At 36.6% G+C, this 143,955-nt stretch overlaps 4 protein-coding genes and 1 long non-coding RNA gene across 11 annotated transcripts; 3 read left to right on the forward strand and 2 right to left on the reverse strand.

The window, feature by feature from the left end:
* Window positions 1–5,488: 5,488 nt before the first annotated feature.
* On the reverse strand, window positions 5,489–37,505 carry LOC138334869 (hemicentin-1-like). 6 transcript variants are annotated; one of them, XM_069283674.1, is made up of 16 exons: window positions 37,349–37,505; window positions 35,707–36,015; window positions 25,048–25,344; window positions 22,428–22,685; window positions 20,882–21,142; window positions 20,199–20,456; window positions 19,747–20,004; window positions 17,622–17,882; window positions 17,025–17,330; window positions 16,786–16,911; window positions 14,130–14,213; window positions 11,003–11,065; window positions 10,029–10,091; window positions 8,900–8,962; window positions 8,654–8,691; window positions 5,489–7,998 (listed from the first exon to the last, which is right to left on the reverse strand). In XM_069283674.1, the coding sequence occupies exons 1-16, from the start codon at window positions 37,401–37,403 to the stop codon at window positions 7,831–7,833; spliced, it is 2,868 nt and encodes a 955-aa protein (XP_069139775.1). In that variant the 5' UTR covers window positions 37,404–37,505; the 3' UTR covers window positions 5,489–7,830. The 6 variants fall into 6 exon arrangements, with proteins under 6 accessions (XP_069139775.1, XP_069139780.1, XP_069139777.1 ...); XM_069283679.1 differs by lacking the exon at window positions 25,048–25,344; XM_069283676.1 differs by lacking the exon at window positions 14,130–14,213.
* LOC138335734 (uncharacterized) lies at window positions 31,611–34,086 on the forward strand. Its single transcript, XR_011210319.1, has 3 exons — window positions 31,611–32,023; window positions 32,780–32,890; window positions 33,429–34,086. It is a non-coding gene; the product is annotated as an uncharacterized lncRNA (long non-coding RNA).
* Window positions 37,506–43,207: 5,702 nt separating the features above from the next.
* LOC138334871 (serine-rich adhesin for platelets-like) lies at window positions 43,208–74,006 on the forward strand. The gene is given in 17 exon segments (XM_069283682.1): window positions 43,208–43,455; window positions 46,964–56,146; window positions 56,619–56,745; window positions 57,758–57,890; window positions 58,400–58,549; window positions 59,607–59,671; window positions 63,613–63,771; window positions 64,229–64,360; window positions 65,201–65,402; window positions 66,138–66,236; window positions 66,516–66,632; window positions 67,089–67,266; window positions 67,764–68,018; window positions 68,440–68,577; window positions 69,160–69,180; window positions 69,826–70,419; window positions 71,160–74,006. Coding segments are annotated over 17 exon segments (11,802 nt in total). The 5' UTR covers window positions 43,208–43,331; the 3' UTR covers window positions 71,285–74,006.
* Window positions 74,007–77,941: 3,935 nt separating this feature from the next.
* On the forward strand, window positions 77,942–90,881 carry LOC138334870 (bleomycin hydrolase-like). Its single transcript, XM_069283681.1, has 11 exons — window positions 77,942–77,999; window positions 79,096–79,250; window positions 80,785–80,934; window positions 81,713–81,943; window positions 83,400–83,492; window positions 83,705–83,860; window positions 84,632–84,790; window positions 85,568–85,635; window positions 86,453–86,570; window positions 87,259–87,322; window positions 88,330–90,881. The coding sequence occupies exons 1-11, from the start codon at window positions 77,984–77,986 to the stop codon at window positions 88,509–88,511; spliced, it is 1,392 nt and encodes a 463-aa protein (XP_069139782.1). The 5' UTR covers window positions 77,942–77,983; the 3' UTR covers window positions 88,512–90,881.
* A 12,020-nt stretch (window positions 90,882–102,901) lies between these two features.
* Window positions 102,902–116,273, reverse strand: LOC138334872 (T-complex protein 1 subunit eta-like). Of its 2 annotated transcripts, XM_069283683.1 has the most exons (13): window positions 116,129–116,273; window positions 115,031–115,184; window positions 114,292–114,398; window positions 113,720–113,845; window positions 113,475–113,527; window positions 112,790–112,822; window positions 109,753–109,924; window positions 108,099–108,263; window positions 106,945–107,078; window positions 106,135–106,287; window positions 104,948–105,099; window positions 104,337–104,525; window positions 102,902–103,737 (listed from the first exon to the last, which is right to left on the reverse strand). In XM_069283683.1, exons 1-13 carry the CDS (start codon window positions 116,129–116,131, stop codon window positions 103,520–103,522), a joined length of 1,659 nt encoding a protein of 552 aa, XP_069139784.1. In that variant the 5' UTR covers window positions 116,132–116,273; the 3' UTR covers window positions 102,902–103,519. The 2 variants fall into 2 exon arrangements, with proteins under 2 accessions (XP_069139784.1, XP_069139785.1); XM_069283684.1 differs by lacking the exon at window positions 112,790–112,822.
* Between the last annotated feature and the right edge of the window lie 27,682 nt (window positions 116,274–143,955).

Genomic DNA, 143,955 nt, shown 5'->3' on the forward strand with positions numbered 1-143,955 from the left:
TGTTTAACATCAAACAACTATACAGTATATTTTGCTCTTTAGTCTCTAAATTCTTATTGCATGGTATTTTTGAAAGTTTGTCGACGGAAAATCGAGCAAATACACTAAGATTACTGTATAAAAATGAGTATAGTACTGTTAAGCAAGATGCTTCAACAGTTGGCTATAGTGTTCTTTTCCTATATGAATTTAATTCCCGGTCCAGAGTTATCCTTATTGATTTCACTCAAAAAAAATGCAAATACCCATTATGTTTCATATCATAATGTAGACTTCGTCGCGACTGTCGTATTTTCAATAATCCACAATTAGAGAGAACTTAATAATATCTTAAGAAATACGTTGATATACGACTAAATGATAAGCCATGTTAAAGATCTTTCTTCCTTTCTTGACCAGGAAATCTAAAAATAAATAGATAAAAGCTTACGTAACAAATACTTATAAAAGAATTCTAAGTATACCTTTCACGAATTCGACAAAATGCCCGATAAATCACAATTTCATATACGATGTTAGCAAAACACGAACTTTTCCGATCACAGAAAAATAATAGTAATCGAAAATTAAATTGGTCCCGTGTTGTTTCAGAGCTTAATTTGCTTTGCTGCCAAATTTGTAAAGTGACTTTAAACTAGTTATCTCTTAATTTTACGTAATAATTTAATATAAGTTTACAATAAGAGATATGTGTTTCAATGATTAATACTAATGTTTAGAACTGAACTCATTAATTAATATAACGTAAGAAAACAAAAAAAAATGTTAAAAAATGCAAATTTATGCAAATACGCGGTACCTCCTTTTTAATTGATAAAGCTATGCTAATTGTGTTTGAAATTAAGATATGAATTGTATAAAATATTTTTATCGTAAAGTACACAATCATGAAACATAGTTATAGATAAGTAATGTCTCCCCGAGTATTTGATGTGCTCTCGAACGAATTAGTTTGTAATAAACATAACTGTTAATGTAAATAAATAATACTATTTACAATAGTTGCTATGGCTACACAATGTCATCAATTAAGTACTACCGAATGTTATCGCGCCAATAAACTAAACACGTACAACTTTATCTCACTTCGTACACCCGTGTTCATAGTGCAAAATAAAAGGGCACCAGACACCTACAAAATGATATAATTACATCTGGGTTCTAATAAATCCGGAAAAGTGCATGCCGATTGTCGGCCTTTCTATTACTTTGAAGTGATTTTCGGTTACATATCAGCTGATAAATCCTTTGATATTTGTCGACGATAATAAAAGCAGAACTGTATTGAAGGGTGCCTAAAATAGAGCAGTTTCTATTTCGGGTATAATGAAGTATTAACGGTATCTCTCGACTCTGGAAGGCATACTGTTTAAAAGGAATGTTAAGGTAATTTATTCATTTTAATATCTAAGTTTGTTGACCGAAGGTGATCCTGGTTGTCAGTCCTCCTACAACAGGTGACACCTCTCCGATAAATGGTTTACAAGGACAAATATTTACCGCCCCCGCACTAGCACTTTATATATGTGTGCCACGACTTAACGACCTTTTACCTAACACAGAATACCCCCCTCAGCCCAATCACCTTGGATCCTTTATCAAACATTAATCTGAACAGCGAATTCCTCGTCGCAACAATTTGCATATATGTTAACAATCTTCCAAGCATAAATACTATTGATCGAATAAAAAACAAACAAAATACAACCCAACATAATACCAAAAACAAAAAAGCAATTAAGCGCAAACACTAAAGACCCAAACGAAAGTAACAAAATGAACCGCGTAATAATATTCTATATTAACAAAGCAAATACATACAATACATATACGTTCCTCGAAGGCTTAATTACATCAACCTTAAAACAGTCTCTGGTGAAATGGCTCAATTGGCTCCACTATTATGCCAATGTCTTTGGAACAATAATGCATCTCTTTAAAAAATACAAAAGACTAATACTTTAACGATGTGGTATTATCTATTTAAACAATTAACATTGGGCTTTTTGTGTATTTAATGTTTAATATCGTTTATTCTCAATATTTTCCAGATGTGGATTACACAAATAAGTGGAACAGAAGACGGACTTGGTCCAGCTAAATCGGAACATCAATAATTCCGTACAAGAATTATCCTCCATGAATCTCACCGCCAGTTTTAAGTCACTGCGCTGGTTGTAGTGTACCAAAACAAAGGTGGCATGTATCAAACAACTATAACTGCTGTGAACACTGACAAGTACTGCACATTAACTTAACATTGTTTTATGAATGTACCTTAATGGTTCTGTGGGTAGCTGTTTTAAAACTATTGACGAACACGCACTGGACTTGGAACTTCGGATGATCCAAACAAAGGCGGTTTTTTTGCATTTCAAGGAGAACACCAGTCGTCGATTCCATGCCCGGAAGATTTATGTGTAGCAACGACACCCGGATGAATCTACGGCGAGCCTGTTCTAGCTATTAGCCTCACTTTAGACTTCCACTATAACTATTTGTGTTGTTCTGTAACATTGACCCTTTTTAGACAAATCTTTAGAATCTTGCAGCTTTGACAAAAATGTCTTGCAGCTTTATGTGAATTCATATTGAATCGCCCTTTGTATACGAAACTTGAAGATTATGAATCTCACTAGAGACACTACTAAAGAAATGGGAAACTTGAGCTGTTTCCATATAGAGCATTTATGAAATTAATTTATTAATATTTTATTTATTTAGATATGGAACATATCTTATCATTGATGACTTGAGACAAGTTAAATGCCCAATACGTTTCCGAAACTGATTTCAATTTTTCAAATTTAACTGTAAAACAATTTTTGAAAATTTGCACAATCACAACTTATTAGCTTACCGTTATTGCTACACTTCTCAACTCGTCCCGGGCACCTTTAAACCGGTTAAGTAAATGTTACTTTCCATAACCCAGGTCTTTTAAAATACCGTGCAGAAATTAAATATCACTACACCCTACGGGAAAAAAACCCATCTTTGTCCATAGATTTACACACAGAACCTTGTATTTTTTTGCTGTTTTAACTTAGTCTGTCTATCTAGACATTCTGACTTTACTGTTATCAATTAACTTTTAATTTATGTTTCGGAAACGTTGTGGCCCTTTAAATGTCACATATACTAGTAAGTATTTATTCTAGTTCAAAGTTTAATGTTCTATAATTCTGCCCGTCCGCTTTTAAGAGAAATATTTATAACATGTAGAAATGGCCAAGAGATAACGCCATATGGGTGTCTTTTGTCAAATTTTTGTACAGAATATTTTAGTTGTTTAGTTGTCACTGGGTAAATTGTTTGTTTATGTAGCTTTCGAGATGTTATTATCTGTATTTTTATATTGTTATTTTTTCATCTTTATGATGCACATGTTGAACAAGCACAATAAAATGTCTCCATCAATATTCAGTAGTTGTTTATATATCATTCTCTATTACACAACCAGCTATACATGGTAATGTTAGAGGGGATGGGAATAAGACAGACAAAAAACAGGTGTTCTGGAAATAGGAGCGCCTTCCTTGATGACACAACTAGAGAATGCAAGCAGTTCACAGTTACAAGACAGACGTCCGGATAACAGCTGGTCATCACCTGGAGGTGTGGGGAATGGGGTAGCATTTGTTTTGTAGATTAAAAGAATTTATTACATTTTATTTATTATTTATTATTAGAGTGAAACATGAAATTTTATGCTGAAAATATATTTAGTATTTTTCACCCGAGTGATATTTTCACCCAATATTGACCAATCAAAATACAACATTTACAGTGAAGATGTCGTTTTCTGCGGGATAACCTGTTATGTAATATTAATCCAAAAAATATAATATTATGTACATTTTCCCTACTTTTGATGCTCAATAGTTGGAGCCTTATGTGTTGCATTAGATTATCCTATGTTATTTTCCCTCAAAATGTGCGCATTACGTGTGGAACTAAATCAGTAAGCGAGGAAAGTTTACACCTAAAATAGTGATGTGAAAATGCTTTACATTCTTTGAACAAACATCACTGTTTCCACCCCATTCGATTAAATATAACTGTTATTGATCACGACACAAGGGACACCTTCTATATAGCACTGGTGTGTTAATGGACAGGTAGCTAACACCAGGCGTGCCGATTGTTGACCAGCCACATTAGATGACAAATCTCTGCCCACTTGATGTTTGATTATTTTTCTCTCATACAACTCTCAGTGAAGAACAAGAGGCACTGAGGGCATGTATCGTCCCCTGGTTTGTTATGCCAAGTAATGTTTGGAATACAGTATCATTATATATTTTCTGAAGGGTTTTAGTTGGCCCCGTTCTTTCTGCTCCAGGTGATCAGAGCCAAGATTTATATAAATTCTGTTCCCCCTTTTCCAGGGATGTTTCTGACCATATTTTATAATATTCCACTGAGAACTCTATGACTGTAAATGGTTTAATGGATTAACCTCTATGTTCTCTAATGGGCCCGCCGCTCCTTCCCATAGAGGGGCACAGCCAAAACTAATACAAACTCTATCCCTCTTCCTCCAAAGACGTTTCTTGTCATATTTGGTTACAATTCATGCAGAATGCTATGACTAGTAGCGATTAAAAGAAAATGTTCGGACGGACGGACGGACGACGGATGGACGACGGATGCCGCGCTATGGCATGAGCTTAAATAATAAAATTTCATTACCTTTCCAGCATTGCCATCTCACTATTATCACAGGAACATCGTTATGTGTCGTATTTGATGACGACATTGACAATGTATGCCGCATTTTTTGATGACGATAAGTAATTATGAAGCGCGTGTAAGATTTCGTATACCCCTGTGAAAGACAGAATTGTCCGTTTCCTTAACAACTATGGAGGTAAAGTTGTTTGTTTAACATGTTTATGACGACGCTACATTGTAGCATATCACCAGTAGTATAATCAGTCACCGTTCCCAATGTCTAGTTGACAAGTGTATGATCAAGATCTGATTAAGAACAGGACATTTTACTGTTATATCAAGTTCTGAAATCTTATACCCTATTCAATAAGTTTCATGTTTGTCTTCGTTCCTGTCTCACGTTACAAACACACCACCTAAATATAACTACTGTGATGTGGACACATCAACGTTTCCCCAACAGTATGTCACTTTAAAGTTGATATCTTTCATCACAAAAAAAAACTTAAAAACTAGCATTAATTTAAACGATAATATTAGATTAGTTTCTATAAAAAAACACGATCTTACAATATAAATATATCAAGACTGTTCGAAAAATTATTTAGGTTGTGTTAAAGAGTTACGCCCCTTTACATGTATTGATTAGCATGCCAATATCTCCACCCGAACTTGCACTAACGAGTTGTCGATCTTTATTCTCAGATATAAGCTATTCCGTAGTATATAAATTACGTACATGTATTTATCTATTATAATCATGAATCAAACAAACAGGTCTGTTTCGTTAATCATTAAAATGATGCACTCCAGAGATATAAAAATTTAATACTTACCATACAATACAATACGAAATTTTGTTTTTAGAACAATGATGTCAAAAGTGAAACAATAATTGTACAATATCGAATTAACAACATCTGTGTGAAGTATTAATTATTCAAAAATACAGTTAGAGATGTATAATTCAGATCTTTATCTAATAACTCATCCTGTAGTAGTTCAATGCAACATAATACAAAACTATCAACAATGGTTCTAGACAAATGATGACAAAATAATGATAAGAATGTAGAATGTCAGTAAGCAAAATTGGACGTGGTATATCGATGCAATCAGCTATTCGTATATGTACATCTATAAACTTAACAAAACATGACGATTTATAAAGCGGATGTAAACAATAACATCAAACAATTATAAAATTATAAAAGTAAAAAAACAAATACAGAAGGAAAGGGTTTTGTTTGTTATAGTTTTACAGTTCATCGACAGAATGTAATTCAACACACCAAGCTATTGATATAAAAACGATGGGCTGAACTTTTAAAATCTAAAAGTAAAATACTACGTTTTACAATAACGCGATTTTAAAGTAATATGTACCGTAACAAGGCGAAAATTTTGTTTGTTAGATTAAGCTGTGAAAATCATTAAAATGGACATAAAACAATCTATGATGCCTTATAAATTTTACTTACAACACAGAAGTTTCGCACTGTAGAAGTTCTTGTTTTTATGCTTATTGTATGTTCAGATGAAAATGTATACATAAAAGTCACCTAACAATTAGCAATTATGCTGTAATAATGTTAAATGAAATTGTAGACTATTACTGGACTTCATGGTACCACATGGTACTACACATATAGACATAAATTTCGTGATTATTTGCAGTACTGCCAAAATTCATTTTGAGCTCCTATTTGTGTATAACAAAAATATGCAGATATATAAGTATTGTAATTCTCAAAATATTGGTAACTTTTGGTAGTGATTCAGATCTGAAAAGCTTTTCTTAGTTGTCAGTATGAATGAAAATTACGGCACATATACCTTTTAAGTATGGTTCAAAAATCATGGGTGATAAAACTATTAAAATAGAAAATTATCAAAGTACATTTAATTTGAAAATTCCAAAATAATGGCAAAGGCGATAAAATGAGATGGGACATCAGACAATAGTACTTAGGATAATCCATATTGACCTAAACATCGTATTACATGTAACTACATAGATATGGATCAAAGAAGTTCTAACAACGGTTGTATTCCAGATAACACTGGGTCCTTATAAAAACGTATGTCTGTAGGATACAAATTACTCGATGTAGTAAATATGGGGCAAATATATACATACAAAGTAACTACATTTATATACATATTACATACCACGGTGTTGTTCCTGGATTTATCGACCCAAGATAACACATTAATAACGGATGGAAAGATATTCACTGTGGTAACGCTGATGATTGTACCGTGTGTACCTACATCCCAAGATGGCGACAGGCTTCCACGGTTCCTATGTTTGCAACTCTGTTTCGGCCTCATATTAGCATATTTTCATGTTTTTTATGCAAGTCTATATTTTGCGTGTCTGATATGTACTTGACATACAAATAATAATAAAATTTCGCATTGAAGTCATATCCTTTAGTTCATAAAAATGACAATGATTTACGTACAAGCGTCTCCAAACTTCAATCCTGGTACGATCATTTTACTAGTAAAATTGGGTACGTACATCATTGTCATTTTTCGTTTTGAAAGGAATCCGAGTTAATACAATATACAATTATCATTAGTACGTAAATTACATAGCGGACATTCGTTATGTTTATGGCTACATAAAATATTACAAAAATATGCCAATTTGAGTCCAAACTAGAGCTGCAAAGATACGAAGCGTGCGAGCCAGTCGCCATCTTGAGATGTAGGTACGATCACCAGCGTTACTACAGTGATATTGTCTGATTTCACCTTTTTGTTGAGGTAAATCCAGGTATTGTTTGAAGCTCAACCAAATTAAAATTATATTTTTTAGTTTACAGGTCACATATATAAGGTTATATCAAATTAACACATCAAAAAGGAAGAAAAAAACGTTATCTTTTCTATTTTCAAAAGTTTTGAAACACAATGTGCTCAAAATATTAATCAAAACATTAATGTCGTAATTTGCTGTTATATTTCGTGTTGAGTCACAATTAGGTTCTATTTCGGTTTTTTTGCATATTACAGAGTTACCCGAAAATACGTGACGTTACATGCAAAACATATTCGCAAGGGCAAATAACTTTGTAAAATGCAAATACAAGAATAGTTTCCAAAGTTCCCACTTCAGTGTGGTGTGATTCTTAAAAAAAATCTTCATTCTTTCAAATCTCCATCGGCAACTGTGGCTTTCCTTGAAAAATCAATTTCACCATATTCGCATTTGTTTTCAGCGCCATGAATAACAACCTGGTCTGTACCGTTTGTATCTGTCTGACTGACGAATTCTACGTCCAGGTAAATGAGTCCATCCTTGTTTGTTGTCTAAAACAATACCACAGGATATTTCTAATATGTAATATATTATCTTTTTTACAAATTATAACATGAATCAAATCAATTAACCAAGACACTGCACATATTTTTACTATTTGTAAAATGACTCGGAAGTTTGTTTGTATGAACAGGCAATGCAAAATAATCCCTTTCTGTTGCATGTATTGTCTTGTCTTAAACCTTCTGTATATACATTCTGTTCAAGTAAGACAATAGCTCACATACATGTATTCACAAGGTCATTTGCTTTGTAAAAGTTATAGTTTCCTATATCGAAATGATGAGTTTAAGAAATCAAACATAAATCATAATAGCATATAACGCTCATATCATAAGAGAACATACGCTCCCTCATACTACTTTTTCATCTCATCAATTGACTGTTGTTACGACAGTTTACGACTGTCGTAAATACTTCATAGTCCCTGTTATCTTGAAGTTGTAGTCATTTTATATAATTGTATGACAGGTGATTGAGATAATAAAGGTTTTATGTCATGCCCATGGCCTTAAATAATAAATTATATGAGTAGGGGAGTACAATTATTATCTGCTTAAATGAATGAAGCATGAAGGGAATTATTCCAGCTCATCCAATTATCCAGAAATAGTCAAAATTGTGGTACATGAAATATACACTAACCCTAGACGGCGACTGTTCCGTTCTTTGACTTCTCCTTTCTGAAAAAAGCAGCGTATTTAAAAGATTAATTAGAAGTATAAAATCTAGATAAAAAATGTCTAAAATAATTTTCTTTTTTTCGCGCGATCAAGTCATAAATATGTTTTATTTTCATTTAAATCAAAACCTGGTGTAAACTAGAATCACCCATTGACATTTCGGTACTTTAAACTTTGTTCTTAAGGAATACAACAAATAATTTAATACCTGGTTTTCTATGTTTGACAACAACGCTGTACACATCGCTTGGTCCGGTAGCCGTTAGTTCGTCTAAAATGAATGTCCAATGATTTTTTCAATTAAAGGTTTTCTGTATTAGGACATTTATAATATATTATAATGTTAACATAATGACGGATTTAAAATACTTTGAATTACATCACTTCCTTTCACATAACTTTATTTTATCCTCAAAATATTTGAAATCGCTTTCAAAATTTTATTACAACTAGATTTCACTTATACAACATAATATTCCATTCCACTACGCAACACGTTTTTTATATTCTTCATAGAAAATATCCTTGATACTCCATGCTGTCGATATATCAACCCCTGGCAGATCAAGAGAAAGAAAGGCCAATCACAGGACTACAGAGGCTTAACTTGAGGATTACATAGACATGGACGCAGAACTTCAAAGCCACGCAGTCAACCACAATGTACCGTTCTTGTTTGTTTGTTTGTTTGATTAACTAACGTCCTATTAACAGCTATGGTCATGTAAGGACGGCCTACCATGTATGTGGTGTCGTGCGTGTATGTTGTGCGAGGTGCGTGTTTTGGGAGACTGCGGTATATTCGTGTTGTGTCTTCTTGTACAGTGGAACTGTTGCCCTTTTTATATAGTGCTATATCACTGAAGCATGCCGCCGAAGGCACCAAGCAACACACCCCATCCGGTCACATTATACGGACAACGGGCGAACCAGTCGTCCAACTCTCTGTATGCTACCACTTTTATAGACTTTGGTGTGTCTAGGCTAAGGGACAGAACCCAGAGCCTTCCTCACAGGGGCAAACGCTCAACTCGAGGCCAAAAGTGAGGCGGTGCCAAGGGAGGCATTAGGAAAGATAAAGTCAGTTAGGAAGTAGTTTTACTATGGTATATACCATAGGTTGATATAAAGATAGTGGTAGTTATCCCTGATATATCAAGTATGATTAGAAAACAAATAAAAAAAACTATTAATATTTTGTTAATAATTCAGAATGTATGTACTTAGTCGTTATAACGACATATTTTTTTCAATGTGACCCTAACAGGCTTCCGTACTATACAAAACATTAAAAATTAATTCTTACTTTTTGTTTTAACTTTAACGTGCTGGCTTACCTGTGGTGCCGGGTTTCGATACGGTAGCATAAACGTCGTTTGGTCTTGTAGAGGCGTCGTCAACTAGAATGTCAATACAACATTTGTGTTATCTAGTGATAATATGTGCATATGTTGTTTTTATGTTTCTAAAACCCATTTCCACTATACAAGAAAACACAACACGAACCTACCGCAGCCTCCCAAAACACGCACCTCGCACTACACACACGCTACACACTGCATACATGGAAGGCCGTCCTTACATGACCATAGCTGTTAATAGGACGTTAACTGAGTCAAACATTTGTCATTAAGGATTATTTTACACTGAGAGCATACACTCTAATTGGTTTATTATGTTTTATTTAGCTAGGGTATATTGAAATGATGCTACAATTGAAATGGAATAGAATTCATAAATTCCCTTTATGGAATAATTACATAGAAGAGATAATGAAGGACAGCATTATAATATCTGTACGCTCAAAACTTTATCGAGAGTAATACTATTGAATACAACGATAACATTTTAATGTCAGCCATGACCCATAGAACATCATTTTTGTTTGTTTACTTGTGATTTATGGTCAGCTGATGCCATTTAGGGCCAAAGTATTATCGTTCAGATTGTAAAACGTCTTAACGTCTGATAATGATATTTAAAAACTTCACGATTTTCTTACATGCGTTAAAAGTACAAAGTGGATCAAAATTAAAAGAGTAAACTATACTATAGTTACTATTGTAACACGATTGTAGTCCTAGAATATCTCTTTTAAATAGTATCTATTATACTGTATGTATGATTTTATAATTGCAATAATATTTCAAGCAGGCAAAGTGCGTGCTACTACAACATAGGTTACGTTGATTTGATAGTTTCAGTATGTTTATATAAGATCAATGTCTATTAAACACATGATAGTAAAATGATGAAACAATTTATCCCCTCTTTTTTACTTTAGAACGTCTAATGTAATGGCAACAAATACCTGCGTTTGTGTTTGGTATGACTACGTGGTTTCCACCTTGCTGCGGAGGTTCGAGAGATTGGGCTATTAATATAATAGATCAAGTCATGATGAAATAACAGAAATAAATGCAAAACAATACAACTTATCATAGTATTCTAAGATTGACAGACTTGTTTTGGTGTTTCTAATATCCAGCAAAACTATTAAATTGAGATTGTGAGAAACGCGTCTCCCTTCACACCCATTCTTCAGTCCGTCCGTCCATCAACATCTATATGCCCATCCGAAAATTCACCGACCCACTGGTTTGTAGTGTTTTATGATTAGTAGCAATGTGAAAGTAATTATTTTTATAACAGGTTACTGCAATAATAATTTTGCGCGCTCAATGCAATCATTTGATAAATAAGACACTACAAAACGGTTTTGAGATCTCCAAAACGACGTTTTACCGTTGATTAGTCGTACTTTCCGGTAATTGTGAAGACATATTATGACGTGATTTTGGTGACGTCATAATTATTTGAAGGTGGGACTCATCGACGGTAAATCGTACATTACCCACGTCGGTTTGGGATTGTAACACTCTATTAGCATGATCACTTTTAGTTCAGCATTTCTGGCAAAGGCAAACAAAATATACACTAAAAAGAACACCATAAGATCATCAGAAGTTACATATTTCAAACTGAAAACCTGAGGCATACAGATAAGCTGAATTCAAGCGGAGCAACATATATACTTACAATTAGACAGGCACTACAATTTGAAATAATGTGTAAGCAATAAAATAAAATTATTTGTATATATGCATCAATCAAACTATTGATACACAACAAACACGTAGGGGAGATGATTAATAATTCATCTTCCGCAACTGGATGACATAGCGAAACCGAAACTAAATGCAAATATATAAATAAACGGAAACAGGAGGTATTATATAAGTAACAAGTGTACATAGTTATTTCTTGGAAATAATTAAATCCTGGTTAATCCTGTGACATATTATGTAGCATTTATCATAAACTTCATATCATTTTGTCTGTGAGCATGACTGAATTGTGCAAACCAACAATTCTAGCAGAGGGATTTTTTACGCCCAGTAACAATTCTAAATGAATGTAAGACGTCATCTAAATGAAGCTATCTACACACTTTTATCTTGTTGAAGATAATAGTATACATGTACATCACCCCCACCCCCGATACTTTCAGCCTTTTCTGCCCACCAAAACATAAAACTTTGTACAGCTTTTACAGAACAAAAAGCGCAAACAAAACGATATCAGAAAAGACAAGAATGTCATTATTTCGGAAATGGCTAGAGAGAATTTTTCATCAGTTCCACTGCTCTATATACCAGGCCGGGTTGGGTCTAGCACGAATATACGTACATGTATCAGGCACCTTACACCTTTATTAGCGTTAAGGATGTACACCTCTGAGAAGTCAAAATGTTCTTGTATTAAACTCTTTTCTCATATAGATTTTTTGAAATAGGAGTTCATACCAAACAAGAAAATGGAAGAAAAAACATATGTCGGTGTGCATGTTTTTGAGCTATTGTCACTCAAAGATACCAAGTTGACAAAATCTTAGATTGTTTGGGATTTTTGCTGTTTTGACCATATACACAAGAGTTTAAAGCCATAATTTCCTAATGAGATGTTTGATATGTATGGAAGTTTGAAGAATTTATTTTCCTGTAGTCTTCCTTAAAAATTTACAAGTTTTGATTAATAAGACTCATATTTTTTCTCAGAATAACAACATATGCTACCCCTATCCCTTAATTTTGAGCTACAAAATACACCATTTTCAGCCATTTTTGCCAAATTTAACACTTTATAGAAACAGTTGTGGTATTAAACTTTTGTCAATATTTTGCATATCAATAGGAATGGGGTTGTTCTTTCTAAATTATGCAGAAAATGGGGGGTCAGTGTGCTTACTTTTTTGCCCCATTTAAATAAGTGTTATTTTTCAGTATTTTAGAGTAAAAATAAAAGTGCTCAAATTACCATTAAATGTAAAAATAAAGTGACAAAAGCGTATCACTTCACGCAATAATGCTCAATATTTTAATAACCACGAACTTAATTTTGAGCTACAAAATACACCATTTTCAGCCATTTTTGCCAAATTTAACCCTTTATAGAAACAGTTGTGGTATTAAACTTTTGTTAATATTTTGCATATCAATAGGAATGGGGTTGTTCTTTCTAAATTATGCAGAAAAATGGGGGGTCAGTGTGCTTACTTTTTTGCCCCATTTAAATAAGTGTTATTTTTCAGTATTTTAGAGTAAAAATAAAAGTGCTCAAATTACCATTAAATGTAAAAATAAAGTGACAAAAGCGTATCACTTCACGCAATAATGCTCAATATTTTAATAACCACGAACCTAGTAAAGATTAACAGCAAAAATTAGCTCGATACAGCTAAAAATCCTGGTGCAGTGATGATTTAAGTAAAAACAATTTCAGTAAAAAATGGTTAAACTATGGCTCTACTCAAAGAGGAAAAAGACGCAATTTCAAAATGGCCGCCAAGTGGGCCATTTCTTAAAATCCCTGTATAAAAAATCTACTGAAAATAGAAATGTAATTTTTTGACAAAATTTGCATCTGGCAACTTGCTACATATATTGATAAAATATATTTGAAAATCTCATAACTTCTTTGATCTTTGTCGAAACGAGACTTCAACGGGACTGAAACCTCAGACGAATACATCCTTAAGACATTGTAGATTGGTTGGGTCATGCTAGTAACACTACAAAATCGGTAATGAAATGGCTATGTGGAATATAATCTAATTTTTCATCATATATTAATTGTTTCTACTCTACGAAATATTCGCGGAGCAGTTGCATGCGGGTCCGCGGTTTTTTTTTTCATCTGGGTTCTCCGGTTTTTCTCCACCTCTTAAACCTGGCATTTATGATCCTTGTTTTTTCTTTTTTTTTTTTAAATATAAAGTTGAAATTGAAAAAAAAAATTGTGGTTGTAAAGGATGGCTTGTGTCGTTTAAAGTTACACAGATTTAGATTTTAGTCCTATTTTGATTTCTGCACAGTATATATATATATATTTTAATAATAATCTACCCACAGATGCATCAAGTAATTAATGTTACAAACCTCCCCACGCTGGATTGTAAAGAACGTTGTTGTGAACACCTGTAAACGGGAAATTATTCGATCCATTCTCTTTATGCTTTCGCTCTGTGCCAAAAATAATTGTAAATGTATAAAGGTTAAGTAATTAAGATTTTTTTAACGAAAAGTACTAAAGGTTTGCAAAGGTGAATGTAATTAGAAACGTCACACTATCTATGTTGTCAAATAAATATTATCAACACAGTAACACGACCATAAAAGAAACTCACAAAATTCATGGCATATTAAACGGAATATGAAAAAACATACCCATATACCATTGATTTAATATTTAGGTTAAGATTGGGAAAAGCTTGCCCAAAGCAATATTGAAGAGAAGTACTTAGTCAAGTGTTGTTTTCATTTTAAAGTCATCTATACTAGAAAAATATGCAAAAACTCGGAACAATGACATAAAATTTCAGAGAAAACTCATTTTCTGAAATATCCACATTTCAGAAAATCAGTTTAATATGTAATGAATATGTTTGTGTCTAGCTTGTCCATTGATTACACATTGAGTTACGACACAAATGCGGAAATTTTTACATCGATTTTCTAATTCATATTTTGTTAAACTGTAGCTACAATAGTTATATCCGTTATCAATTATGGTGTTCCATTGTATGTATAAATTATAGTGGTATTATGTTGTGTATTTACACACTCATTCCCGAAAAAGACCTTCTGAATATTTTAATTGCTGGTCCGGTTGAGTATAATTTAAGTGATATAGACAAATTCAGAGTTTTAACATTATTAGCTGTTGAAAAGGTATCAAAATTATATTATCGATTGCCAGTGACAAGCCCACTGTTAAAGGATATACAATATCCGCTATTTGCACAAATTAAGCATGCATGTTTGATTTAATTGTTTATGTTATTTATTGTCTTTATGGAGGAAATAAAGAGAATAACATTTAACGTCAGTGTACCCAGATTGATAGCCTTATTGAGAAAACACTTTTTGTGAATAAAATTTACCTAATTTCTCAATGATCAGACATCAAAGATGCATTATTTATTGACTTTCAAATTGATAACTTGGTCTGTGAATCCCTGGCAATGTGGTGGTGGAACAAGTACCATTTGTACTATCCTTTTCTTTCAGAATATCGTAAGGCCTCTTCAAAGAAAATTTTGTTAAATAATGAAACCTAACAGAAATAGAAAAATATGTTTTTCCCCACGCTATTTTTCTCTAATTAAGTACACTGATCAGTCTAATAGAATTATTGCCGCCATTTTAATTTTTGCAAAAACTGTAAAAGCGTATAACAAGAGTAGACCTATAATCATTTTTGTAGTTTCTTCATTGGAAATTAGTACAATTATTTTAAAATATTTGGTTGTGTTTCTATATACAACATATTGGCACAATGCTTCAAATAAATTCTGGCTTAAAGGGACAATTCAGTCTAAGAGAACATTGAAATTTGTACATATATCGGAAAAAAACCCAGTTCTAACAGAAATTAGATCAGCCGGTTTTACTGTGATATGTCAGAAAAGCCCATGGTGGTGAAATGGTATGCCGAACCCTATCCCTTGCTCGTAAATTAATGCAACGTTTGTCTAGAACTGCTCAAATCGCTCTGACAGCAGTGTGTTTACCTTATTAGGTGAATTGTCTTGCCAAAAAATAATTTATTACCTTCTCAGTGGTAATGTAGTTCATTTGTTTAACGTGCGTGACTTTGGCTAGGGTATGGGTACAGCATACATATTGTACCTGCTTAATCGTATTAATCAACGATTTGTAATTACAACGGTATCAATTAAAATACTAATCAATGACGTGGAATTTGTCAATATTTTATGTTAGATGTTTCATAAGAAATGTAGAAAAATATATTTATGCCATATTTTGCTTTTTAGTTATGTAAAAGAATTAGCTTGAGTGAATTGTCCCTTTAAGGATTAGCGCGGAAAACTGAAATTAGATCACTGAAATATCACATACGTCATTAAAGGGTCTACGAGGGAACCGAATTACCGCAGCTACAGTAGTAAAAACATTTATGCAATAATAACAGTAAAATAATATCACATCCAGTATAACTAAATATAATAAGCTTAACTAAACCTCTTTTATACAATAAAATCACGTTATATATCCAAATATATTACTTGTTTTAACTTTTTTTTTTCGTTTTTCTTGCTGCGTAACAATTTGGGTATACGTCATGTGATAAATCTGAAGTTTTCACACATGCTATCAATCGTTCTGCATACACACTGTCATAACAAAAACAAGGCATCAGAATTGAGTTTTTATGCTTTTTTCAAAACAAGGAAGAAAAACTGTCAAATCTACAAGGAACAAATATGATATTAAGATATAGGTATATTTGTTTTGATTTGGGGACAATGACACCAATAATAGCCATGACTTTTACTAAAGTACAAAGCTGAGCTGGAACATTGTCTGTCATCAATGCATACTGCATAGGTATTTGCAATGTGCACGTTAAAAGGATATGGAAAATATTAGGAAACTTATTAAAGACTGCAGACGCACTGACAACTAACATACGCTTTATCCCACTTTATTGAATTTTTCTGCATTTGTTGATATTTTTCTATCATTTTCTAGAATACCGACTAAAAATAAATGCCAAATATTTATTATTTACCTTTGTTGTGTTTGGAGATGATGACTATGGCAACCACCAACAATAGACTGACCACCACTGCTACTAGGATTATCCAGACCAGGAAAGGAATGGAAGCGGCACCACCACCTTCCTGTGGGAGTGAGCCTTAACGGAAACACACTAAGTATCATTGTTGATATCAGATAGGAAGCATGATATTTTGAGAAGCTTGTGACAATTAGAAGTGTTATGGTATAAGTACATAGTTTTGCTCTTACCGTAGTTCGCAATCTTTATTGAGAACTTGTGAAGGAAGGTTCCCTGTGAGTTCGACACAGTCAGTGTGTAGATCCCTACGTCTGAGTACGTGATGTTACTGATGGCATAGCTGTATATAGTCCTGTAAGAACCACGCTGCTGTTCCTCCTGGATCGAAATGTTTTTCTGATCTTCCGTTCCCTCATAAAGTAGAAAGGCGTGCGGGGTAGGACAGGCGTCGATGGAAAAACTGTCCCTAATGACGTCACCAATATTAACAACATAACTGGTATTCAGTGGGTCGTCCTGGAGAACTTCTGGCGGAACTATTAATTCAGAATATTAATCTAGGTATGAAGATATTACAAAGTACAGAAGGTTATTAGCTCAATATATTAACGTATATACATATCATTGATTTCCAACTTGTTTTCTATCTAAAGGAAGAGTCCAAAATGTAAGTTTTCTGCGGTCAATATGAACTGGCTATCAGTTTCTCGACAGCACTCTGTCTTAGTTACCAAAAATGATCTAAATCTACAAATAAATAAAATATATAATTTACCATAAAGTGCTCTGTTAAACAAAGATGGACGGAAGTACGTAAAGTCACTTACAGAGTGAAACAACAGAGACATTCAAAGTCTGAGTCCCCTGACTGTTTGCAGCTTTACATGTGTAGTTTCCGTCTTTTGACCTTTCCATTTTACCCAATGATAAAGTTCTTCCATTGATGACGTGGCCAGTTCTATCATGGTGCCACGATATTTCACAGGCAGGATTACATGTAGCCTCGCACCGGATATCCGGTATGGCGGTGCCCTCTTTAATGGAGTAGCGGATATCGTCAGGAATGACCCGTAAGTCAGCTCCAGCATCTGTTAAAATATCTCGCTAATTTATTGAATATATTAAATTGTAATACTGTAAACTATTCTATTATTGCATAATTCTTCTAAACAAAGAAAAAGATATGTCATGCTGTCTGCTTTCTCTGACATAATGGTAGCACAATGTAGTCATCTCCCTATCATTTACTAGATCAGATTTAGTCTCCTCCCATTAATAGCCCACAAATTAATACTTCAGATTTAGTCACATCCCAACATTACTAATTCAGATTTTGTCGCCTCCCAACATTACTACCTAAGCTTCACCTCCCAACATTGGCCCTGCAGGTATGGCGTTAGAATTGTACCTGCTGCCCCTATTGCATGATCGTAAAAGGCGACTAAATTTAGGATCTTATCTTTTCTTTTCTTCCTAACTGACTTTATCTTTCCTAATGCCTTCCTTGGCACCGCCTCACTTTTGGCCTTGAGTTGAGCGTTCGCCCCTGTGAGGAAGGTTGTGGGTTCTGTCCCCTGGCCGAGACACACCAAAGTCTATAAAAGTGGTAGTTTCTGCTCCTGCTTAGCGCTCAGCACCTGGGGAGCGGGACGACTGGTTCGCCCGTTGTCAGTATAATGTGACCGGGTGTGGTGTGTTGCTTGGTGTCTTCGGCGGCATGCTTCAGTGATATAGCACTATAAAAAGGGCAATAGTTCCACTATACAAGAAGACACAACATGAATATATCGCAGTCTCCCAAAACACGCACCTCGCACAACATACACACAACACACCGCATACATGGGAGGCCGTCCTTACATGACTATAGCTGTTAATAGGACGTTAATCAAACAAACAAACAAACCTCCCAACATTAACTACCTCAAATTTAGTCGCCTCCCAACATTACTACCTCAAATTTAGTCGCCTCCCAACATAAGTACCTCAAATTTAGTCGCCTCCACTCCACCTATTATGCCTCACCAAATTTAGTCGCCTCCCAACATAAGTACCTCAAATTTAGTCGCCTCCCAACATTACCACCTCAGATTTAGTCGCCTCCCAACATTACCACCTCAGATTTAGTCGCCTCCAAACATTATTACCAGATTTAGTCGCCTGCCAACATACTACCTCAGATTTAGTCGCCTGCCAACATACTACCCCAGATTTAGTCGCCTGCCAACATACTACCTCAGATTTAGTCGCCTACAATAATTACTACTTCAGGTTTAGTTGTCCGCCCCCAACATTAATACCTTATCTACCTCAGATTTAGTTGCCTTCCAATATGATTATTTCAGTTTTAGTACATCACATGATAATTGCTAGGAATGCGATTGGATACAGCCATGGTCTATTTTGCGACAGTTCCCTGTCTTTTTTTACTAAGGGAGACTATACCTGACTACGGGAACTCTACTAAAGTATAGTCCCCCGGAAATGAGCACGCGACCAAATATATGACGTCATAATGAATGACATGTGACGTACTAAATCTATTATGGCCCTTTCCCTCAGGACCAGTTCTCCTATAGTGTTGTCTGGCGAGGTATAGTATACCTCGCCAGACAACACTACAGGAGAACAGTTCCTTCTAGAAAGGGCCATAATAGAGTATTAGTCGCCAATCAAAACTGCTACTCAACATTTAGTCGCAGCTAACTTTGCAACCTCTTAACTTTGAAGCTTCGATCGGTCTGTGAGTGACTGTATAGCAGTATGGCTAGGTATTAATCATAACGGTGTTTCAATTTCAAACTTTATTTGTGCAATTTCATGCAGACCTATCCATATGTAAACCTTAAAATCGTTATAAATTGTGAACGTTCTTACACATTTTAAGTTATCCTTAACTCAGTTAATCAATAGCAGAATGTTACTAGACTTACAACGCTATCTTAGACTTACAATGGATATTGATCCTTAGGGAGGTATTCTTTTTGCCATATTGGTTAGAAGCTGTGCACACAAACTCTCCGTTGTCCTCCCTGCCCGCTTTACTGATAATTAGGTTCCGTCCATATCTGAAGGCTAGATCAGTGTTCGGTCCTGCCCAGGTGATGTTACAGGGAGGGGAGCAATCTGCCTGACATCCTATTGATATCCGTTGACCCTCCTCCGCAGACAAATTCCCAGATGAGGAAATGGATATGGCCCTTGGGCCATCTAAAAAGACGCAACAGACAGATACATTGATTAAATTTAATACACCAGTAAACCAGATGCAGAAAGTGATATGAACAATCTGGAGTATGAACAGCAATCCAGCCATCAAAATAAACAAAAATACCCTAACATAGACATTGCATTAAGCAAACAAAAAAATAATTAAAAATTAACATTACAAGCAAAAAACTTACATAGAGTCTTTACAGTGATTGTTTTGTTGATATGCATGTTTCCACCGCGAGCCGTACAGATGTATGTTCCGTCTTTGCTTCTATCTAAGCTGCCAAGAGCAAGCACGCCGTTGGAGCTGAAGCGGTGGCCGTCCTTACTCCAGGAAATGTGGCAGGTAGGATTACAGTCAGCACTACATCTGATTGGCTCCATCATGTATCCTTCCAGTTGTCTGTATGATTGCGTAATTGGAGTAAAACTTATCAAAGTGGGTCCGTCTTTAAATAATGAAAAGGTCAATAATAATGAGTTCTGTAAGATTTTTTTACATTTAAGTGAATTGTCTGGGGATGCTATCAATGCGTTTCCTGAGGATGCTATCAATGAGTTTTCTGAGGATGTTATCAATGAATTCTATGAGGGTGTTATCACTGTATCTCTGAGTTATCGGGGGTGTTATCATTGAGTTCTCTGAGACTGTTATAAATGAATACTATAAGGGTGTTATCGTAGTGTTATCTGAGGGTGTTATAAATGGATTCTCTGAGGGTGTTATCGATGAGTCCTCTGAGGGTATTATCAATTAATACTCTGAAAGTTTCATCAATGAGTTTTCGATATTCTGAGCATCAAAACAGTTTTTTTCTGGAAAATCAAATTAATAATATTAGCATGGAACTTTGTTTAACCTGTGTAAACTTACATTCCACATTGACATTCAGAGCGATGGACAAGTTACCGTGGTCATTTTTTGCCATACAAACATATACACCAGCGTGAGATTTGGTTGCAGTTCCTAAGCTTAAGGTCCCCGAAGGCCTGCTATATTTGCGTACGTCCGGTCCTCTCCAGACGTAAGAACAAGAAGGGGAACATTGTGCCTGGCATGTCACCACAGGGATCTGGCGGCCTTCCCTTACAGTCATATTAGTAGGTGGTGATAGCGCAATATCCTTCGGACCGTCTGGTGCAACCAAAATCAGAATAAATACCAAATGGCAGTTTATTGTTAACATCGTTATCATCTTTTCAAAATTATGTACATATTTAAGTAGCCCTAGCAGCTTTCTTCCTACATAAGTAAATATGCTGTATGTATAATACTGAAATATGGTATTATAATATTGGTTAGGCCCGCTGTATGTATACTACTGATTCTATGGTATTATAATCTTGGTTAGACCCGCTGTATGTATACTACTGATTCTATGGTATTATAATCTTGGTTAGGCCCGCTGTATGTATACTACTGATTCTATTGTATTATAATCTTGGTTAGGCCCGCTGTATGTATACTACTGATTCTATGGTATTATAATCTTGGTTAGGCCCGCTGTATGTATACTACTGAATCTATGGTATTATAATCTTGGTTAGGCCCGCTGTATGTATACTACTGATTCTATGGTATTATAATCTTGGTTAGGCCCGCTGTATGTATACTACTGAATCTATGGTATTATAATCTTGGTTAGGCCCGCTGTATGTATACTACTGATTCTATGGTATTATAATTCTTGGTTGGCCCGCTGTATGTATACTACTGAATCTATGGTATTATAATCTTGGTTGGCCCGCTGTATGTATACTACTGAATCTATGGTATTATAATCTTGGTTGGGCCCGCTGTATGTATACTACTGAATCTATGGTATTATAATCTTGGTTGGGCCCGCTGTATGTATACTACTGAATCTATGGTATTATAATCTTGGTTGGGCCCGCTGTATGTATACAACTGAATCTATGGTATTATAATCTTGGTTGGGCCCGCTGTATGTATACTACTGAATCTATGGTATTATAATCTTGGTTGGGCCCGCTGTATGTATACAACTGAATCTATGGTATTATAATCTTGGTTAAGCCCCCTTTATGTATACTACTGATTCTATTGTATCATAATCTTGGTTAGGCCCGCTGTATGATCTTGGTTAGGCTCGCTCTATGTATATATACTACTGATTATATGGTATTATAATCTTGGTAAAACCCGCTGTATGTATACTACTGAATCTATGGTATTATAATCTCGGTTAGGCCCGCTGTATGTATACTACTGATTCTATGGTATTATTGTCTTGGTTAGGCTTGCTTTGTGTATACTACTGATTACATGTATATGGTATTATAATCTTGGTTAGGCCCGCTGTATGTATACTACTGAATCTATGTTATTATAATCTTGGTTAGGCCCGCTGTATGTATACTACTGAATCTGTGGTATCATAATGCTGGTTGCAACTCACAATTTACGCTAACGTAGAATGACTTTGATTTTTCTACGTCCATTGACCGAACGGTACATGTGTATTTTCCAGCATCTGCTTGCCTGATCGGCTCTGTGAAGATGTCTGACTTCGACTTTTCACCGTTCGGTAATGTCCATTGTATATCACAATTTTCCCCGCAGTCACGTGATATACAAGTTCTCTGCTCAAGCCGCATCCCCTCAAGTGTTGCAATATCTCTATCGTTGGGGAGGACAGACGCCGTGAATGGCTTATCTATAACATATAATTGTGTTATGAAATAACTATATTTCGTTCATTATTTATGTCTATATTCCAGAACAGTTCACCTCATTATCTTATGAATTTCAGTAGCTATTAATTTAGATTTCGCAACTGAAATGGTATTTTTCAGTTGCTTATTGAGTTTATATTTCATACAAGAAAATGACTTATACTTGAGTCTGTTACGATTGTTGGTTGGTAGGTTGAGTAGATTAATGTCCTATTAACAGCCAGAGGTCAGCCGTGTGTGCGGTGTGTTGTGTGTGTTGGATGCGTGTGTGTTTTGGGAGACTGGCGTATGTTTGTGTTGTGTAACAGCGTTATATCACTGAAGCATGCCTCCAGGGTAACATCTGCAGCACACACCATCTCTGTTGGCTTTGACATAAATATTACAGCGACAATTCAATGAGGCTAATTCTGTTACATAACCACGAAGCAAAATGACATAAATGTATTGTTCTACATTCATTATGAAACCTATTACAAGAAATAATGACAAATTTCAAGACATTGTTAAGTATTTTGATTGATACCGTTGAAATTCCACTCACTGGAGAACAAATCCAATTATATCAAATAAAACTTCATAAAAAGAATAAATTAAATATCAAAGAGATATCTATAAGAGAATACTTATGAGAGATGCCAATGTATGTATGTAACAACGTAAGTTCCTCCGTTTATTTTTCGGAGCATCCGCCTATATGACGGTACAACGAAGTCAGAAACACTCCAAAACTGTCAGTGATATAGCACTATAACAAATTCAAGAGTTTCACTATTACAAAGGATCTCCTCACATACTGTAGTCTCCAAATACCACGCATGCATTTAATATACAGAACAAACCGCACACCGGCCGTCCTTAAACGGCCCTGGCTGTTAATAGGACAGACACATATTCAATCGACCAAACAACTAGCAGGGGACTCGATATATTTTACCAATATGGAATAATTCAATACAAATTGCATCCTTTTAAAAGATAATAAATCTAGGAAGGATTACTCAATCCAAAATCAAAGCCGTATAAACCTACCAATGATACCAGTCAATATTGTTCTTATGTCATGGTCGTGACCTAGGCATACAGACTTATGTTTTGTTTCTATCGCAGATGTTACACTTCGTTGTTTAAAAATACGAGTTTTATAAAAAGAGGTTACACAACGAGTGGTTGTTGACTATGGACTTTATTTCACAAGAGTGAGTTATTTTGACACGAACTTCAGCGAGTGTCTTTTATAACTTTAAAAAACCTTTCGAGGTAACCCCGAGATGTGTGACCTGTTTCTACCAAAATGAAATCATATACAGGAAGGCAAAATAAAATAATGTGATTTGCCGAAATAGTGTAGTGATATCATCATAAGCAAATTGGCACATATGAAACTACATTGAGTCATGTCTAAAGGTAAAGACATCTACTTCGCGCCAAATAATCATCAAACCAAGTTAAAATCCGGCCTAGGTCCGTTAATGCTACTAATATCACATTTACGCTCATCATACATCAAAATATACCACTAAACAAAGACAATTATGAATTTTTAGTCGAAAGTTTATGCTACGAATGGGAAAATATGAAAGATTCCAAAGTATGCACATATCCATTACAACAGCGGTTTGTTCTGCAAGCAGCGATCAGAGTACAGACACATGACATCATTCGATGATTGATGACGTTTTTAATTTGTGACGTGACATTGCGAAAAAAGTATTTCGGGTCAAAGTTGAAAATTTCAACCAATCAAAAGACCGGTGTTATTCCACTAGAAGTGTAATATCAATAGAAAAAACATAGTTATTTTCTTATAATGCAATGTTTATTTTTATGCGAGACTAAGGAAAGCCGAGATGACGAGGTTTTTTCGAGTCATCTCGGCTTTCCGTGTCGAGCACCAAAATAAATCTTGTATTGTAAGATACTAACTCTGTAATCTGTTTATCCTGCAACCATTATGGCATTCAAAACGAAAGTAAATTGCCGGTTATTTGACTTGGTTTTGCTTGAAGCAACACATGTCTTTGATGCGGAGAAAAAATTATTCATACACTAAACCGAATGAGAGTGTACTCCTTTTACTGCCATTAAAAATATATATGCGCTTTTGCAAACAGAACCAGTAATTCTTTTCAGTGTGTAATATCACTGAAACAATATGAAAATACTCAAAACTAATAATTTCCCATCAAAGAATTAGAATACATAATTTTGCAGTGAGCCAAGAAAAAGACGATAGTATGTGCGGCAGTAGCAGGATAAATATACATTATATAGCGAAAAGGAATGCCGTGTTGATATTTTTATTTTTTAATATATACATTGTATATATTTAGCTGTACTTACGAACTCTCAGTCTGACCGGGGAACTTTGGAAGTCCAAGTCTGATATCCGCCCAACACATGTATAGGACCCAGAATCGTCTACCTTGGTACTTTTTATGATCAAAGAGGGGTTCTGAAGGGTTGATCCGTCATACCAGTAGAGCGATGTCAATCTCCGTCCTAGGGAAGACCAGAAAATTTCTCCATGTCCTAGTTTGGTCCAATAAACAAGTTCAAGTGTAGATGCTGGTTGGATCTCGCACGTCAGAGTGATAGGTTGTCCGGCTTTGACGATGTAGGAAGTCCGACTCACTGTTACTGTAACAAATAAGTAATAATAACCAAATATAACGGCATTGAGGTAATCATGCTTTCCGCTAACAAAATATGTAACGGCATAAAGGTAAGAATGCTTTCCCCTACCAAAATATGTAACGGCATTGAGGTAATCATGCTTTCCGCTACCAAAATATGTAACGGCATAGAGGTAATCATGCTTTCCGCTACCAAAATATGTAACGGCATTGAGGTAATCATGCTTTCCGTTACCAAAATATGTAACGGCATTGAGGTAATCATGCTTTCCGTTACCAAAATATGTAACGGCATTGAGGTAATCATGCTTTCCGCTACCAAAATATGTAACGGCATTGAGGTAATCATGCTTTCCGCTACCAAAATATGTAACGGCATTGAGGTAATCATGCTTTCCGCTACCAAAATATGTAACGGCATTGAGGTAATCATGCTTTCCGCTACCAAAATATGTAACGGCATAGAGGTAATCATGCTTTCCGCTACCAAAATATGTAACGGCATTGAGGTAATCATGCTTTCCGCTACCAAAATATGTAACGGCATTGAGGTAATCATGCTTTCCGCTACCAAAATATGTAACGGCATTGAGGTAATCATGCTTTCCGCTACCAAAATATGTAACGGCATTGAGGTAATCATGCTTTCCGCTACCAAAATATGTAACGGCATTGAGGTAATCATGCTTTCTGCTACCAAAATATGTAACGGCATAAAGGTAAGCATGCTTTCCGTTACCAAAATATGTAACGGCATTGAGGTAATCATGCTTTCCGCTACCAAAATATGTAACGGCATTGAGGTAATCATGCTTTCCGTTACCAAAATATGTAACGGCATTGAGGTAATCATGCTTTCCGCTACCAAAATATGTAATGGCATTGAGGTAATCATGCTTTCCGTTACCAAAATATGTAACGGCATAGAGGTAAGCATGCTTTCTGTTACCAAAATATGTAACGGCATTGAGGTAATCATGCTTACCGTTACCAAAATATGTAACGGCATAGAGGTAATCATGCTTTCCGCTACCAAAATGTGTAACGGCATAAAGGTAAGCATGCTTTCCGTTACCAAAATATGTAACGGCATAGAGGTAATCATGCTTTCCGCTACCAAAATATGTAACGGCATTGAGGTAATCATGCTTTCTGTTACCAAAATATGTAACGGCATTCAGGTAACCATGCTTTCCGTTACCAAAATATGTAACGGCATAGAGGTAATCATGCTTTCCGCTACCAAAATATGTAACGGCATTGAGGTAATCATGCTTTCCGCTACCAAAATATGTAACGGCATAGAGGTAATCATGCTTTCCGCTACCAAAATATGTAACGGCATAGAGGTAATCATGCTTACCGCTACCAAAATATGTAACGGCATAGAGGTAATCATGCTTACCGCTACCAAAATATGTAACGGCATTGAGGTAATCATGCTTTCCGTTACCAAAATATGTAACGGCATTGAGGTAATCATGCTTTCCGCTACCAAAATATGTAACGGCATTGAGGTAATCATGCTTACCGCTACCAAAATATGTAACGGCATTGAGGTAATCATGCTTACCGCTACCAAAATATGTAACGGCATAGAGGTAAGCATGCTTTCTGTTACCAAAATATGTAACGGCATTGAGGTAATCATGCTTACCGTTACCAAAATATGTAACGACATAGAGGTAATCATGCTTTCCGCTACCAAAATGTGTAACGGCATTGAGGTAATCATGCTTTCCGTTACCAAAATATGTAATGGCATTGAGGTAATCATGCTTTCTGCTACGAAAATATGTAACGGCATAAAGGTAAGAATGCTTTCCCCTACCAAAATATGTAACGGCATTGAGGTAATCATGCTTTCCGTTACCAAAATATGTAACGGCATAGAGGTAATCATGCTTTCCGCTACCAAAATATGTAACGGCATTGAGGTAATCATGCTTTCCGTTACCAAAATGTGTAACGGCATTGAGGTAATCATGCTTACCGTTACCAAAATATGTAACGACATAGAGGTAATCATGCTTTCCGCTACCAAAATGTGTAACGGCATTGAGGTAATCATGCTTTCCGTTACCAAAATATGTAACGGCATTGAGGTAATCATGCTTTCCGCTACCAAAATATGTAACGGCATTGAGGTAATCATGCTTTCCGTTACCAAAATATGTAACGGCATAGAGGTAATCATGCTTTCCGTTACCAAAATATGTAACGGCATTGAGGTAATCATGCTTTCCGTTACCAAAATATGTAACGGCATTGAGGTAATCATGCTTTCCGTTACCAAAATATGTAACGGCATTGAGGTAGTCATGCTTTCCGTTACCAAAATATGTAACGGCATAGAGGTAATCATGCTTTCCGCTACCAAAATATGTAACGGCATTGAGGTAATCATGCTTTCTGTTACCAAAATATGTAACGGCATAAAGGTAAGCATGCTTTCCGTTACTAAAATATGTAACGGCATTGAGGTAATCATGCTTACCGCTACCAAAATATGTAACGGCATTGAGGTAATCATGCTTTCCGTTACCAAAATATGAAACGGCATTGAGGTAATCATGCTTTCCGCTACCAAAATATGTAATGGCATTGAGGTAATCATGCTTTCCGTTACCAAAATATGTAACGGCATAGAGGTAAGCATGCTTTCTGTTACCAAAATATGTAACGGCATTGAGGTAATCATGCTTACCGTTACCAAAATATGTAACGGCATAGAGGTAATCATGCTTTCCGCTACCAAAATGTGTAACGGCATAAAGGTAAGCATGCTTTCCGTTACCAAAATATGTAACGGCATAGAGGTAATCATGCTTTCCGCTACCAAAATATGTAACGGCATTGAGGTAATCATGCTTTCTGTTACCAAAATATGTAACGGCATTCAGGTAACCATGCTTTCCGTTACCAAAATATGTAACGGCATAGAGGTAATCATGCTTTCCGCTACCAAAATATGTAACGGCATTGAGGTAATCATGCTTTCTGTTACCAAAATATGTAACGGCATTGAGGTAATCATGCTTACCGCTACCAAAATATGTAACGGCATTGAGGTAATCATGCTTACCGCTACCAAAATATGTAACGGCATAGAGGTAAGCATGCTTTCTGTTACCAAAATATGTAACGGCATTGAGGTAATCATACTTTCCGCTACCAAAATATGTAATGGCATTGAGGTAATCATGCTTTCTGCTACGAAAATATGTAACGGCATAAAGGTAAGCATGCTTTCCGTTACCAAAATATGTAACGGCATTGAGGTAATCATGCTTTCCGTTACCAAAATATGTAACGGCATTGAGGTAATCATGCTTTCCCCTACCAAAATATATAACGGCATTGAGGTAATCATGCTTTCCGTTACCAAAATATGTAACGGCATTCAGGTAATCATGCTTTCTGCTACCAAAATATGTAACGGCATAAAGGTAAGCATGCTTTCCGCTACGAAAATATGTAACGGCATTGAGGTAATCATGCTTTCCGCTACCAAAATATGTAACGGCATTGAGGTAATCATGCTTTCCGCTACCAAAATATGTAACGGCATTGAGGTAATCATGCTTTCCGTTACCAAAATATGTAACGGCATAGAGGTAACCATGCGTTCCGCTACCAAAAAAAATGTAACGGCATAGAGGTAATACCAAAATATGTAACGGCATGAAGGTAAGCATGCTTTCCCTTACCAAAAAATGAAACGGTATAGAGGTGAAAAAGCATTCTTCACGCTACCAAAAAATGTAACGGCATTGAGATAATCATGCTTTCCGCTACCCAAAAATGTTACGGCATTGAGATGAAAATGCATGCTTCACGTTACCAAACAATAGGCCCAGAGGGCCTGGATCTCTCACCTGTATTTTTAGTAATTATCACAAAGACTCATACAATTAGAAAAATTAGCAAAATTGACTCTAAAATTTGTTCAATTTTAAATCACAACCATATAATGATGATATAGATACCATACAAATATCAAATATGCTATCCAATACATTGGTTCAGAGAGGAAGTAATTTATGAGAAAATAGTCTAAGGCCCCGGGGGGGGGGGGGGGGGGGGGGGCAGCCCTATCATTTGTACAATTTCAAATCCCCACCTTATTAGGATGCTACCATGGCATTAAGAGTGCTCCTCCATGCTTAGTTGCAGAGAAGAAGTCGTTTATATGATAACAGCAAAATATATACCTTTTGATCCCTCCCCCAGCCCCCGGGGGGTCAGTCCCATCATTTGTACAATTTTGAATCGCCACCCTATAAGGATGCTACCATTGCATTATGAGTGCTATCCCATGCTTAGTTTCACAGTATTAACTTATTCTCTTCGCAATCAACTTACAATGATATTAATGCTACTGAAAAAATTTACAGAATGATTCTAAACTTGTTTATATTAAATCTGGGTGCAAATTACTACTACATGTACCACAAGAGCTGGTCAGCAATGTAACCAATCAGCCAACAAGCTAACGGTTACATTGCTGGCAGACACCCTCATATAAAGTATTTATTATGAAAATTAATCTTAATTACTTATCCGTATCTATGTCGTATCTATACATTTCAACATAATGAAATCAATCGTTTCACAACGATAACATTAAAATTATGTGAAAACGGTAATAAATATATACATTTATCTTCACAACATGTACAGAATTTTATAAAATTTAAATATCTTTTCCCATTAACACACTTGATATAAGTATAATAATCAACTTGTATATATTTATAAATGTAATCATTATCTTTTACATATACATTGGCTAATCAATTTCAACAAATTATCTTCTTTTCGATTTATCCTTTAAATAAACTTCAATTAAATGGACAACATATTAAGTACATATGTCTTTAAAAGTATTTTATTTCTATGGCTATTTAAAACTAGGGTCGTTTTAACTAGGGCCGTTCTGACGGTAGGGCCGTTTTTACAGTGGCCTATGATATTGTCACAATATTTTGATTATATAGTCAATATTAGTGAATGTGGTGTAATACATTACGATATATGATGTTTGCAGGTACACTACGACTAGGATGCCTAACTGTCAGCGATATTACATGCAGCTTAACTATGTTATCGGAACAAAATACGACAATCACAAAATAAGTTTGAGAAGCCAACATCTGATGAAAAATAAATCCTATGCCGCCCGGAAGCGGGGAGTTTCCGATTAAGACAGTAGTTTTAGTGTGTCTTTTTATGACTCGATATATTTACAAAGTACCAAAAATTAAAGCCAAAATAAATCCGTAACTAAGAAAGCCCAGTCCATCTGACCCAATAAATAAAGGTGTGTACATTATGTCCAATAGGCCTACTGTTTGTACTCTACTACTGTTTGTACTCTATGTAGAGTCTAGTAGTTTTTGTATCATCAGGTACTGTATGGAGTGTATGCATATCCATATTCAGTGAATTGGATTGTCACAACCCATACTGTAATGAATCCTTCAAATTACATTTATTATCATGATTGGCATGAAGAAGGATACATGCACATTAATTGTACCTTACATGTAGACTACATAGTACATGTAGAAATCTACATATAATAATTGTACATGTAGAACTAATTATATTTATAAGACTCAAGACTGCCATCATTCTCTTTTGTCCATAACCTTGCTTAAATAGGCTTATATAAAGAATAAAGGTTAAATAAAAAATCAAATAAAACAAGAAATTAGAAATCATATAAAACATGAACACTAGCTGTTAGTGTTATCACAACTTCAGTGTGGTAATTGTATAAATTCCACACCATTATGGATAATGTTTATATATGTAAATGGTGAAGTTAAATTTACATTGGTATACCTTCTGCAGCTTCACAAATTAATAAATATAGTGCGTAATTATGTACATGTACCAGGAAAGGATCCCTTCATGTTTTTGACACAGCTTTTTCAATAAAAAAAAATCACTAGACTAAGAAAATAGAAATACCAGAGTAGTGATGCTTTAATTTAGATACAATAATAATGTTATAATTAATATAATCCTGATTCAATGATGACATTCATGTTTTGTAAACATTCTTTAATTTGTTCTTAAATTTATCTATGGTACATATTGTGTCAACTGAATATTAATTCAGATCCAAGATTGATGTTTTCTTTGTGAATCTTATCAATAAGCAATTTTTAAATACATTGATTGTTTATAGTAAATAACTGACAACCAATGGCTAAATATAATTATATGATTATTTAATAATATATTTCTAATATTTTGCTATCATGAAAATATAGAATATTGAAATTAATTGTGGATACTTATAATTACATTTTGTATGTCTAGTCTTTGATGAGGACATTTATAGAACTTTTAACTGATTCGATAGTTCTGTAAAAGTTTATTTTAAGAGAACATTATTCAGCATGGTGTAATAGGGAAAAGTAAATCTTTTAAGAACCTTACATGCAATATTGATTCAATAACCCCAAGTAAATACGGGTAGTTAACCTATAGGTACAGATATTATGAGATACAAACATGCTAAATTGCCATCATAAGTTTATTTTTCTTTAATTTTCCAGATTTGACAGATTGATGTCTTTGAAATATAATACCGGAGAAATAAAATTGATTTTAATCAAGAAAATATTCCAGGACTGGGCAAGAAGAACTTACCCAAACTTTTTTATTTGGTAAGCAAACAAAATGTGGAACTTTTAAGTTTGTATGATATTGTTTTATTTATTGTAAGTTTTAAGTTAAAAGTAAATTCCATATTTAACTTTAAAATCAGATTGCTATAACTCATGTGGTATATTTTACAATATACAGGTATACTTCATAATATCTTCCCTTTGAATGAAGTGAGATATATTGTATAAGAACTGCCTCTTCATCCTCTTCTTATCTAATAATATCCTGCAAAGCCCCGCATTTCTGAAGTGTTAAATATATGACTTATGGTGATGAAATTTGAAGGATACATATGTAGTTAAATTCTGTAACCCAAAGCTGATGTTTAATACACTACATTCAGGTCATTGACCCTATGTTCTAAGAGAAAGGTAAAAAATAAAAGCTAATTTCACAGTGATTTGATTGTCCAGGCTGGACCCTAACTTCTGAACTATTTGTAGTAATAACTACTAAGAAGGGGAGACAATCTTGAGTTACACTGCATATGATTTGTTCTACAGTAGTATTGTTTAATTTAGTCACAATTTTTCTTTTTTTTTCCCTTATAGATACACATGGGTCTGTGAAAGACTTGCCATGGACCTAGCATATATAAAAAGTATGTAACCATTTTCACAAACATGTACATGATCTAATAGTGACATTCCAACATTATAATTTATATGTCTAGGCATTGATCATAACAAAAAGGCACAAGTATTGTAGCCTCTTTGTTGTAAAACTTTATTAATGACAACTGTTGAATATTTCAGACTGACCACATTAAAATGCATGGCCACAAACAGAACTTTTCTCCAGACGTGACAGTGTTTGAAAATTGAAGATCAGCAAACTAGCCATGCCTCTTCGGCTACGGAGATCAGGTATTTTTTCACGTCTGAAATGATTTCATACTTAAATACGAGTTGTCTTTCTGAAATTTATGAAATTTACTTAGTCAATATATTTCTTTTGTGACATTAAGTTCCTGCTTGTAAATTTTAAATAATGTGGTTAACATTTACCTTGTTTGAAACACATACGTTTCTAATGTAAGACATAATGACTTTTCAGTTGGAGTTGGAGAAATGGTTTTATACTAACTATGTAGAATTTTAAATACATGTTGTAATACCTTCGAATAGATCAAATGTCCATAATTTATTAACTTGGTAAAAGACACACAAATGGTTTTCGGGATGAATAACATGACTTGGTAATTTGACAAACAAATAAACAAAATCTTTTTCTTTTTTACTTGCGGTTAATTAAGACCAATATTCATATTTTATGCATGCTGGCAAACCTCAGAAACATCTAGTAGAACATATTATCTATACATACGTGTACATACTATCATGATATTTACTTAGTCAACATCATATTCATTGTGGCATTTGTTTTTTATTTCTATTTTTTGAGGTTTTCTTTCTCCCTAAATGGATGGACTGATGCCTTCTGTTGGTATGAGATTGCAGATATCTGGGGCCAGTCAGTGCCTGTAACCTCTGAATTGGAGTGAGGAGTCCATACTCTGTTTGTCTGAATTATTGGTTAGGTCAACAAGCGACGGCTACTCTCAAGTAACAGGCTTGACCATGGCAACAAGGGATTTGATTAGCTACAAGGCAACACCTCTGGTCAAATACACAGCTCCATATATATCACACTGACAAAACCCACGTCATCCTTTGTACAAAGCATGTACATATATGTAAAAAGTTAAAGATGCTCCACCGCCGACAAAGCATAAATGTTATTAATTATTTAAACAATAATTGGTGTTCAATCGTGTATATGTATGTTTAATTAACACAGAAAATAATATATTTTTTATTATTTTGCCTTTGGTGCATGTGCAATCAGTAATTCATTCCATATAGGATATAGTGCCACAGAATTTTTTCGGGATGCAATTAATTATTTTTCATATTTTTAACTTGAAATAAAATTAGAAGCTCAAGCTTTTCAATGGTGGTAATGGTGTAAAGTAAGTAATTTTTGTAACTGAAGAAAAATACTAAACCGCCTGATCCTCCTTTTGATAATGAAAAAATACAATGTGTCGGCGGTGGAGCATCTTTAACTTCATCAATGTATATACCAATTATAAGTAATTAAAGTACAATTGATATGTGTCAGAGCAGGAACTTTTGTACATACCGGTGTATATATCATGCAAAATTTGCATATTTCTCTGTCCAAAGTGATGATCATCAAACAAGATATTGGTAAAGAGTTATCGCTCTTTGCTACAAATGATAAGCAAAACATGTGCTTAGTTTTATCTGGCAGTTTTTTTTTCTTAACTGCATAATAAATAATGCTTTAAAAACACTAACAATGTCTTCTCTTCATTTTTTCAGACGTTTTTATACTGGAAGAATCATTTTAATAGACAATTTTACAAATTATTTTTAATAGAAAGTAGATCTACAAATTATTTTTAATAGAAAGTAGATCTATGAAAGCCATAACAGTATCCAGTAAATGATCCAAAGAAAATTTGACCTGAAAGTCACCCAAGGAAATCTTAACCAGAATTTCAGGTCAAGATTTCTTGACCCAAAATTGACCTGAATTTCAGGTGAAGATTTCTTGACCTGAAATTCACCTGAAATTCACCAGAATTTCGCATGAAATTTGACCTGAATTTGGTCAATTTCAGGTGAATTTCAGGTCAAGAAATTTTCAGGTCAAGATTTCTTGACCAGAAATTCAGGTTAGGAAATATTGGCTGTGGACCACTTGGATCCAAGATAGGGACTTGATATGTACTTCATTCGTCATCGAAATCTCCTTTTTGGTGAAAACAAGATGTAATACATATATATTAGCTGGAATTTTATTTATTTTGTATTTCAATGCATTGGAAACTTTGAGGTATTGCTTTTATATAACATAATATTCTAAAGATAGAAAATAATTATTAGTTTTTGAATAAGAAGCGTTTATTTCGGTATCAATTTAATGCAAGTGGCATAATATAATGGCAACAGGACTACGGCGCTCGCACATCATTAGTGATCATATCACCTTTCAACCCTGTATGCTAATGGGGTTATGGAAACGGACGTAAGCAGTTAGGGAAATTAACAGAATTTGACAATATTTTCACGGAATACCCCAGTTGTATAGAAGTGTTAGCAATGAGTGATATGTTTATCAAAAGATCAACAAGATCAACATAGATTAAATTGATAAACGGGTTTCTTAGTCTAACCTCAACAACATTAACAGCAGGGACCCTCAAAATGAGTCAATAATGTAAATTTAAAGTGAACAGTCGGGCAAGGATGGCTAAAGTCGGTAAAAATGGTGTGAATGTATCCAGTATAATTTCTTATGAAATAGAAAAATAAAATCTCTCGTCAAAATCTGTCTGCGTACGAAGAAATTAATTTAAAGTATATGAATCCTAAAACGTCCTCCCGGCTGACTATGTCCGTGGTTACATTTCCACGCAGCCTCGCTTTCAATGCTTTCAACTTTTCGTTATTTCAATGGTCAGAACTGGGAAATGTAAGCAGAACTTGACTGTCGTATTAATATGTGAGAACTTTTGAAAGGCCAATGAACGCATTTAGACTGGTTTTCTTTGCCCGACTATTCACTTTAAGCATTAAACTGTCTTTGTATGACGTATATAGACCATTGATTTCATAAAAGATATGTAATGCTTAAACAAGTTTTGTCTTACCTTTTGGACGTTGTTTAACCTTTAGATGTATCCACCTACTACATATCTCTTTCCTTTCCTTTTTACCACAACAATAGTAGTAGTTAGTATCGTATATTTGTACATTGTGTATAGTTAATGATGGATATGCTGTGGTAGACCCTGAATACTTGTAGTCGGTTCGTCTAGAATCGCTGCTGTAAATGACTGTCCATGACTTTTTCCAGTGCACGGAATCAAGACCTTCGTCGGAGACGATGGAGCATTGTAATGTGAGGTCATCTCCAGTAAAAACCTCATATGTATATTTTTGGACAGTCACATTAATGCCTGTTAAATTAAAAAGGAATCTCATGTTACACAGGGGGCTTTACTTATCGCTTTTGATTTGATTAAAAACAGCTACAATCACAACATTATTTATATCTATTTTTACTAACACTTTTGCAATCTGATAAGATTGATTAACACTCTTTCTTAATTTTAAGGGGCAATTCAGTGAAGTTATATCTGCTACATAACCACGCCGAAAAATAATACAAACACAATATTTTCTCTCAAACCTACGATATTACACTGGTCTGTATCATGCATGACACTCGCATCATGCAAGACTGAATTACATGGCTATCCATATTGAAGATAAAAAAATCCATTTCATAATTATGTTAATATGAAGAATAGGGATAATCTACCCTTGGTGTCACAAAATGTTGTAAAACCCTCAGAAACCCTTGGGATAATATCTCTATCCTTCACATTTACGTATGAAACAGCTTTATAGTTCTACATCCTATATGAAAATATTGACAACTTTCAGGGCAGTTTAACGATTTTAATCGATATTGTTCAACAATTGCAATATCGGGGAGAAATTACCTCGTTGAAATGATATGCCGGAATCATGTAAGGTACACAAAAGCAACAAATAGGCACCTGGAAGCCACTTTTATTAGAGAAAGTTATTTTTCAGATAAGATTATGTACATTAAAATTAAATACGCCGCTGTACATAAGGTATTTTACACCACCAAGTTTCAAGTAAAGGGTTATGTCTAAAACACAGCTCTATCAACGAGTTATGATGGTTGCGAGCGAACACATCGTCGCATTTGTGGGCAGACCACAGTGATACAAACTACTATAACTTTCATTAGAACCGGTTTAATATAGATATAAAAGTAACTTTGAAAACACTCCCTGCCTAAATTGTCCCTCTAATATTTTTATCACAGCTTTGAACTGAGACAAAATTATTACGTATTTCTCAATGTGTCATTTATTATCATTACCAGTATTTCATATAAACATTTCTAGAAAATATTGTTGAAATATTTTGGATGATTTTCCCAAATAATAATGCTAAATAATGAAAAATGCAAATTTAAAATGAATGCAAAGAATTGAATATAATATCCAATATGTAAAAAGTGTATATTAAGTATCAGTTTGAAATATAGATTCACGTTAAATTATCACATACACTTACCGTACAATTTGTGGAAATTAAGAATTGAGAGACTAGCGAAAATTCAAACAGATGTACTTGTTTTCATGGTTATCAAATGTATCCATAGTTCATCACAGAAAACACATGTTATTCATTTTACATTTCCACTGACTGTCGTGTATAATTAACCTTTCTACAAACTATGATACTTACGAGCACTGACTAGACCAAGGAGTGACAGCCAACTCAGCCAAATAGCTAGACACATATTTGTGTTGATCAACAAATTATATCCATTATATAAAATACGTGTGTTCTCTTCGTCCGCGACACAATGAAACCAGTTACAATGTGATGTAAAGAAAGGGAAGTAAATATGTTATATAGTTCTTTTCAATTTTAAGTAACACCGGAAACCAAGATGGTCACGGATATCGTCAGTACTTAATGTGTATTATCTTTCATACTGATGTTAGTTTCAGCTTAAGGTATATCTAACTGAGTACAGGGTCAGTTATGTAATAGTGTCACTTATGTAGTTCTTCACTTTTAATGTCAGTATTTGATTTAAATACATTAATTGTATAGATCTAATATATAATGGCATAGGACAAATACATACCGACGGCCTAATATGAAGTTACAACATACTCTCCCCTCAAAACGTCTGATCTTTATGAGAATGTTTGGTATTAGTCACGTTTATAGCTTTATAAGTACCGTTACAAATCATGATCTATCCATATAAATGATTTGCTGCAATAGTGTAGTTCTACAGACTTTTAATGGTAAAGTACAGTGTTGGTCAGGAGGTATATATATGATAAATGGCATGCTTGAAAGCAAACAAGGATTGCACTACACAACAATATCTTTTGTATGACTATCATTTTGGATTATTTTGATTTATAAACATAATGTCCAAATGTGTTTTATTTTTAATTAGGTCACGGTAAGAATTGTATATAAGTCTACTAATCGATAGGATACTTTGTTAAGTATGTATATACATTGTATATGCTATGGGGAAAAACCACGTCAAGAAATGTTCGTGAAACTGGGCCCTGTGAGCTGTACAGTAAACACTTGATGACACGTGTAAGTTGAAACATGATACATGGTGTATACGTTGCTCAACAAGAATCAGTTTGTTGGAGTGAGATCAAAACATGACACCAAACTTCCTTGTTGTATTCTAATGTGACATCATCATGGCTAAGTGGATCCTTCCCGAATATAGAGGCTTCATTCTGATCCAGATGACACTAGTAACAGTTACTATGCCAATTTATATAAATCATCTGACTCAAAGATGAGGCAAATGTCGAGCGATTTCATGCGTTATAGCTGAAGCATGCTATGAAGACACCGATCACATCTATACAAATAAACGGCAAGTCCTTTGTCGTTCGTCATTTATGCCTAGTGCTAAGTAAGAAGACGAATAGCCCGAAATGCTCTGGCCTTGACACCAGAGAGCCATTAGGAATTCTAAATTTAGTCGCCTTTTACGATCATGCAATAGTGGCAGCAGATACAATTCTAACGCTCTACCTGTTGATATCGCCTCACTTTTGGCCTTCTGTTGAGCCCTCGCCCCTGTGAGGTAGGTTCTGTGTTCTTTTCTCTGATCGATACACACCAAAGTCTATCAAAAAGGTAGTTTCTGTTCCTGTTTAGCACTCAACATATCGGAAGTGGAACGACTGGTTCACCTGCTGTCAGTATAATGTGACCGGGTGGGGTGTGTTGCTTGGTGTCTTCGGCGGCATGCTTCAGCACTATAAAAAGGGCAATAGTCCAACTATAGAAGAAGACACAGCACGAATATACGCAGTGTCCGAAAACACGTACCACGCACTTCATTCACGCATTACCACATACATTGGAGGCCATCCTTACAAGACCCTGGCTGTTAATAGGACGTTGATTTTGTCAAACAAACAAACGGGGCCAGAGTATCTCGGGATAGAAGGGCGAATGTCGCGCTTTAAATCAGCGAGCAAATCGCTGTCATTTTGGTTTACTTTTCCAAATATATCACGATCTCTTACGATCTGACACGCTCCGATACGAACTGGTTGCCGCTTATGGGACACATCATTTCCCTTGTTACGGTTCCCCACGCTTTGATCAGGATTTGTGACGCTTGAAATCATGCTTTGATAAGCTTTGTTACGCTTTAATGCGATTATAACGCTTTAATTAAATCGGGCTTTGATACGATTATTAAACTCTGCTACGCATTGTTACGCTCTGTTAAGCTCTGTTACGCATTAGAAAATGTCGAAATCGCCTATTTCATGTCACTTTTAATCCAGAGCCTATATAAAGATGCAGCAGATCCTCAAAATCATTGCATTTTTGACTCTAGAACACGATGGCAGAACAACAATACCTAGAAGTCCAGAAGTGTCAGAGCATGATTTATCTGAAGAAGACATAATGTTTGTCTATCTGATGTTTAACTATATCCTAGCCCTTGAGGCGGAGGATAGGGTGGAAGAACAGACAAGAGAAGGATGTCCTACCAGCAGGAGGGAGAAGACCTTCTATCAGGAGCTACTGGACCATGTTTTGGCTCTTTCGGAGAATGTAAACAGCAGTATAGTCATTACACTAGCCTCATGGCTACACAACTCAGAATAGAAGACCCTGCTGACTACAGAAACTTCACCAGATTGACCCCTGAGGTGTTTGGTGATATCGTGGTGAGAGACAGAAGCAGCAGATTAACTACAGACACCTCTTCCAGCTGGCATCAAGCTGGCAATCACCTTGCGACATTTGGCCACTGAGAACAACTACTAGGTTACTAGCATATGGATTCAGATGTGGTGAAGTTTTGGCTGCTCTAGCTCTTGAACTAGCATTGCTTCATCAGTCAGTGTTGGCGTTGGATACTTCGACCGTTCTGTAATGAGTCTCTAAAATGAGCCGTATCAATAAACGACAACAAAAAGAAAATGAGCTCATTTTAAGAGACAGATGATTCGGTCTAGTACTCCAGCCACAGCGCTATATATATGACGTAGCGCGCGATATTGGTGCCGTCGTCTCAAAATACACATATCCTTTGATTAAAGCGTTGTGGTTTTCTTTTCTTTTCATATCCCTGCATATTATCATTTATCCTGCAACTGTCCCACAAACTGACCGATAACTACTGCCGGATAAACTTGTGCTTTATCCGTCAATACGATATGCTTTATCCGTCAATACGATCACGTGAATTTGTTCCATATCTGACGGAATTTTTTCTAACTTGACCCAGAACTTGAACCTTCCGGTGAATGAAACGTCATTCAGTCCCGCTAAAACGTGACGTCACATTCATCGAAATGACGTCATTTTTACGATATCGAAAATCTCGTATGGCGGTGTCGTCTTTTTCTTGGCTCATGACAAAGGTATGTATTGTTAAGTAATTCTTTAATGGGTATTGGTTGTTATTTGAGTATTTTCATTTCCTTTCAGTGATATATCACCCTGAATAGAATTACGGTTACTGTTTGTGAATGCGCTTATTTATTTCCCACGGCAGTAAAAAGGAGTACACTCTCATTCGGTTAAGTGAATGAATCTTTACCTCCGCATCAAAAAAGCGTCTCGCTTCGAGCGAAACAAAGTAAGGAACTGTCAATTTGCTTTCGTTTTGAAAGCCATAATGGTTGCAGGATAAACAGAATACACGGTTAGTATCTTACAATACAAGTTTTATTTTGGTGCTCGACACGGAAAGACGAGATGACTCGGCAAAGCCTCGTCATCTCGGCTTTCCTAAGTCTCGCACCAAAATAAACCTTGTATTGTAAGATACTAACCGTGTATTCTCTATTTATCATTGAAAACGGTTTTTAATGTACTTTGATGTTATGGGTAATATAGGCGGAAAAGCGAATCATAAAAACATTTTAATCGCGTTTAGTTTCTCCAAAATACCAAGATAACGGTATGTAACGCGTAACATTTACCGGAGTGTTCGTTTCTAAAAATGCTCTTAAATCGCACTAAACATACGCAAAAATAAATGAACATGCTTCAAAGATGCGGTATGATATGTCAAATGACATTCATGATCTTTCAATGGTGTTAGATGATTTACGATGTGGTAAAACCGTCATAATTCGCCTTTGCCAAAATGTAACGCTTAACCCAGAGAAAACGATGTTCAATTTCATAGTTATATTGAGAGAAAACTGTACGTTATTTCAAGTATTTGAAATAATGTACGAAATGTGTTATTATTGAATTTATCATACATGTGATATAGCCCAGCTATAAGGACGCTTTCACTTAAAACAGAGAAAATTAAAAATTCCGTAATTTGTCCACCAAGTGATTTTCTATTGCTTTTTGCAAATATAGCGATTTTAGTGACATTTATTAGCATATTAAGAAATATTGAATATAGATGTCAAATCATATTCGCAATGTGTCCCAACTGAAAATTGTATAACGCTTTTTATTTTGATTGTGCGATCAATAATAAAAAATAACTGGCAGTCACCGAAACTTATGCGAGTAGATTCGATCCCGTTGTCCTCGTGACGTCACAGGTCAGGGGTCCCGAATCGGGGTCAATGGCTTGGGGCTTCAGGTGTGTTCTATCTCTAACGTATTATCTGTTAATACCGTATTCGCTATAAAACTCTTACTTTCGCCACTCTAAATTTCATCCAATGACGCATTTTATCAAGCCTTAAGACTGGGGTCCCCGCTTCGAACCAAGCTCTGTTAAGCTTTCCTTTGCTTTGAGTCAAGCATTGCTGAACTTTGTGACGGTTTGTTAGGCTTTGATACGCATATATATATATATACGCTCTCGGCGTTTTAATCTATTCGTGACAGAGCGCCCAAAATAAAAAAAAAAACAGTTTAAATTTTTGGCGCTTTTAAAAAAATGTCCCGCTTTACTCCAAGCTTCCCACGATCTTTTACGACCCTGGCGTTTAAATCCAGCTTTATTTAAGCATTGAAGTCACTATTTTTTTAATTTCATCGGGGTATGAAAGAAATTTTGTTTGCAATCTGCGTGAATTCGCGTAGCGGATTCTCACAAAAGTTTGCAAACAAAATTTATTTCATACCCCGATGAAATTAAAAAAATAGTGACTTCAATGCTTATAATTAATTTTCCAGGCTACTTTATAAAATGAAATACGTTTACACGTACGATTCCATTGATTTTTTCCAAGGGATTATTTTTTCCAAATCAATACGCAACGTCAATGTTTCTATTGTGACGTCACGATAACGTCGGGTTTCCGCGCCATTCTCGGATATTTTTTTTCATCGTGGAATGAAAAAAATGAATAGGCCAATCAGAAAGCCAGAAATAACGAGAAAATTAATTATTACGCTTTGGTGCCGCTTTAAAGCGCCGTCAAACCGCCGTTTTTACTGTAGGTAACCTTGCACTCGAGCCAAAACTATGGCGATGTCAAGAGATCATGCATGATTTAAAATGTATTAATTTTGAATCAAATTTCAGTGCCATTTTCGTTATTAACGATTCCTTATCATGGAAATATTGACATTAACAACGGACTCATCACCCCTTTATGCTGAGGCTATATAACCTTTAGCAGTAAGTAACTAGCTATATATATAGTGTATCTCGGTCATTAGACTGTCCTTATATAAAGAATTCCCCATACCATATATAGTTGCGAAAAGTCAACTGAAGGCCTGCGGGAGGATAAGTGGGGCGATATCAAGGGTGATTTTTGTAAATGAAACATATACACACACATATATATACATGTGTATATGTTTCTGCTAGACACAGCATATAGTGTACAGTATACACATGTAATTGTGACAAGTGTAGGACTGTTATGAGTGTGGCGGTGTGGAAAGTATAACACAGCTGGTTAGTATTGTGTCTTGAGTCTTGACATATCTTAAGTGCATTTATTTTTTATTGTTGACTTGTTTCTTTTTTTTTTACTGTCACTGCATCAACTACATTATGGTGTTTTTTCCGCTGTCCGGAATTATCGTCCGGAATCGGCTCAGGATATTTTATTTTTCCCGCGGATGCAAATATCCCATAATGCATCAGCAATCTGTAAACACATGGACGAAGCCTTGCTTTGAACTGACAGAAAATAACAACGATTTTGGTGATGTCATCACATAAACCAATGATGCATGACCAAAACCGACATTACCATGATCCATTGTGGACAACATGAGTGCAAGAACTCGGATAAAGCATTGGCAAAGTCGTACAGTTGATGATAACTTACTCAGACAAGTCGCCCATTCACCTAAACAAACTTCTACAGATGTCTCGCCCCAAAAACACTCAGGGTGTAAGTTTTGACGACTGTGTAAATTAAAACATCTTTTTGACTGTTTCATATTATTGTCAACTTGCTAATGCCTTCTTTTGTCTTAGATTGTTCATATTATTTTTGTTTGTGGAATTTTTTATATCCCGGATCGACGATTAATCAGATCTGGTTTGGAACTTATGGAAGTTCAGGATTGCCCATTGAACATCTCTGTATGAAAATTTTATCTAAAAAAAAAAAAAAAAAAAACAACCTTGTAGGGCTTGATTAGTGTCGATGGCAATAAAACTTAGCAATGACTCTAAATTATTGAATAAAATCTAGTTTATACATTTTGACTCCAGAGTAAATTCAGTAAAACCAATAATACTTTTAGCTATGCATGCAAATATCAAATACATTGAATATAGGATCTTACATCAGTGATTATCATGTAATATATAATTTATCAAACAAATTCAATAATTTGATATGCCACAAGCCTTTAATTGAGTAGCATATCTGATTATTAAAGATGCTCCACCGCCGACAGAGCATAAATGATATTCATCATTTGAACAATAATTGGTGTTTAATCGTGTATATAATAGTCTAATTAACACAAAAAAATAATATGAAATGATTTATTTTGCCTTTGGTGCTTGAACATTCAGTACTTCATTCCATATAGATATAGTGGTACGGAATTTTTTCGGGATGCAATTAATTGTTTTTTATATTTCTAACCTGAAGTAAAATTAGAAGCTCAAACTTTTCATTGGTGGTTATGGTATAAAGCAAGTAACTTTTGTAACTGAAGAAAAATACGAAATCGTCTGTCCCTGTTTTTGATAGTGAAAAAATACCATTTGTCAGCAGTGGAGCATCTTTAAACAAGTTTGATAAATTTCATATAATATAATTAGGAGTGTTTGTTTGTTTGTTTAATTAATGTCCTATTAACAGCTATGGTCATGTAAGGACGAATTAGGAGTGTGAGATTCTATTTGTCATATAACTTTTATTACTAGAAATATATGTCACAAGAGTGAAACTAGTAGAAATCTGACTTGAATGTGATGTTTCCGTCTACTATGTAAGAGGAGAGGAGAAAATGTAGCGACCAGATTGGGATTCGAACCTGTGACCCTCAGAACATTTAATAGTCAAGTGCTCTACCGACTATTTAATAGTCAAGTGCTCTACCGACTGAGCTACCTGGTTACCGATGATTGACCCAGTCCAACCCTGCACATATATATTATGACATCAAAACTACATGCGACATCATAATAGTGTTATTACACATGTGTCTTACCATATTTATGACATGTTCGTATGACACGGCTGGATGGGCCAGTTATGTGATGATAATTACTTTGTTATAACCGATTCATATCACAGTAAACAAGGATTTCAATACCGTGGCATCCAGCGTCTGTCTGTCCGTCAACAATGGACTTCTCCAAAACTGCTAGTCGGAATTTAACATAATTTGATTGGTAGCATCCTTATGGGGTACTGACTGAAAACAGGGTCAATTTGGCTATTTCCATATAAACAAGTTCTTCCCTGAAACTAAGCATTGGATAGCACTCATAATGCATTGGTAGCATCCTTATAGGACAGGGATTCAAAATTGTACAAATGATTGGACTGACCCACATGCACTAGGACCTGAGGGGTGGGGCCAAAAGTGTTGATTTGACTTTTTTTTCATATAAATGACTTCTTCATGCATGGGATAATACTCATAATTCAATGGTAGTATCCTTATAGGGTGGGAATTCAAAATTATACAAATAATAGCTATAGGACTTCACACCTTTATAGAGGTCACTACCAGGTATGTATGGTAAGAAAAGATCCAGGTTCAGACTGAAGACAGTAAGATAGTCTAGACATGATGGCTTATGTTTTATATGGCTTGGTATAGGCTGAAGACACTAAGCAACATACCCCACCTGGTCACATTATACTGACAACAGGCGAACCCGTCATCCCACTCCCTGTATGCTGAGCGCTAAGCAGGAGCAGAAACTTCCACTTTTATAGACTTTGGTGAATCTCGACCAGGGACAGAACCCAGAGCCTTCCTCACACGGGCCAACTAAAGGCCAAAAGTGAAGCGGTGCCAAGGGAGGCATTAGGAAAGATTAAGTCAGTTAGGAAGGAGAGAAAAGATAAGATCCTAATTTAGTCGCCTTTTACGATCATGCAATAGGGGCAGCAGGTGCAATTCTAACGCCCTACCTGCAGGGTACTATCAGAATAGTGTTTTCCCCAATATCAATATTATTGCAATGGTTAAAATTGTTGTCCGTCACAAAAGGGCTCAATCTGGTCAATTTCCGTATACCTTCTATGAAACTTATCATTAAATAACGCCTATAATTATATGGTATTGATAGCATCATTAAATGGTGGAATTTAAGATTAAACAAATTTGGGACCAATCGGTTAACAAGATGGCAGACAGGCCGCCATCTTGGATTTTGATAGTTTAAAGTTTGTTACTGCTATTTCTCAAAAAGTACCAAAAGAATTCTTCTCAAATTTCATGTTAAGGTTCCCTTAGGGCCCTAGTTGTGCATATTGCATTTTAGGACCAATCGATGAACAAGATTTTGGATTTTGATAATTGAAGTTTGTTACTGTTATATATATCTCAGAAAGTAGTCAAGGGACCTGTGTCAAATTTCATGTGAAGTAATATGTAGGAAAAGCTTGAAAAGCAAAGAAAAGATCCCTCTTTCCTTTTTCAGACAAAGATCATTCTTAGGTGGGGTGCCAAGATCCCTCTGGGATCTCTTGTCATATGTAGGTTCCCCGAGGACCCTAGTTGCGCATATTGCATTTTGGGACCAATCGGTGAACAAGATGGCCGACAGGCCGCTATCATGGATTTTGATAGTTTACGTTTGTTACTGCTTTTTCTCAGAAAGTACTGAAGGGATCTGTCTCAGTTTTCATATGTAGGTTACCCTAGGACCGTAGTTGTGCATATTGCATTTTGGGACCAATCGGTGAACAAGATAGCCGACAGGCCGCTATCTTGGATTTTGATAGTTTACGTTTGTTACTGCTATTTCTCAGAAAGTCCTGAAGGGACCTATGTCAAATTTCATATGAAGGTTCCCCTAGGATCTTTGTTGTGCATGATGCATTTTTTGACCAATTGATTAACAAGATGGCGGACAGGTAGCCATCTTGGATTTTGATAGTTGAAGTTTGTTATTGCGATATATCTCAGAAAGTCAGGAAAGGATCCTTCTCAAATTTTATATGAAGTACGTAGTAAAAGTTTGATAAGCAGAGAAAAGGTCAATCTTTCTATTGTCAGACGTAGATCATTCTTTGGTGGGCGCCAATATCCCTCTGGAATCTCTTGTTTCTATAGCTATTAGCAGTTTGTATTGATTATATTGTATATTTCAATCAGTGTAGTTGACAAAATCACTTAGTAAAATTTTGCCATTTATTTTGGGCAATAACTTTTCCAAGTTACTATTATTGAATAAATATAGATCTTTTTATTTATTTTCAGATGATGACACTCGCACAAATCAAGAGGTTGAAGTAGGCCGAATTAACAGTACTGTTTTCGTGGATAAAGATTCGAGAGAACAGATGTGTGATTTTTCAAATGTTAAAACTCAATTCATTTCTAAGGATAATTCTGACAAACATAAATTCCCAATTGACTCGAGTGAAAATAGAAAAAAGTTTTCTGTCTTGAAAAAGAATATTACAACTACTCACATGGATACAGTAGCAGCAATGGAGCCAAAGACATCTAGTGATGCTAAGGTATTCAAGTGCAACTTTTGTGATAGGGTTTATATGTGGTACCATGACTTGCGTAGACATGTACGGAGAAAGCATTTAGACCTACTGAAAGTAAAAGGAAATCGGGTTATAAAGGAGCAAATTGAAGCCTTCATTAACGAAAGCCCTTCTTACATTTGCCCAGGGTGTTTTGGCAATTTCAATTCAACAAGAGTGTTATCAGAACATATGGAACATACCCATTCAGCCAAGGTATCAGAAATAGATGAATGCCTCAAAAGACAGGGAGACAAGATGCTTTCTCCACAAAGAAAGGACAAGTCTCATTCCTCAAATGATGATAAAAAGAAAAATGCAACAGAAAGTGAAATATCATCACCGAGAAAAAAAACGGTGCAACCAAAGGTTCCTTCCAATGGAACTCTTGTGCATCCGAAATCAGGATTGGCATCAATATCCCCCTCAAAGTCACCTACGATAAAAATCACCAAAAAGTCCAAAGTCAAAGCTAAACATCCAGTCGAGGTAATATATGAAAAAAAGGAGAAGAAGCTGAAATGTACATTATGTAAGAAAATTTATGGCACACGGCAAGGGGTGATGTATCATCTGAAGGCTAGTCATCTTTACTGTGCTGTATGCTGTAAGCAGTTCTGTTACCAGAAGCAATTTGATAAACACATACAGAGTCAACACAGACAGCATCTTCATGTTAATGTGGATGATAGTCTTCTCACACACTTGCCAATGAAAAAGGAGGAGGGCAGTGTTGTACCGGCCACAGTTGTCATGGCCACAGTAGCCCCGACAACGGCCACACTTGTCCCAGAACCGAATTGTACTTCTGATTCTCAAATAGTATCATCCGCTCTATCGGACACTGATAATCCTGTTAAAGTGCCAGAAGGAACAGTTTTGAGTCCATGCAAAATCAGGTTAACTCGATTACCTGTGGACCACTCTGCTATGCAAGCTGTTTCTTTGGATAGAAAGAAGACATATTCAAAAAGGGAGGAAACAAACAGCTTGAACAATTTGGATACCTACAGCATAAAAGATATGCCTGTTTCCACACAAGATGCTTCTGAAAGTGACAGTCTTCATAAAAAGCATGGTCCTCGACACAAAATGGGACCAAAATCCAAAACACAAAAGTCAAATATTTTGATAAATAAAACAAATGAACAACAACTTCAAGCACATGTTGTTGCAGTCTCTAATGAAGAGAAAGCAGTAAAATTTGTAGTGGAAACAGAGAACTGTAACAGTGAGACAACAGCTTTGGCAAAACAGGTGTGTGATGTCAGAATGAAGCATACATGCAACTTAGACAATCAAAATGCAAGAAATACAGGAAATCAGCCAATCAGAGATGGAAAGGAAAAAAGGTCAAATTATTCCTCAAGCGAAGCCCAATCAAAGGAGGAGCAGAGTACATCTGGTGTTCATAATCCAACTTCAATTGAACGTGTAACAAGGAGTTCTTCACAGCCAGCAGCTAAAAGAATAACTCAGTCTGTTAAAAGAAGCCCATCTTTGCCAGGAAACTCATTAGTAATGTCAGAAGGAGATATTCCTGCATTAGGTTCAAGTAGGGATGCAAATTTGAAGTCCACTGTTGTAAGCTGTGATACTGAAACCAAGACCTCAGTCAAGAGGCGCTCTCGATCATCGTCAAGAAAGCAAAAACGTAAAACATCTGTACACAAAACCAAGACTTTGGTCATGTCATCAGAAATGTCAACAAGTTTGCCTGGGCCTGGTCTTTCTGACAAGAGTTCTTCAGCACAGTGTAAAAATGATTCTGTGCCATTGCTTTCAATTTCCAGAGATATGTCTTCGAAATCTTCACAACCTAAAAGTTTGACAGATCAATTGATGAAAACTTCAACCGCTGAATCTCCTGCAGTATTTAACCAAACAGACCTTGGACAGTCAGAAAACAACTCTTCTACACAAGTGACCACAGGTCTTGCTGAGCAATCAGAAGGCAATTCCACTTTCCTACTGACCACAGATTGTGCTGGACATTCAGAAAACAATTCTTCACAATTGACCTCAGATTGTGCTGGACATTCAGAAAACAATTCTTCACAATTGACCTCAGATTCTGCTGGACATTCAGAAAACAATTCTTCACAATTGACCTCAGATTCTGCTGGACATTCAGAAAACAATTCTTCACAACTGACCTCAGATTCTGCTGGACATTCAGAAAACAATTCTTTACAATTGACCTCAGATTCTACTGGACATTCAAAAAACAATTCTTCACAATTGACCTCAGATTCTGCTGGACATTCAGAAAACAATTCTTCACAATTGACCTCAGATTCTGCTGGACATTCAGAAAACAATTCTTCACAACTGACCTCAGATTCTGCTGGACATTCAAAAAACAATTTTTTTCTTCACAACTGACCACAGATTGTGCTGGACATTCAAAAAAAATATTCTTCACAACTGACCACAGATTCTGCTGAACATTCAAAAATAAATTCCTCTTCACAAATGATCAAAGATTCTGCCTCTCGTAAACTTAATCCACAACCATCTACGCAAACAGCATGTTCATCTGAAACTCTAAATAGTTATTCCCATTCTGACCACGACATGGCTACTGATCATAGCTCACCCTCTCAATCTGGCAATACGGATGTAGAATTGAATGAAACAAATCAAAGGCAAATGGAATCGCACCAAGATAAGAACTCTACCCTGGAAACAACTGGTAGATTGGAACAATCAGCAAGATATTCAACATTGCATTCAAGAAGTCGGCTTACATCGTTTTACAGTCAGGATATTCGAGAGCTCATGTTTGGGAAACCATGCAGTACATTCGATCTGCATGTTGACGATCAAAGCTCCCCTGAGCATCATGAGGATTTGGGATGGAAAATAGTGTCGGAAGAAAAGTCTTACGACTTAAACAAATTAACTTTAAAAATAACAAGGGATGTTAAAACTGGCACAAGGAAAATCAAAACTCATGAAAAATTTTTGTGCAATTTATCGGGGCTTAAACTGAAAATTGTTCGAGACTTTTCACAGCGGAAACGAACAGTTCTTTCTGATGGAGATGGAAAGTGTAAAGAAGAATCTGATAATTCGGAAACATCTACAGGCACATGTGGACCGGCCGCACATAATCTGCCCTCTAATGAAAAGGATAATTCTGGCACACATCATGCGCCTTCTTCTACCAACAGCGATGGTCTGGTATCACAAACAGAAAAGACAGACATGCAGCCTAAAGATAAGGCACCATTTATGGAAGGATTTCCTATGTGTGACAAAAGCAATTTAGATTCTCAAAATGAAACTGCCTCTGATAACTTTGCAATCACCGATAACGAACATGTAAACCGTTTTGAGGAACCCTGCACAAGATCACAGAACGCTGTTGGACCCTCTGGTGACAATATAGCTAGCGTTGCGTCTGTGGTAGAGCCAGCACTAGACAGTGGTGATGCATTAACCTCTAGTCAATCTGTCGGCTCAAGTAGTTCCATCAGTGATAAGGAAATGTTAGAAGTACCATCCAACGTCCAGGAGGATCTGTCAAATACCAGTGTTAAAGAACAGAACAGTCGGACAGCATTGGAGGTTTCCATGCATCAGACTACCCCACTACAGAAATCCCCAGAAAAGGAGTTGACAGCTGAAGAAGAGCCTTCTGATTTAGAAATTAATGACAAGAAAAGAGGGTTTAGGACAAAATCAAACGAGATTTTACCTGCTGTTGTCGAAGAAACGCATGTGACGATAAGCAAAGTACCGGATGAGGAAATGGTTGATTCAGATCTTGTTCTAAATGGTAGGGAAGAAACAGATGTGTCTCCCTATCATCAAACACCTGTTTCCTCTATTGTGTTTGATGATGATACAAACGGAAGAAACGTCAAACTCTCACCATTGGATGATTTAGCAAATCAACTGACCAAGGATGAACAGAAAAAAGGAAATGGGACACACGTTAAAGATGTGGTCAGCCAATATATACTGGAAGGTTTGGATGATGTGGACCTTGATCTGCTACTGAAGGAAAGCTCAAATGGATGTGATGAATTGTTAGATCAGAGAGCCAAACTATCGCTGTCAGAGGATGGATTTTACGCTGTTGTGGACACTGTAAAGGGAACCAATAACAATGAACATTTCAGTAGGAGTGTCCTATTAAAGGAGATTGTGAATATCATTCAGTTTGCAAGCCCAGAAGTGTTCCCAAAGGAGATTGAACCTGAAAATGGTTTATCTGGTCTAGAGAAAAATGGGTGCCAGGAGAAGAGGCAGAATTTAGCAAAACTGGAGAAAAAAGCGAGGACAAAGTCGACGGTGGAGTCGAATTCTTCAGTTTCCCAATATGAACCAAAAAATATGTGTACCAAGTCTTTTGGGCAACACAAATTCTCAGAAAAGACATCAGAGGAAAATTCGAAAGTAAAGGCAAAATTATTGTCTTCTGGGAAAAAAAGAAAAAATAGAAAAAAATGTCAAAGAAAGAAGAAAATGCTCAAAACTGACCATGTGCAGAGTAATGGTGACCGTAAAGATCAACAAACTGACCATGTGCAGAGTGATGGTGACCGTAAAGATCAAGAAACTGACCATGTGCAGAGTAATGGTGACCGGAGAGATCAACAAACTGATTGTGTGCAGAGTAATGGTGACGGGAGAGATCAACAAACTGATCGTGTGCAGAGTGATGGTGACCGGAAATATCAACAAACTGACCATGTGCAGAGCGATGGTGACCGGAAATATCAACAAACTGACCATGTGCAGAGTAATGATGACCGTAAAGATCAACAAACTGACCATGTGCAGAGTAATGGTGACCGGAGAGATCAACAAACTAATCGTGTGCAGAGTGATGGTGATGGGAAAGATCAACAAACTGATCGTGTGCAGAGTGATGGTGACCGGAAATATCGACAACATCAGACGGATCAAATTCACGGAAACGAGAAAAAAGAGGAGATTCCTACAACAAGTAGGATGGAAAAGTGCTCTAAAGTACAAGTAGACACATTTCAGCAAGATAAAGACACAAAAGAGAAAATAGATTCAGCAGATGAACAAGGCTATAAATGTAACTGTGGATTGAACTTTACCAGAGCGAAGCAGTATTGGAAACACAATATTAGATGTCAAAAGTCAATCAAACTGTATTTTGTTTGCAAGCTTTGTGGTATGAAGTCTGTACACAGAAGCAACCTGAAGAGACACATAAGAAAAATACACTCAACAACTCACACTTTGGAAGATTTTAATGCTATCATAGAAGAAGTAGAAACTGACATTTTCGATAATCAAAAAGATTCAAAGGAAAGGTATGATGTAAATACCTGGTATCGTTGTTTGATTTGTAATATTGTGTACCGTCAGAGAGGAAGTGTTGTTTGGCACATCGAGTCCAGCCATAAGAAAAAGGGCATGAGAGATGTGAGTCATTGTTACAAAGTTGTAAACTCTAAGGATGAGAATGATTCGAAAGACAATTCATCAGACAGCTACAATGACTCGAGACTAGAGTCCATGAATGTTAACTCTGCTATTGATGAATCAGAAGCTGCAGTTCAAAATCTGTTGGAGAGTCTAGGAGGGGATGATTCAACAAACATTTTTTCACCTCAAAAGCCCAATGAGGACAGCCAGTGCACACAAAGACCCCATTCGACTGACCCAGAGGTCATGCAAAAATGTTCTGAGGTCATACCTGAAAATGTAGGGCTGTATTGGCAGGAAAGTGAGAAGGAGAATGTGTGTGAGGAGGTCACACAGGTCAGTCAGGAGCATTATGGAGAAGAGGGCCAAAACTTAGAATGTCATTCTCAGGAAAACAAGGGAGATATGATGATCCCTGGCATTGGTTTCTATGGAGATGAACAAAGAAACCAACCGATAAACACCCAGGTTGTAGGGGGGGAAAAGCGGGTCGTACAATCCTTGGAAGACACTGATCAGCATATCAGCACCAGCAGTGTTATGTCTGAACCAGCATCTCAAGATTTTATGTCTGAACCAGCATTTCAAGATCTTAAGTCTGAACCAGCATTTCAAGATCTTAAGTCTGAACCAGCATCTCAAGATTTTATGTCTGAACCAGCATCTCAAGATCTTAAGTCTAAACCAATATCTCAAGATTTTATGTCTGAATCAGCATCTAATGATTTTGGCTCTGAACCAGCATCTCAAGATCTTAACTCTGAACCAGCATCTCAAGATATTAGCTCTGAACTAGCATCTCAAGATCTTAGCTCTGAACCAGCATCTCAAGATATTAGCTCTGAACTAGCATCTCAAGATCTTAGCTCTGAACTAGCATTTCAAGAAAAATCAGATTCATGTTCTAACGGCTTTGAAGAAACTAGTCTTTCAGAAGATGATAGACATTCACAGCTAACACCACATTCTTCAAAGTGTAAATTGAGAAGTGATGATGAGATTTGTAGGGAAGTAGCTCGTCAGACAGGATTTACCATACATCAAAACAGCTTTGTTAGAATCGACTGTTTGGATGAGCTTATTGGTAATTTTGTCCTTGAGCATAGGTGCTCGCAAGGAAATGTCCAGACATCTAGCACTCTAAGTGGGCTACCTGAATCAGACCCTGTGACATCACAAGGAAATATTCAGACATCTAGTACTATCAGCAGGCTAACGGAAGTAGACCCTGTGACATCGCAAGGAAATGTCCAGACATCTAGTACTAGCAGCAGGCTAACGGAACCAGACCCTGTGACATCGCAAGGAAATGTCCAGACATCTAGTACTAGCAGCAGGCTAACGGAACCAGACCCTGTGACATCGCAAGGAAATGTCCAGACATCTAGTACTAGCAGCAGGCTAATGGAACCAGACCCTGTGACATCTTTTGAGACAGATACTGCCAAGAAACAAAAGACTTGTGGAAAAGACCAGAATCATGAAAGCAAATCACAAGATAAGTGTAGCTCACAGATCAAGCAGCCTGCTGGACATTCTTCGGAATCAATTAGGAAATTCATTTGTGAACATTGTGGATTGTCATATTTATCCAAAAAAAGCCTAAGAAGACACCACAACAATAAACATGTTAATCAAACAACAGGATCAATGGAAACGATTACAAAGCATTTAGATCACAGAACTGGATCAGTGAAAGACATAACAAATAACATTACTGTAGATAAAGAAACTTCAGATCTTACTCTATCCCAAACTGTTGGAGAAATAGCCAATTTGAAAGAGGAGTTAAGGGAAACCATGGCAACAACCTCTTCTTTTGAACCTGACCATCACATAGACCTGAGGAAATCAGAAACTATAGATGGAAACAGAAATGGCAATGCAAAACAGGAGAACAGTTCAATCAGTGAGTTTAGTTACCAAAATGACGTTCAGAAAGACATTGACAAATGTTTGGATATTCCACAGGACGCTCAGTGTATCTCTCCAGATCAGGAGGTAACAGACCAGACCGAGATACAACCAGGGTCAACAACGATAAAAACACCGGCAGATCCTGAAACCTGTCATCATCAACCTGGCAAAGAAAATCCAAGCAGAATATCTAAACAGAAGAAAAAGAAGAAATCCAAGCAGGTGAAAGAAAAAGATGCTTCAACTGTTAGCTCTACTATCACAGCCTTTGAGATGGCTATTAGCACTCCAGCACAGTCGCATCGCAAGACAAAGAAACGAAAACTGGTCCAGCAGGCTTCAACTAATGCACCATCCTCAAAGCGTCGCTTTATTGAATCAAAATCTGGTTCTGATAAAGTTTCCCAAGGTGTATCAGAGGAGTTTCTTGGTGAAAGTAAGGAGATCAGCGAGACAGGTGCTGAGAATTTCTCTTCTAGTGATGTAGACAAGATGGATGAAGACCCTTTAAATCTAAAGTTTTCAGAAACAGAACTCCAAAGTGGTTCAGAAACATCCCCTAGAAAAACTGACAGCCCAAGGAAACCCAAAAAAAGTCTTGACAAAATAGTACAGGGCATCATTCAAAGGTACAAAGAAGCGGAAAATAAGAAAAGTACAGAAAAAGTGGATCCACCTGAAGTGGATTTTCCTGCTCCATTCGAGGAGATTCTTGCACAGAGCAAAGCCAAATCTACTAAACCTGCAGAAGTAAGCAAGTCAAAAGGATTTTTAAAGGGGGACAATTCAGAACCAACATCTCAAAAGATGGTCAAGCCATCGGCAAAACCAGTTGATATATTTTCCTCACTTAGAATGGGTCCATCTGTGAAATTTGGAAAAAGTTTTCGAAAAGTTTCGTCAGCTATGGCTTCAAATGACGAAGAGACTCAATTCAGATCACCTTTAGATAAGGTTGGATCTGATGTGGCAATGAAGTTTGGATCAACGCAGGAAAGCAAGAAAGCCAGCGAGACTTCAGCTAAACCAACAAAGAGTAATAAGAACTACTTGATTGATATATTGAAGGATATTCCCTCAATTTATGAATTCAGTAATGAAGAGAACCGCATATCCCCATGGGACAATCCTTCAATAAAAGAATCGAAGAAACCTAACATAGGTGGTGTGAAATCAGTATCTTCAAAAACCGTCAGTTTTGAACAAGAGATTGATGAAAGTGAGGCAAATTTTGGAGAAAACATGGAGCTGAACGATGAATCTTCAAAGTCAAATGAAGATGATCTAAATGAAGATAATGTGACAAATAGAACGACAGAGATTTCAAATGAAGATGATGTGATGACTAATAGAACAATAGAGATATCAAATGAAAATGATGAGATGGAAGTAAACGAGGGAGATGGGGAGAATGAGAACCTGGATGAGGACAGTGGAAATGAAGACAACTTGTCTGATGAAGAACCTGACGATGAAACTGTTGACGATGATGATGTTAGACCAACAAGCGAGGATGAAGGAAAAGATGATAAAGATTCAGAAAATGAGGAAGAAGAGGAAGAATTTGTTTTCAGTAAGTTAAATCACATGCAATGTCATGTAAATCTAGGGTTTAAAAATGGTAGCTAGTATTGCTAGTATGAGAATCAGATGGAAGGTTAAGTTGTTCACAACAAAATCTAGAGTAACTAGTATTGTCAGTACGAGAATCAGATGGAAGGTTAAGTTGTTCACATCAATCAAATGTCTCGAAGTATGGATCATATTTCAGAACTTAGTGACCTGATATTCTAAAGAACTGTTGGCTACAATTTTGTTTCAAAAATTTTATTACAAACATGAAAAAAATGTTTAAAATAGACTTCAGATGGAACAAATTCTTTTATGAGCAACATCTAGATATAACATGTATTTGAAAATTCTCTTGGGAGTGGTGTATTGTTGAATTAGTCTCTCATTTTTTACGCAGCTGATCAGGGTTCGATCCTCGACACAGACTTGTTTGTTTTCAGCTTGCATTTGAAATGTTGTTTCTTTTTACTCAGCCTCTCCTAAAAACCCTGCCTTGAGACGTCCTGAGAAAAATAGTAGTGATGAAGAAGGCGACATTCTATCTATAGACTATGATTCAGATGAAGCTAGTTTCCTTGACGACGTCCAGTCTGTTGTCAGGTAATTGTGTTGGTTAAACAAGTCATTTAAGAGCATTGAAGATAAAGAAATGTTCAATTACAAACTTTTTATCTTTTAAAAATAAAGTAGCCACGAAGGCCAAGTAGTCAAAATGTCTCGACAAATTATCACAAGCCCTCCACCTCTGGGACGCTAGTTCAAATCCCATGTGGGGCGTTTGCTAGGAACTGACCGCTGGTCAGTAGTTTTTCTCCAGGTACTCTAGCTTTCCTCCACCAGCAAATCTGGCACGTCATTACATGACCCTGGCTGTTGATAGGACGTTAAACTAATAAAACCAAAGGAGCCATGATTGAACACAATTTGTTTAAGTATAGAATTGCTTTCTGAAACAAAAAGGATAAGTTGATGAGTGTGAAAAGAAATCTATTTTGAGTAAACTTTCTGTAAACAAATCTCAAATTTTCTAATTCTGAAACTAGAACAGGGATAAATGTGTCCAAAAAGTGTTTTTCATTTTTGTGTCGCCTGCAAAGTCACTTTGGTTTCACTATGTCGACATCGGTGTCAGAAAAACAGTTTCTATGTGATAACTTTGGTATTTTTTGTCCGATTTCAACCAACCATGGTATATTGCTTTATATCAATGAGATCTCTTAATGAGTTTGATACTGGTTAAAATCTGTCAATATTTACAAGAGTTATGGGACTTTGAAATCGTAAAAACAGTTAAATCCATGGTTTCCAGTCGATAACTTTGGTATTTATTGTCTGATTTCAACTAAATTTGGTATCTTGCTTTATAATAATGAGATATTGGATGGGTTTGATACTGGTCAAAATCCATCAATATTTGCAAGAGTTACGGAACTTGATGACTTCACTTACTTATTAACGATATTTTCAACTGTAAATAACTATTTTTTGTGATGTTTTAAATGCGATGCAGGCGACACATCCACTTCTGTGGAATTCTTGTATTCATATATTGACACAAAAGAAACCACTGTGTAGAATATAAGTTTTGAAAATAAGTCTTATCGAATTGCAGTAGAAAATCTTTTTCGAAGAGAAAGTCTTTACCTGCGACAGAGTTTGATTCGGAAGCTGCTGAAATTTCATCTGTAGCTGCGTCAGCTATGGATCTTGCTAGTGATTCATCGCTTGTCCAGGCAAACATACAGGTAAGAATTGATGTCATTCTTATGGGTACTGGGGAACTTCTATAGCTACTTATTTTTTCCCATGATTTAGTGCGATATAATTATAGTGTTAAAAATGTTATTCATGAAATAATTAGAAATGAGTTAATTACTTAGCTTAATCCAAATTGCAGAAATTTAAATGATTGAAAATAGAAATTTATAGTTTAAAGTGAAAATTGTGATTTTTTTTTAACCTGCGAGAATATAACTGGATAATTTATTCATATATTTTCTTAAAGATATAAAATACATCATTATGCTATTTTTAAAATCAATCTTCATCGTTTGGTGCCATAATGGTATATAGAACAAAATATTTCATACTTTTTTAAAACTATTTCTATCTGAAATTAATAGATTGCAAATAATATATAATGATTATTTTATGCACTATCTTCAGCTATCTATCAATGTTGAATTTAGAGTACATAGCTCAATTGATAACTATTTCATATACCATCAAATCATCTACTGCTGCCTAATTTCAGTGCGACCCACCTCCTATATTGAGTTCGACTGTGGTGTCAAAGGCTGCTAAAATCTTTATAAACGGTGGAGGATACTGTCATGCCTTCCTGCTCCACGGCTGTTGTAGACGTCAGAATACTTGCAGATATGAGCATTCCATACCACCTTTAGTAAGTCTGTTTCTTGATGGATCATTTCAAATTGATTCTCATTCACTCCAACTTGTATTCTGTCTTTGCATATTACAGAGTTAGCTCCCTTGTGGGTAGGTATCCATTGTGACATCATTATGTTTTGGGTGCAATTCACATCTTTTTCTCGAAAAAAGTAAGACACTGCTCTTGCAAACACATGGTGTCATAATACACACCTACATACACACAAGGGTAGATAACTCTGTAATATGCAAATACAGATTGACTTGAAAGACCCGATCTAATTAACATATATACTCTCACTTCATCTGGCTACATCAACTGAAGAGCCATATGCATGGTGGCCAAGTGATTAAGATGTCCAACCAAGCCTTCCACCTCTGGTTTGCAAGTTTGAATCCCATGTGGGGCTGTTGCCAGGTTCTCATCACTGGTCGGTGGTTTTGCTCTGGATACTCTGTCTTTCCACCACCAACAAACCTGGCACGTCCTTAAAAGATCCTTGCTGTTAACCTATCAAATCGAGCCAAAACATCAACTGAAAAGGATTCTACAATCTATTTCATCCCTTGAAATTAACATTTATTATTCTGGAGATAATAATTTGGTTGATCCGAAGCGTCACCAGAATAGGACTCCAAATTTGATGTTGCCGTATCCTTTATGAAAGAAAGTAAAACTAAGGATCTTGTTTCAGTTATATTTTGTCTGTTGCCAAACCATTCTCAATATTCCAAGGGTTACTATCACTGTCATAATATACTTCTGGACTATATCTTAGTGAAACTGATGACTTTTCAGGAGAACAAAACTGGCCAATCACAGCCCCACAGAGAACAACACCCAACTTCAAAGCCAATTTTCTTTGGAAATTCTTTTGATGTACATCAAAAGACGAAACAGGGCCTTCTGATTTGTTAAAATATAGGAGTTACTATCACTGACATAATATCAACCCTTGGGATATAGAGAATGGTTGCCAACTAACTTGTTGAAGTGCATTCAATATAACTCATTTAAGTGAGTTTGTGATGATTTTTATATGAAATTAGTTAAATTATTTATTTTATAGGATTGGTTCTTCAGACGAGGCCAAGCTACCATACTGGATTCTCGAGAGAAACCTGACATTAAAAGGTAACCTCCAAGAATATATTATATTATGCCTGGTTATGTTAGAAATGACAAATATAAATCTATGTGAGGCCTGAAAGTAGTTATGTAGGGGAGGGCTTATAGCATATTTAGTGTTATGTACTGTGTTACTGTTACTGTATGTCATATCCTACAGACTTTTAAATACATCTTTTATTTATTATGGCCTGGTTGAGAGGGCACTATTGCCTCATAGTATTGTCGAGTGATGGAATAGAAACTTTATGGTGTGGAAATGAAGATAGAGTTGTGAGGTGTGCTTCTGTTACTTTGACGGTTTGGGCACTATATCCCATCGCAAGACAATACTATTTATCTATTATGGCCTAGTTGAGAGGGCACTATTGCCTCATAGTATTGTCGAGGGATGGAATAGTGCCCGAGCTGTCAAGGGATGGAATAGTGCCCGAGCTGTCGAGGGATGGAATTTGGCTCGGGCACTATTCTATCACGAGACAATACTATGAGGCAATAGTGCCCTCTCAAACAGGCCATAATGGGTTTAGTACGTCACCCTCATATGAGACCCATTTTCATGTCATCGTAACAGAAGCACGTCAAGCAACACCTGAAGATTAAAAGTAGATTGATATAGAACAAGAGTGAACCGTCTTCTGTAGAAAAGCAACATTTGCCTCCATCCCCGCACACAACAGCCTGTCCGCCATCTTGACGCCTTGGTCGAAGCACAACGTTATAATGACGTCATGTAATGGTGACGTCACAATACATTCAGGTTCAATTTCACGATTCTTCAATAGTACCCGCTTGCCCAGGCACTATTGCAAATAGTACCCATGTGTGTAGCCAATCAGAATCCAGCATTCTGTCATGTTATGTACTAAGAGGCAATAGTGCCCTCACAACCAGGCCATAATGGGTTTAGTACATCACCGTCACATGAGACCTGTTTTTTTATGTCATTGCAACAGAAAAATGTCAAAGGACACCTCACAATCCTATCTTCATTTCCACACCACTTTGTAACCGTAAAATTACAACACATAAATTATTACAGAAAACTGTGTTTCTTTAAAACGATTCATTATCATGAACATTAAAAGTAGATCAATATCGAACATGAGTGAGCTGTTTTTAGCTCACCTGGCCCGAAGGGCCGGTGAGCTTATGTCATGGCGCGGCGTCCGTCGTCCCGTCCGTCCGTCCGTCCGTCCGTCCGTCCGTCAACATTTCCTTTAAATCGCTACTAGTCATAGAGTTCTGCATGGATTGTAACCAAATTTGGCCACAAACATCCTTAGGGGAGGGGAAACAGAACTTGTATAAATTTTGGCTCTGTCCCCCCCGGGGCAGGAGGGGCGGGGCCCAATAGGGGAAATAGAGGTAAATACTATAAATCACTACTTGTCCTAGAGTTCTGCATGGATTGTAACCAAATTTGGCCACAAACATCCTTGGGGGAGGGGGAACAGAACTTGTATAAATTTTGGCTCTGGTCCCCCAGGGGCAGGAGGGGCGGGGCCCAATAGGGGTAATAGAGGTAAATCCTTTAAATCGCTACTTGTCCTAGAGTTCTGCATGGATTGTAACCAAAATTAGCCACAAACATCCTTGGGGGAAGGGGAACAGAACTTGTATAAATTTTGGCTCTGACCCCCTCGGGGCAGGAGGGGCTGGGGCCCAATAGGGGAAATAGAGGTAAATCCTTTAAATCGTTACTAGTCATAGAGTTTTGAATGGAATGTAACCAAATTTGGCCACAAACATCCTTGGGGGAGGGGGAACAGACCTTGTATAACTTTTGGCTCTGACCCCCTGGGGGCAGGAGGGGCGGGGCCCAATAGGGGAAATAGAGGTAAATCCTTTAAATCTCTACTTGTCCTAGAGCTCTACATGAATTGTAACCAAATTTGGCCACAAACATCCTTGGGGGAAGGGGAACAGAACTTGTATAAATTTTGGCTCTGATCCCCCAGGGGCAGGAGGGGCGGGGCCCAATAGGGGAAATAGAGGTAAATCCTTTAAATCACTACTTGTCATAGAGTTCTGAATGGAATGTAACCAAATTTGGCCACAAACATCCTTTGGGGAAGGGGAACAGAACTTGTATAAATTTTGGCTCTGGTCCCCCGGGGGCAGGAGGGGCAGGGCCCAATAGGGGTAATAGAGGTAAATCCTTTAAATCGCTACTAGTCATAGAGTTTTGAATGGAATGTAACCAAATTTGGCCACAGACATCCTTTGGGGAAGGGGAACAGAACTTGTATAAATTTTGGCTCTGTCCCCCGGGGGCAGGAGGGGCAGGGCCCAATAGGGGTAATAGAGGTAAATCCTATAAATCGCTACTAGTCATAGAGTTTTGAATGGAATGTAACCAAATTTGGCCACAGACATCCTTTTGGGAAGGGGAACAGAACTTGTATAAATTTTGGCTCTGGCCCCCCGGTTGCTGGAGGGGTGGGGCCCAATAGGGGAAATAGAGGTAAATCCTTTAAATCGCTACTAATCTTAGAGTTCTGCATGGAATGTAACCAAATTTGGCCAGAAATATCCTTGGGAGAATAAGAACTGAGTATGTATAAATTTTGGCTCTGGTCCCCCAGGGGCAGAAGGGGCGGGGCCCAATGGGGAATTATAGGTAAATCCTATAAATTGTACTTGTTCTAGAGTTCTGCATGGATTGTAACCAAATTTGGCCATAAACATCCTTGAGGGAAGGGGAACAGGACATGTATAAATTTTGGCTCTGACCCTCCAGGGGCAGGAGGTGCGGGGCCCAATAGGGGAAATAGAGGTAAATTCTATAAATCGCTACTTGTCCTAGAGTTCTGCATGGTTTGTAACCAAATTTGGCCACAAACATCCTTGGTGAAAGGGGAACAGAACTTTATAAATTTTGGCTCTGACCCCTTGGGGGCAGGAGGGGCAGGGCCCAATAGGGGAAATAGAGGTAAATCCTATAAATCGCTACTTGTCCTAGAGTTCTGCATGGATTGTAACCAAATTTGGCCAAAAACAACCTTGGGGGAAGGGGAACAGAACTTGTATAAATTTTGGTTCTGACCCCCTGGGGGCAGGAGGGGCGGGGCCCAATAGGGGGAATAGAGGTAAATCCTATAAATCGCTACTTGACCTAGAGTCCTGCATGGATTGTGACCAAATTTGACCACAAACATCCTTGGGGGAAGGGGAACAAAACTTGTATAAATTTTGGCTCTGATCCCCTGGGGGCAAGAGAAGTGGGGCCCAATAGGGGAAATAGAGGTATATCCTATAAATTGCTACTTGTCCTAGAGTTCTGCATGGATTGTAACCAAAATTAGCCACAAACATCCTTGGGGGAAGGGGAACAGAACTTGTATAAATTTTGGCTATGACCCCCCGGGGGCAGGAGGGGTGGGGCCCCAATGGGGAAATAGAGGTAAATCCTATAAATCGCTAATAGTCATATAGTTCTGCTTGGATTTTAACCAAATTTGGCCCAGAAACATCCTTGGGGTTAACAGAATTTGTATAAATTTTGGCTCTGACCCCCTGGAGCAGAAAGAGTCAGGCCCAATAGGGGAATTAGAGGTAAATATTCAAATTCCTTCAGAAAAGAAATATGAACTTGTATTCAGAACATTCCTAGGCATTACAAACCAGGTGAGCGATACAGGCCCTCTGGGCCTCTTGTTTGTAGAAGAGCATAATGTTTGCTTCCTTCCACATAACCTCATCCTGTCTTCCATCTTTATATCTTGGTTGAAGTGCAACATCATAATGATGTCATGTAATGGTGATGTCCCGATATATTCAAGTTCTATATTGCGCCTTTTCAATAGTGCCTGCTTCCCTGAGCACTATTGCAAATAGGACAAATTTGTGTAGTCAATCGGAATTCCAGTATTCTGTCAAGTGATGTACTAATGAATTTGAAGTGTATTTTTAAAACAAGGTAAACTTTGTATGAATCTCCACAGAGCCTTTGAGGTTTACCACCTGCTGAAGACACTGAACGTACGCCCCATGTCCCGCGAGTGTATTGAGGTCCTGCTCAACCTAGCTGTTAACTCCTGGGATACAGACGCAGCATTCCAACTGTTGGGGGACATGGAAACTACACGCCTAATCAATGATCGGTAAAGTAGTCTGCTGGGTCCAGCAAAACAATCTTTTGAAAGATTCATTATGATATCTCGACGGCAAACATAACAATAAAAGTAGTTACTTAAATGAACAGATTTTGTGTCTCACTGTCTTGTTTAATGTTTCCTAAAGTTTATGAATTCCTATTCAAATGTGAAGTCTAATGTGTGTGAATTTGGGTCCTTTTGAAGGCATGTGAATTTGGGCCCTCTGTTTACCATGATCGATAAGTTCTTATGTTTTGTTTGTAGGGGTAAGGTGGTCATGATATGACATGAAATAAAGGTCAATTTTCTGTTTTATCCAATTTTGATAAAATCAAATGATTGCCATTCATTGTCTTTTTAATAGATATAGACTGGTGTGTTTATTTATGTGGTATCAATTTTGTTTCCAGGACATCAGTGATGTTTTGTGCATTTATTTATTGATTGTGAATTTCGTTTCTAGGACATCAATGATGTTGGTGCGTCTTTGTAGCAGTTCCCCTCAGAACTACACAGACCAGCTCTGGGCCCTGTTCCAAAAGATCCAGGAGAGAAATATTAGACTTAGTGGAGATTGTATGAGCACCATGGTGTTGTAAGTAGTCCTGACTGATTGTGTTCATTTTGTATATAGGATACTGAGGATCAGGGGCTTTGTAGTATGAAATTTGTTAAAGATGCTCCACTGCTGACAAATGACATTTTTTCACTATCTAAAATATGAGCAAACGATTTAGTATTTTTCTTCAGTTACAAAAGTTACTTATATTACACCATTACCACCATTGAAAAGTTTGAGCTTCTAATTTCACTTCAAATTAAAGTTACAAAAAATAATTAATTGCATCCCATAAAAATTCCGTGGCACTATATCCTATATGGAATTAAGTACTGATTGCGCATGCACCAAATGCAAAATGAATTATTTTATAATATTTTTTATGCTAATTAGACATATATATACACGATTAAACACCAATTATTGTTCAACTGATTAATATCATTTATGCTCTGTCGGCGGTGGTGCATCTTTAAATGAGCCACAAGTGTAAGATTCTATTAATTGATTTATTGATATCAACGGAAATATTATCAAAATTCGCATTGTACTTTGGTTTGGATGTTTCCAACGTTTCCGTCTACCGAGATGGGATATAGATATTGATGTTCAGAACGAAATTAAATATTTAATTGGATAAAGATATTAATGTTCAGATCTAAATTAATGATTTGATTGAATATAAATATTGATGTTCAGAACTAAATTAATGATTTGATTGGATATAAATATTGTTGTTCAGAACTAAATAAATGATTTAATTGGATATAGATATTGATGTTCAGAACTAAATTAATGATTTGATTGAATATAGATATTGATTTTCAGAACTATTTTAATGATAATGTACCTCTTCGGGTCTATGTTTGTTTACAGAGCCTATTTTATGAAGCGCGACTTCACCAAATTACTGGAGGTTTTATGTTTCTCTAACAACATTCCTGACTACGTGGTACCTGTCCACGTTTTACATGTTCTCCTGTTTACCTGTCTTAAGTCTCCGCGGGAGTACCTGCCAGCCATCACAAAGTGGGCCGAGTCCTGTAACCAGAATATGCTGCATCAGCTGGAACCAAGAGTAAATATTAAAACATGGCACTTCCTGATAATTCGAATTCCAATAGTTTGGAAAACTCGCAATATAAATGAAATATCATTTATAAAGTACAAGAACTGAAATGATAAACCTTGGACAGATTTCCATGTTTGATTTTGATAAATGAAGTGTGTTATTGCCATATCTCAAAATGCACAAATGTGTCTTCAGTGGTTAATTAGTTAATTGTTTACAAAGTCTGTGTAGCTCCTCAAGTTAACAAATGTTTCCTTGGAAAGAGAAAGTAAAGAAAAGTTAGCCTTTCATTTGACTAAAGAGATCATTCTATGGTAATGCTAAGATTCCTCTAGGATCTCCTGTTAGGAAATATAGTATAACTTGTCAAAACCAGCACTTGTCTAGTCTGGATCCCAAACTATTTCAACTTCATTTCATGGAGATTTCTATCTAATGTATAGCAATTGAAAACTGTACCATTCTATACTGGCCATTATGCTTGTTCCACCATCCTGATGACATCTGGCCCCAAGACCATGAAACAGTCTTAAGTTTAAAAGTCATTTTTGATTGGCTAAGCAAAAACTTTAGTCGAAGACTGTTTCACGATCCTGGGGCCTAGTTTTGACAAGTTATACTGCATTGGAAGAGAAATACATATTGTCTGTTTTTATGTTGAATAGAGAAATAATTGGGTAAATTGTTCCTTTAAAAGACCTAGCTAGATGTTAGATAATAAATCTGTTTGATATATTTCAGATACTTATGGAACTCTATGATACCTGTGTGAAATCCAACAACCGAGTGCTTGCCTCCCTGTTAGAAGGGCTCAACTCAACAGTGCTGCCAACATATCAGGTAAGCTTAAACTTTTGTTAACCCGTGAATACACACCTAAAGTAAAGCCAACACACGTAATGAGATTTGCTTGATATTCTCTGCTTTTGATATTGATCTAATTTAACATTATTGCCTCCCTTGTATTATGCCAAAATAGTTGTGGACAAAAGGTGGAGGTAAAACAATGGTGAACTGTTCATAAGTTCAATTTAGGTCATCCTTTTCCATCTTGTATTTATTACACTTCATGGCGTTTATGAAAGTGGTGCATGATCCTATGATAATAACTGTTTATAGGGAGAATCCCCGGAGACCACCGACATACTGGCAGAACAGGATTGGAATGGGGACAGCGTAGCAGAGAATGTGGCAACAACCTCGGATGAATATAAAGGACGGCAGCATAGAATACGGGTTTGTACATGTGAACAAGGCATCACATTTATAGGCTCAGCTAAATACAGCTCTTCAGGCACTCATGAGATTGGACTGTTGAAATAGTTGGGGGTACAATCTATGGGTCATAATATATAAAGTTTGTTCCAGGATTTGATGATCTGCAGCCAAATCTTTGAATGTCTACTGTAAATGTGCTAATGTATGTGAGGGGGAAATTTCCACTAATTTTGCAGAGGTTGCTTCATTGAGAAAATTTCCCTCTCACTTCCTTTTTGTAAATTTTATGAACTTTGTTGGTTACAGTCTGAGAGTATATCCTTCCTTCATTTTGATAAATTTAGTAAGGTATCAAATTTCACGAATTAAGATGAATCTGCTAGTTGATAGAAATCAAAACCCCCACGAATGTCAGCAACTATACAGTATGCAATCATACTTTTGTATTTGTGACAGGTATTTGTGTGTTTATAGGGATGTAAGTTGACAAGGAATTGGGAACATCTTGGCACCATCTTTGTGGAGCTGTGCTGTGATCTCGAGCTCAACAATCAGCACTACATCCAAGAGTACATCTATGTCCTTACAGACACTGCCAAGCCTGAAACCATGGCTGAGAACTTCAAACTCTTCCTACAGTCCATATACAAAGGTACGGAATATCCACAGTTTCTATGTTATCTGCGTGTATCTGCTAATGTGATTCGGTATTTATTGTAAAATCCATAGGTTGTATGACCAAGTCTGTATGTTGCTGTCAGAAGTCTATGAGGTAATGGATTGTGCCTGTTCACAGGAGGTGACAACTCCGTCCAGCAACGAGTCAAAACGCTGAAACATGAAAACCATTTCAGCCAGTGCTGTTTTACTCGACTTTCTGTTCCAAGCATGGAAAAAGTTCAAAATTTAGCACAATGATCATTTTATTCGTTTACATTACATGTCATCCCTCTATTAAAGACTTGCAAAAATTTAATTGATGCAATTATATTTTAGTTTAAAGTTTCTAGTGTAAAATATGTCCTAATGCCAAATGTGCTGAGATATGATTACCGTAAAATATGTATGTTTACAGGATCTTTCAACAGATCCAACCAGGTTAGTCTTGTCAAGTTTACTATTAACTGTAAATATAACTGATCCTTTCAGAAATGGAGAATAGGATGGTAGATAATATGGACGTGCTGGATGAGCCGTCGCTGGCACGTATCGGTGCCGGCCTTCTCCAATGGTGCTACACTGAGAAACTCTGGGAGCCAGGCTATCACTTACTGTTTGTGATGCATCAGACCCGAGTCTACTATCACAAGTGTACAGGCCAGGGAACTATTGGTACAGCTCTCATGGCCATAGAGATCTGTCTCAACACTAATAACGCCGATAGTGCCCTCCAGATCCTAAATCGTGAGTATGAAATGATCAGATATTAACCCATCTTTTTGATATTGAAGTTATGAGTTAACATCAAAATAGATTTAAAAACATATCAGTACTGCTTTATTGCTAGTCCATTATGTTTCTGGACTGTTCAGGTACCTAACAAAACAGTTGTTTCATGTCACTTCAGTCAACTGTCAAAACTATTTTCCTGAGATGTTGGGACTAATTCTATAAATTGTTTCTTGGTCTTTTGTCTCGGAGGACAGTTTATCAAGTTAGTCCCAATACTCTGGGAAAAGAGTTTTGACTGTTTACTGATGCAATATGAAACAAATGTATGCTGTTCAATATTTTCATTGTGAGTCTTTTATAAAGTTAAATGTAACATTTCTCATTTAGTTCCCAATCTATATTCATATAATTTGATGAAATATCTTTATTGCAGGTTCAAAAGGGCAGATTATTACCAGTGAAAATTCAGCCAATGTCACCAGAATATTGAATGCCTTGTTTGAAAAACTTTTGGAAAAATCTTATACAAAGATGGCATTCTCTGTTCTGGTTATAATTATGGAAAAAATAGGTAAGATTTATGACAATAGCAGTTATTAAGTTATTTTAGCCGTTTCTTATAAATGTAACCTAATTAAGAAACATAACCCAAGTAATGTTTACCAATAATTTTAATTTCTGAAAGCAAGAGTGTGCTTGTTCAGAATGCTTAGAATACCTATTATAATTGCTTGTAGAACATTTGCAATGTAATGTCATGACTTAATAGACTTGGCACAAAACTGAGACATTTTTGACATCCACAAGAGTTTGTCAAAGCAGGGTGTTGTCTACGATGTCCTGACTTTGAAACAGTTTAAATGAAGTCTACCGTAAATGTTCTTGTTGACTGGGGCTGCGGTGGCCGAGTGGTTAAGATGTCTTGACATATTACCACAAGCCCTCCAACTCTGGGTTGCGAATTCAAATCCCATGTGAAGGAGTTGCCAGGTACTGGCCACTGGTTGTTGGTTTTTCTCCGATTACTCTGGCTTTCCTCCACCAACAAACCTGGCCTCGTCTTTACATGACCCTGGCTGTTAATATGACGCTAAATTGTAGTTTCCTTTTCTAATTAGAAACTTCACATTAAATATCTTCTCTTTCATTTCAGATCAAGATCAGACTTCAATGGGTAGGTTTATCTTATATTAAAAACACATGAACAAATTACTTTTGAAGTGAAAAATAGATGTCTTTCCCTTACTGCTTATTATACCGGCACAATAAAGTTATTGGCGAGGGGGGGGGGGTATCCTGGAATCTGTCTGTCTGTAGACACAACTTTGTCTGGCGACCTCCTCCTAAAATACTTGACAGATTTTGATAAAATGTGGTACACAAAACCCTGACATAAAGGGGAGTTGAGTAAACCATGTAGAGTTCTGCAATGTCCTCTATTAATGGAATTATTACTAAATTTGTGCAGCGGCGGTATTAGTCGTCCACTCTGGCAACAGTTCTAGTTTTAACTCGTGTAACATTTGTTGAATAAGTGGTCGATTTGTTTAGCTTGGCAATACTAAATTTGTTCTTTATTCTGTCAAATAAAATATTGGTGAGTACTTCCTCAAGAAGCTTGAAAATAATAGTAATTTATGAGTAGAAATTTTTGTGATCCATCTGTGTAATAATAATTTCCAGTGTAATATTGAAATTGTTTATATTTATATTTGTGTTTCCATAGGAACCATGAAAACAACAAAACTTTCTACACAACTAAAATTTCATGTTGTATAGTAATAATGGTACTTATATATCTTGTCGGATCATTTTGCAGATTTATCCCGCTACTTTGATTTCCTGGTGCGGAAATCTTTGTCAATGAGCGACATCCACACTGCTTTGGGAGTGTTCAAAATACAGAAGGAGACTAGTAATGGTAAACTGAATGTGCTCTGTTTACGAGGACTCCTCACAGCGTGTGGTAAACACATGTTTGACAACAAATACATCGAGGAAGTCTACCAGTCTTGCATTGAACGTAAAATCTACCCGCCACAAGCGTTTGAAATGCCGCGAACCATTCTGTTGACTTGTGTGATGACTCCGGTGGAAATGTACCTGTACATCAGTAGTTATCTCAACATACTATATAACATTGTGTGTGAATCGGTACTGGAAGGTGTTCCCCTAACCATGGACCATTTCTGTCTCTCCATACATATCTGGTGGGAGAATGACACACTCCAGCAGCGTGACTTTCCTTACTTGTCCCTGGTACAGGACCACAGACAAGTGTGGCAGATGGCCCAGTATGTACTACACAAGTATATAACTCCACCACTACAGGCAGACTACAATCCGGCCAGTGACTGTATCCTCATCAATCCTAGATCTCTACACAACTATCTCCAGGTCAAAGATGGACATTGTGAGTACTAAATCTCTCTGTCAAATGTTAAGTTATGTTATTTATACACAATCTCTCAGTCAAATGTTAAGTAATGTTTTTTCTTTCATACCTACTGGTGTAATACTGGCTTGTCTAGGGCAGTACACTCATGTCGCTTGAGGCTGTATTGCATGGCTACCCATGCAATAAAGCCTTGTGACGTCACGGCGTCAACAAAATTTCTATTTCCTCAGTAAAATTTTAACATTTTTGTTCACAAACATGACTGGTTTTACTATAAAAGATGCAAACAGTGGGATTTGTTATGAAAATATCACACAATTTTTCATGTATGGAAAGTTGACTTCCAGTCGTCGATTTCTCTGAATTCATTTCAAAATTGCGGGATATATATAGCTGTAAAATTGCAATAAAACATTCAGGTATGACAGAAAAATACTCTTTCATAAGTGGATAACAAATCAAACACACAGGCAAGCCTCTGGTTTTACTACATTTTGTGACCTTAGGGTAGAATATCCCTATCCTTCATATCCACATATGAAAGAGTCTTATATTATACACCTTAGTATTGACTTCAGCGAATTACAGTGTACATATTAAGAGATTACATAAGGAGAAATAATTAAGTTTTGACTGTAGTCTGTAAATTTGTTTCGAGAAATCGGAACCTTGTATCATAGGAAGGCAATGGTATTTGCTCAAAAGCCTTCTTTTATGTGACACCATGATGATTATGTACTTAATTTGTGTTTCAGGTAGGAAGCAGGGTCTACATATACAGGCAAACACTGTGGGACCAGTCAAGATGAGAGGTCGGGCATGGGCACGACCAACCAATTTTTCCAATCGTGGACCTTCATTTAGAAAATTTGAAAATTAAATTTCTTCATGGTTTCTTAAAGAGGAATTGCAACGAAACATGCATATTTGAACCATTCCAAAGGACTAAAAACAGTTGTGATATTATATACATTTGAAAAGTTTTATGATAAGCCTCTACAACAAAAATTCCTTTAGTTAATAGACAAATTCAGATAAAAATGCATGTATTATCATTGAGGTGTATTTCTTCATGTATATGATGTGAAATACATATTATATCAACAAGAAAATATTGACTACAAGGCCGTATAACAGTGAACCTTGTTTATCCAGACTTGTACATCTAGGTACTAAACTTTTCACTAAATATTCCAGGGAACTTACAGCTGTTATAACTCTAAACTGTTTAATACAGGGTCCAGTTAACTTTGAGTTAATTAGTTGTGACGGGGGTCCATTTGACTTTTGAGTTAACGAGTTGAGACCACAGTTTAAGATTGAAGCCGAACACAATAACAATTTACTTAATTGGAAAATGTTTGAAACAAATTTTTGTTTCAAAAGGTTGTATATTATGAAAAAGTGGTAACAGAATTGTCATATGAAAATGTTCAATTCCACTTAGTTTTGCATCTTCAAGCAAGTTTTTTTTTTTTTTTTGTAGTGAAAGTGATATGGTGCTGTTTAAAACTCCTGTAGTATAGGAGCGTGCAATATTTGTTTTAGAAATCCTGAAGTATTATTAGTATTAATCATGATTAAAAGTAGAAACATTAATTAGGTTAAAAACAACACCTAAGTTAAGTTAAAAACAACACCACAGGTGTTCAGAACTCAGTGTAATGTAATCAGAAATTCATAGAGTTTCTTGTCTCGTACTTATATTAATGTACCGGTATGTGTTCAAAAATCTCTTAATTTGTACATTTCAATTTTTCTGTCTGTGTGCTTGATTTGTTATATTTTAATGCAAAGTTACATTGGAGCCTGTATTTAAGGAATTTTTTAAATGTTATTATTTCAGAGAAATATAAACTCCTTTGATTTAAGAAAAATACAGCAGTGTTTTCAAAAAACAAAATCATTAATAGATTGATTATCAGTTTGCGAGAGATGCAAGAAGATCCTAATGAAATAATTTTAATTTAATTATAAAAAAAGATATATTGGAACTGTAGTGATCAACTTTATATTTAGTTAACTTGAAGTACAAATTTTCAATATGTATATTCGAAGTTCTTTGGTAAAGAATAAATATCATGTATGCAATTTATGTTCAAACTTCAGTTTCATAGTCCACTATATGTATTGCTATGAAAAGAGGTTTGAAGAACATTCTTTTTTCCCTACAGTTAAAATTTCACATTTCCTAACTCCTGTATAATTACTTTGAGTTACAGATAGTTGGCTAGTAAATTGTCATTTTCATAACATGCTGAATGTATGACTTGTTGGCTGTTAACTACAAAAATAAGCATTGTAGGTCAAAAAGAAGAAAAAATTGCCAGGATTATGTTTATTTTGTAAACATTTTAGAAAGTGGTTTGATTTATCTTCAAAAGCTCATTGATTTATTCTTAGTCACACTATTTTTAAAATAGAATTTGTCTTTATAATTTTGTATTATTCACAATTGATATCTAATTCAAAATCTATAAAAGTGACAAAGGAAAGAGCTTCATTGAGGATGATGTGAACATCCAATATTTGCTTATAATTCATTTTTAATTTCCAATCAAAATTTTTTTTATATCTACATACTAGGGTATGCGAGATTTTTTTTTTTTTTTTTTTTTTTTCAATTTTTGAAAATCTTTTGATATAAAAATGTTCATGATACTGTACAGTTTCATAATGATTGACGCTAGTTGTAAATTACATGTAAGAAATGTTTTATCAATTATCAAATGATCAAGCCAATATTACGAATCGAAATTTGTAAAAATCATAAACAGTGCTAAAGAGATCTGCAAAGCTTTACAGCACGTTGATGTTTTATTAGTATTTCTTTTAAGTCTAAGGCCTGCTCCCTATTTTATTCTATAAAAACAATTCAGTTTGAAACTCAGAACTGGAAAAAAATTACAGGTTGGTTGGTTGAGCATTTTTAGCATGTAAAAAGAGGCTTTAAGCATGTTTTAAAAATGAATAGTTGGTGGTATTCATAACTTTCTGAGCAATATTGAAATTAATGGTGAAAAAATCAAACATAAATTGGGGGTTGGTGGGGGGTGGGGGGGGATGAAGCCATTCAAATATTTTCAAAATTATACATGGTCAGAGTATTATAAGTAATTCATATAAGGGTGATTAGCCAATTTTTATTGGGTGATTTGCAATATATAATTATGATATTGTACAACCCTAATCAGTAAACTCTGCAGTCAGTCATTGTTGCTACATCTGACTCGAACTCAGATTGTTACTAATATTACTGGACTCCAATTTCGAACAGAAATGGGAAAATGCTTGTCAGAAAATAATTCCCAACGACACGTTAAACAGCCAGATGTGATTTACAGAAAAAAAACTTAATGTACATAACTGATAGTTTGTTTAAAAAATGCATTGCCCTCCTTCAAAACAAGAACAGCTTTAGTCATGTGGATTACTGTGCTTATTAAATGTATCAATGTATGCAGCAATTTGTGCTGTGTTAATCAGCATTGAATGGACAGGTACATGCTTTCACTCTTGTTAATAAGGTTTGTTATCATTTTTGTAATTTTTTTGAAATGTTGAAATTATTTTGTATTCTTTAATTAAAAGTGTACAATTTGCTTAGAGGTGTTGAGTGCTTTGTGTATGAATTTATACAGTAAAATATGTATCTGATGATGGATCGGCTTACCATTGGATGTTATGGGAGTAGGTAGTTAGGTTTATTTTGTTTTCTACCCTATCAATAGCCAGAGAAAAGAAAATAAATTATACGGTCACTCATTAAAGAAAAATACAAGAACATAAACGTAGACCGATATTGCATGTGTCACTCGTAGTTCTTGATATGGGGTCTGTACAATGTAAAGATGAAGGACTACCAATTTTGTTCTATTGATTGACCTTGATCTGGGGTTTCGATGGATGAAAGCTAGAGTACCCAGAGAAAAACCATCAACCTACAATCAGTATCTGGCAACTTTCCTACTTGGGATTCTTACTTAAAACCTTGAAGTGGAGGGTTGTTGGTAATACATGTATGTTGGACCCCCACCATGGCCATTGGGAGACAAATTAGAACATGAGCTACATTTACATGGTTTTTAGCCCACCATCATCAGATGGTGGGCTATTCAAATCGCCTTTCGTCCGTGGTCCGTCGTCCGTCCACCCGGAAGTCCGTCCGTCCGTTTTTCTTGTCCAATTCTTGTTACCGCTATCTCAGAAATTATTGAAGGGATCTTTCTCAAATTTCATATATAGGTTCCCCTAGGGCCCTAGTTGTGCATATTGCATTTTGGGACCGATCGGTCAACAAGATGGCCGCATGTCGGCCATCTTGGATTTTGATAGTTAAAGTTTGTTACCGCTATTTCTCAAAAAGTACTGAAGGTATCGTTCACAAATTTCATATGAAGGTTCCCCAAGGACCCTAGTTGTGCATATTGTTATTTGGGACCGATCGGTAAACAAGATGGCCGACCGACGGCCATATTGGATTTTGATTGTTAAAGTTTGTTACCGCTATTTCTCAGAAAGTACTGAAAGGATCTTTCTCAAATTTTATGTGTAGGTTCCCCTTGTATCCTAGTTGTGCAAAGTACCTTTAAGGACTGATGCATAATGCCTTTTGGGACTGATCGGTAAACAAGATGGCCAACCGGCCGCCATCTTAGATTTCATTGTTGAAGTTTGTTACCACTATTTCTTAGAAAGTACTATAGCGATCTGTCTCAAATTTTATATGTCGTGTGTTTGAAAAAGTTTGAAAAGCAGGGAAAGGATCCCTCTTTCCATTGTCAGACATAGATCATTCTTTGGTGGGCGCCAAGATCCCTCTGGTTCAGGTATCCTATACATTGCCAATATGGCTTCCTTTGTTGTTTTACCGATGACAGGTTCTAAATAAGATGTTCGCTGTTTGTATTATAGAATATATACTGTCTTCAGGTTAAAATTAAGTGTCCGGTTTCTTCTTAGAAAGTGTCTGCTATACACATTCAATTTATACAGTGATTTTCATTCAAATACGATGTCTTTGTGTCCACTATACTTTATATTTACGTAGTCTAACTTTTACTGAAAGCTTATGTTTTTGTTTTTTTTTTCGAGTGAAAGTACCGACGTTCGGAAAATTTATTTGTGTCCGTTATATGGAAATTTTACCGACTTACGGACAAAATTTAGTGTCCGCATTGAGGAGGTGTCCGCTATATATATATACATGACATTTATATAGTGATTTTTGTTGGGGATTCCTAGCACTGTCCGTTATGGACAGGTGTCCGCTATATAGAGGTGTCTGCTATTGCAGGTTTGACTGTATATGTATCATGTTCATAATAAGGATAGGTACTGTATTAAGCTGGTTATTTTCGTGGGATGATATTTTTGCAATTTATCGGGACATGGCTAGAGGATTGCAAAAAAATGAAAAAAGGCTGAATGATATCTACCCTTAAATTCATATCGTGAAAATTTTAAAGTGTTAACATATGATTTTCTTGCTTTTAGATAAATCTCCAAAAGTTTGGTGCTTGGAAATAACTGGCTGTACGTTATTATGATCATGAGTTAGATGACAGAGAGGCTAACAAGTCGAGTCCAGGAGCAAAACATCTGTGCAGTGGTCATTAATTGTACAAAGCATTTCAATTAAAGTGAATAGTCGGGCAAAGAAAACCAGTCTAAATGCGGTCATTGGCCTTCCAAAAGTTCTCACATATCAATACGACGGTCAAGTTCTGCTTAGTTTCCCAGTTCTGACCATTAAAGTAAAGAAAAGTTGAAAGCATTGAAAGCGAGGCTGCGTGGAAATGTAACCACAGACATAGTGAGCCGGGAGGACGTTTTAGGATTCACAAACTTTAAATCAATTTCTTCGTACGCAGACAGATTTTGACGAGAGATTTTATTTTTCCATTTCATAAGAAATTATACTGGATACATTCACACCATTTTACCGACTTTAGCCATCCTTGCCCGACTGTTCACTTTAATGATGTGACTGTACAGGCACGTGTGTTTGAAGATTCTTAAGTTCCTGATTGTAACCAAACTTTGAATATACAGTTCATTGCACAGGAATCTATATAATTATAGACCCACTAGAATTATTTTTATCCCCCGCCCAACGAAGTTGGCGGGGGATATACAAATGGGTTCCGTCCGTCCGTCCGTACGAATGGTTTCCGGAGCATAACTCTAAAACCAGTAAAGATATTTCCACGAAACTTCATACACACATTGGTCTTATGGTCTAGTAGTGCCTTTTGCTATTTTTAGGTTTTCATTTTTTGCATTTTTTCCGTAACCATGGAAACATTGCTGAAAATATCATATTTTTGTACCAGGTTCGTTTCCGGAGCATAACTCTAAAACCAGAAAAGATATTTCCACAAAACTTCATAGACACATTGGTCTTATGGTCTAGTAGTGCCTTTTGCTATTTTAAGGTTTTCACTTTTTGTATTTTTTTCTGTAACCATGGAAACATTGCTGAAAATGGAATATTTTTGTACCAGGTTCGTTTCCGGAGCATAACTCTAAAACCAGAAGAGATATTTCCACGAAACTTCATAGACACATTGATCTTATGGTCTAGTAGTACCTTTTGCTATTTTTAGGTTTTCATTTTTTGCACTTTTTCCGTTACCATGGAAACATTGCTGAAAATATCATGGTAAATGGTAAATTTTACTTTGCAAAACTCATCTTTGTGTATATAGTCCGATATAAATGTCAAGGCTGTATACCTGATTCAACAATTGCAGCCCCGCTCTACTTGAATTATACTCTATCTTTCTTAAGCTCAACATCCTTTTTCCTGTTTTGTTTCATACACATAAGTCTCCACAATCAAACTTACTTCAGCTTTGATATTGATATCTCCATTGGCGGGGGGTCTGAATGACTATATATCCTTGTTACTATACAGATGAACATAATACTAGTATGTAGAGTATGATCAAGGATTTATAAGTGAGATTTTACCAATTTTTTATCTAGACCTCTAAAATGCCTAAAAATAGCCTTAGGGCACTCCGGTGGGTCCATAATTATATTAACTGTAACTGATTCTCATATCCTTGTGCCCTTTGCCTCACAGTCAACAAAGACAAAGGATCGAGTTTCCAATCTTATGTTTCTGTAGAACTGAGGAAAAGATATTTTCATCTCATTTATCCATATGCAATTTCCAAAGAACCAAAGCTTTATTACCATTTTTGTCCATGCATTTTACCAAAATATATCACGTTAGATCTATTTTTATGTCCACTTTAAATTAATCAAGAAAGAAAAGTTTTACTGTACTTTATTTCAATTATCTCCCTTTAAAATATTCCACAATGTGAACAATTGTTATTGTCAATGTTCGTTACATCACAGGTCTTTATTTATATACTTAATAATTTGGTTGATTGATTGTTCATATAAATATATATAGAAATCAGCGTGTTCCGTGAAGACGTATATTGTATTTCCCGCGCTTTTGTGTTTTATTGCTCGCCGATTCATGGTGAGTGGAACGCTTGGCTCTTACGCATTTGTTTCACGTCAAGCGTCTGTTTGACATCTCTGTCATACCAAACAAGAAATGGGTGATAAAGCCGGTAGGTTAATTGTGTAACTGTTGGTAATTTGTGTGAAATTTAACGATAGGCTTATATTTCGATGTTTACCCTCAGCACATACTGTAATATGATAGTGTAACTGATCAGACCATTTTAAGACCAATATATAGGACACGTTTAAATTTTACAGCCAGCTGACTCGTCAAATACAGTATTCAGTCATTGATCTATATGGCATGACTCATTACACTTACAGCTTCGTTTGTAGATTTTGGTGGTCGAGAATACAACGGCAAATACACACTTAAATCGGTACATGTTGTAGAAGCAATATTGTCCCGACAAAGTGTATTATTTTCGAGTCGATGCGAAATCCAAGATGGCCGCCGCAGTCGATGAGTCGCCATCTTGAAAACACAAAAAAAAAAAAAAAAATGAAATTCTTCTCAAGTTCTACATGTGCAATTTGACTAAAAATTCCATAAAATTATTCTCACAACTGAAAGCCATGACAAAGTGTTGTTATTTTTAGGGTTGTTCTGAAATCTAATCTGAACACCACAGCCATCATCTTGAAAAGACATTTTGAACTTCTTAAGTTAAATCTGCAATTTGGCTGAAACTCGCCTGAATTGATAGTGATATGAATGGTCCCAACCACAGGGCCAAACCAAGTGTTGTTATTTTATGTGTTGATCCAAAATTCAAGATGGCCGCCACAGCCACCATCTTGAAAACTCATTTTGAACTTCTTGTAAAGTTCCACTAGTCCGATTGGGCTTAAACTTGCCTGAAATGATCCTGACATGGTCACAACAAAATATTTTGGGTTTATCAAAGATGATACCATGCATGCATGCATAATTATGCATACAGCGATACAATAGCATGTTGCCGTTTTGAGAACTAATATGTTGTTAAATAACGGTTTGTACCGTACATGTATATTGGTATAGGTTCCAGCCCTAACATATAGAAGTTGTAAGTTATAAGTGGTTGCCACTTGCCAGGTGATGTACCACTATATATATGTTTTATATAGACACTATTAGACAGAACAGATGAATGTCACATTTGCTTATCAATTATAATTGGTATAATCTGTGTGAAGATGTTTTAATCTCTACTCTGACAGGAATACCTGAAGCCACTCTTTCAGACTTCAAAAAGAAGTTTTGTGGTAGTGAGAAAAATCTATTGGCTCAAAATGTCTGCTACAGAACAGATCTGTGGGAGACTTGTAGGCAGCAGGATTTGGTTTGGAGTAGTCCTCATGTGTTCAACTGTAAGGTAGGTATATGTATCAGGCTATAGAAATAACAAAAGTAGAAACACGCTGTTAGTTTAGCATTAGCGCTTTCATCATGTTCTTCAGATGCTTATAGATGCTCCACCGCCGACAGAGCATAAATGATATTCCTCAGTTGAACAATAATTGTTGTTTGATCGTGTATATATATGTCTAATTAACACAAAAAATAATATAAAATAATTTATTTCCCCTTTGGTGCATGCGCAATCAGTACTTCCTTCCATATATGATACAGTGACACGGAATTTTTTCGGGTTGCAACTAATTATTTTTTATATTTTTAACTTGAAGTAAAATTAGAAGCTCAAACTTTTCAATGGTGGTAATGGTGTAAAGTAAGTAACTTTTGTAACTGAAGAAAAATACTAAATCATCTGCTCCTGTTTTTGATAGTGAAAAAATACCATTTGTTAGCGGTGAAGCATCTTTAACAACATTAGATGATGTCATGACAGTATAGTCATTGTATATTGTGACGTCATATTAAGGGAGGCAATTATACACATAAAACATGATTGTATAAATCAATTGTTATATGTATAATTACCTCCCTTAATATGACGTCACAATATACAATGACTATATACTGTCATGACGTGACTTATTGACGTCATCTAATCTTGATAAGCATCTGAAGAACATGATGAAAGCAGTAATGCTAAACTAACAATGTGTTTCTACTTTTTTATTTCTATATGTTTACCGGACACAGAGAATTTAATGTTATTCAATATCAGGCTATATATACTGATACAGATACTGAACTATATAGAAATCTAAAAAAGCATCTTTACACTGTATTATTAGCTATGGAAGGTAATTAATTAATGTACTTTTTGGCAAAGGAAACCAAAAGTTGTTTTTACATGGTAGAATAAGCAGAAGGTATAATTTGATGTTCATCAAGTATTTTTTAAATGGAAGACATACGAAATTTTCTTAGCATGAAAGAAAGCTTCAAATTAAGTGTTGTAACTAAATGTATGTTTGTGTTTCTATTTTTGTTGTGTCATATGTTATAATACAAGTCTTATCCAGCATTTAACTATAAGTAAAGAAATAAATCTTTAAGGTTTTCTTATAGGTAATTTAATCTTATTCTTGTAACCTCAACATTCCAGGAGTTACTATTAGTTGTTTTAACCACCCCTGGGATATTTCGTAGTAAAATTGTGGGAATTTAAGGAGGAAAATCACCAATGACCAATTGCAGACCTACAAAGACTTTTTTGAAGATTATGGAGAGAAACTGTCAACTTCAAAGCCATACATTATAGTGTAATTTGATTCTTTGGGTGTGAATCAAAGGACCAAACTACCATTCTCATCTGTTGATGTACGCAGCCTTCAGTTTTATATAATTACTATGATTTAGAATTCAGGAATGGATATAATTACAGTTACCCAGTAACTGCTGGAATTTCGATGACAATAAGCAAATGAATATTTCTTAATAATTCAAAAAGTCTTGAACATGTTTAATCTAATTGAAAATATTCACTTTGAATTTAGGCAGGAGAAGGGAAGCCGATGACCAATCAGAAAAGTTCTGGACGGTGTTGGTTGTTCGCATGTCTCAATGTTTTACGTGTACCTGTGGCTAAACACTTCAAGCTGGATGAGATGGAGTTCAGTCAGAACTATCTCTTCTTCTGGGACAAGGTGGGTGTTTCTTTACCAAACTATACACACCAGAAAAATATATAATCAAATATCAGAGCAGAGGAAAAGTACTCGTCTGCTTACCCAGACCAGTGGATTTGGTCGTTGGACAAGTGGATGTTAACAATTTGACAGCACACTTGTCAATCGGATGAGTGGTTGAGTAAAAAATTCTGACACTGATTACAACCTGGACCTTAAAGATGCTCCACCGATGACAAATGGTATTTTTTTCACTATCAAAACAGGAGCAGACGATTTTGTATTTTTCTTCAGTTACAAAAGTTACATGCTTTACATCATTACTACCATTGAAAAGTTTGAGCTTCTAATTTTACTTCAAGTTAAAATATGAAAAATAATTAATTGCATCCGGAAAAAATTCTGTGGCACTATTTCCTATATTGAATGAAGTACTGATTGCGCATGCGCCAAAGGCAAGACAAATTATTTTATATTATTTTTGTGTTAATTAGACATATATATATGCGATTAAACACCAATTATTGTTCAAATGATGAATGTCATTTGTGCACTGTCGGCGGTGGAGCATCTTTAAATATTTTATGTATAAGTATATTATACAATATATGTCTTGTTTATTGCTCAATATGTAAGTGTTAATTAGACATATATATACACGATTAAACACCAATAATTGTTCAAATGATGAATGTCATTTGTGTTTATTGCTCAATATGTAAGTGACAGTCAACTATAAAAGTAAGAAGCTATAAAATGCAGAATTGTACACCAAAGGATTTTTTTGTTACTGTAGGTTGAGAGAGCTAACTATCTACTGGATGTATTTATTGACATATCTAAGAAGGGAGAGAACCCTGAGGGTCGTCTGATGAGTCACCTCCTCCATAACCCTGTAGATGATGGGGGTCAATGGGACATGCTGGTGAATGTAGTAGAGAAGCATGGTCTTGTTCCTAAGGCCTGCTTCCCCGACGCTTTCAGTGCAGAGGCTTCTTTAAGGATGGGACGCATGATCAATAACAAGGTAAGGTATTGGATCATCTGTTAATAATAGGTGGAGGTTCATTAATTATTTGTTGAGCCCAAAATCTCGAGAGATTGTGCTTGATTTTCAAGTGAACAAATTTGTTATTAATTTCTGTGCAAATGATTTTATACATGTTTGTATTATTGTCTTATTACGTGGTATTTTAAAATCATTAATAAGTCTTTAGCATAGATTAGGATTTCTGTGTAGAACATGTTCTATTAACGGAGATTTAAGCATGACCTTATCATTTTTTAGAATTCGGCTTATTGCTGGAGATGTAAAAGAATAATATCTAAAAACAAAAAGAATGATCTTTTTCTGAATTATTAAAAAAAACTGTTATGTAAATACATGTACCATGCATATTTGACCCAATAACCGCCCAGGGCATTTGAAAAATTAAAATAAAAAAAGACGTTAGATAGAACCAAATTTGGACTAAGCCTTTTACAAAGTTATTACACAAAGTAAGCCATAAATCATTTTTCAATAGAAATCAATAAAGAAATCCACAGTTTTCATATTTTCAATCTGAATTTAATTAAAGGTAAATGAAAATGAGGTGTTAAAAAGGGGGCAGGGGTGTTGATACCAAGTCTGTGACGTTAATTGTTATTGTTGCTGGTCATTTGGACTAGTAAACCCCAAAGTTTTACTAGTCCGACTATGTAATTACTAGTTCAAATTAAATACACAGTATAGCCGTTTTGCTTTAGCACTTCAATCATGATCAGTTTACAATTTTGGCCCAAATTAGAGTCTGGATGCATTCGTGAATGCAAATTCTCATAAATTGATGAATCCAGACTGAAATAATCTCATACATAATGCACTCGAAATGTGTTGAAAAATGCAATTGACCACCGCTCTTGTGAATATAATTTATTAATATTTACCGATTATAATCAGGTTGAGAGCCACTAGTCCAATCAAACTAGTTCATTACAATTAGCACTAGTCCAGCTGTAAAATTACTAGTCGTGGGCATCGGACTAGTGCTTAAAGTAGCGATTGTGATACATGTTGGGATAAGGGCACTTATTGGGCCGAATACTGTAACTGGAATCCTCTGTATTTGATTTAACTGTTGTGGAGTTGAAAGGCTAATATGTCTGTCATGCTTTCAGGTTAAGACTATAGAGACATTTTTTTGACCTTCACAAAATTAGAAGCGCAAAGGTCCAACAAATCATCTGTTGTCCGAAAACCCATTCGATATCTGTTTTGTTATACCCATTGACTCAAAACAAAGTGATGTCACTCCGGTCCAACAGCACATTTTAAGAGTCAATTTTAACAGTTCTTTGGACCGATCGATGGAACAGTTCATTTATTGGCATTTTTGCCAATTGAGTTTATATAGAAACTATTTTCTATGGGTATAACAATTATTCATGCTTTACAGATATTTTTGAGTTGCTCTAACATGATAAGTGTCACTTTTTTCCAGATGAGAGAATTCTGCATGTGTTTACATAGGATGGTGAATGATAAGAAATCTGACGAAGAGATTGCTGCAGAAAAAACGAAGATGTTGGAGGAGGTAAGGAAATAAATTTCATAAGGAATGTAACCTTTGACCTTTCCTGTCATGTTACTATGGTAGATAAGTATTTCACAAGGGATCTCTAAAAATTTTAGTCTAAGTTAAATCAATTAAAAACAAATTATTTGGGCATTTTTCTTTTATATTATAATCAGTGAGACTATCACGATTCGGCTCCCGCTATTTATGCATTGTATTCCTTTTTTCAGATCTACAGGATGTGCTCTATTTCCCTGGGGATGCCACCAGATACAATTACCTGGGAATTCTATGACAACGAGAAAAAATACCAAAAAATTGGACCAATTAAACCTATAGATTTCTATAAACAACATATCAAGCCCTTATCCAACCTGGAGGATATGGTAGGCTAATCACTGCAGTTACTGTTAAAATGGACATTTGAATTGTAGTTTAATTTTTTACTTTTTAAAGATTTTTTACGATAATGCTAGTACAAATTATTCGGTAAATCAAATATATCTGTGACATTGATATTGTTAAAGCTTGTGCAATTTTTTTTTATTGATAGATAATGTTTTAGTATCAGAACATTTGTGTCAGAACATTTCTAGTGATCAAAGTATGAATATTCATTTGAATTTATAACAACAAAAAAGTCTTACCTGTGTGCAGTAAAAATGTAAATCAATATGCCAAAACATCTTGGTATGCTTGTGTGAGCTAGCATATGTTATCAACATGGGGTTATGGTCAACTTTACTATACATGAAACTTCAGCGTTGTATTAAAAGTACATTTGTTAAAACACGTCATTGATTTATGTAATAATATCATAATGTTCATTATTCATGGTACAAATATTTATTCCTCAGCTACAAATTTAAATCCTATATTATAGTGCTCATTTCATATTAAAAGAATTTTATGAAAAAAGTCACATATTAAAGATTTTTTGTTTATTTTTACAAGCCTTGGGGACATACAAATAATTATTGACCATGCATCTGATATGTAATTATTTTCATTATTGACCCTGTCATAAGTGATCACCTGTCTTATGCTACCTTATTTTGAACTTCCCTTGCTAGGTCCCTTAAGACAGGTTTGACTGTATCTGTCCCTCATGGAGTTGATATATGGACATTTTATACCATAGTTTACTTTTATTTTAGATTTGTATTGTAAATGATCCCCGTCCAGAAAACACTTATAATAAACTGTACACCGTGGAATACCTCAACAATATGACGTCCGCCCGAACTGTCCTCTACATTAACCAACCAATACAAGTCCTGAAAGACCTGGCCCTGGCTTCTATAAGGGAAGGGCAGGTAAGCAGTTGTTATCTAGGAAGTCCATGTTTCATTCAAAAGATGGGAAATGATAACCAATTGATAGCATAGTTCTCAGTAAAATGTGGAGATCGCTCATGTCTCAATCAAATGTAAGGGGAGATAACTAGCCTTGTTGTGTTGGCCATTTTGATATTCAACATTTTTCAGGAGAACCACAGTTGTTACCCCTTTAATGCTACACTTATCACCTGGTGATAATTATACCGTAAAAACGTGTGTAATTTGTGCCCTTTTTTCTGTGCAAAAATAAAATTTGAAGTTGGGGGTGCGCAAATTACATTGATAGAGGAGATTTTTACGGGGAAAAAATCTGTCCATTCTGAGGGGCTGACAATCTATGAATGTTGAAGTACTGCTCTGTTTATGGTAACCTTTTTATTTGATTTGGTAAGTATTGTCGATGATATTCATGAAAAGGGAGATAATCTATATCATATTTCTGTTTAAAAAATGTCCAAGAAATGCATAATGAAATTTTTTGTATCCTGATCAATTAGTTTGGAGGTTGATGGTTTCGAGAATGTCACATTACAAATGGATATTAACGTGCAAGACTGAAGTTGTTATATTTTTGTGTTAATGTCATTTGAAACCATGTATATTACTGGATTTGTTTAGTTTTAATATTTGATTAAAAGAATCAAACCAGCAGGAATTTTACAAGTTATTTCTTCATTGATTTGTTAAAGAATTGATGCTTCTACCAGTAATAAATTCAGTGTAAAGCGAATTTTTTTTTCCTTCAAAATATAGGCTGTCTGGTTCGGATGTGATGTTGGGAAATTTTTCAGTCGTAAACCAGGAATACTTGATCTCAACATGTAAGTGCTTTTGCTGTATTGAATATAAACATTAACTAATTGCTGAAATTCTGCTGTGATTTTTGTGTCACCTGCGACGCAAGGTGACACATAGGTATCAATATGTCAGCGCCCAGGAAAAGGTTTCCGTGCGATAACTTTAGTTTTTATTGTCTGATTTCAACCAAATTTCTTCCTTTATATCAATGAAATCTCAGATGGGTTTGATACTGGTCAAAATCCGTCCATAATTGCAAGAGCTACTTGACTTTAAAATCTCAAAACAGATAAATCCATGAATGGATAGCTTTAGTATTTATTGTCCAATTACAACCAAATTTGGTTTATTGTTTATATCAAATAGATCTCGGATTATTTTCATACTGGTCAAAATCTGTTAATAATTGCAAGAGTTACAGGACTTTTAAATCTCAAAACCGATAATTTCTTGGTTTCCGTTTAATAATTTGCAAGAGTTACGGGACTTTAAAATCCCAAAACAGATAATTTCTTGGTTGTATTTATTATCTGATTTCAACCAAATTATGTATATTGTTTTTTAGCAATGAGATCGCCGATGGGATGATACTGCTCAAAATACGTCAATATATGCAAGAGTATTGGGACTTGATAACTTCACCTAATTATTAACAATATTTTCAACTGTAAATAACTAATTTTTTGTGATGTTTTTAACTGCTGTGCATGCGACACATCCACTTTCGTTGAATTCTTGTTACTTCTGTGTTATTATTGTATTGCAGTATTATAATATAAGACTCCAAATTGTCATTCATGATTCTCATTCTGTGTATTTAAATCTTTTTTGTTCCTTCAGAATCAACACAGATCTGGTTTTTGGTACCAGTTTGTTGGGGATGAATAAAGCTGAACGGCTACAGTACGGGGACTCTCTAATGACTCATGCAATGGTGCTCACAGCAACGCATGTAGAGGTATGTAAAACCATGACTCCTCCACACCTGGGGCTGCGGTGACTGAATGCTTAAGATATCCAAACATATTACCACAAGTTCTGCTCGTCTGAGACGCAAACTTGATTTCGAAGGGGGCAGATAGCAAAACTTGAGGCAGTTCAGGAGAAAATCTGACCAATCACAGGTCAGCAGAAACTTCATTTAAAGATTACAGATAACAATGCCCAATCCACAAAGTCACCACAATATACCATAATTAGATTCTCTTGATGTACATCTAAGGACCAAATCAACTGCTCACTTCAGTCTTACTATGACAATACAGGGGTGGATAGCGGCATACTCCCATAACATGAGAGTCGACTGTTCAGCTGTTTTTTTATCGGACGTTATTTTGCTGACTGTCGACACGACGTAATATTTCAAAATGTCTCGTCGTGCTATACCTCTAACATTGTTGGAGTAGATTGCAACAGTGATAGGTAGCCCTGGAGTATCAAAGATGTGTGACTTTGTTGTTTGATTGGCAAATTATTCATTGATTTATAGTTCTCTATCACGCTGTTATAGAAAGAGCGCTATTCTATTTATCTGCCACACAGATTGCATTTATATCTCCAATAAATGCAACCTTACAATCCTTTAATTGTTAAATAAATACTTTCTACCAAACGTGACTATTAGCCATTTCTTTACTGTTTTTAAGGATGAGAAGAAGACAGTGAGATGGCGAGTTGAGAATTCCTGGGGAGATGCTGACGGTGATAAAGGTATCAAACACATAGTTTGTTAATGTTATTTCATTTCAAAATATTTCATGGCCATTATGTGATTGTACATTAAAAAAACATCTGTAATAGAAACTATAGCAATAATACTAATCCATGTAATCCAATAAAGTTTATGCTGGATTATTGTTTCTATTGGTGATGGAATGACGCTAAAAGATGATGTCCGGCACTATATATATCATATCAGCTGGAAAATTACAAAGAAAAATTACATTCCATCACCACTGGAGACACAAGTACTGCACATATCTTATGGGGTATCACAACTTATTATTGATATTCAGTTAAGAACTGTCTATAAAGACCATTCTATCACAACTGACAAAGATAAACTGGTCTTTATATCTAAAAAGTCTTTATACAAAAGGCGTGAAAGTGTATACAGAGTTTGTCGCTAGGACAAGTTTACTGTACTGTTTTGCTGCCTTTGGTGGTGTTGAAGAAAAAACTTCCTGGGGCTGACACTGGGTCAGAGTACAAGTATGATCCCTTATCCTACATGTTAAAACAATTGTTTGTCTAAGTTTTAGACAGTTAAATGAGGCAGGTTTCTTGTAGGGGTGTTGTTGTGAAAGCGGTGTACATGATCAAGTTTATTAAAGATGCTCCACCACTTACAAATAGTATTTTTTCACTATCAAAAACAGGAGCAGACGATTTAGTATTTTTCATCAGCTACAAAACTTACTTTCTTTACACCATTACCAATATTGAAAAGTTTGAGCTTCTAATTTCACTTCACGTTCAAAATATGAAAAATAATAAATTGCATCCCGAAAAAATTCTATGGCACTATATCCTATATGGAATGAAGTACTGATTGCTCATGCACCAAAGGCAAAATAATTTATTATTTTTGTGTTAATTAAACATATATATATACACCATTAAACACCATTATTGTTCAAATGATGAATATAATTTATGCTCTGTTGGCGGTGGAGCATCTTTAAATGTAACTTGTGTATATATATTTTATGTTTCAGGTTTTATCACCATGACAGATGACTGGTTCTCTGAATTTGTTTATGAAGTTGTTGTTGACAAGAAGCATGTTCCATCTGAAATCCTGGACGTGTTAAAACAAACACCGGTAGTTCTACCTGCCTGGGATCCTATGGGGGCACTGGCCGTGGAGCCAGAAGTTGGTCGTGTCTCAAAACTGTAATCACACTAATAAATCCTGGTGAATTGTAACATTAGCAATAATGGTTGTCTCAGTATGTAGATAAAGCAGAAATCGATCCATATCATTGTCAGATTTTTTGGGGTTCCATCTCTTTTGTACTCCATATCATTATTGACATATAATTGTACACTTCTAATGATGTCAAGAAAAGATCATTTGGAGCTCAACTTCTTCAATACATTCTTGTATTTCTTTTTATATATAAATTATGTACTTCATTTCTATGATAATTTATTTGATTTTTCACTTTTATTTAACTACAAATGTAGCTGGCTCATCAGAGGGCTCTCAAGTTTTAGGGGTGTAATTTCACTACAATGTATTTCATTTAAACATCTACCTTGCCCAAGAACTTAAATTTATCATGTATGCATATCATGCGTCTATAATTGATTCTATCACATGATATTCATGATAAGGGGATAACTGTGGATATAGATGTCTACTTTTGCCATCAAATGTAGTGGAAAGCAGAAACTGCTTACTATGTATCTCTTGTGTTCTGTCCCGATCTCATACAGGGGCGGGATATTTTATGTCCTAAAAGACCTTCTATTTTTTTTGAGTTCTATAGGCAAATAGATATTTGATTGGAAAAGTCCTAAGAAGTTTGTTTTTTGGTTTACATAGAGAAATGTACTGGTTTATTGCGTTCTGTTCTTGTAATGCTATATAAATGTGGTGAAAAATCCAGACATATTTTATAGTCTTGTGAAATAGCCAACATGATGACATGTATATTGAATGTTGCTGACACTTTTTGTTATAGACACTGCTTCTCATTGTGGCAATGGTTAGTTAATTACTGACTCATTACCTACGATTAATCCGTCTATTGTTGGTTATATTGGCATTACCAGTAATTAACTAACAGTAATCATGTCACATCAACAGGTGTTTCCCTTTGCAAAATTGGTACTCCAACAACATAATTAAAGTTCAGACAATAAGAAAATTATGCTAGTTACAAATTTCCAATCCCTAAACACTTAAAATTGTTGGATTATTTTATATTGAGGAATATCATTGTGATATCGTCCGTTATATATATTGGTCATGGTGGTAGCTATCGGCTACTACAGCCTACAAGAACTGCTTATCCTATCATAACAAGGATAGGTCAATGTAACATACCAGTATCAACAAAATTCATTATAAAATGTCTGACAAAGTGATTTTTCATATATTTATAATTCCAATAAAAACCATTATAAATGGTAATTATCTTTGAATATGAAATCTTTAAAATGGCTATACAGTTGTACTTATATTGAAAGACCACCCAAGTGATAAAGAAATATTGTCTTCGTAGACCAGTAGTCTTTATTCACACTTGTTCACAGGTTAAATTGTAATAAGATTGGCCCTTCTGAGCCCCAAGGAAGTGGTTGTATCAATTAAGCAGGTGTTCATTATACAGAGGTGCTTGTTACTTGTAAGGCAGATTTACAATGTATTGTATACATATCATTTTTGCCTCAATTGAAATGATTATACTTTAGAAATTCTTTGTAGTTACTATAAACCATTGTGTTACAGTTTGTGTAGTTTATAATTAGAAATCCTCAAGGGTAACTATGGAGAATACTTATAATAGTTTGATGTTTTACAAGAAGAAATTTACTCTAAAATTCAAAAAATATATATTGCTTACTCCATTTTACCATGAAAAAACCAGTGTTACAACTCTACCGGTTCCATACCATTACAGGGGTTACTATCACCGACATTGTATCTACCCTTGTACTATATATCATAGTGAATCTGAAAGCAATAAGAAAGATTACAAAGTGATACCCAGCTTCAAAGCCATACGGTGTAAATTCCTTTGATATTCATCAAAGAACTACCTGTCTCTTCTGTTGTCATACACAGAACCTTCAGTTTTGCTGTAACATATTCCAAGGGTGGATATAATGCCAGTGATAGTAACCCCTGGGATACGGAGTGCACTCCAGTATAGACCGATCAAATAAGTAACCGACGAGGACTCCAATGTGACTTATATAATTATAGATACTTAGCAACCGTAACCAATGGAAAACTGAATTCATTGATAGTAATTAAATAATTTGCACCACAGACCAAATATTGTATTTGTAAACATCCCAGAAATAGTAGTTTTTGTGTTGTGTTTAATTTGCTCTAAGCAAGTGCAATCGTTTAGAGAGGTGCTGAGAGACCATTTTTGTTGAACAGCAACAAACACTGAATTATACATGTACATTTATAATCTGATGGTGATTATTTTTCAATCAGGAAAATTTTTATATATAAATATACATCTACTTATTTTGTATGTTGTAATACACTGTATTTATATAAACCAATAAAAGGCATGCTATTGTATTTCAATCTTCTTGTATTTTGTACCTATTCATTCTATCAAAAAGTATTAATACAAATCGATGACAGAGTTGATGCTGAAGTGATTCTTGACTCATCTGGCCCTATGGACCACTAAGTTGTTGTTGTAGTGATGCTCGACTCATCTGGCCCTATGGACCACTAAGTAAATGATATCATCAACATGGTAAAGATCAGTTTCTGACCTAAAACTATCGACGATGAGAGCATATGACTATAGATGCTCTGTAGGAGTTTGGCGTGTAATATCGAGCAATCGAGAACCTTCGATCGATGTAAATTAAATAAAGTGAAAATCACTGCAACTGAAAATCACTGCAACATCACCTGGTTTGTAATGCCATGTAATGTTCTGAATACAGGTTCATTGTTTCTTTTCTGAAGGAATTTTAATAATAACCTCTAAATCCCCTATTAGGCCCCACCCCTCCTACCCCCAGGGGGTCAGAGCCAAAATTTATACAAGTTCTGTTCCCCTTCCCCCAAGGATGTTTGTGGCCAAATTTGGTCACAATCCAAGCAAAACTCTAGGACAAGTAGCAATTTATAGGATTTACCTCTATTTCCCCTATTGGGCCCCGCCCCTCCTGCCCCTGGGGGGCCAGAGCCAAAATTTATACAAGTTCTGTTCCATTTCCCCCAAGGATGTTTGTGGCCAAATTTGGTTACAATCCATGCAGAACTCTATGACTAGTAGCGATTTAAAGGATTTACCTCTATTTCCCCTATTGGGCCCCGCCCCTCCTGCCCCTTGGGGATCAGAGCCAAAATTTATACAAGTTCAGTTCTTATTCCCCCAAGGATGTTTCTGGCCAAATTTGGTTACATTCCATGCAGAACTCTATGACTAGTAGCGATTTAAAGGATTTACCTCTATTTCCCCTATTGGGCCCCGCCCCTCCTGCCCCCTGGGGATCAGAGCCAAAATTTATACAAGTTCTGTTCCCCTTCCCCCAAGGATGTTTGTGGCCAAATTTGGTTACATTCCATTCAGAACTCTATGACAAGTAGCGATTTAAAGGATTTACCTCTATTTCCCCTATTGGGCCCCGCCCCTCCTGCCCCCGGGGGGTCAGAGCCAAAATTTATACAAGTTCTGTTCCCCTTCCCACAAGGATGTTTGTGGCCAAATTTGGTTACATTCCATTCAGAACTCTATGACTAGTAGCGATTTAAAGGATTTACCTCTATTTCCCCTATTGGGCCCCGCCCCTCCTGCCCCCTGGGGGGGGCCAGAGCCAAAATTTATACAAGTTCTGTTCCCCTTCCCCCAAGGATGTTTGTGGCCAAATTTTGGTTACATTCCATTCACAACTCTATGACTAGTAGCGATTTAAAGGATTTACCTCTATTTCCCCTATTGGGCCCCGCCCCTCCTGCCCCAGGGTGATCAGAGCCAAAATTTATACAAGTTCTGTTCCCCTTCCCCCAAGGATGTTTGTGGCTGATTTTGGTTACAATCCATGCCAAACTCTAGGACAAATAGCGATTTAAAGGATTTACCTCTATTTCCCCTATTGGGCCCCGCCCCTCCTGCCCCCGGGGATCAGAGCCAAAATTTATACAAGTTCTGTTCCCCTTCCCCCAAGGATGTTTGTGGCCAAATTTGGTTCCAATCCATGCAGAACTCTATGACTAGTAGCGATTTAAAGGATTTACCTCTATTTCCCCTATTGGGCCCAGCCCCTCCTGCCCCTGGGGGATCAGAGCCAAAATTTATACAAGTTCTGTTCCCCTTCCCCAAGGATGTTTGTGGCCAAATTTGGTTACATTTCATTCAGAACTCTATGACTAGTAGCGATTTAAAGATTTACCTCTATTTCCCCTATTGGGCCCCGCCCCTCCTGCCCCCGGGGACCAGAGCCAAAATTTATACAAGTTCTGTTCTTATTCTCCCTAAGGATATTCTGGCCAAATTTGGTTACATTCCATGCAGAACTCTGTGACTAGTAGCGATTTAAAGGATTTACCTCTATTTCCCCTATTAGGCTCCGCCCCTCCTGCCCCCGGGGGGCCAGAGCCAAAATTTATACAAGTTCTGTTCCCCTTCCCCCAAGGATGTTTGTGGCCAAATTTGGTTCCAATCCATGCAGAACTCTATGACTAGTAGCGATTTAAAGGATTTACCTCTATTTCCCCTATTGGGCCCAGCCCCTCCTGCCCCCGGGGGGTCAGAGCCAAAATTTATACAAGTTCTGTTCCCCTTCCCCCAAGGATGTTTGTGGCCAAATTTGGTTACATTTCATTCAGAACTCTATGACTAGTAGCGATTTAAAGGATTTACCTCTATTTCCCCTATTGGGCCCCGCCCCTCCTGCCCCCGGGGGGGCCAGAGCCAAAATTTATACAAGTTCTGTTCCCCTTCTCCCAAGGATGTTTGTGGCCAAATTTGGTTACAATCCATGCAGAACTCTATGACTAGTAGCGATTTAAAGGATTTACCTCTATTTCCCCTATTGGGCCCCGCCCCTCCTGCCCCAGGGGGATCAGAGCCAAAATTTATACAAGTTCTGTTCCCCTTCCCCCAAGGATGTTTGTGGCCAAATTTGGTTACATTCCATTCAGAACTCTATGACTAGTAGCGATTTAAAGGATTTACCTCTATTTCCCCTATTGGGCCCCGCCCCTCCTGCCCCCGGGGGATCAGAGCCAAAATTTATACAAGTTCTGTTCCCCTTCCCCCAAGGATGTTTGTGGCCAAATTTGGTTACATTCCATGCAGAACTCTATGACTAGTAGCGATTTAAAGGATTTACCTCTATTTCCCCTATTGGGCCCCGCCCCTCCTGCCCCCGGGGGGTCAGAGCCAAAATTTATACAAGTTCTGTTCCCCTTCCCCCAAGGATGTTTGTGGCCAAATTTGGTTACAATTCATGCAGAACTCTATGACTAGTAGCGATTTATAGGATTTACCTCTATTTCCCCTATTGGGCCCCGCCCCTCCTGCCCCTGGGGGGTCAGAGCCAAAATTTATACAAGTTCTGTTCCCCTTCCCCCAAGGATGTTTGTGGCCAAATTTGGTTACAATCCATTCAGAACTCTATGACTAGTAGCGATTTAAAGGATTTACCTCTATTTCCCCTATTGGGCCCCGCCCCTCCTGCCCCCAGGGGGATCAGAGCCAAAATTTATACAAGTTCTGTTCCCCTTCCCCCAAGGATGTTTGTGGCCAAATTTTGGTTACATTCCATGCCAAACTCTAGGACAAATAGCGATTTAAAGGATTTACCTCTATTTCCCCTATTGGGCCCCGCCCCTCCTGCCCCCGGGGGATCAGAGCCAAAATTTATACAAGTTCTGTTCCCCTTCCCCCAAGGATGTTTGTGGCCAAATTTGGTTACAATCCATTCAGAACTCTAGGACAAGTAGTGATTTAAAGGATTTACCTCTATTTCCCCTATTGGGCCCCGCCCCTCCTGCCCCGGGGGTCAGAGCCAAAATTTATACAAGTTCTGTTCCCCTTCCCCCAAGGATGTTTGTGGCCAAATTTGGTTACAATCCATTCATATCTCTAGGACAAGTAGCGATTTATAGGATTTACCTCTATTTCCCCTATTGGGCCCCGCCCCTCCTGCCCCTGGAGGGTCAGAGCCAAAATTTATACAAGTTCTGATCCCCTTCCCCCAAGGATGTTTATGGCCAAATTTGGTTACAATCCATGCAGAACTCTATGACTAGCAGCGATTTAAAGGATTTACCTCTATTTCCCCTATTGGGCCCCGCCCCTCCTGCCCCTGGAGGGTCAGAGCCAAAATTTATACAAGTTCTGTTCCCCTTCCCCCAAGGATGTTTATGGCCAAATTTGGTTACAATCCATGCAGAACTCTATGACTAGCAGCGACTTAAAGGATTTACCTCTATTTCCCCTATTGGGCCAAGCCCCTCCTGCCCCTTGGGGATCAGAGCCAAAATTTATACAAGTTCTGTTCCCCTTCCCCCAAGGATGTTTGTGGCCAAATTTGGTTACAATCCATGCAGATCTCTAGGACAAGTAGCGATTTAAAGGATTTACCTCTATTTCCCCTATTGGGCCCCACCCCTCCTGCCCATGGAGGGTCAGAGCCAAAATTTATACAAGTTCTGTTCCCCTTCTCCCAAGGATGTTTGTGGCCAAATTTGGTTACAATCCATGTAGAACTCTATGACTAGTAGCGATTTAAAGGATTTACCTCTATTTCCCCTATTGGGCCCCGCCCCTCCTGCCCCCAGAGGGCCAGAGCCAAAATTTATACAAGTTCTGTTCCCCTTCCCCAAGGATGTTTGTGGCCAAATTTGGTTACAATCCATGCAGAACTCTATGACTAGTAGCGATTTAAAGGATTTACCTCTATTTCCCCTATTGGGCCCCGCCCCTCCTGCCCCCAGGGGGTCAGAGCCAAAATTTATACAAGTTCTGTTCCCCTTCCCCCAAGGATGTTTGTGGCCAAATTTGGTTACAATCCATTGCAGAACTCTATGACTAGTAGCGATTTAAAGGATTTACCTCTATTTCCCCTATTGGGCCCCGCCCCTCCTGCCCCCTGGGGGGGGCCAGAGCCAAAATTTATACAAGTTCTGTTCCCCTTCCCCCAAGGATGTTTGTGGCCAAATTTGGTTACAATCCATGCAGAACTCTATGACTAGTAGCGATTTAAAGGATTTACCTCTATTTCCCCTATTGGGCCCCGCCCCTCCTGCCCCAGGGGGATCAGAGCAAAAATTTATACAAGTTCTGTTCCCCTTCCCCCAAGGATGTTTGTGGCCAAATTTGGTTACAATCCATGCAGAACTCTAGGACAAGTAGTGACTTATAGGATTTACCTCTATTTCCCCTATTGGGCCCCGCCCCTCCTGCCCACGGGGATCAGAGCCAAAATTTATACAAGTTCTTTTCCCCTTTCCCCAAGGATGTTTGTGGCCAAATTTGGTTACAATCCATGCAGAACTCTATCACGATTAGCGATTTAAAGATTTACCTCTATTTCCCCTATTGGGCCCCGCCCCTCCTGCCCCCGGGGGATCAGAGCCAAAATTTATACAAGTTCTGTTCCCCTTCCCCAAGGATGTTTATGGCCAAATTTGGTTACATTCTATTCAGAACTCTATGACTAGTAACGATTTAAAGGATTTACCTCTATTTCCCCTATTGGGCCCCACCCCTCCTGCCCCAGGGGGATCAGAGCCAAAATTTATACAAGTTCTGTTCCCCTTCCCCCAAGGATGTTTGTGGCCAAATTTGGTTACAATTCATTCAGAACTCTATGACTAGTAGCGATTTAAAGGATTTACCTCTATTTCCCCTATTGGGCCCCGCCCCTCCTGCCCCCTGGGGGGGGTCAGAGCCAAAATTTATACAAGTTCTGTTCCCCTTCCCCCAAGGATGTTTGTGGCCAAATTTGGTTACAATCCATGCAGAACTCTATGACTAGTAGCGATTTAAAGGATTTACCTCTATTTCCCCTATTGGGCCCCGCTCCTCCTGCCCCTTGGGGATCAGAGCCAAAATTTATACAAGTTCTGTTCCCCTTCCCCCAAGGATGTTTGTGGCCAAATTTGGTTACAATCCATGCAGATCTCTAGGACAAGTAGCGATTTATAGGATTTACCTCTATTTCCCCTATTGGGCCCCGCCCGACCCCTCCTGCCCCCGGGGGATCAGAGCCAAAATTTATACAAGTTCTGTTCCCCTTCCCCCAAGGATGTTTGTGGCCAAATTTGGTTACAATCCATGCAGAACTCTATGACTAGTAGCGATTTAAAGGATTTACCTCTATTTCCCCTATTGGGCCCCGCCCCTCCTGCCCCCGGGGGGTCAGAGCCAAAATTTATACAAGTTCTGTTCCCCTTCCCCCAAGGATGTTTGTGGCCAAATTTGGTTACATTCCATTCAGAACTCTATGACTAGTAGCGATTTAAAGGATTTACCTCTATTTCCCCTATTGGGCCCCGCCCCTCCTGCCCCCGGGGGGGCCAGAGCCAAAATTTATACAAGTTCTGTTCCCCTTCCCCCAAGGATGTTTGTGGCCAAATTTGGGTACATTCCATTCAGAACTCTATGACTAGTAGCGATTTAAAGGATTTACCTCTATTTCCCCTATTGGGCCCCGCCCCTCCTGCCCCAGGGGGATCAGAGCCAAAATTTATACAAGTTCTGTTCCCCTTCCCCCAAGGATGTTTGTGGCCAAATTTGGTTACAATCCATGCCAAACTCTAGGACAAGTAGCGATTTAAAGGATTTACCTCTATTTCCCCTATTGGGCCCCGCCCCTCCTGCCCCCGGGGGGTCAGAGCCAAAATTTATACAAGTTCTGTTCCCCTTCCCCCAAGGATGTTTGTGGCCAAATTTGGTTACAATCCATGCAGAACTCTAGGACGAGTAGCGATTTAAAGGATTTACCTCTATTTCCCCTATTGGGCCCCGCCCCTCCTGCCCCCGGGGGGTCAGAGCCAAAATTTATACAAGTTCTGTTCCCCTTCCCCCAAGGATGTTTGTGGCCAAATTTGGTTACAATCCATTCACAACTCTATGACAAGTAGCGATTTAAAGGATTTACCTCTATTTCCCCTATTGGGCCCCGCCCCTCCTGCCCCTGGGGGGTCAGAGCCAAAATTTATACAAGTTCTGTTCCCCTTCCCCCAAGGATGTTTGTGGCCAATTTTGGTTACAATCCATGCAGAACTCTAAGGACAAATAGCGATTTAAAGGATTTACCTCTATTTCCCCTATTGGGCCCCGCCCCTCCTGCCCCCGGGGGATCAGAGCCAAAATTTATACAAGTTCTGTTCCCCTTCCCCCAAGGATGTTTGTGGCCAAATTTGGTTACAATCCATGCAGAACTCTATGACTAGTAGCGATTTAAAGGATTTACCTCTATTTCCCCTATTGGGCCCAGCCCCTCCTGCCCCCCGGGGGGTCAGAGCCAAAATTTATACAAGTTCTGTTCCCCTTCCCCCAAGGATGTTTGTGGCCAAATTTGGTTACATTCCATGCAGAACTCTATGACTAGTAGCGATTTAAAGGATTTACCTCTATTTCCCCTATTGGGCCCCGCCCCTCCTGCCCCCTGGGGGCCAGAGCCAAAATTTATATACAGTTCTGTTCCCCTTCCCCCAAGGATGTTTGTGGCCAAATTTGGTTACATTCCATGCAGAACTCTATGACTAGTAGCGATTTAAAGGATTTACCTCTATTTCCCCTATTGGGCCCCGCCCCTCCTGCCCCAGGGGGGCCAGAGCCAAAATTTATACAAGTTCTGTTCCCCTTCCCCCAAGGATGTTTGTGGTCAAATTTGGTTACAATCCATGCAGAACTCTATGACAAGTAGCGATTTAAAGGATTTACCTCTATTTCCCCTATTGGGCCCCGCCCCTCCTGCCCCCGGGGGGTCAGAGCCAAAATTTATACAAGTTCTGTTCCCCTTCCCCCAAGGATGTTTGTGGCCAAATTTGGTTACATTCCATTCAGAACTCTATGACTAGTAGCGATTTAAAGGATTTACCTCTATTTCCCCTATTGGGCCCCGCCCCTCCTGCCCCCGGGGGGGGGGTCAGAGCCAAAATTTATACAAGTTCTGTTCCCCTTCCCCCAAGGATGTTTGTGGCCAAATTTGGGTACATTCCATTCACAACTCTATGACTAGTAGCGATTTAAAGGATTTACCTCTATTTCCCCTATTGGGCCCCGCCCCTCCTGCCCCAGGGGGACCAGAGCCAAAATTTATACAAGTTCTGTTCCCCTTCCCCCAAGGATGTTTGTGGCTGAATTTGGTTACATTCCATTCAGAACTCTAGGACAAATAGCGATTTAAAGGATTTACCTCTATTTCCCCTATTGGGCCCCGCCCCTCCTGCCCCCGGGGGATCAGAGCCAAAATTTATACAAGTTCTGTTCCCCTTCCCCCAAGGATGTTTGTGGCCAAATTTGGTTCCAATCCATGCAGAACTCTATGACTAGTAGCGATTTAAAGGATTTACCTCTATTTCCCCTATTGGGCCCCGCCCCTCCTGCCCCCGGGGGGTCAGAGCCAAAATTTATACAAGTTCTTTTCCCCTTCCCCCAAGGATGTTTGTGGCCAAATTTGGTTACATTCCATTCAGAACTCTATGACAAGTAGCGATTTAAAGGATTTACCTCTATTTCCCCTATTGGGCCCCGCCCCTCCTGCCCCCGGGGGATCAGAGCCAAAATTTATACAAGTTCAGTTCCCCTTCCCCCAAGGATGTTTGTGGCCAAATTTGGTTACATTCCATTCAGAACTCTATGACTAGTAGCGATTTAAAGGATTTACCTCTATTTCCCCTATTGGGCCCCGCCCCTCCTGCCCCCGGGGATCAGAGCCAAAATTTATACAAGTTCTGTTCCCCTTCCCCCAAGGATGTTTGTGGCCAAATTTGGTTACAATCCATGCAGAACTCTATGACAAGTAGCGATTTAAAGGATTTACCTCTATTTCCCCTATTGGGCCCCGCCCCTCCTGCCCCCCGGGGGTCAGAGCCAAAATTTATACAAGTTCTGTTCCCCTTCCCCCAAGGATGTTTGTGGCCAAATTTGGTTACAATCCATGCAGAACTCTATGACTAGTAGCGATTTAAAGGATTTACCTCTATTTCCCCTATTGGGCCCCGCCCCTCCTGCCCCCGGGGGGGGTCAGAGCCAAAATTTATACAAGTTCTGTTCCCCTTCCCCCAAGGATGTTTGTGGCCAAATTTGGTTACATTCCATGCAGAACTCTATGACTAGTAGCGATTTAAAGGATTTACCTCTATTTCCCCTATTGGGCCCCGCCCCTCCTGCCCCTGGGGGATCAGAGCCAAAATTTATACAAGTTCTGTTCCCCTTCCCCCAAGGATGTTTGTGGCCAAATTTGGTTACAATCCATGCAGAACTCTATGACAAGTAGCGATTTAAAGGATTTACCTCTATTTCCCCTATTGGGCCCCGCCCCTCCTGCCCCCCGGGGGATCAGAGCCAAAATTTATACAAGTTCTGTTCCCCTTCCCCCAAGGATGTTTGTGGCCAAATTTGGTTACAATCCATGCAGAACTCTATGACTAGTAGCGATTTAAAGGATTTACCTCTATTTCCCCTATTGGGCCCCGCCCCTCCTGCCCCGGGGGGATCAGAGCCAAAATTTATACAAGTTCTGTTCCCCTTCCCCCAAGGATGTTTGTGGCCAAATTTGGTTACAATCCATTCAGAACTCTATGACTAGTAGCGATTTAAAGGATTTACCTCTATTTCCCCTATTGGGCCCCGCCCCTCCTGCCCCCGGGGGGGGGGGACCAGAGCCAAAATTTATACAAGTTCTGTTCCCCTTCCCCCAAGGATGTTTGTGGCCAAATTTGGTTACATTCCATTCAGAACTCTATGACTAGTAGCGATTTAAAGATTTACCTCTATTTCCCCTATTGGGCCCCGCCCCTCCTGCCCCCGGGACCAGAGCCAAAATTTATACAAACTCAGTTCCTTATTCTCCTAAGGATATTCTGGCCAAATTTGGTTACATTCCATGCGGAACTCTGTGACTAGTAGCGATTTAAAGGATTTACCTCTATTTCCCCTATTAGCCCGCCCCTCCAGCCCCCGGGGGGCCAGAGCCAAAATTTATACAAGTTCTGTTCCCCTTCCCCCAAGGATGTTTGTGGCCAAATTTGGTTACAATCCATGCAGAACTCTATGACTAGTAGCGATTTAAAGGATTTACCTCTATTTCCCCTATTGGGCCCCGCCCCTCCTGCCCCCGGGGGGTCAGAGCCAAAATTTATACAAGTTCTGTTCCCCTTCCCCCAAGGATGTTTGTGGCCAAATTTGGTTACAATCCATTCAGAACTCTATGACTAGTAGCGATTTAAAGGATTTACCTCTATTTCCCCTATTGGGCCCCGCCCCTCCTGCCCCGGGGGGGGGCCAGAGCCAAAATTTATACAAGTTCTGTTCCCCTTCCCCCAAGGATGTTTGTGGCCAAATTTGGGTACATTCCATTCACAACTCTATGACTAGTAGCGATTTAAAGGATTTACCTCTATTTCCCCTATTGGGCCCCGCCCCTCCTGCCCCCGGGGGATCAGAGCCAAAATTTATACAAGTTCTGTTCCCCTTCCCCCAAGGATGTTTGTGGCTGATTTTGGTTACATTCCATGCCAAACTCTAGGACAAGTAGCGATTTAAAGGATTTACCTCTATTTCCCCTATTGGGCCCCGCCCCTCCTGCCCCCGGGGGATCAGAGCCAAAATTTATACAAGTTCTGTTCCCCTTCCCCCAAGGATGTTTGTGGCCAAATTTGGTTCCAATCCCTGCAGAACTCTATGACTAGTAGCGATTTAAAGGATTTACCTCTATTTCCCCTATTGGGCCCCGCCCCTCCTGCCCCCGGGGGGTCAGAGCCAAAATTTATACAAGTTCTGTTCCCCTTCCCACAAGGATGTTTGTGGCCAAATTTGGTTACATTTCATTCAGAACTCTATGACTAGTAGCGATTTAAAGGATTTACCTCTATTTCCCCTATTGGGCCCCGCCCCTCCTGCCCCCTGGGGGGGGCCAGAGCCAAAATTTATACAAGTTCTGTTCCCCTTCCCCCAAGGATGTTTGTGGCCAAATTTGGGTACATTCCATTCACAACTCTATGACTAGTAGCGATTTAAAGGATTTACCTCTATTTCCCCTATTGGGCCCCGCCCCTCCTGCCCCAGGGTGATCAGAGCCAAAATTTATACAAGTTCTGTTCCCCTTCCCCCAAGGATGTTTGTGGCTGATTTTGGTTACATTCCATGCCAAACTCTAGGACAAGTAGCGATTTAAAGGATTTACCTCTATTTCCCCTATTGGGCCCCGCCCCTCCTGCCCCCGGGGGATCAGAGCCAAAATTTATACAAGTTCTGTTCCCCTTCCCCCAAGGATGTTTGTGGCCAAATTTGGTTACAATCCATGCAGAACTCTAGGACGAGTAGCGATTTAAAGGATTTACCTCTATTTCCCCTATTGGGCCCCGCCCCTCCTGCCCCCGGGGGTGGGGGGGGGGGGGGGGTCAGAGCCAAAATTTATACAAGTTCTGTTCCCCTTCCCCCAAGGATGTTTGTGGCCAAATTTGGTTACAATCCATGCAGAACTCTATGACAAGTAGCGATTTAAAGGATTTACCTCTATTTCCCCTATTGGGGCCCCGCCCCTCCTGCCCCCGGGGGGCCAGAGCCAAAATTTATACAAGTTCTGTTCCCCCTCCCCCAAGGATGTTTGTGGCCAAATTTGGTTACAATCCATGCAGAACTCTAGGACAAGTAGCGATTTATAGGAAATGTTGACGGACGGACGGACGGACGGACGGACGACGGACGACGGACGCCGCGCCATGACATAAGCTCACCGGCCCTTCGGGCTTATTTCTAGATAAATCTTACTGAACTTCACTCAAGAACTGATTTTTGTACCGTCTGCTCTGTTTGTGTTCAATACCCTTCACGAAACAACTATAATCACAACATGAACCACGGTACATGTAGTTAATTTCCTATTCACGTAACTGGGTCATTGGAACACATATTACCACAAGCTCTCCACATCTGGGTTGCCAGGTTAGGTTTGACTGCTGGTTGGTAGTTTTTTTCCTTCCGGGTTCTGACAATTTTCTCGACCATCTAAGATTTACACATCCTTAAATGACCCTGGCTGTTAATATGACATTAAATCAAACCGTAACGAACAATTGTTTTCATTTTGGCAACAATTGAAATTATGTATCACTGGATGTAAACCCTTTTAATCATAGATTTTGATTCAACTAGACAGCAGACATTGCACCATCTATTTTCCATTTGTTAAATGGGCATTCCCTCGTTTGAACATTTCTAACATTACAATAAAATAATATAAGTTCTCATTGTTATTTTTGCAGCAGTATTACATATCTATATGTATATATACATTACCTGAAGCATTATTCAAAGATTATTTAACTGTTCTAGAAAAATGACACTATAAAATTTTCAAACGAAGGATTGTCCCTTAATAAGTACAAGGAGACAAAAAGATGTTTTCACTTTAATATTTTTATTAATTTTTTTTTGTGAAAAAATGTAGAAATACACAAATTATGCAATGCATAAAAATATGGTTGATTGAAGATTACTTCTGCAACAGAAGCAAAGGACTTTGGGATCACACACTAACACATACATCTCGCTCTCTCTCTCTCTCTCTCGCTCCCTCTGCCATGGTTCTTATATATGGACATGAATACATTTTTTAACTGACAAAGGCAAATAAATACTTATCACATTGATCATTCCAAAAGCACTAGTTCAGTTCCTGTTTTGTTCACATTGAACACAATAGATATTTGAACTAAAAATTCAGACTGTAACCGACGCACCCCCTCGGACTCAATGGAAGGAATATAGCTACTTCCCACTAAATGCTGATGTCCGCAGTAAATTGTTCACTAAAATTTCATACTATTTCAGCTTTAATGACTTCAGTTTTCAAGGACTATTTCTTGCTCCAAGACTTTAAGAGGCTGAAAGCAGTGATGTTTGGTCCAGATCTTCAGACGGTACCTCAATTTTCTTCAACGAGAGAGAGGTCTTGTTCAAACATAACATACAGAAATAATTTGTTCAGTTAACCTAAATATTCTTTAATCCTAACCTACATTGGCCTGCCTCGCCCCCTACCCATGCCTGGGGCACCACCTTCACCTCCAGCCTTAGGGTTTCGTATCGTCTCGTCCACAGACAGAATGAGACAGGCAGCCTCAGCGGCAGCTGTTAAAGCGTTGATCTTTACAACGGCAGGTTCCCAGATGCATCCTACGAAGTTGTCAGCTATGTCTTCTGTCATTACATCCACACCATACCACATGCAACCTGTTAAAATTAGCCAAAGTGTGAATTTATTTGTCTGTTTACAAATAAAAAGGTACAATACATCGATCAGAGATAAACTTCCTCACCACAATTCTGTTGCATCACTGTAAACTAATGGTCTTTCATGTGTGATTTACTTCAACAAATTCTGTGAAAGTATATATCTGCGAATTAACAACTACACCAATTGTATCGATATCACTTTCCATTCATTTTTCAATTAATTAACGAATGTTAATCTTCGCATACTTGTTTTAAAATTGAAATCACGAAATTACGCGGCTGTGAAAGTTGGTTTACAGTAATTAAAGGATCAATCACACACAGAAGGAAAATTTCACAAAGCTGGAACATTTCAAAGATGTAACTTAATCCAAGTGCAACCATTACTTTCACATCTATCCTAGGATGGAACATGAAATGTTCACATATCTATGAAAATTTCAACAATTCAGATCCTATTCAGGTTTTTATGCAGGTTCAAATCAATCAGGTTTTTTTCAAAGATGTTTTTTTTTGTTATATATATATATATACTAGGGTTTTTTAGGATCTAACATTCAATATCCACTTCTGACAAAATATTGTAAGTATCTTACCACTCCAGTGTTTCTGTCGGAGGTTGTTCAGAATGTTGGTAGCATCAAATCCAGCATTCTCACAGAGCTGGCGAGGAATGATTTCCAGGGCCTTTGCTATAGCAGCTATCAGCAGTTGTTCTTTGCCTGCGATGGTTCGTGAGTAATCTCTAAGGTACTTACTCAACTCCATCTCAATAGCTCCACCACCTACAATACAAAATTAATCCTTAATCAATAGATATCCAAAGTAACATGAAAATACTTCTCTTCTAAAGCTCTCTAGATTTATGAAGACCAACTTCTCCATACTGTTACAAGCATCCAGAATCAACATAAACTCCAAAATAAAAATTTTCAAATGTGTCTGAAGTAGGATGTCCAATTTATGTACCATTATTAATCCACTGCATGCTTTTCAGCTTTAGATTGGTACTGTATTTGTTTTAATTTTGCATCGAGGAATGATTTAGTATTTCCTCTTCCTACAATACACGTACTGGTATTTAACAGAAAAAGTACAGTTATCTTTCTTGTCATTCAATTCACTTTATTCCCAGGTATTTGGAAATGAAATTGACTGCAAATGTAGCAAAAATTAATCCTCTGTGAATCAAAGTATCATAACCTACCAGCAACAACAGCGTCATTCTTCATGGCTCGTCTGACAATCATGATGGCATCATGAAGTGATCTCTCAGTTTCCTCAATAAACTGTTCAGCGCCTCCTCTCAAGATTAAAGTACAGGTCTTGGCTTGGGGACACCCAGTGAAAATGTTGTACCTATCACCATACAAAATTTTTATGTTATTAAAGGGACAATTCAGGCTAAAAGAACATTAAAATTTGTACATATATCGGGAAAAAACCAGTTCTAATGGAAATAAGATCAGTTGGTTTTACTGTAATATGCCAGAATAGCCCATGGTGGCGAAATGCGTGTGGAGTGTTCAAACTCGCTCGCTGTCCGCCATTACACATTGTGGTCGAACTTCTTGTATGCCGAACCCTGTCCCTTGCTCGTAGAGTAATGCTACTTTTGTCTAGAACTGCTCAAATCGCTGTGACAATAGTGTGTTTACCTTATTAGGTGAATTGGCTCGTCTTAAAAAATCATTTTATCACCTCCTCAGTGGTTATGCAGTTCATTTGTTAAACGTGCGTGACGTTGGCTCGGGTATAGTTACAGCGAACAAATTTTACCTGCTGAATCGTATTGATCAATGATTTATAATTACAACGGTATAGATTAAAATACTAAACAATGACGTGGAATTTGTCAATATTTATGTTATATGTTTCATAAGAAATGTAGAACAATACATTTATGCCATATTTTGCTTCTTGGTTATCGCTTTCAAAAGTACACAGATTGGTTTGACAGTAAAACAGTTTTCTTATTCTACATTTAATCCTTTCATGTTTTCATTATCATTTACCAACTCTATCAATTGAATATTTATCAAATGGCTAAAAGACAATGACATGAATATATAGTGAAATACACTGGATGCTAGCTAATAAGTGCCAACACTGGATACAGTGAAGTCTAGTACTAGTAAACGTTAAGCAGTACATAAAGTCAAACCAGAATACAGAAAATCCTTATCTCAATATCCATTGTACTGTAAAAATGTACTTTTTTAGTCTTCAAAATATACACAAGTTTGCTTTCCAAGTGCAAACTTCAAATTTAACAGATCCTAAGTTGATAAGTTCCTGTGTATTTGTGCTCTATTTTCATTCTCGGAGAGAATTCTTTGATACAGAGATATCAAAAGTTTCACAACCTAATAAGTATATCAAATATGTAATTACCTTTCTCCTCCTACTTGGATTTCTTCAAAGTTCTGGCAGCTACCAAGGACGTCCTCTGTAAGGTTCTGAATAGATGTCTGTATTGATCCTCCACAAGCCTTCATGGTTCTCCTCAAGTCCTCATCTGCTACACGACCGGCACAGAACATGTCCCTGTAAAGTACATGTTGAGGATAAGTGGTAACGAACACACTCAATTCACTACCTTGTAGATAAAACTGATTTGATGTAATACTTTGGTATGGTTATGAATCCATTTCGCTACCTATTGCATGGACAAAAGAAAATTTGTTTGTTTCAAGTACTATGATGGAGACCTAGAAAATTCTCCACCAACTCTCACGAAACAGAAGACAAAATCTGAACAAGAGTGTCCTTGTCCAGAACGGACAGAGACACAAGTCAGACCAGGTCATTAATCTACCACAGGTGTAACGCTAGACCCAGCTATAGACAACTGGCCAGCTGACTTACCTGTGGGGAAGGGGAGACAATTTAGCTAAGCGATGGAAACACCATGAATTCAGCTCTTGGGGAGTTGTGGTATTATTTTTCATTTTTTATTTCAGAATATTTAAAGTCAGATGTTAAAGACAATGGGAATAATATCCATTACTTATAATTATTGTTTGCAATTTTTGCATACTGATGACATAACCTTCCCTCAAGAGCAGATAACCCCGTGAAATAAAGATGAACAACATGATAAACGGATGTAGATATTTCTTCAATGAGAATGTCATAATTTGTCTTATCCCCCCCCCCCCATGTCGTTTTTTAACTGACTTAATTCATTTCAATCCAAATTACCTGTCAGCAAAATACTGAGTGGCGACATCTCCAATAGGCAACTTAGATAGTACTACTTTAGCTCCACTCTCGTGAATTTTATCCAACTTATCATACAGAATTTTCCACTCGGCATCAACAATAGACTGATATTCCTGCAAATACAATTTAGACAATTCATGTTAATTACTCTTTAGATTAGATTTGAGGATACATATATATGTAATAGGACGGCTGTATGTAGTAATGTTTCGTCCACGGTTCTTTTATGGATCTGAGGTTCCGTGTTGGTTTACTTATCATACAAATACGACTAAAACCGAAATACAAATTCAATTATTTCATTATAATTCAACAGATCTATATCCAAACAAATAACAAATATTTTGAGGCAACGAAACAATTTACGGTGTTAATAAAAGCCACCCGTCCTTCCTGCTAGATATCATAAATTCATTTAACCTCTAGAACATACTTCTATACTTTAATACTACATGGCTACAAGGCCTTATATCCAGCTATAGCTACCTAGGAAGTGACCCGGCCGACAATACCTTGTCTCAGTGCCAAAGTGACCGATACAGGCTACAACACGGTCTTTTATACCTGTATCGGTAACTTGAATGGTTTACGCCGCTGCATTATAACAAAAAGTGGTACTGTCCTGGTACCCGTATGTCGTAAACAATATGACAGCAGACGAAATATTAATAATATTAACAACAAAATGATAACCAGTTATACACATAAATTAACCACTCCTACCACATATACACTGTATTTGACCAAATAAGCACCCCTGTTTCTATATGTTACTACGCCTTTTTTCAGGCCCCAATTTCACTTACCTCAAATTAAATGCAGATTGAAACTATGAAAACTGTGTAAGTTTCTCTCCTTTACTTTCTTTTGTCAATTAATTAATAGCTTACTCTGTGCAATGATTTGAGAAATGTTAGCCTAAATTTGGGATTCTTAAGCACCTATTTTTTCTTTTTCTTAAATATTTGGCATGTGCCATTGGGTTGAATATGAGACATAGGATTTTTTCATTTGCGGTTTTATGAAAATCTCCAAGAAGTCTTTATTTTCAATATAAGAATCAAATTCTTATATCACATGATCTGTATGCGAAACCAAAAACACTTTTCAAGACGAAAGATATGCAAACATACCTCCACATTGTCTACTCGGATTTCTGCATTATCTTTTTCTGCCTTCAATTCCAGTTCTACATTCAACATAGCTATCTTAGGGTTGACATATTTCTTAGGCTGCATTTCAAATCCAGCGTAGCTGAAGGTCTTTTTGAATGCTACACCAGCAATTAACCTAGAATCCTGCAAAGAAATTGGAAAGTTAATTTTAATTTATTTCAATAGTCGTCAATTTTAAAATACTGTTATTAAAACCTTTGTGAGAAATGTGTTTGAATGGGAAAAGAAACTCTGTTTAAATCAATTATTAAATGTCCTAAAAAACTTGTCTTGCTAAAGCAGACAACTAAAGCAAGGTAGTCAAGTTCTGTTGATTAATGTCCCAAAGCTTTGGCCCTCTGATGTTCATGGAAAAGAGCAAAGAGGAATTTGACATACTTTGGATATTTATAACCAAACATATCTACCATGAATTGATTCATTTAATTAATTTTCAGGAAACTGTTCTTGTACAGTGCTTCAAATGTGGGTTTAATTTCGCAATATATCAACTCTTCTAAATCCAATATTCACAAATTAATTAAGTTTTAGTGGTGTCATGTTTTAATACCGATATATTGCTTGAAAACAGAATATTTTTTGTATGGTGCACAGTTGCCAGTGACTGTATATGCTCTATAAGCATAGCCCTAATGATTATATGATAATACAGCTGCATAACCATTTACAGTGCATAAAATTTTAAATAATAATATACTGGACTTTCCTGGATTTCAGTGAAACCATGAATACAGCAAAAATAAAACCTTGACTAACTTTACCCACTATGCAGTATCCAAACCTTTGTGTGAAACAAGTTGGAATGGCAAAGTAATTCTTTGCTTAAATCAACTAATGTCCCAGTGATTTTTAGGTACATTTGGGGTCAAATAATTATAAAATCCCCTTCCCCTAGAATAATTTTGCAATGTTTTCCTAATTTTATGTAAATAATTTCCCAAATAAAGAAAAACTTACTAAAATATACATGTTTCAAGAAAGATGAAATGTAGTGTTTTCACATTTCAAGAGGTATAGGCCCCTGAAATTATCGAGTAAGAAAATCACCATGTCCTACGAACTTGTCTTGCTAAAGCTAACAACTAAAGCAAGTTAGTCAAGTTCTGTTGATTAATGTCCCAAAGCTTTGGCCCTCTAATGTTCATGGAAAAGTACAAAGAGGAATTTGACATACTTTGGATATTTATAACCAATTGATGTTATAACCATACATTCATTTTTGTATGCACCTGAAATATTTCATACAGGGAGGAACCTTTTAACCATATTTTGGGAAGAAAATAATTTTCAGTTGCAATGGAGGAAATCATCAGCTACTCTTTTTAAAATGAAAACTATCCAGAAACAAAGACAATTAAGGTAAAATATACTTTCCCACCAACAATCTAGCAATGAAAGAGATAATCTGAGCATTGACATGTTTTTTCCCCATTTTTTTTTACAAGTCAAAATGACAAAACATTTGAAACACAACATATTAAACTTATTTCCCTAAATACCAGTTGATTTCATAGACCTGGGTTTAATTACATACCAAGTCAATAAAGTAATGATTCTGTGCATCAGATCTTGACAAGTAAATAATTCAGGCAGTAATATAACAAAGCATTACCTCTAATCCACCTCCTGTGACCTTCTTTACACCAATCATGTTCAGTGGCAAAAGGTCGTCCAACAGGCTCACAGCTTCAACAACCATCTTGGCGAAAAATTCCTTCTGATGTGCCACAAGCTTAGAGCTGAGGGTTGTAGCAGCACATTTTTCCAACAAGCTTCTCTGCTCACTGTGCAAAGAATAGTAAAACATCTTATTTTCTTGTCAAAACACAGACCTTTAAACATACATTTGCCAAGGGTGACTGAAGGCTATTCTAGTAAAATATCTACCTCACACAAGCACTTCAGCTTTTGTTAAATACTAACTCAAGCACTTCGGCTTTTGTTAAGAAGTCAGTGATTTGCAGGACTCGCCTAGGAGTCCTGGACTCATCGTTTTCCTGTGGGACTCGCCAACATTTTGAGAACCCTCTAAATTTCTTTGTATTGGGACTCACCAAAATTTGGAAATTAAGTGTTCTGGACTTGCTTTAAAAAATCCTTCATAAATTGCTGGAAGTACTAAGTCCAGGACCCCAATTTCTTGAAACAATTCTCAATACTCCCAATTTCTTGAAACAATTCTCAATACTGAAGTTTACTTAAACTTATTGGAATTGTGCAAAATACACATATATACATATATATACAATCACATAGAAATTAGTACAATATCATAGACAAGTTTCAATTGTAATATACACTGAAATCATAAATTTGTATTATATGAAGGCTACATAACTTAGGTTAAGCATACAACACTAAAATAACTATATAGAAATTATTGGAGGGGGGATCTTATTTTAATGGCCTCAAATATAAGTGTTGCTAATTTACGTATATCTCTTATATTTTCGCAATATAATAATTGTATCAACTTAAACATAGATGGTTTACGCCAATAAAAAGGTTTTACATATCTTTCTTTCTTAAATCATGATAATTAATACATATCAAAATAAAATGATATTCGTCTTTAACATCTAAATTGCAACCAGGGCAAAAGCTTTGTTCTCTAGCAGTACTTATCAGTATATCTGCCTGTTTTGATGGCCAAATAATGAGCAGATTGACGAAATTTAGATAAAACAATTCGGTATTTAGGAGGTATATATATTTGGTCAAATACTATTGTATAGTAACATGATTCACAATGTGCTTATATAATATACATTTTGATAAGGAATCCAATAAGCCTCTCAAATGTTGCCGACTCTGATCAAGGTAGTTGTTGCTTTATCAAACATAATATATTACATGATTATGATTATACAGATAGTGATGATTCAATACATTTCCAAAACCGATAGAAAAAAGACTATGTTTAACATGGTTTATCCAATTGAAACAATTACCAGTGTTGCTATTACTTAAATATAAAAGAGCGGAATTCAAAATACAGTTATTTGAGACAATTAACTTAAGCCAATACTTTATCATTCTGTACTTCCTTTAACATTCTAATGGATACCAGCCTAATTCAAAATATACCATGGCGTTACAAGTTGATTTCTAAACTTTTAGGATCTTCAAAATGATAAGTGATTTTTTTCTGTATCACACCCTTTTGATGATCACCACACCTCGCAAGCTAAATGCAAGATGCTACAAACATACGTGTCAAATAAACGTAACAAAGTTTCAAAATTTAAATATAAATAATTAGAATACTTAGAAAAAAGTGCAAACATGGCTTTACAATCTTGGTGATATAAATGTTTCTGAATTTGATTAAATTTATAATTATACTTCAGCTTTTCACCAAGATAGCAAATATTGTTTACTATTTCAACTTCATTGTCATTATATCTCCACGATTCTTCTTCAAGTATACGTCCTCCATTTCTAAATACGATTATTTTCGTTTTGTCAGTATTAACAGACAATTTCCACTTGGTTGAGAAACTATAAAAACACATCATCAGATCCTGGTAGGTCAAAACCATCTATTCAGGCCAGCACTGTTTGTAAAACTTAATTGATAAATTTCATATAAATAAACAGTCATGGATAGTTATTTGGGAGCTGTAGGATCAGGTGGATATCTCGAAAAAAGAGCCCTGAAATAATTTGCTATGAAAGGAATTACATAAATTGTAGCAATCAATTTAATAACATTTGTTTGTTTCAAGTACTATGATGGAGACCAAGAAAATTTTCCACCAACTCTCACGAAACAGAAGACGAAGTCTGAACAAGAGCGTCCTTGTCCAGAACGGACCGAGACACAAGTCAGACCAGGTCATTAATCTACCATAGGTGTAACGCTAGACCCAGCTATAGACAAACTGGGCAGCTGACTTACCTGTGGGGGAGGTAACTTTTGTTTTGTCTTTGTACTCGTCTCACAATGATCTTATTTTTTTTGATGGGAGTGAGAAATGTTTCAATTTCACATGATTTTTGAAGTGGTTGGTTTGATGTCTAAATAAAGACATGTTGAATCCCCCCCCCCATTATTATAGCATTTAACTCCTGTATAAATAGACAAACATTAGTGGGATTTACCATCACAAAATACATTCTTGGTGCAGCTTCTTTTAGATGCTTAAACAGGAAAATGGAACATCTCAATAGAAAGCTTACCAAGAACAATCTGATTTTAGATTTTTTTTTTAAATGTTGCAATACATTGCATTTCAAAATTAAAATCCTTAACACAGCGTGTATTTGAACTGCTTGTTGTCATGTATATTAGTCAACAATAAAATGAATTGTTTGTTTCAAGTACTATGATGGAGACCTAGAAAATTCTCCACCAACTCTCACGAAACAGAAGACAAAGTCTGAACAAGAGCGTCCTTGTCCAGAACGGACCGAGACACAAGTCAGACCAGGTCATTAATCTACCACAGGTGTAACGCTAGACCCAGCTATGGACAAACTGGCCAGCTGACTTACCTGTGGAAAAAATTATTTAATACATGTTCCAGATTTGAATTAGGCAATTTGGAAAACTTTTTGAACTTGTACAGGGTTTGAAATTAACACTTGCACACTCGCCAAATACGAGTTGGTTTTCGAAATACCGAGTGGAAAAATATTGTACTTGCATTTTTAGGTGAGCGGCAGCATCGTTCGTCATTCTAAATACATATACATGTATTTACTACATATTCCAATCAATACACTTGTCATAAATTGTGTGCCAAATTAGCCTAAATGAATAGTGAAGCGAAAGCACATCGTTCCAAATGCAACGTCTTTTCGACACTTTGAATACTGTATATTACTTTCAAGTGTCTTAAAAATAGTGACACTGATTTGGTATGGAAAAGTTTAGAGGTGTTCTGTGAAAAATCTTTCTTTCGAATGTTTTTTGTACAAATGTAGTTTGCTAAAATGGCTGACATAACAAAGTTCTTTCAGCGGGCAAAATTACAAAAGAATGCACAAGATGAGAAAGGTCTACTAATCCTGTTGTTATTTACAGTTTAGACAAAAACACCGAATCATATGTACATTTAAAAAAACAAACAAAAAAACAACAACATTATTTCCACAAACTGCCACATTAAAGTCATTCTGAAAATAATCAAGTGCCAAGGACACTCATAGATGCTGTGAATGAAGGACTCAAACAAAGGAATAAAGGAATCGGTTTATCATTTATATTAAATTTAGTGGCAAGCAAGTTTCTGATTTTGCGAGTTGAAATTTTCCCAACTTGCCAAAAATGGAAAGTGGCTTAAAAAGTTATATTCTACCCCTGCTTGTAATGTGAACATGTACACTTACTTTGGGTCTTCTTTCTTAATTTTTACTGAGATTTCTTTGATCTTTTGGACACACTAAAAAAGAAAGAACAAAATAAATTGTTAAAATTATAACAAACAAACACTTTAATATTTAAATAATGTGATACGACTCACAACAAACTAGCATATACCACATACACCATGACTGGCTAAGGTGTATTTTTGACCAAAGTTGATAAAGTTTCTGCGACAAAATGAACAATTTGTTTGTTACAAAGAACTAACCAAAACTGCAGCCTTCCTGTAAGCACGGACAAGGACTTGTGGGTGGACATTTTCCTCTACATATGGTTTGGCTTGCTTCAGAAACTCCCCAGCTAATAGGACAACAGATGTTGTGCCGTCTCCAACCTGAAATTGTTTAACACATTTGTTAATTATGCTTTAAACAGTGGCTGATAAAAATGATTTCACTAATACTTTGAACAGAATTCAACATATTTGCTTATATCCAATTTAGCAGTATCCATAACACTTAGCTTGACTACAGAGAAATACAGAACTACAAAAAATTGTCATGATTATAGTCTTAGATAATAAAGATAGATGACTTTACATGTGCTTGGTATTTAAAAATCATTTTTGATTTTCGAGGTGCATTAAAAACTGAAAATCATTTCCAGGTGTTTTTTAAATCAGGCATGAAGAAGTGTTTCAAGAGGTATGCAACCCTTCAAAACGACAGACATCAAAACTACACGCAAAATATATTTTTTGACAGACAAAATTAATTTCTGACAAAGAAAATAAAATGAAGGACAAGAATCCATTATTGACAATTTAGGAACAAAAGTTACCTCAGCATCTTGTGACTTAGCAATGTCTACCAATGTTTTGGCAGCAGGATGTACAACGTCCAATGTTTTCAAAATAGTAGCTCCATCATTGGAAATAACAGCCTTTCCTAAAATACAGAAATACAACATAGACCCTTGTGGAACAATTACAAAGTTGCATCGCTTAAAAAATCTACCAAGATCATTAGAAGCAAACTGGCTAGTACTCATTTTTAATAGTTGACAGATGTCACTTAATAAAACAAACATGGACATTTCTCCACACCAGACTGAATTTTACTTTCTTGAACACTTTACCATGATGATTAATAATGACCAATTATCAGAACAGCGAGAGATTTGTATAAATAATTACATCTGTCTTTTTTCCAGGGCATATATCAATATTTTGGGACAAAACCCAACATTAACCAAATTGTTTTTTTTTACGTAGTGTAGGCTTCTCAAAAGCGTCAACACAGGGGTTTCGAAATCCGAAAATGATGTGGCTAAAGACAGTATGATTTACCTTTGTTTAGTCCCATCTTTTGGCGATTGTGACGTCACAAAAAGCATGTCAAAATAACATGACATCACAATCAAGAATTAAGGTGGGACAAATTGACCGTAAATCATAATTTTTCTAAGTCATTTTTGTATCTCAAAACCTTGTATTCACGGTTTTAAAATGCCAAATTAGGTTGGCCTTTTTGCAGCCCTCTTAAACCTGTTTAAGGTGCTGTTTTGTTTTTGTACTTACCTTGGCCGTCAACAATGAGTTTATCCATTCCCCTGGGGCCAAGGGTAGTTCGGACAGCATCGGCAATGGCCTGACAGGCACTGATATTGCTGACCACCTGGGGGATACCCTGGGAGGAGTCGGTCCCCTCCTTCAGCAAAATTATTTGAGGTTGCTGAAATTATTTAAATCACATAGATCAGTAATTTTATTTCTATCAATAACTTGTCTACTTCAGGAAGATGAAGACTAAATAATGCAAGATTATGTATGCAAAGCTTCAGATGATTTTCCATGAGCATGGGTCATTGGGCCCATCCAGGCCAAAAAGACGGGGTAATTTTTCAAAACCATGGGCAAGCATTTTTTGCGATTGTTTACATGTTTCCATAAAATGCACTTTTTAAAATTGTATAATTAATGGTTACTGATGTGCCCTTAAAGCCTTGCCTTCAATCATATTAATATGAAAGTGGCAATCACTTTATTTTGAAATTTGAATCAAAATTTCAAACACCTGGGGGAGGGGGGCTGGGGGAGGGGTATCTGGGGTAGGGGGGGGGGATGGTAAATGTCATGTCAGGTTATGATCCATTTCGTCATATTGGATCTTGCAAATTATATGTTTGAAATGTAACACAAACCGTTTACTTATTCGACATAAGAAATTACATTCAATGGTTATTTCACTTTATTTTCCTTTATTAGTCATAATAATTGTTGAGTTGAGAAAAGCAACAGAAATTCAAAGTATAAAACCAACTGAATTTTGAGAATTATCCCGCAACTAAACATTAAGAATATTGACAGATCTTATTTATTTTAACATGCAATACAAAGCTAAACGAAGGCGCAAACCTAAAATGTTCCTATTGTTGTAACTAACCGACATGTTTCTACACATAAACACTGCCGTGCTGATACATGTCGACAGGAACGTTCCAGAACATGTGTAATTCAGAACGCCGATACACAATTAATAGAATATTTTAGCTAAAAATCGATATGTTATTATTTAAAATGGTTTATGGAAATGTGTATCTTCTATTTGAACCCTGTCTAAAACAAGTATCTGGACTGATGTTGATCGATTTCGCAAGCAATCCGGCAAATACCCACCATTTTGTCTGTGGTCTTGTTTACTTCGTGACGGAGAGCTGCGAGAAGGGGGATAACTCTACCGTGGAATGGTCTAGACTGCGCCAAAAATGTCTTGGGCCTTTATCCCCATAATAATCCACTGAACTCCGTTTTACATCATGTAGGCTGAGTAACGTGGGTAACCGAAGATGGGCACACTTAGGTCAAATGATAATGATTTTATGTAGAAAATTGAAAATCTTCAAATACTGGTGTGCACAGTGAAATGCCCATGAACTTGAAGCCAAATTGTGGTCTAAAATTTAATTTCACATTCTACATTATTATATCTTTATTATAACATAATGATAAAACATAATTAATTAAAGTAGCAAAATGCAAGTACAAATTACATACCATTGCCCGAGAATAAAATGAATTAATCATCAGTTAATTATATAATGATAAGAATAATTAATAAATAAAGAAAAATATGTTTTTGTTGGTAGTGATATAGGCAAATTATACAAATAACAGTAAAGGATACGTACATCAGATGCATAAAGACATATGTATGAACTAATACTCATATAAGATTAGGCCTACAAAAAGGTCTGATTACAAGTGCCAACGCAAACACAAAATAAAAAAATATGATACATTTAATCTAATAATTTAACATGGAAAAGATCAATTTCATGTAACTACTACGTCTAATGTATATCGGCCTATGATTATTTTAGTACCAAAAGTCTGTATCATATGAGAATATTTTCCCCATCTAAACACATATGACATAGCAAAACAAGAATTTTCCTCTGCGTAGTGTTTGCGTTAAGTAGCTAACGTTTATAAGGCACCATACATATGTATATGTTTACCAATCCATTTTAATGATATTCAAAGCTTAATTCAATAAACCTTACGGTTTTAATAGATTACCGAAGAAAAAACTAATATGTCAAAATTTTCACCCATGCAGTTAAGTCACATATATAACTTTAAGATGTACTATACAAAAAACATAAGTATATGTTTTGATATACAATTAATGAGAACTTCTAGGCTTAATATAATAAAAAGAAATATTGATAAAACTTGGCGCTGTAGTTGTAACTGAAGTATTGCATGTTATTGCTATATATTTGGGTTACTTTGATACGACTGAGTTGTAATGGTTATTGAATGAATGAGCTAGAGTTTAGGTAAGAAAATAAGATAGATATTGAAATATATTTTGATAGCAAAGTAAGATTTGGGGTAAGCCTATTAGACTACGGTATTATTGTGTTATTAACACTGTTTCTGATTATTTTTAAATTCTAATATCTTATAATTATACATGTAATGAACTTCATTATATATTATATATGTAGTATCATAAGATATGAGAAATAAAAAAATGTTTTTGGTAATGTTATTTTAGAAAAAAAAATGCAGTCATACATCCGCAATTTTTGAAATATCGAAATCAATTTTAAAAGAAAAGTGGCAGTTATGACCGCTTGCAGGAACGATCGAGGTCTGCTTTTCTGCACACTTCTCCTGAAATTGTGTTACCAAAGTCCATGGTTGTATCCGAGGGGTACATCACCTTAATCTTCAATTACACAATCCTGACCGCTCTCCGCAGTTTTCAAAAGATATATATATATATATTTTTTTATTTTTTTTTTTAAGAAAATCACCAGTGAGAAATAAAATATTTGAGGTGTCGGTTTCAAAACACATAACAAGACTGCTAGAAAGAAAAAAACACCAGTTGATTGAGAGATTGGGATTTTACTTTTTAAAATGAATCTTCTTTATTTCACGGAATAACATTTTCTCGGGAGTGTATCCTCCGGCCCCGTGGTTTTAATTTCGGGTGTCTAACATGAAAGGCAGAGTTGCAAAATACGCTCACACTGCAGGTATTCAATTTTACAGTTTTCAAGTTACAGCTTCCTTGATGATGCTTCACCGCTGGTACCAATGGTATTTTTCTCTATCAAAAAAGGAGCAAACGAATTGTATTTTTTATCAATCACAACAGTAACTTACTCTGTACCATTACCAACACTGAAAAGTTTGAGCTTCAAATTAAAAATATTAAAAATAATTAATTGTGTCCAGAAAAAAATCCGTGGCACAATGTCGTTTTTGGAATGAAGTACTGTGCAAAGCAAAATGAATTATTTTATATTTATCTTTTGTGTTTATTATGTATATATATACACGATTAAATACCAATTATTTAGTGTTCACATGATAAGTATCCTTAATGCTCTATCGGCGGTGGAGCATCTCTAAGTGCTTATGTACTGGTTTTTCTCTCATACCTACACGTGTAATACTGGCTGGGCAATAAACTCATGTCGCCTGAGGCTGTATTGCATGGCTTCCCATGCAATTAAGCCTCGTGACGTCACAGCGTCAACAAAATTAATATTTTCTAGGTACAATTTTAACTCTTTTTTCAGAAACTAGGATGGATTAACTTTAAAGATAAAAACAACGGAATTTGTGTTGAAAATATTATGCAAATTTTCATGTATGGATAATTGACTTTATCATGTCAACCCCCTCTCCAGCCTCTGCCTTCCAGAATCCGGATGCCATGTCCAGCGTACTCCTAAATCAATTGGGACAAACTATGTCAACGGAAGTGATATCGAGCACACACAAAAAATGGGAAAAAAAGAAAAAAAGCCCGCTTCAACGTGAAAATCGGCTGAACTTATGACATAAAAAGCAATGCATCTTCTAAACCTATCGTGCGTCAAATACAGTGTATTGTTAGAGATTCTATGTAGCTATAATATAACGTCAAACTAGCTCAGGTTATGCAAACACCTCGACACAATATTTTTCAACAGGGATATAGCAGGGATATCGGTCACATTTTATTCAATAAAACTTAACAAATTGAAAATAAATAAATTTTGCTGTCACAAAACTGCCCCGTTTACTAATATATAATGTATACCACAGTTTCCCAAAACCCACCACATACATGGGAGGCCGTCCTCAAACCAAACTAAACCAAGGTTAGAAAAAAATCCAGTTTGGTATATTTCAACAATTTGATATAACTGATAAGTATTGAAAACTTTTAATTTTGTTTTACTATTTGAAAAAAAAGTTATTATAATTGTAAATCGATATTATTGTATCCCTCTATGGTCTGTATTTTGTTTTTTGCTTTTTTGGTCGATATTCAGTTTTTCTGTGATGCAGCTACCTTGTAAACTCCGTCATTTATATTTTCCAATGGAACACCTAACTCTGGGTAATCACATTGAATAGACAAAATAATAATAATAATAATAATAATACGTCTGTTTAGGGTTACCCGACCGACCATAATATTTTACTCCCGTCCCTAATTTTTCCCCCACTTTTCTACGAAAAAATATTAAAAGTCGGAATTTCGATCTCAGACTACGGTTCCGGCCATTATTTTAGAGTGAGAGATCCTCCCTACCTACCGACCCTATTTGTTTGCCAATGTTACCCTATACAGCCATATTTTTTTTACCTTAGTTCATATTTGTGGTACCACTATTTCATATTCGGCCAGCAAGGTATGTGTTGGTGCTTATTTCCGTTACGCATTCATGTATTATCTAGTCCGCCAAACTTATATTGTTAGACTTTTATCTACTAAATATATTAGACTAAATATCAGGAGAAAAGCCTAATTGATATAGGCATGTTTGGCGGTATAATGTATTACATTGTTTATGAATACTGGGTTTGTATCTTTTTGAAGTACAAGTTGTTACATTTTATGATACTAATTTTGACAGACTTAATTATCAAAGTTCTCATGCCATATTTTTATTCCATTTTGTCTGGTTGGACAGGTAATATTGGAGTTATCTGGATATATGATATAGTAGTGATTTCCCTACATTGTACTTGAATTTGTATTAAATGAGAGTAGCCACCACACAGTGTTTGACAGCACAATGTAATATCTTCGCAGATCTTCACAGATGCTTGTCGACTGGAAGCGTGTGATAAGCAGTGTAGATATAACTTTATCATTCTTTGGATATTTGTTTTTTATGTTGTTTTAAAGTATTTAATATATATGCCATAAGTTTTTTATGTCGTAAGTTTCATACTAACAAATAAAGAGGGCTTTTCATATGGTATTCAACACTAAATGTTGCCAAAAACTATATTTATGTCTACAATGCAGTGAAACTAATACGTATATAGTCAGACCATGAAACAAGTTGGTAGTCTACAATTTAATTTCACATTTTTACAGCTTAATCAATAACTGGGAAGTGACTGCTGTAGATGTGTTTTAGGCTTATCATAAAGCATAGAAACAAAAATCTTGATATTGTAAAAAAAATAAAGATGTTGTAACCAATGTTAAAAAGGCAACATGCATTTTTATCTGTTCCTCTGAATGATTTTCATAGCTTAATTAAGATAAAAGATGAAAAAATCATGGCACACATTAACAGTTTTCCGTATTCATCAATGTTTCGTTATTGATGAAACATCTTCAGAACAAATATACAACAACAAAAATCTGCTTGAGCGACCATCTCTGTATAAAGACCACCTACTTAGAGTCCAAAATGATAAATATCAGAAGCATTATTGAACCTGTGTGTAAAGGCCACTTGACAAACAGACTAGTATCTTTCGTTATCCTTTGGGTGATCATTTCAAAATATGATTGTCTGTTCTAGTCTAGAGATCACATAATAATTACCTAAATACACTCTCTTTTTATATGCGTCGGGGAATATGTAAAGCTATGTAAATTTATTGCATATTTTGTAAGAGAGCGAAATTTGATTAGTTTTCAGCAAATAGTATTAAAATTCTTTATTGGCTAATCATGAACGTTATTGGGAGCATAGCAATCGCGACTGGTGTAACTCGTTCTAGTTATGGTGACAATGATCGCCGACTTTCCGAGATAATTAAAACAAATTATCCTCGCTGATTACCAAAGGGATAACTAAAATCTCAGTCTACAGGTAAAAGGGGGATTTATTGGCCAGTTACCCCGCTACCCTGAGAAAAATAAGGTTTTAGGAGGGCATACGCTCGTAAACTTCTATGGCTTTGACTGCAATCACAGATTACTACAATACCGTTGTCAAATTCTTCCTTCGAAAGATCTTAAGTCAATTCAGTGGCCCCATGGTGACCGTTTCGTAAATGTCAATATCCCCCTTTTCTACCATTTTGATGAACATTTTAACATAAGGACACGTTAGTTCTATCACATGCAGAACAACGTCAGTGAGTCGGCGCAGGAGTCTTCTGTATATATAAAACACATGTATACTTTACATACATCCCAAACTTGGATCCTCTGGGGAGAGTCTTGGTCACTGTAAAGATAACATAAAATGAAAAACTGTCAAGCTTTCGACAAAGGCAAAAAATGCAACAGACAATTTTACTTTAAATTCTATAATTGCCGCTTTATGTTTAAACTGGCGAAGCATTAAAATGCCCTAAACCTTTCACGCTAACTATTTGAATGCGCTTTTCTGCCCTTTATGATCAGAACTAGACACAATAAAGTTTTAACATGATATCAATGTTTTTATCAAACAATTTTCTGGTATATTGAATAATACAAGTCACACACTGCTTTGACCATCCTAAATTTTAAACTTTAAAAACACTTCTTTTATCTGGCTAATTTTGTATTTTTTTATAGACAATGTATAAAAGCAACGTGCCACACAACAAAGATAAGTTTCCGTAAATCAACAGAGTGCAGTATGGGCCTAACTGGTTTATAACGAATCTGACCTGATGGACCTGAAATTCAATTTCATTGCCGACGAGTGATGCTTTTAATTTAATAGAACAGGATCAGGCGAATTAGTATTTATTTTAATAACAAAAGTTCTTAACTAAAAAAACTGGCTGTAGATGGGGCGTTAAATAATAATAAAAAATTAACTTAACACTATTTACATCATTGAACAGTTTGAGCTTCTTATTTTACTTCAAAATGAAAGTATTTAGAATAATGATATGCATACCGAAAAACCCCTATCATGGCACTATATGCCCTATATGGAACGAGGTACTGATTGCGCAGAAAACAAAAACAGAACAAAAACTTTTATATGCAATTTTTGTGTTATATAGACATATATATGATCAAACAGTAATTCTTGTCCATATGATAAATATTGTTTATCTTCTGTCGGTTGTGCATGGAGTATTCAGGTAGGGCGTTAGAATTGTACCTGCTGCCCCTATTGCATGATCGTAAAAGGCGACTAAATTTAGGATCTTATCTTTTCTCTTCTTCCTAACTGACTTTATCTTTCCTAATGACTCCCTTGGCACCGCCTCACTTTTGGCCTTGAGTTGAGCGTTCGCCCCTGTGAGGAAGGCTCTATGTTCTGTCCCCTGGCAGAGACACACCAAAGTCTATAAAAGTGGTAGTTTTTGCTCCTGCTTAGCGTTCAGCATACAGGGAGTGGGACGACTGGTTCGCCCGTTGTCAGTATAATGTGACCGGGTGGGGTGTATTGCTTGGTGTCTTCGGCGGCATGCTTCAGTGATATAGCACTATAAAAAGGGCAACAGTTCCACTATACAAGAAGACACAACATGAATATACCGCATTCTCCCAAAACACGCACCTCGCACAACATACACGCAACACACCGCATACATGGGAGGCCGTCCTTACATGACCATAGCTGTTAATAGGACGTTAATTAATCAAACAAACAAAGTATTATTAAAGTTTAGTTATATAAGAGAGTGAATGGTGATAGCCACCATGTTGTTTTTGTTGTATGTTATTTTGATTCTAAACAACACCTTTTGGAAGGAATACAAAAGTCAACAAACTTTCTTTTAGTCTCAGACAATATTTTGTTTACAGTTTTTGTTGCTGAACGTTGAGATATGGTACAGTTGATAAGTCTATGATTGTTGATTTTGTGTGTGAGGATTTAAACAAAGAAAGTAAGGTGATGGGACGAAAAATAGATTTCTTTTCGACAAAAATTTCGACATCATTTTTAGTACAAGTGTAGTAGTTTCTCCAGTTCTGTGGTAGGGGAATGTTTTTATTTCGTGCTACATAAAAGAAACCGTTCTAACCGAGGTCTTAATATCCAGTATTACCTCAAAGACTAGTATAATGTAGGCGTTTTCTAGAAAACAAATTCTCCTCCCGACATTTACCTGTGTTTTATCTGTCTCATCTGTGAAATCAACATACCTTTCTTCAACAATATGTTAGATGCTCCACCGCCGACTGAGCATATACAATAATATGGGTTTTTTTGTTTTTTGTTTTGTTTTTTGTTTTGCTTTTGTTGTCTGCGCAATCAGTACGTCATTCCATGTAGGGCATAATTTCATGGATTTGTTTCGGACACTACTATAGATATTGCTATTGTCAAGTAAAATGAAAACCTCAAAGTTTTCAATGATGGTAATAGTGTAAATAAAAGATGCTACACCGCTGACGAGTGGTATTTTGTTCATGAAAACATGCGCAGACGATTTAGTATTTTTCTTGAGCAACAAAAGTTACTCACTTCACACCATTACCACCATTGAAAAGTTTGAGCTTCTTATTTTACTTCAAGATAAAAATAATATAAATTACGTTCAAAAACAATTCCGTGTGAATATAACCTACATGGGATGAAGTAGTGTTTCTTATCCACCAAAGAACAGCGCAAGGTATCTTATATTATTTTTGTGTTCATTAGAAATGTATTTATTTTACATGAGTAAACACCACTTTTTGTTAAATGATGAGTATCGTTTTATGTTCGGAACGATGGGACATCTTATTAAGCTTTGTTACTAAAGAACAATACTAGTTCGTCTGGTTCTGTTTTTAGTAGATCATAAGTACCATTCGTCGGTAGTGTAGCACATTGAAACTACAAAATTTAAATACAGTAATCGAAATATGATCACTCCCAGCTTTCGGTTTCATTACTAGTCTTTATTAATGCTTTCGTTTACCTTAGTTTGTTAACTTAACAAATTCTATAAAATTATATACATATACAATGAAAGGCAAATACATTTTTTTAAACCGACACAACAATAAATAATCTTGAAATAAAAATTGAGGTATGAAAATATTAGTTCTTCAAAAGGTCATTTTGATGTTATGCTCTGGTTCTGTCCCCTGACAGAGACACACCATTGTCTATAAAAGTGGTAGTTTTTGCTCCTATACTGAACAAGAGTTTCACTATTATATTGAGACATCACAAATATACCACAACCTCCCAAAAGATACTATCACAAGGAGACACCACACAAATATACCACAGCCTCCAAAAACATACTATCACAACGAGACACCACACAAATATACCACAGCCTCCAAAAACATACTATCACAACGAGACACCACACAAATATACCACAGCCTCCCAAAACATACTATCACAACGAGACACCACACAAATATACCACAACCTCCCAAAAGATACTATCACAAGGAGACACCACACAAATATACCACAGCCTCCAAAAACATACTATCACAACGAGACACCACACAAATATACCACAGCCTCCAAAAACATACTATCACAACGAGACACCACACAAATATACCACAGCCTCCCATAACAAACACAGCTACTCGATGCACAATGAAGCCGTTCTTCAACGAACCCAACTGTTAATTGGACATGATGCATTTAACCATACCAAATCATTATGACGAATATCGACAAAATTGTAAAACAATTCTTAATTTCATGTTTCCAATATATTCGCGAATACATGAATTCGCGATCCAGGGCTCTTACTAATAATAGTTCCTTTATGTTACGCATTCATACAATTATTTGAATTCGCGTTAAAGATCTCGAGAAATAATGCGGTTTTTTTCTCGCAAGAATATATTGGATTACAGTAGATTTAGTTTACAAGATTCGTCCTTATTCGTCTTATATTAGCGATACCTTAGTATTGTACACTGACTCTTTATTGTTACTAATTGGAACTTATAAATATAACCGTATTTGGTCCTATCTGTCTTTCGTCGGTTGAAACATTTTTAATATGTTTATGAATGTTATGTATGCGATTCAATATTTTATCCATTGACCTACCTCGAGCTGCGCAGCCTGTCATAAGAGTTATCGCTCTTAAGCCTGCTCTTATCGCCATTTATGTATTTGTATGGATGTGAGTAGATTAAAAGTAAAGAATAAAAAAATGGAATTAATGACTTTATATCCATTTCTATGGATTTATCATTTTATGGAAAGTTCATCAAAAACTAAAACGTTGAACAAAATAATGCCACGTATAAAAAATGTCAATAACCTAAATATAATTTTATTGTAGTGTAATAATTTAAACAGGAAACGAGCATATTTTATCTTATTCTAGATATTGGTAAATATAATCAAATCCAGTTACAATGTCAGGAACACACGACAACTAAGACGATATCATAGAAAAAAGTATACTTGGAAGGGGGATTTGGGTCGGAACAGACTGTCAATGAAAGGGAAGGTAATCTCTCACACTGGCTGACTCCGACTACCCAATTTCCGTGTGTACCGGTGTATCACGATCAGACATGACAGGGATCGCCCCTTCCCGTCAGCATCCAATCCCAGGTGGCGCTCTCAGTCAAAGCAGTCAAGGAATCAAATCCAAGGTTCAGCAACGCTTCAATAACAAGCAGGCTTATACCTCCTTTGGGACAAGCGTTGATGAGATACTGAAACTGAACGCTTTTCTTTCACGACGTGTCAGCAGGGACGGGAATTAGTGTTATATGATAACATTAAATGCTTAATTTTCTATCACAGATTTAGTATAATGCAGCCATTCTGTAACTTTTTAATGAAAAGATTGTCGAACTAAACTTTTCTGTCACTAGATTACAGTGAATAAATGCGTGGCAAAACCAACGTCCAATCTAAAATTGATTACGTTATGGTTAAAATATATAAACAAGAGGCCCAAAGGGCCTTAACGGTCATCTGACTACCTTGGCAATAGTAAAATTAATTATATATGGTGTCACTTTGTCAGGACCATGTCAGGATCATTTTCAATTTCTTTCAACAAATTTTATTTCAAACAAGAGGCCCAAGGGCCTTAACATATAGGAAATTAATTAGATATAGTGTCATGGTAGCCATCTTCGATTTGTGATCAACCAGAGATGTAACAATACATTGTCGGGACCATGTCAGGATCATTTCATGCAAGTTTCAGCCAAATCGCACCGGTAGAACTTGAGAAGAAGTTCAAAATGTGTTTTCAAGATGGCGGCTGTGGCGGCCATCTTGGATTTCGGATCGACCCGAAAAATAACAACACTTTGTCGGGACCATGTCAGGATCATTTCATGCAAGTTTCAGCCAAATCGCACCGGTAGAACTTGAGAAGAAGTTCAAAATGTGTTTTCAAGATGGCGGCTGTGGCGGCCATCTTGGATTTCGGATCGACCCGAAAAATAACAACACTTTGTCGGGACCATGTCAGGATCATTTCATGCAAGTTTCAGCCAAATCGCACCGGTAGAACTTGAGAAGAAGTTCAAAATGTGTTTTCAAGATGGCGGCTGTGGCGGCCATCTTGGATTTCGGATCGACCCGAAAAAAACAACACTTTGTTGGGACCATGTCAGGATCATTTCATGCAAGTTTCAGTCAAATCGCACCCGTAGAACTTGAGAAGAAGTTCAAAATATGTTTTGACGGATTGACCCGAAAATAACAACACTTTGTTGGGACCATGTCAGGATCATTTCATGCAAGTTTCAGCCAAATTGCACCGGTAGAACTTGAGAAGAAGTTCAAAATGTGAAAAGTTGACGCACGGCGCACGGCGGACGGCGGACGGCGGACGACGACGGACGAAACATGATGACTATAGGTTATCCTGACCCTTCGGGTCAGATGACCTAAAAATGTATTTGAAAGGAGAATTATAAATATCTGAGTAGACTGGATTTGTGTGTTTGTTATGTAGTGTGTGATACATGTTTTGGGGGACTGCAGTATGTAGACTGCAATATTAAGGTTTGTTTGTTTCTTTGTTTGTTTGATTAATCAACGTCCTATAAACAGCCAGGGTTATGTAATGAGCTTAATATTTTGCAAAACAGTTGTCTGATAAGTGTGAATATTCGCAAAAAAACCTACGTTTTCTTTAAGAAAATAACAATATCACACAGTCAATATCCATTACTTTTGCTCGTATAAATTCTATGTCAATCCCGTTTCGGGTATACCCTAGAAATGTCAACGAAATTCTCTCGACAAATGAATAAGTACAGAAATAAATGTAAAATGAGTAGGTCAGGGTGGCTTGTATCCAGTGTTTATACCATCTCACTCAGTTTTCGGAGCTTGCTTCTTTCGTTCATTTGATAGAGGCGTTGATTTATCACGCCAGAGACGCGGGTTCGAATCCTGATCTTGATACTTGATTGCGGATTTTTCATTCTGCAAAATTAATTATGAATTCAATTGTTCTGTTGACCTAGTTTCATTTTTGACACAATGGAAGTTTAGATGATTCTGTACTCAGAGCTACGTATAGTACAACATGCAATAAGAATATAACCAAAATACTTGCCGCAAATTCACTCAGAAATTTTACTTGACAGGATAATCTTATTTTTGAAAAAATATTATGTGACCACCAAACTTATTTTGTGGGTAAAATGTATCACTCACCTACACTTCTGAAAGAAAACTGTACCACCTCAATATACGTATCTGTATAACTGCCATTTATATACTGCCTACATACCCTTATTTAGCCCTGCAGGTAGGGCGTAAGAATTATACCTGTTGCTCCTATTGCATGATCGTAAAAGGCGACTAAAGGTGGTGTTCAAGCTAATGTTAAAAATCCCATAGAAACTTCCCACAGTCCAATCTTCTTGAAACTTTGCATATTGTAAGTACTACTAGTTGTCCCTTTAAAATGACACTTCTTTTTCCTTTTGTGATTTTAAAAAGGCCCAAAGGGCCTGAATTCTTTGTAGTCATTTTCATTAAAACTACCTGCACAAACATGCTAAAAAAGGTTAGCCTTTGTTAAAAATTCTACATTTTTTATTCATAAATCATTTGAGTAGATCGTATACTTTGTATTAATTCATTTCTTTTAGATTTTTAACGGAAAGTTTTGTTTGAAATAATATTTTTTACGAAAATTTAACACTTTTTGGAAAAAAGGAAAACGAAACATTGCTCTTTGTCATCTTATTTCACCCTGTTACAGGTTCAAAATTAAAATCCGGGAAAACTGTTTTTGAGTGACTTCAAAATAGAGAGTGCATGTAGCAACGGAACACTTCTTTGTTAGTATACCTAGTTATACATTTCCAGTTTATGATTCCAGAGTCCGATATAAGTGAAAATCGGTGTACAGTAATAATTTTTGATGCTAAATATCATGGTAACACCTTTTAAAATATTGGTTGCCATGGTAACAAAACGGAGGCCTCTAATTGGCTGAAATTTAAATGATGTCAGAATTAAGTGAAAATTGGTATAGCTGTGTTACAGGGTATGCTGAATAACATGGTAACACTTTCAAAAAGGTCAGTTGCCATTGAAATGCTGTTTTCCCGGACTTCATTTTTTTGGAAAAAGTATCTGTTATAAGATTATACCTATAGCATGTTTTTTAAAATGGTTTAAAAGTGTGGACAAAATCGATAACATGCCAAATATTTCGAGCAAACCCAATATCCTCAATTTTTTTACCTGACAAAAATTTGAGTTTTTTTTACTTAAAAATCAATTTGTCGTAAATTCGTAAATATCATTATAAATGGATATGAAATAAAGAATGAAGTATCTTTTATTAACAAAAAATAATTAAAAGATAAAAATTATGTTCAAAAGATGGACACAAGGGGTCCCCTTGCCACATACCCAAAGCAATTTTAGGAAATATCATTTCAGGCCTTTTTAAAACATACAAAATAAATAAACAACACATAAAAAGTAGTTATGTACCTAGACCTTTAACACTGCAAAATTTGAAAAAAAATCGGCACGTGGGCGGATTTTGCAAACCCACCTTTAGGATCTTATCTTTTCTCTTCTTCCTAACTGACTTTATCTTTCCTAATGCCTCCCTTGACACCGCCTCCTTTTTGGCCTTGAGTTGAGCGTTCGCCCCTGTAAGGAAGGCTCTGGGTTCTGTCCCCTGGCCGAGACACACCAAAGTCTATAAAAGTGGTAGTTTTAGCTCCTGCTTAGCGTTCAGCATACAGGGAGTGGGACGACCGGTTCGCACGTTGTCAGTATAATGTGACCGGATGGGGTTTGTTGCTTGGTGTCTTCGGCGGCATGCTTCAGTGATATAGCACTATAAAAAGGGCAACAGTTCCACTATACAAGAAGACACAACATGAATATACTGCAGTCTCCCAAAACACGTACCTCGCACAACATACACGTAACAAACCGCATACATGGGAGGCCGTCCTTGCATGACCATAGCTGTTTATAGGACGTAAATTAATCAAAGAAACAAACAAGAACCCTTATTTAGACTTCAGAAAAAGGCGTTATCGTAAAAGGCGACCAAATTTGGGATCTTTTTTATTTTTCTAGTGTCTACTTTGAATACCCCATCCCATTTCCCATTTTGATGGCTTGGATTGATGTGGTAATTTCTACTCCTGCATGGCGCTCAACGTGAAGGGACTGGGACGACTGGTTTGTCCGTTGTCAGTATGACCAATTTGGTTATGCTGTTCGGTGTTTGACGGAATGCTTTATGCGAGATAAAAGTCTTAAAAGGGCAAAGGTTCCACTTTTACAAGTTGAGACTGCATGGATATATCACATTCTTTCAAAATCGAGCACGTAACAACTGCGCAACATGTTGTACAGAAAGCTGCAGACAAATACTAAAAACATTACAAACCGTAAAGTTCAGCTCTCTGTGTAACTCATCAATGATTGCTTGCACATTTAACAGAAATGGAAAAAATTTCATTTGTTCTAAAAAATGTGTAAAAGTTTATCATTTTTATCAAGTACATGTAGTCTAGAAAACTAATGATCAGCATTGATGTCACTATTTTTTTACTTTCATCTTGGTATGAAATAAATTTCATTTGTAAACATAGTGAGAATTCGCACAATTTGCAAACAAAATTTCTATCATACCCCGAGGAAATAAAAAAAAAGTGACATCAACGCTTAAATAACAACCACCAGTTTTTAAGTCAACCCCTGTTTGAAAAGGCGAGGGTTATGAAAATCTGAACATGTCGCAAACGGGGAGGTCTTACTGCGTTAGGACGTTAAAATTGCTAACCCCATCGCATAACTAAAAAGGCGACTAAATTCGGTAACTTATATTTTCTCTAATTTACTTTCTTCCTAACGTTTCTATTGGTGGAGACACTCTTCTTGCTTTGAGTTGAACATTTATTCCTGTGAGGAAGACTATGGGTTCTGTCCCCTAGACGAGACAGATAATAGTTTATAAAAGTGGTAGTTTCAGGAGTAGGACGACTGGTTTGTCTGTTTTGATTTTAATATGACCGGATTAATTAGTTGACAGCATGCTTGAAGTATACCACAGCCTCCCAAAACATTCCCATACGCAATACATTGCATACATGATGTATGGGATGGGTATGTTCGTTTGTTTGATTAATCAGCGTCCAGTGTCATGTTCATGCAAGGGTCGTGTGTTGCGTGTATGCAGTGTGTGGTGCATTATTTGGGAGACTGCGGTATATTCGTGTTGTCTTTTTGTATAGTTGAACTCTTATCCTTTTTATTGACACTGAAGCGTGCCGCCGAGACACCAAGCAACGTACCCCATATTATCACATACCGACAACGAATGAACCAGTCGTCCCACTCCATTTATGCTGAGTACTAGGCAGTTGCAGAAACTACCACTTTTATAGACTTTGGTGTGTCTCGGCCAGGGGGCAGAACCCAGAGCCTTCCTCACAGGGCGAGCGCTCAACAGAAGGCCAAAGGTGAGGCGGTGCCAAGGGAGACATTAGGAAGAATAAAGTCAGTCAGGCAGAAGAGAAAAGATTATATTCTTAATTTAGTCGCCTTTCACGATTATACAATTGGGGCAGCAGATACAATTTTAAGCTCTAACTGCAGGATATAAGAGCAAATGGCTTCACTTTAAACTGTACCGTATCACAAAATATTTTGAGAGTAAATTATCTCCCGCCAGATTACACTTATATAAAGGGTAAATCATTCAGTTTAGCAATACTAATTTAGGTTGAGTTTGGTCTATTATGCTTTACGTTCTATATACATCTAAAATCATTTACAGACGGCTTCCCCTGTGTACAATGTATTGTAAGTTGCGGTATATATGCGTTGTGTATTTTTGAGATATTATACCTATCTCACCAACACAGACACCAAACAGCACACCCCGGTAACATACTGACAGTGGCAAAACTGGTCGTCCACTCTCTTTCTACCGAGCGTCAAGCAGGAAACTGCCTCTTTTATGGACTGTGATGTGTTTCGGCTAGGGGACAGAACTCGAATCTTCCCCCACAAGGACAAGCTGCACAATTTAAGGTAATTAGAAGTCATTGTCAAGGGAGAAATTAGGAAGAAGAAAGTCCATTAGGATAAAGAGCAACTTCGCTAGCCAAGGGTATTAGTCCGATTCTCTTTCTACGACATCGCTAGCCAAGGGTATTAGTCCGATTCTCTTTCTATACCCTTGGCATATCTCACTTCAGAACAGGTGTTTTTGCTTTCAAATTCTGATTGGATGCGGCTAGGTTCAGGCGACCAATGAAAACGCAGTTTTGAAAAGTCAACAAAACAGAACTGAAGCGATAGTTTAGTGACCTACATTTGTATAATGAGGCATCAGGCATGTCAAGCCTGTTAACATCAACTACGTCTGTACTAGCGAGGTTATATTACTATCTATTTAATCAATTAGATGTTTTATACCAGCTAAATGAACGTCTTGGAGACGTTGCTCTCTAAACAGATTGGAAAGTACGTGCGTGGTTTATGTTTCACAAATTAAACAATTAAAAGATATACTGCGATCTCGTTACAAAATTGGACATTGCAGAACTTCTGCATGAAACACAAAAACTGGTGTCCGAACTTAATAATAAACAAATGACTCGCCCACATGTTCATCTTTGATATTTTGAATCTGTCCCAAACAACACGCGTGTTTCATAGGGCGCTGCCATTTTTTCAACCATACAATCACGATACGAGTTTTTTAATTAGTTGCTTATTACGTAAATGGAAGGGGCGCAACTGCGGTGATCCAGCAGGCGGCGCAGTGCGGGACCACCCGTTCTGAAGTGAGATATGCCAAGGGTAGTAGAAAGAGAATCGGACTAATACCTTTGGCTAGCGAAGTTGGATAAAGAGTAAATATAAAATATCAAATATAGTCGCCTTTAATGATCATGCAGTAGGAGCAGCAGGTAGAATTCTGCAGGACAGTAATTAAAGAGTAAACTGTACCGCCTCACTACACCAGAAACACTAGATAGTCGAACTTTACTTGCCTGAGGAGGGTAAGCAATGGTTATGTACACGATTTCTAATTGGAATTTATTGATTGCCTTGAGCATTAATTAGTCTTATTACGTCATAACGTCATTTTCCTTAATTGCACAAGTTGATTAGAGTGTGGTGTCTCCTTATTAGGATACTGTGATGTAATGTAGTAGTGACAAAGCATACACAACATGTGTGTGTTCCTGGTCATAAAGTTGTCTCTTGATTTAAAAGGAAATTGTCAACAGTTCAGCAAAAATATACAAAGACTAGCAACATGAGTAAACCATTCCTATAAGTATGATGCCTTGTAGCTTATAAATCCATCACTTTATTTCCTTAATGTCCCATCTTTACCGCTATGATAATATATAGACACAGCAAAAGAATATTATCCGTAAGAATTGCCTGTTTTTATACAAACAATGTAAATTATTTATCACAATGATTTATAAAGTCAATTAGCATGTTTGCTTTCTTAGGATCCCTTATGTACATGAACATGTGCTATACTTCATTTTAAAGCTTACAGCGACCTTTATTTGTTTCCCCCTTTAATTCAGTCTGAGAAGCCATATTTCACTGAAAATGACCTCACTGAGGAAAATACACTCCAGTGTAATTGGTAATTAGGATCAATTAGTCGTGAAAAAAGTGCTTGGTCCTTGCTTCATTTTCCCAGCTAGTTAATTCTCTACAAGACTGCATTTTGTCATTTTCACTACCCAGTTAATAGCGAAGAGTGCTTTGTATGGGAAATAATTTGATCAACTTTCGGTTGGTTTTTCGTTTTAGACAAGCCAGTAAATGAGGCCTTCCGTGGGATACTTTGTATGTTTTGATCATAAGAAAATTATAAAGCGTCTTGATATGGCTAAGTAGCATCATGATATATATATTAAATTCTCCTTTCTACTGTGGGTAATGGTTATTTTCATCGGATTCAGAGTTTTAAAACAATCAAATGTACATCAACCAACTTAATATATTTCCTTAATATGCGCGTTTCTCTAAAATACTTTCTATTTTAATGTTTTTGATTTTCACAGATGATTATTATAACCATGAAACCAAACCAGACAAGAAAACCCTTGTGTTGCCCCATCGATCCTCCAATCAAATGTGAGAAATAACCAATCGTCATCAAAGCAATCACACGGAACAAACGTTTGGATGATGAGGAGTAGAACTGCTTGCTGATCATTCGGAATGCCTCGTGACATGTCGACCTCCCATCGTAAATGATTAATGGAATAATAGATCAGTACGTAGCACTGTCATTCACAATCCTAGGCTAATCTTTCAAATATTGACAAGTTCAGATTAGATAATGCTGGTCGATGTTGCTGGTGCGGAGTATCCACGTTTAATTTGACACAATGAGGTGATAATTGAAGAATGAAACTGTTTTGCAATCTTCGGCTATGCTCCAGCACCAAGTCAGAAGGTCCCATGCCTGCTATACCACATTGTGAACCTTGCTTTTTTATTTCCTTTCCTTGGGTTTTGTCATCTTAGTCATACAGGCGATTACCAGAGTCCGATGCAGGACGTGTGAAAGATTGACTGATTTCCGTCCGCTTGTCGGCTAGTATATAGTCTACAATTCGATAAGTCTAGTTATATTGCGGTTCTGTGCCTACCAGCATGCAATTGTGTTAGTAAGAGACTCAAAGGCAACCTTCTTCCATTACGGACACGCAGCCCTAAATCAGGTCTACTCCCGGGATATCTTCATCTGTGGATCCGGACACTATGGACCTACGTGGATTAGTTTGTAGTTTATCGGTTAATTAGTATATTCCAATTGGCCATTTCTTAGGACATACAATATATCACGAAACAGTCCCAAACAATATTATAATTTAACCTTGCCAATAACATATGACGTTACAAAAAGTTTCGTCAATTTTTATTGGCTAAACAAAAGCTATCATTAATTAATTCTTGTTCTTTGAAACATTTTTTTATCGTTTTCACTTTTTTGACGGGTTGCTGTCGGTTAGCATAAACCACAGGGACCTGGCACGATTTTCTTAAACTAACAGTATACATATATATATATTATAGTATTAAGGGTATGAACTCGGCGATCGAGAAAAGTGGACTTATTTTTTTTAAAACCGTGATTATTTTAATAAATGGGTTCTATACAATATTGACGGATATCTTACCTTAAAGAGAAATAATTTATCTTTCCATTGAGTGCTTGATGAACAAAATTGGCCAAGTATTGACGCAGTTATGACTTGATGAATCGGGAAATTTACGAAAAATATGCTAAGTAGACATTTCCCTGTCCGGTCGAAATGTCGTCTCGGCTCTAATGGGCACCTCAAAAACCAAACCAAAATCACAAAATCTACGCTTGTGGTGGTAAACAGTACCCATAATTGTGTTCATCTACAATCTCCGTTGGAAGTGCCATAACCCGTACTTTGTAGAAACTCCATTTAAACATCGTGTAGCTCACTTACTTTTACCGTCACCGCCATGTTCATTTGTTCTTCGGAACGCTTCTCAAGTTTACACATAAGCACAACATAACATAATTTGCATAATGTAGTCACGATATGTAAAGTCGAGAAGCGTTCCGAGAGAAAAATGAACATGGCGGTGACGGTTAAAGTAAGTGAGCTACACGATGTTTAAATGGAATTTCTACAAAATACGGGTCATAACACCTCCAAAGGAGATTGTGGATGAACACAGTTATGGGTACTGTTTACCACCACAAGCGTAGATTTTGTGATTTGGTTTTGGTTTTTGAGGTACCCATTAGAGCCGAGACGACATTTCGACCGGACAGGGAAATGTCTACCTAGCATAATTTTCGTAAATTTCCCGATTCATCAAGCCATAACTTTGTCAATACTTGGCCAATTTTGTTCCTCAAGCACTCAATGGAAAGATAAATTATTTCTCTTCAAGGTAAGATATCCGTCAATGTCGTATAGAACCCATTTATTAAAATAATCACGGTTTTAAAAAAATAGGTCCGTTTTTCTCGACCGCCGAGTTCATACCCTTGATACTATAATATATATATATATATATATGTATACTATTGGTTAAAATTTTCGTGCCAGGTCCCTGTGGCATAAACGAAGTACGATTTACTGTCGATAAGTCTCGAATTCCGGTGATTACGACGTTACAATAATCAAGTCAAAATATGACGTCACAATATCCGGAAGACGGAACTAATCTTCATCCTCGTCTTTTTGGTATCTACAAAATCGACGCATTCAAATAAGATACAATTAAAAGCAAATAACTTCGATTTCCTAATTTGTTTGTGTGTACACAGTATTCTCAACATACGACATGGTCGGGTACCACATTAAAATGTGACTTGATGGAAAAAGGAACTCTGGGAAGGATTGAACTAACTTTGCAAGATAGAAATAGTACACTAAGGCACACTACAGTGCAAGGACAATCAGAGACAGTAAAAATGTATTATGACCAGTTAGGGAAAACTAAATCTTGTAACGGAACTTTTTCCGGCATCTGGTCCCCGTCGTGCAGTTTGTCGTCAAGGTGACCTTTGTTTACTTTTACCAGAACAGATTGAAAGGTCTACTGGGGACCGGCTGCCAACAGAGTCGGATATCAGGAAGTACCTTTATTTCAAGCCTGGGAATCAGACTTAGTATAGAAACAACTGTAAAGGAACATTATAAAATGTTGATGGCACCATTGACGAAATATTGACTGTCATATCCAGGACAATGAACAAAAACGTTCTACTTTTCTTTGACACCTTTGATACTCTAACCACAAACCAAGAGAACATCTCATTTCTCCTTATCATCCATGTATTTTGTTTGATATTTCATTTTAACGCTAATCAACGAAGAATCTGTGAGGCAGATAGTTGCACCAATGAGCCCTAGAAAATCTAAGACTTTTTTTCAGTTTTGGTTACGTTTTGTTGAATTTTGGTAAACCAATCGCAAGTGTAATTCACCAGTGAATATGGTATATACATAAAAAAAATTGCCAATTATTGCATAGCGTTTCAATAGGGTTTTCCAAGATATCGCATTTAAATATATATGGTAGACATTGTATTATTAGCCTTGGTAATAGGTTCTTTGGTTATCGCGTTTCACGTCCAATGATATACATCAGGGTCAGCAGGTGCTTGGTTCACAACTCGTGACTACAACAACACTTAACCATTACTGTTAACAGTGGAAACACCCACAGATGGCCGGAACTCAAAGTTATCTTGGTATCAGACAATAATCGTGTTGATACATAGGCATCCGGAAGTTTTCATCACCAAACGGAGTCAGGTCTGCATCATTTATAGGATAACCGAAGTAAACCGACGAGAACCTGGGGAGTCTATGAATAAGTGATCATACTGAATCGTATATACCCGGAATGCCGCCGGTATCTAACCCGAGTCAGCGGCTGGACACGACAGAGCCGATTGAGTATACCCGATCTTTAATTTGTAGGGCTACAAACGCTGCTTCCATTGGGAGTAATGAAGAAACGGGTAAAACAAATCAGATACACATTTAGGAGCATGATCGCAAATCGGTGATAAGATCAGAACAGGAAAAAACAGAAAAGAAGCAGCCATTGAAGCATCAAATGATGTTAAAACATAAATACTAGGACAGGATAACTCAACGAAGAGACAAAAGGATAAATTGTCATCGAGAGCTACAACGTGGACATCAGAATCAAATTTTCCAAATATATATACTGTAGAGCTACAACGTGGACATTAGAAACAAATTATCCAAAAATATATACAGTAGAGAGCTACAACGTGGACATTAGAAACAAATTATCCAAATATATATACAGTAGAGCTACAACGTGGACATCAGAAACAAATTATCCAAATATATATACAGTAGAGCTACAACGTGGACATCAGAAACAAATTATCCAAATATATATACAGTAGAACTACAACGTGGACATCAGAAACAAATTATCCATATATATATACGGTAGAGCTACAACGTGGACATCAGAAACAAATTATCCAGATATATATACAGTAGAGCTACAACGTGGACATCAAAAACAAATTATCAAGATATATATACAGTAAGCTACAACGTGGACATCAGAAACAAATTATCCAAACAGTATAGAGCTACAACAGTAGAGCTACAACTGGACATCAGAAACAAATTATCCAAATATATATACAGTAGAGCTACAACGTGGACATCAGAAACAAATTATCCAAATATATATACAGTAGAGCTACAACGTGGACATCAGAAACAAATTATCCAAATATATATACAGTAGAGTGGACATCAGAAACAAATTATCCAAATATATATACAGTAGAGCTACAACGTGGACATCAGAAACAAATTATCCAAATATATATACAGTAGAGCTACAACGTGGACATCAGAAACAAATTATCCAAATATATATACAGTAGAGCTACAACGTGGACATCAGAATCAAATTATCCAAATATATATACAGTAGAGCTACAACGTGGACATCAGAATCAAATTATCCAAATATATATACAGTAGAGCTACAACGTGGACATCAGAAACAAATTATCCAGATATATATACAGTAAAACTACAACGTGGACATCAGAAACAAATTATCCAGATATATATACAGTAGAGCTACAACGTGGACATCAGAAACAAATTATCCAGATATATATACAGTAAAACTACAACGTGGACATCAGAAACAAATTATCCAGATATATATACAGTAGAGCTACAACGTGGACATCAGAAACAAATTATCCAAATATATATACAGTAGAGCTACAACGTGGACATCAGAAACAAATTATCCAAATATATATACAGTAGAGCTACAACGTGGACATCAGAAACAAATTATCCAAATATATATACAGTAGAGCTACAACGTGGACATCAGAAACAAATTATCCAAATATATATACAGTACAATAAACAACACGTTAACGGATTTTTCTATATAGATTTGAGGCGTTGCTTCATGCCAACTCCAGAAAGTCACACCGGCTAGTCAATCAATTTCAATACGGTGCTCTCCTCTCTTTTCAGGGTATCATTTTGAATATCTCTGGCTAACGAAGTTGCACTAAAGTGCGATACTCAACCAAAAAAAAAATAATAAAACAACTAAAATTGTACCTTTGTAGAAACTATCTCATTGAAACATAACACCCGTCTCACTCCTGAACCTACTCAGCGCTAGATAGGTGTAGATATTTCATATTTCATATAAAAAGTAAATTCTACATGAAAGAAAAAAATCAGATAATTTTCAGATGAATTATCAACATCATCTATAAATTGACGTCAAGGATACCAATTATAATGACAATATAGTGTTTGTTTTAGAACTCAATCATGGTACTTACTGGGAAGGTGGATATTTTTACGGTGTGGAATGGCTTGCTCTCTCTAAATCTGCGCGAATGTTTTCACACCATAACATTATATCAGTGAGTTCAATGTTTAAAATCAATAATCTTATTTCGAATACACAACGCGAAAATTGGCAAACCGTAGACAGTTTGAAAGCTTACTAAGCGAAAGAATTCCACATGTGAAAATATCGCTGTTTATAGTACCTCATTGATTGGATATATCACATCCACCTGTGGTCTCAACATCTGACTGAAGACTAAGCTTTCTCGAATCCAAGATATTCAAGATATAATCTTCGTACTAAGCTTTATAAGGTGTTTAGGTATGTGATTCTTTATTTATTTAAAGATAATTGCGTTCAGCCTACATACTACTAGATGATCTCTTCGAATGCTCACCAATGCTTGTAGAAATAAAAACTTACATGAATCGATTCATGACATCTCATGAAATGAACGCTCATTTAAGATCCTATATATGTTGACATAATTTCGGACAATCACTTCGCTTAATGAACATGTTACCAATTGTAAGGCTATATAATGACCCTGGCTGTCAATAGCAAGTAAAACAAAATAAGCACAAACACCGACAAAATTACATTTTCTTCAATTTTCTACAGTTAATTGACAGAAAAGTATTGTCCCTGTTGCTAATGTTATGTTTTTTTATAATGTACCCACAAAAAAACTGCTATTACCAAGTTGTTCGTTAGTTTAAATGTGCGCTTAAATAACGCCGCTTTATTTAACATTGGTAAGAGCCATTGCTTTATTTATTCATCATACGTTTTTGTCGTTAATGCCGTAAACGAAATTTGGAAGGCATGAATTCGAAAAATGAAAAACGGAGACTGTATAATATTTCGAAAAATGATAATGCAATGGTTGAACAGATACACTACTGAAGTAGATTTGTATTCATATAACAAATAGACACAACAAATCTGCAATGCGATTGTTCCTTTTTATGTTAATTCAGTGACGTTGCAGCTCTCTTAAGGGACTCTTTTCTTTAACTTGTCACTACGCTGATGCATCAGCCAATAAGATTGGACGTTACAAACGGCGGCGTTATTTTTTTAGGTTGTGAGATGATCACATTCATTTTTAAATAAATGAAAAAATCCGTTATCAGCAGTATTAGGTCATTCAATTCTGTTCGGTAAAGCAACATTCATATCTTTTCGGTGATAAATTTTAACGTAAAAGACGTTCCCGCTTTCTTAATTTCTCCCACGGGAACTCTAATACTTCGTTCTCTGTTCTACACCGAGGGGACTAGTATTTGTAGTGCTTAGCAGGACGAGGTTGACCGGTACTCACGCGCGTTCCCCTTGACGCCGAGACTATAAGCCTACACTCTAAGTGTTACTTTTGTGCTAATTACATTAAAGATTCATCCCTGTCCATGGCGAGCTATCGTCTTCATTAAAGAAGCGTGGGTGAATCTTTGACAATGAACCCGTCTTAATCAGACTGGCAATAGAACAACTCACTCCTATTGCAATTAATATGATACTTAATTAACAAAGATTCATACATGTATATTGCTCTGACTCGACGGTACGAGTTAGTTCCCTTACCATGCGATATTCTGATATCGAATGAAAAGAAATGACGCTTTTGTATTTATTGGATTTATCGTGTTCTTCCGATATTAAAGTAGACTCACGAAAACAGATATATCGGCTAACAAGAGGGAACCATGTTTAAATTGTTATCTATTAAACAATAAATTATTAATCACATTTCAATATCATGCACAAAACAAGCAAAACAATATTTTAAATACATACATATCATTAAATTTTACAAAATGCCACCGATATCAATATTCTTGTTTAGTCATTTTTATGTACTCGATGCCAAAAAAACTTTGTGTGTGTTTATTTCAAAATATGTTTAAACATTTTCATTTCTTATTGGGCTAATAAAATTATTCTCTTATCTTCATCATTATGGTTTTATCAAGTTCGCTTTTTTGTCGTCCATAGTAAGACAAGGAATTAAATGTTGACATCTAGCAAACAAGTAATACAAAAATGTCACTTAAAGATTCCGATTATATAAGACCGGTGTGTCGGCGTTTCTTAAGTGACGGCGTATTCCAAAAATATTTCCAATTTTTATGTTCCAAATTAGTTTTGGTGTTATTACTTCCTAATATTACTTAAGCTTTTTCAGATTTGTTTTCGTCTGGATAAGTTGTCCCAATTGTTTGGCAACTCAGAATGAAAGTCTCGAGACACAGCTTTGAATAATTGAGACATATTTAGTCCTAGTAAAGTAGTTCTTCTCCTTTTCAGATAGACTTTGCATACTGTATTATTACACTGTGTTATTTGCAGTGTCGCCAAGCTCAAAATATCGGACGACATGCATTATTCACCCCTTCATGAGTCCCACGTAATGCTAGCTGCTACGCTACTTCTATTGAAACATTGCCTTCAAAGATTAACTTTTAATATATTTGGGTTTTGTATTGTAAACAATCTACTGTGTTTTGTACATGTAATCATGTTTCCTAAACTTCTTCAGTCAGACGGAACCCGACATGACATGGCACAGAATTGTCTTACTGCTGTTTGCTTAAAGTCCCGGAAACCTTTAAACAAATCAGAGTTTCTACATGACGATTATCAACGGCAAACATATCCCACAATGCAACAGTGGACTCAACATACTGGGGCCTTTTTAATGGGGGTAATTATACCCCCGCAACAAAGTTAATCCCTTAAATAACCACGTTTACAGTTTTCACGGAAATTTGTTGAGAAATGAATGAAAATTTTCACGCCGAGTAACACACATCTTTGTGGTTTTTGGTAAATAAAAGCAAAACATATAAAACATGAATTGTATTGCATGAATGAAAGACCTTAAGGTTTCATGGAAAAGATGCATTTTGGTTATTAGATTAGAAGAAAACGTTTGCGATTTGAAAAAAAAATGTCTGGAAAAAATCGTCGATGAAAAACGCAAAGAACTTTTTTTGACATTTTTGTTGCAAAAAACAATTATCCGCTCCAGCAAGGATATAAATTCCATGCGAGAAAAATTTCGCTCAACCTGTTGCATGATGAACTTTAGATTTTATCTTTTCTCTATTTCCTAACTGACTTTCTTTCTTCTCCCTTGACACCGCCTCACTTTTGGCTTTCAGTTGAGCGTTTGCCCCTGTGAGGAAGGCTCTGGGTTCTGTCCCCTGACCAGACGCAATGTCGTACCATCTGTTGCTGCTTAGCACTAAGCATAAAAAGAATGGTGGCCCTACACGGAGGATATAAGAATTTTACCTGCTGCCCTTATTGTATGTGTGCAAAGGCGACTAAATTAAGGATGTTATCTTTACTTTTGGCCTTCGGTTGAGTGCTCACCACCCTTACTTTTAGCCTTCGGTTGAGTGCTCGCCCGTGACGTAGGTTCTGGATCCTTTCACCCGGTCGAGACAGACCAAAGTCTATAAAAAGTGATAGTTTCTGCTTCTGCTTAGCGCTTAGTATAACGGGAGTGGGACGACTGGTTCGCCCCTTGTCAGTAAAAATGTGACCGGGTTTGGTGTGATGCTTGTCTTGTGTCTTCAGCGGCATGATGCAGTGATAAAACACTACGAAAAGGGCAACAATTCCACAATACAAGAAGAATATACCGCAGTTTCCAAGAACACGCACCTTGCACTTCGTACACGCAACACACCGCATACATGTAGAGGCGTCCTTACACGACAGTGACTGTTAATACGACGTTAATCAAATAAACAAAACTAACAAACAAATAAAAGGAATAAGACTAATGTGTTTCCTTTGTCTGTATAATGTTACCAAGAATGGTGTGACTGTTTTGCAGTTAATAGGACGCTAATAATTAAACAATCAAGCAAACAAACGAAGCCTTAGGCGGCATGCGTTAGTGAGATATCACTATAAAAAAGGGCAAGAGTTCCAATATAACTAAGAAACACAACCCGAATATACCATAGCCTTCCGAAACGCACAGCCATTCACATACTACAACTTATTACACACCTTAACTGACACAGGCTGTTAATAAATCGTTGTACCAACTAAATAAACCTAAACAAGACAATAGTTTACCTTTACTAGATGCATGCGTACCATAAATTAACAGACTTAACAATCAAAAAAGGATACTACAAAAGGGGGCGAATGTCTCTAATTACTTCCTTCTAAGTAACACGATCTCCTGTCGTATCGACAGGAAAATGTGCGTTGACATTGTAAAATAAACCAGTGTGTCAGGTATATGGACTCCAGCGGCACTAATTCATATCGTTACTGACTTTTTGGGAAGAAAGAACTTTCGTCGCACCTGATCTGCGCTTATCAACAGAAATACAGACATACTGTGTACTGGTAACTCCCCAATAAACTTCCGTATGATCAGACGTTTGTACCATAAATATCCAAGAACAGTCACCCTCCCAATGAGAATAGGATTAGTGCTTCGGATGTTGACGTCGCTCGGTGGTTTTTGTAACGATGAAAGATTTACTTGTCTCCATGCTGTAAACACGACACGAGACTACATAAACCAACATAAAACTGAAAACCTAAATTTGAAATTGGCAGTGCAAGGACACGAGTAAACCAAAACATACACAATGCTGAAAACACTAGCAAAGGACGAACGTCCGCAACTTTAATGACAAGAACATGTTGTGTCAGTCGTGTTCTTGTAGTCAACAGACTTAAGCGTTGTCTCCTTCATTGACGATACTTTCTACATGATCCGTTTACTTGCTCGTTAGGTCACTACATTAAATAAACGTCTTGTTTTAGGAACGCGATTCCACAACAGAGAATGTCTACAAGAAACAATGACCACGTAATGACATCAAGAAATCACTATGTATCGCACTTATCTCTACTAAGTGTTTTGATAATACCTTAGACAGAGATCGATAAGGCTATGTACAAATGCTTTTTAATCATTGTTAAAGGACTAAACATCATTGATAC

This window comes from Argopecten irradians, chromosome 11 (genome assembly GCF_041381155.1).
Source record: "Argopecten irradians isolate NY chromosome 11, Ai_NY, whole genome shotgun sequence".
Classification (NCBI taxonomy): domain Eukaryota; kingdom Metazoa; phylum Mollusca; class Bivalvia; order Pectinida; family Pectinidae; genus Argopecten; species Argopecten irradians.

Bases quoted from the DNA above. Each gene is read 5' to 3' on its own strand.
- LOC138334869 (XM_069283674.1), bottom strand. From the start codon at position 37,403: ATGTGTCTAGCTATTTGGCTGAGTTGGCTGTCACTCCTTGGTCTAGTC. The intron at 36,016-37,348 runs GTAAGTATCATA...TTAATTTAACAG, and splicing joins CCTTGGTCTAGTCAGTGCTC to GCATTAATGTGACTGTCCAA. The intron at 25,345-35,706 runs GTAAGACAAAAC...TATTTGTTACAG, and splicing joins GGTTAAACAACGTCCAAAAG to TAACAGTGAGTCGGACTTCC.
- LOC138334870 (XM_069283681.1), top strand. The intron at 79,251-80,784 runs GTAGGTATATGT...CTTTGAATTTAG, and splicing joins CTCATGTGTTCAACTGTAAG to GCAGGAGAAGGGAAGCCGAT. The intron at 86,571-87,258 runs GTATGTAAAACC...ACTGTTTTTAAG, and splicing joins TCACAGCAACGCATGTAGAG to GATGAGAAGAAGACAGTGAG.
- LOC138334872 (XM_069283683.1), bottom strand. The intron at 105,100-106,134 runs GTAATTACATAT...GTATGGTGATAG, and splicing joins ATCCAAGTAGGAGGAGAAAG to GTACAACATTTTCACTGGGT. The intron at 104,526-104,947 runs GTAGGTTATGAT...TTTGTATTGTAG, and splicing joins GAATGACGCTGTTGTTGCTG to GTGGTGGAGCTATTGAGATG.